The 121,799-nt window shown below is 40.7% G+C and overlaps 4 protein-coding genes and 1 long non-coding RNA gene across 24 annotated transcripts in view; 3 read left to right on the top strand and 2 right to left on the bottom strand.

The window, feature by feature from the left end:
- The first annotated feature begins 1,595 nt into the window (after nt 1-1,595).
- gtf2a1 (general transcription factor IIA, 1) lies at nt 1,596-12,957 on the top strand. The gene is made up of 10 exons (XM_054760984.1): nt 1,596-3,880; nt 6,818-6,919; nt 7,520-7,721; nt 8,215-8,279; nt 8,416-8,491; nt 8,571-8,695; nt 8,777-8,881; nt 9,328-9,612; nt 9,674-9,763; nt 10,996-12,957. The coding sequence occupies exons 1-10, from the start codon at nt 3,851-3,853 to the stop codon at nt 11,101-11,103; spliced, it is 1,188 nt and encodes a 395-aa protein (XP_054616959.1). The 5' UTR covers nt 1,596-3,850; the 3' UTR covers nt 11,104-12,957.
- Nucleotides 12,958-13,471: 514 nt separating this feature from the next.
- On the top strand, nt 13,472-18,374 carry LOC129172469 (uncharacterized). Its single transcript, XR_008567023.1, has 3 exons — nt 13,472-13,531; nt 15,373-15,436; nt 18,240-18,374. It is a non-coding gene; the product is annotated as an uncharacterized LOC129172469 (long non-coding RNA).
- Nucleotides 18,375-18,933: 559 nt separating this feature from the next.
- tshr (thyroid stimulating hormone receptor) lies at nt 18,934-40,843 on the bottom strand. Its single transcript, XM_054762221.1, has 10 exons — nt 40,506-40,843; nt 35,776-35,847; nt 34,787-34,861; nt 30,799-30,873; nt 29,044-29,118; nt 26,453-26,530; nt 24,568-24,636; nt 23,580-23,657; nt 22,534-22,722; nt 18,934-21,287 (listed from the first exon to the last, which is right to left on the bottom strand). The coding sequence occupies exons 1-10, from the start codon at nt 40,664-40,666 to the stop codon at nt 19,877-19,879; spliced, it is 2,283 nt and encodes a 760-aa protein (XP_054618196.1). The 5' UTR covers nt 40,667-40,843; the 3' UTR covers nt 18,934-19,876.
- Nucleotides 40,844-42,936: 2,093 nt separating this feature from the next.
- On the top strand, nt 42,937-82,968 carry LOC129172467 (centrosomal protein of 128 kDa-like). Of its 2 annotated transcripts, XM_054762219.1 has the most exons (24): nt 42,937-43,624; nt 45,499-45,585; nt 45,886-46,012; nt 46,199-46,317; nt 46,553-46,644; nt 48,366-48,438; nt 49,281-49,367; nt 50,252-50,326; nt 50,422-50,548; nt 51,493-51,632; nt 52,403-52,474; nt 53,605-53,790; nt 56,847-57,035; nt 58,049-58,507; nt 61,630-61,791; nt 65,759-65,923; nt 68,216-68,272; nt 70,025-70,217; nt 75,288-75,337; nt 76,273-76,296; nt 78,709-78,786; nt 78,884-78,997; nt 81,780-81,888; nt 82,285-82,968. In XM_054762219.1, the coding sequence occupies exons 1-24, from the start codon at nt 43,454-43,456 to the stop codon at nt 82,377-82,379; spliced, it is 3,051 nt and encodes a 1,016-aa protein (XP_054618194.1). In that variant the 5' UTR covers nt 42,937-43,453; the 3' UTR covers nt 82,380-82,968. The 2 variants fall into 2 exon arrangements, with proteins under 2 accessions (XP_054618194.1, XP_054618195.1); XM_054762220.1 differs by lacking the exon at nt 68,216-68,272.
- A 13,410-nt stretch (nt 82,969-96,378) lies between these two features.
- Nucleotides 96,379-121,799, bottom strand: part of LOC129172466 (neurexin-3b) — a 296,454-nt gene continuing 271,033 nt past the window's right edge. For 10 of the 19 annotated variants that reach the window (XM_054762202.1, XM_054762213.1, XM_054762208.1 and 7 more), the window contains 3 exons: nt 110,814-110,892; nt 100,930-100,944; nt 96,379-97,480 (listed from right to left, as the gene is read on the bottom strand). In XM_054762202.1, the coding sequence (XP_054618177.1) occupies nt 96,504-97,480; nt 100,930-100,944; nt 110,814-110,892 (1,071 nt within the window). In that variant the 3' untranslated portion in view covers nt 96,379-96,503. The other 9 variants (XM_054762204.1, XM_054762210.1, XM_054762212.1 and 6 more) reach the window with 4 other exon arrangements.

The raw sequence follows: 121,799 nt of genomic DNA, 5'->3' as shown, positions 1-121,799 counted from the left end.
TGTTTATGTGATGTATTGTCTTCCAGTTGGTTGCAATAATAAAAAAAAAATCCAAGTTGCAGAAGAGGAGTTCTTTTTTGGGGGGGGGGGTGGTCGCACGGTGGATCCCTGCACGCTCGCCATTCGGCGTTCACGTACATGCAATTTCGGGGATTTTCGGAGAAAGCAGGCCGTCTCATTACAGTGTTCCCTGGTTTGTCGCGGGGGATGGGTTCCCAAAATAGCCCGCAATGAGTGAAATCCGCGAAGTAGCCAACTTTATGAATATTAAATATGTTTTAAGGCTGTAAAACCCCTCACCATACACTTTATATGCTTTTCTCAGACAGGCAATAACGTTTTCTCACATTTCTCGCTCAAAGTTCAAATTTCATTTGATTTTTAATGATCAAGCTACTGTCAACCTAGTGCCTCACCCTGACCGTGCCTCGTCCTGGCGCCATTCGGCTGTAGCGTTTTTGTACCCTTGTTAAAACATACCGCTCCTGCCGTCCACCTACTCCTTCAACCTAAGACTCATTTAGCCCGTTAGCTTCTTCTTCTATTGTTTATTGGCGGTTGGCAAGCAGCTCACACAGTTAGCTCGTTTGCTAGCAACTATTGACCCCCAACAGGAAACTGCATGAAGGAGATTGGCTGATTGATTGACAATGGTCTACAGCAAAAACAATCACATTGTTTTTGGTGCCTAACTGTTTCCCAAGTGTGTTAGTGCGTCAAGAAGAAGCGGATTCAGATTCTGCGAGGCCCGGACTCGTCTTTCTCAGCGTGTTCGTTTATGTCTCATAAAGACTCGCCAAGCGGCTGTTCACCGTCCTCGATTTATCCGACAGTGTCATTGATTGGACCAAAAACGTCCAATCTGGAGGGGCCTTCTCGAGGAGGGAGAACATCTTGGTGCATCTCGAGCTACAAAAAAAATATCCGCCCCTCTTCTGGTTTCCACCAACAGATGCAGTCAGGAAGGGGTCTCCTTTGATCCTCTCACACGGCTTGAGTTCCTTCGGCAACGCGTCCTGTAAGTTTGTAGACCACGAGATCAGGTGTTTTTTCCGCTTGTAAAACGTCCTCGTGTTATGTTTGACTGTATTGTGTGAGACTTGTATAGGTTTGACATAATGAAAAATGTCGGGAAAGCAGCTATATATTCATTTTATCAAGGGTATTATGAGAAGTTTTGAATGTAAAATAAGTGCACTGACTGCTTGACCGCTTCAGAGGCGTCTTTTTTTCCCCCCTAAGCAGGGTTCAAGTGCATATAGGATTTTCGGAAAGGCAACACCAGCTTGCCTCGCTCCCCTTTAGTTCACCCTGCAACGGACACCATCAGCCTCCATAAGCTATGTGAAAGTGGAGCCTCCTTGATGTTCTCTCAAGGCTGACCCCCATAATTAACCTCACACACTCCCATCAACGGCGGTCTTATCAGAACGCTGCTTCTTCTGACAGTTAATTATTCATTTACTTCCTCTAATCATGCAAGTTCAATACTTACGATTAGAAGTCAAAACTTAGCTCGAAGTGTAGGGGGGACCAAAGAGTCCTTCGATGTGAGGCGGGGGTGAGGGGCAGGGAGGGACACGCCATTCTGGAGTCGCCGTGTCAGTGGAAGTCCATTCATAATTGAAGCTGAGACTGGCTTAATCTCGATCCAGTGGCTCTTGTGTGTGTTGCTGCACGCTCCCACCATCAACGCAACTGGAGCTTGCAGTTTCTTTGTTGCTATGCAACTAAAGCAAGAACGAAGGGGCTGGACGGGGGGGGGTGCATTCACAAGATCTTTAGAGGGCATCATCAGTTACTAAGAGTGGGACTCCGTTGTATCAACAAGCGCTCTTTTGAGATCTTCAAACGCGCCTTAAATGTCATCTTTTGACGGTCCCACGGTGGCCGAGTGGATGGCCTCACAGACAGGAGATTGAGGGTGTGAATCCGAAACGTTCCTGTGTGGAGTTTGCCTCGGTTTACGCAGTCCAAAAGCATGCGTGTTAGGTTGAACGGAGACTAGGATTCATGTGTTTCTTGCCAAGAACCAACCAACCGTGTTGGTCAAAAGTTTTTTTTGGAAAAATCATTGATATTTCGAAATTAGATCACATGTTAGCATGGCTTGAGATTACAATTTTTGGGGGGATTTTCTTTTTTCTAAATCGTCCATCGTCCAATTTTTTGCCGTAGTTGTGAATATGACTGTGAAAGGTTTAACTGCTGACTAGTTCGGAGTGTACACCACCTCTCGCCCAAATTCAGCTGGGATAGGCTCCGGCATTCCCTTGACATTATACCTAAGCAGTATAGAGAATGGATTAATGGATACCATCTCCTTTCTGGAATCAAATATGGAAGAACTCACATAGGAATAACACAAGAAGTTACACATATTCTAACCTAAAAATCTACACTAACCGTATATGTGTGCTCAAGTGCACTGGTGGCCTACGTTGCGAATATATAAACACACAATTATGCAAAACTTTTTCCTTGTCGATGAAGGAAACGCTGCTAAAAGAACAGCAGAAGCAGAGTGTGTTGTACGTTCCTGTACACACCATCCACAGCCACACAGTGACCACGAGAGGCAAGTTTCCATGGAGACAGAAGTGGAGCTAACATTCTCTTCTTGTCAGCCCTCGTTTATTGCAAAAAGCTCGATCGTTAAAGGAAAGCTCCCGTCGGTGATCAGGACAAGTGAATGTGAATGATTAGATGAACGGAATAGGGCTCACACCTCCCCGTTGCGTGCGTGCGTGAGTGCGTGTGTGTGCGTGAGTGAGAAATAGCTCAAATCTAAAGTGACTGGATTGTGCGTTGTGTGTGTTTTGTTGTTTGGCGTGCTCATGAAGACTACAGTGCTGAAGCGCAAGCACGAGGTGGCAGTACCCTCTTGTGGCAGCCATATGTCACTACATCAAAAAGCTCGAGTGCCGCATATAATATAAAAATAGTAAATAATAAAATAATATAACATACAAATATTAATAATAGTTGTCAAATTGCATGCATTTATCACATCATTCACATAATGTCATAATATTAATAATAATATATATAGCTACTACTATAAAACTACTACTTTAATGTCATAGTTTACATAGTTACATAGCTTTGGGAAAAAAATAATTTCCAACATTCGGAACTTGGTTTAATTTATTTTGCCATAGCAAAATAAAGCAACTGTATGCTCACAGGTAATGATTTGGTTACCTTGTTTTGTCTTACACAACGCTGCCAGTGCAGCTTTAATTGAATTGGCCCTGTTTTGTATTAACTTCAAATAAAGTTAAATAAAATTAAATAAAGCATTAATTGATTGTGTCTTGGGATTCATGAGAAGTCGTGGCACATTATTTGAGTACATTATAAACAATGTAGAGCAGGGGTGTACAAAGTGTGGCCCTTTTTTTAATGGGCATGCGGCAAATAGGAAAAACAAAAATACATTAAAAACAGTAAAATAAAACAATACGAATAACTAACACAAATCTATGTCTTTAAATATGTACAACGGTTTTTAGCCTAGTTTGAATGTTACAATTAAACTTCATTTCCCAACATGCCGTATACAGCCGTTTCTCTTTGAAATCTCGCGACACTTCCGGCTTGACCCTGCCCTATGTCTCGCGCACTCGCAGCTCCTTCGCTCAGTATATAAAGCAGAACAACGGCGGACGGAGGACGGCTGGGGATTCGCAGCCCGGGATTGTAAATAAGACCGCCAAAAACTGTTTTATTTACAAAAGTGATGCCGGCTGTTTTAAAGTACCGTTCCCAGTTGTTTTAACAGTTTTTTGTCCTTTTTGGCTCTTTATTTCTCGCCCATTTCCGTGTGGTTTTTTACACTACGCGTATAATGGCGAGCTCGGCTAACTCGAACCCAGTGGTAAGGATCAATCTCAAGGATTGTCAACGTGGGGGGAAATGGGGGCTGAAGTTGTCGAAAACATGTTTTGATGTTAATTAAATCACAAGCATTGACTTTGCAATGCAGGAACACAAAATTAAACTAGCATCAGTCGACAGGACATTTGATTCAGGTTTCTAGTCTTGTCACTCCTATTGAACAGCAGGTAGACATAACGTTAATATAGGTGAGAAAAGGTGCATTGCCACATATTTTAATACACATTCCAAAGTGGTGTCGAGTTTGAGTAGTTGTCAAAATGTGGTTCGTTGGCATTTGTGACGTTCCTGATATGTGATAGAATGAATTCACCCGTGTTGTGCTTGATGTTATGGCGTTTCGATTGCGTTTATGTCGACAGTTGGACACGAGGTGAGCGGTGATAAGAGGAAAATGGCCGACATTACGTGCGTTATTTTTTTATGTACGCAAAGCACAATTTAAGATTCTTTGTGATGGAATAAAGTAGGTAAAAGTCGCGAGGGGGCAACGTTCACGTATGCTGCATCATCATTGTCCACCATTCCACGACGTGAAGGCAACAAACCCGCCAAAAAACCCCACTTCCAACCCCATCTTGGAAAAAACAGCATTCCTTCTTCCCAAAGATAATTCCAGTCAACCTAGTTCAAAATGACTAGAAATACGATAACTGATCGACAACACACTTATTAAACGTGGAATTCGCGAGTCGCTCTGTAAAATGGCTTCCACGTCTCCCTTCCTCTCGCGCTCCACTTCTGGTCCTCCTCCCGCTCGGCTGCCTGGTTTTATACCGCCATCTTGGCTCTCTAATATAGACTGGCCGGGGATGGGAAGGTGCTACACGACGCTACGTCACTGGCTCCGCTTATAAACACCAGGGTGCTTTAAATAGTGGAAGAGCAGCCCGGGCTGAGGGGGAGGGAAGGAGAGAGCCGAGGTCTGTGTCGCGGGCATCGGGACAATCCCACGCGGCGGCCCCTTGTGTTGTACTCGTCTTGTTTTAACGCTTTTGTTCAGTGATGGTCACCGTCCGTAGAGTCTTAAAGTGTCGATAACTGTTTAACGAGGACGTGGTAATTTATGGTGTGTTTTTGGCTGACACGTATTCATTATTCTGTGGGTGGAGTTGGCCACACAATGCATGTGCATCCACTTACTATTGTCATACTGACGTGTGGTACAATGGTTTATTTATCCTCGTGGTTGGAGTTTACAGTAGTGTGCAGCTGTGCTCATTACCTTCTAGGCCCTCGTGCAACAAAATAACATGACCAAAAGCCTGATGTACAGTGCCACATCACCAAATTACACCCACAAAATTTTGTAATTAACTCAGTAATAAGCATTGATGTGTTTTTATTGTATTTTTTTCCAGTGTAACTAGTACCACCAGTACTCTTATGCATGGAAATAACATTCAACATAAGTTGGTAAATTCATGTGATATGTGACTGGTTAAAGCTTTACTTAAGTTCATTAAGCTGTATTAAAGGGTCCTTGACATGGTTCATCAACTTGACGTAAATATTCGCATAATGTTATATTTTGTTTGTAATTATGTTCTACATTGTTCAGGTTTGAATTCACAAAAATTATATTTATAGTTCATGGCGCCAGCCATGACAAACTACCTCGCAGCTCAGCCTCATGTCCGGCAGTGACATCCTCTGCGTAACACATTTCAACTAAAGCGGTGTATGTCATGCTAAATGTTGTGTTGCTGCTGGATGTTAACAGTATGTGAGTGATATTGAATGAAGCAAGTGTACAATACAGAACAAAACTATATCTAACACATTTAAACAAAGTTGATGAATCATGTCAGGGACTCTTTGATGACATTTTCTAAACTTGTCTGGCAACACTGATAAGTTAGTTTGCAATTGACACACATGGAAAAGTTTGTGTAGGTTTTATTTTCAATCTGTACAAGTTGAGTATTTTGTACGTCTGGGGTGTCCAAAGTTATTCCACAGAGGGCCGCGTATTGAAAAATGAAAGAATGCAAGGGCCCATTTTTATTATTTGGTAAACCAACACATGTAGATATGCTACGAAGTTATGTATATTTAAAGAAAAACTGCATCTCAGCTTTGTGATATAGGTGAAAATACCTGTTAGTCTGAACTTAGGCTTCATTGTTTTTCCTCGCATTTTTGCTGTTTTTTTTAAAAAAAATTTAAATATTTCCAAATATTTCAACTTTCTTCTTAAATAATCTTTGTATATTTTCTTTTTGTAATATTATGACTTTATTCCTATAATATTCAAACTTTATTCCCCAACCTAATTTTCTGAAAATTGCAACATTATTTTGTTTTGGTTTGTTTCTCAAAATGTTATGACTTGTAAAAAAAAGTTTTTCTATAATATTTAAACGCTACAAAAATTACGTTATTTTTCCTCATGATATGACAAGTTTATTCTTGTAAAATTGCAGCTTTTTTCTCGTTATGACTTTTTTCTGTTAATATTGTGACTTTATTCTAGTAAAATTGCACGTGTTTTATCATTTCTGCTGTTTTTTTAATTTTCAGACCATTTCAACTTTTTCTTGTAAATTCTGTTATTTTTACTTTATTGCAATGATATTTTGTCTTTATTCTTGGAACATAACAACCTTTTTCGCAACCTAATTTCCCCAAAATTACAGCTTTAGTTGGTGTGTTTGTTATATTGCAAGTTTTAAAATTTCCCTTAATATTTCAACTTTATGCTACTAAAATTACAGTAATCTTGTAAAATTACGACTTAGTTTCCTTGTTAAATTATATTTTTAGAATGTGCCAAGGCCCAAAAAAGAAAAAAAACAGCTGCTGGCTGCAAATGGCCCCTGGGTCGCACTTTGGACACCCTTGCTGTAGGGATGCCGAATGTTGTGCTCAGTGAGTATATCAATGGTCCATTTTATATTTTTTTGCTTCCTTGTAGCCTAAACTGTACAAGACTGTGATTGAGGATGTGATTAACGAGGTACGAGAATTGTTCCTGGATGAGGGAGTGGATGAACAAGTCCTTCTGGAGCTGAAAACGGTAACAAAAGTACTGTATTGTCACTGCATGCTGTAACACGAATGAGATCTTACTAACAAACGACACAGGACCTGCTGCTCGTTATGAAGAGCGATACATGCGTTCATATTCAGTCTCCAAAAGTATCCAATAAGATGGGTCGCTAGTGTTTTTTTTGTTTGTTTTAAGACAGCCTTGTGGGGTCTGAATATTTGCTAAATACAGTGGTGCTTTGCAAACCAAAGCAAATTTTGCCATAAAAATCCAATTAATCTGTTCCAGACACCCAAAAATGTTACACAAAACACGTTTTCTAGACAGTAATTATAGTTTTACATGCAGAAAATTATGCAAAAATAATTGCAAATAACGAATGAACAACTGAACCTTTAACATCACTTTTACCTAGTCTTGTTGGGGAGGGGGGGCATAAGTTAAACTAACACAAAATAAGCACATTATTCTGCCGCAACCACAGTTTCAAATCTATTTGTGGCAGTCCATATGTATTTGTGGTGGGCCATCATAAATGAATGTATGCGAAACACTGGAATTGTATCAAATATTACCAAATAACACAGCCATAACTCTTTATCGAGCACACTGGATTGTGTGTTGCAGCTATGGGAAAGCAAACTGTTGCAGTCCAAGGCGGTAGATGGCTTCCACACGGAGGAACAGGCTGCCCTGCAGGCTGCTCAGCAACAGCAGCAGCAGCAACAACAGCAACACCAACAGCAGCAACAGCAAGTCCAACAAGTCCAGCAGGTTTCCCAGCCAGCGCAGACCCAGCAAGTCATCCTGTCTCCCCAGCAGCAGCAAGGTTGGTTCACTGGAATTAGGAGTGGTTTGAATCCTTAAATGACTCCATAGCCAGCAGATGGCACTGTTTTTCTTTCTTTCCAATATGTCATGTCATACTGTACTATGTGTGTCACTTAACACCTAATGTTGTGACTGATTTTATTCTTCAATTGGCCAGTATACTTTGTTTATTTAGCAAAGTCTGCCTGGCAACAACTACATTGGCAAACATGCAACATGGCCAAGAAAATGAATGTTGAGCTCTGTACAGTAACTGTCTGCAATAATTTGTTTTTGTCAATCGTGAAAGTTTTAGAAAGAATAGCTTTTTCATTTTTTAAACAAAAGAAATAAACTGTTCCTGTCTTAGCTAAATGGTTGGTGTCTTGGTGTATGACTTGGACTATCTTTTGGGTTAATATGATTTAATGCCAACAAAATTAAATGTTATTCATGAATTGTTCTGTGTTGTATTGGCTAATGGTATAGTTTAGACATGTTTCTCTCTGCAGCCCCCCAGCAGCAAGTTCTTGTTCCAGATTCCAAGATCCTCCAGCACATGACTGCCACAGGCATGGTAAGTGAGCAGGTGTTGAAAAGTTGTAGGATAGTTAACCCCCACACCCACCCACCCCCTGCTCAAACAGGATGTTCTGCCAGGTCCATTGTATGATTTTGGTGCATGTGATATTCATGATTGTTTGCTCCTCTAGAGTGCTGCAGCTACACAAGCAGCGCTTGCTCTGCCCACAGGGGTCACGCCGTATCCCCAGCTCATCACAAGCTCAGGTACGTCCCACACTTTGTCAAGTGTGCTGATGCTAATGGAATCCATCACAAATCATTTTTTGGCTCTGTGATTCTTCAGGTCAGTTCCTGCAAGTTGTTCGTGCACCTAATGGGGCTCAGTACATCATTCAGCAGCCTCAGCAGCCCATCCTCTTGCAGCAGCAGATGCAACCAGGATCTGTGCAGGCCCCAGTCATTCAGCAGGTATGTTTACAGCTCAACAGCAACCACTTTGCCCTCATTGACTCCAACTGCTGCTGACTCTTTGCAATGTACCATGTCCAGGTCCTGGCTCCTCTACAAGGAGGCTTGTCTCAGCAAACAGGAGTCATCATCCAACAGCCACAGATTGTCTTAGCTCCTGGAAACAAAGTCCCAGGCAACGCACAGGTTAGCACACTCTTCCACCACATTTCATGGTCTGTTTGTCTTTTTGCAGTTCAGACATTTGGTTTAAACAATATTTTTACCCATTTATGTGAAAATTCAACAGACTAAATATGATTGAAGTATTTAAAGAACAGAAAACCTATTGGTAAACGAGGGGGGAAATATTTTTTTAAGTATTTAATTTTTTTAAAATTTTGTTTTGTCACTTTTGCAGGAAGAAAAAAACAGAAATAATGTAATTTTAAAACGGCTAACCAATCATGTGGACTGCGTCGCCACTGACGCAAGGTTAGAATTTTTGGGAGGTACACGTCAAGCTTCACCAGAGTTTGAAAGAGGAGCAGCGAGCCGCTGTTGCACAATGAAGCCTTTAATTGCACAGGACTTCCACACACTTTTGTACCAGAAGCTCACTGGGCCTCATTCTCGTACTCCTTCCCTCATAGGTGATGCAGGCCACTGCAATGGCGCCTCAGCCTGGTCAGGCAGCGGCTGCAGCTCAGGTCCAGCAGGTCCAACAGGCTCAGGGCACAGCAGCACCACAGGCCCAAGTGCAGCCCCAGCCACAGCAGGCAGGTCAACCCCAGGCTCAGCAGCCACCCATAATGCTGCAGGTGGACGGGGCCGGAGACACGTCCTCAGATGAAGACGAGGACGAGGAAGAGGAGTATGATGAAGATGAGGAGGAGGAGAAAGACAAGGATGGGGGAGAAGATGGGCAGGTGGAAGAGGTGAGAGAAACACCATTATTTCAATCATTGATTGCCATTGACGTTTATGTTTGCTTGTTAGGAGCCACTGAACAGCGGTGATGATGTCAGTGACGCGGAGGACCAGGAGCTGTTTGACACAGAGAATGTAGTAGTGTGCCAGTATGACAAGGTGAGATATCCCCGCATTGCCAACTCTCTTCACAGAGGATGCATACCAAAGCTTGGTACCATAGCAGACAAAAAACGATTGTAACCGAACCGAAAAGCTAAGAAGATATCAGTGCCTTGTTTTGGTGCTAAGAGTGACACTAAAATAAGACAAAAATGAGGTATCGGTACCACTGAGTCAACTTTCGTGGCGGTGTTACTGTCGACGTTAGTTTTTCAACCTGCACAGACTAAGCTTTAAGTAAAATGTCTGTTTGGTTTGGTTGTACTAACCTCAAAAGATGCATACTCGGCCACCTGCAACAAGTACTTGAAGGTGATATTGTGCAATTAACATCTTGTAAGTACGCCCAGGTTAGTGTTTCGATCAACATCAAATTTCTGTCAAATGTTTTCTTGTGTGTACTTTTTCCGGTGAGTGTACAATATGGCACGTATCTTGTTGCTGTATTAATCTAGTGTGTGAGGCCAGCTGTGTTCTTCATGCAGTTTTAGATAGCAGCAACATTAGCTTGCTAATAGGTGGAAACAGGAACCGAAAGTCAGCTCTATCGCCCGTTTATGATGCCATCAGCTGTCTTTACTTAAAAGTCTGCAAGTCTCAAAAATGTTAACACAAAACATGTTTTTATAGTTTTACATGCATAAAAGAATTCTAAATGCATATCAATGATCAATGAAAGGGATAAATGAACATTTGAGGTTACTTTTACCTTTTTTGAAGACGTCATCGACAAAGACAAAATGTGGCAACTTGGACACCACGTTTCATTATCAAAACTCATGCATACTGTATTTCACTCTGTACTATAGCGTTTTTGTATCCTTGTTAAAACATTGCTGCAGATGAACCGAAGATTGATTTACAAGTTAGCAAGCAAGCTAGCGATGGCACTGATTAATTGGATTTACATTATTTCTTGATTTTGTTCGAGTACGTTTTGGTTAGAATCGGACGTTCATGACGCTAACCAAGGTTCCATTGTGTTATGTTATTATACACTATATCCTGTTGTTAAAGAATTTAAATTACTATTCTGTCCCTTTTCTGTCAAAAAAAACAACCGTAAAAAGCAAAAGGCATTTTACAAATTTTTGTATGTGTTCCTTTTTATAAGTCTCTGTTGGGTCACTGTTTAGGCACCAGCACCTTTTTTAAAAGTACCATTTTGGCGCCGATAATCACATTAATATGCAAATGATACCCAACCCTACTCTTCACTTGCCCCTCAGATTCACAGAAGTAAGAACAAATGGAAATTCCACCTAAAAGACGGCATCATGAACCTGAACGGGAGAGACTACGTCTTCTCCAAAGCCATCGGGGACGCCGAATGGTGAGGAAGACAAAAAAGCCAAGCAACAGGAGCAGGATTTCTGTTACTCCTCCAGTCCAGTTAACAGACAATATCAATATCCTTCCATATCCTGTGACTGGATTTGATTTTGGGACATGTCGGGAGTCGTAAGAGAACTCTGACAACCCCCAAAAGGACTGTGAGGTACCGTAAACCTGGGTCTCGCCGGTAGCACTCGGCGAGCCAGCCTTGCAGGATGAGAAACCGACAGCGAAAGGGAAAGCCTGCCCTTCTTTTTGTTTCTCAGCCTCAATCCCGAGCTGTTTCCCCACATTTCACACCATGCAGGCGTTAAGAGGACCAGAGTGACCCGACCGGCTTCCAGGCTAGAGGTCGTTAATTCGAACCCTGTCATGCACTGTAGATGGTAGACCGGTTCAACTCGTCTACGCTCAAGTCCAAACTTAATATTGCTGCCTTCACTTCTGCCAGAATCAACTTTTTGGCCTCACCCGCTTTTTTTTGTTTTTTTTGTTCTGGTGTCTCAAGTTTTGGAAAATGGTGCTCCGGAGCGTTTTATGTACTTTTAAACGTTTTCTTTTAAATTGAAGGGTTCTAACAAAGAAGTTTAAAAAAATGACTTAAATCTCAACACTATTTTATAGCTGTATAAAGGCATTATTTTAAAATGATTCTGCACCTATTCTTTCTTTCCCCTGCCAGCCTGTCTGTAGCCCCGTTCCAGTCAGCAATTCGGAATGAAGAATGAACAAATCGGTTTAGTGTGAAATTTACTTTTTGGCATCTGTCATTTTATCAACGTGTGTGCGCTTAAAGCAGTTAAGTTAATTAATAGCCGCTGTGTGTGTATGAGAGTTCACGCATTTGTTGATTGCACCACTGAGCACCCCCCCCCCTCCCCCCAGGAAAAAAAAAAAACAGATTGAAGCTTTTTTGTATTTATTCATGAAAGCTATTTGTCATCTACTTTTTTTTCGAGCCGCACCAAACTGTGCTCTTACAATCAAATAAGTGTTCCTTTTTTCTGTTGGCTCAACAAAGCTCTTCATTGTTCCAAATCATCTTGTGTGTTTTAGTCTGGGCTTTTAGACAAGGGTGTTTTCTAGGTGAGAAGGAAAGGAGTGTGTGTTTATCCTGATGTTTTTAGTGCCCCTGTTGCAGAAATTTGAAATAAATTACCTTTTGGGGGGGGGGGGCTGCTGTGTCCACCTGTTAGTTGGTGTGCGCCACATATTTTTATACAATGAATACAACCTTAAAGTAAAATGTCATTTAACATGTTCTTATTTCATTTGATGTCTTTCTGCTTTTCAAACCGAAGCTGTTCACGCTCGCAAAGCGCCCCTCAGCCAAAACCAATGTCAAGTCATTGAAGTAGTCCTTCATAGATGATTGATCCCAGGATGACTTCAGTAGCTGTGTGTGGATAATGGCTCATAAGAGATCATAGTTGTTCCACATACTTCAATGTTTGTGCCTTTTTTGCTTTTCTTGTATTCCCACAAAACGAGGGTGATCTTTTAAAGAGGATGTCTATGAGAAATGTTTTCTCTTTACTCTGTCGTCACTTCTAATCGCTGTTGAGATCATGTATTGTTCAATAAATCTTTTTTTATAAATTAAATTTGCAACCAAAGTCGGAAGCTTGTACTGTGAATGCCTTTTAAAATGAGTTTTTATTACATTTTATTCATTTTTGACCTTGTATTCCTGGGTAACCACACAATTGAATTTGAAAAACATGGCTTTTTGACCAATTTAAACATGACTGAAAATCCAGACTGAACTTTTGGATAATTTGTATATAGTGCATATATTCAAAGGTTAACATTGTATGCTACATTTAAAATGTTCATCTACAGGGGATTTGGACAATTGGGAATAAGAATGCATATCCTTTAAAAGAAAATCTGGTTGCAAATGTGTGCCCAAATATACCAATGTTAACACGCCATGTCTATAATTGTGACTTATTTGACAAAAAATGTGGGGAAAACCAGCCCATTTTTCCTTTTACTGTCAAAAAATAGGCCCATGTTTTGGCTTTTAATTTTGCAGAACACACATCTCATTCACTAGTCACTTGCAAATCTATAACTTTAAAGCGTGTAATTATGTCCGTCAAGTTCATTTATATGCAATACTGGTTTTATTCTTTGTTCATCCAGTAGATGTCAGTGTTGTTGTTTTTTTTAGTTTTATTTTAAAATTTGTTTTAAATATTTTCGTTTTTTTAATGACTTCTTTCATTTGTTGTTACTGTCTTTGTTACTACCCTATGGTAAGTTATTACGTTTTAGTTTTACTTGGCAGCGCCCGCCCGTACGCACGTCGCCGCCATATTGGATGTGGCAAGCGCGACCAGAGGAAAGGCTTCATTCATGTGCTGAATGGAATCGATCCAACCGGTTTACAGTCCAAGCCAGACTTATTGGAATTACCTTTCACAGGTAAGACTGGGGAAAAACTGTATTTGGCCATTATAACATTTTTCAAACAGAATATACATGTTTATATGCCTATTTATTTCCCAAAATACATTAGTGCGTGTGTGTGAATGGGTGAATCAAAGGTATTAACTTAAATGACGTGTAGAAAGGCACTTCGCGATGTTCACATCCAATATGGCGGATACGCCAACCCGCTCAATGTGGCGTCTAGCATGGTGCTATATCGCAGCAGACAAGTGAAAAACGTCATTTGGACAGTAGCTAACGGGGTAACCCTTGGCAAGACAATCTCTAAGTGCGTGAAGATGTTGTGAACGTACTTTTACTGCTGTAACTTTATGTTTGTGGTCGTTTGTCTCCAGTAATGAGAGCAAACTACATGTACTTTGGAGTAATGCTAGCTGTGTCGTGCCTCTTCATGTTCATTTGGTGGTACACCTCTATTAGCTTCCACTTAAATTATTGTGCCAGAAGTTTAAAATGATTGACATTTGTGCACAATTGTCATACATAACCGATTTGACATTGGTCAGGATCATCTGCTGCTGTAAAACATTAACACATATTGTGTATCATTTTGCTTATAATGCAGTTTTGCCTTTAATAATCTAGACGTATTGTTGGAGAAAAAAACTGACACTGGCACAACAGACACTGGCACAATCCAGTTTTTAAAGATCGGCATTTAAAAAAAAATATATTCACACACAGAGCTGCATCACAGACAACCGCTGACATAAAACTGCGACACTGGCCAGAGCGAGTTAGCTCCACTTCCCTGGTGACGAGCCTCGCATTATAAACCTTTCTTTTGACTTGTCTTCATTACGTGCATGAATGTATTGTGGAGTGAGCAAGGGTGTCGTGCGTTTGACTTGGATTATTTTTAGTCTTTCTATTCATTCCTGTGAAGAAAGTCCCCTTCGACTGCCCTTCCGGGACCTTTCATGAAGAACGGCAGAAAGAACATTCTTTAAAACAGAACAAGACAATGAGGGGAAATTTCGGACAGAAATGATAATAAAACAATAATACAAAAAAATGCATTTAATAAAAACTTAAAAATCATCCCATATAAGATTGATCTCAATTATAAGCAAGAAAATTGGTATTCATGATTTTTTTGCCAAATGGCACAGCCCCTAATCCTGGGCTATAAATACAAGTAATCCTTGCACTGAAAATATGTTTTTGGAGGTAGGATCGACTCCAAGCTGCCTTCAAATCCACTTTTCTGACCAACTAATCCAGCGTCTGGAGGTTTGTGGTCCTCCTTTTCTTCCTAATTCCTCCCCTGCCCCCCGTGCGTAATTCCTTGCGGGTAATCATTCCCTGTAGGTGTGCTGCTGTCTGGGATTACATCTGAATCAGGAACTTTGCTGCAGTTTTGCTGTATTGTGTTGTGTTTTATCACAAAGCCTCATTATTCAGGCTGCTAAATGAGACTCCTTCTCCTGAGCTGGTCCTCTTCACACTCACCTGGCTAGTCTGGGTGAGCCTCTCTCAGATGTGCAGAATTCCATGTAGCGGTATACATTTTTTTTTTGTTCATGCATCTCCCAGTGCCAGGTTAAAGAGTCGAAGAACTTGATGTTTCTCCTTGCCTTGTAGCTTAGTGGTTTGTTTTAGCAGCTCCTCCACTTTCTAGAGCTTTCTAGTGAGAGGCAGCAACTTGACCCTCACAAGAGTGCCGTCCGTGCCTGCCGGCCCATGGAATAGCACAGGGAATGACGTCATCAATGCAGGAATTTGATGTTTCCAGGAACAAGAACTGAGAAAAATGCTAGTACTGTGTAGTAAATCTTCTGATGCTGATTGTTTCTCTCTATGGTTGACTGCAGCAACCTAATCCGGTGTTGAAGACCTCCATAGTGCAGTTCTCACCCCATCATCGCGGGATTCACGGTATGGTTTATTTTTTATTCGGACATACCTAACAAGTTACATGTTTACATTTGCTCAGTTCAACCGGGAATGAGTATTGGAAGAAGTGGAGCTTCTTGTCGTATTCAAATGTCACACAATCTCATGAAATTGTGATTTATTTTTCTTTGATGACTTTATGACTTTGTCTTGTAAAAATATATTTGCATACAGTCGATCCCCGCTAATTATGGGGTCGCACCCGTAAAAAGCCAGCAAAATGCTATTTTACAAACTCTAAACCGGCGTTTCTCAACTGGTCATCTATTAATCTGTCATCTATTAATACTTCTTAAGGTGGCGGCTATGCTTTGTCTTGCTATTTGCTATCCTCTGTCATAGAGGACGACCAACACTGTGTTAGTTTATTGTGGCTTTAAAGAAGTGCTCTTTTATTTTTTTTTTGCGGCGATTAGCCAGCAAAGACTCTGCTAACACAGCACACACAGGAGGTCATCCACGCAAAGTCATATCTAATTTGCGGTGTGAGCAAAACCGGGGCATCAAGTCGACGCAAATGGAACACACAACACAACTGCGCCACATGAGCTTTGCAGGTATTAAAAAGTAAGGCTTTCACGTGAACATACAGTCGCCCCTCGCTACATTATGGTGTTATATTACATTACATGGAGTCAGACATGGCATGTCCGACATGATACGGTGAAAAAACTTCTCCAGTTTTGTGTGGAAGTGGTAAGATTTTGGCTTCTTCCTTTTGTATTTCTTCTCCACTTCATTTGAAACACTTTCATAAGATTAGGATAAGTAAATTGGAGTGTGTTAGCTCTGTAGCTTGCTATGCTAGTGGCGGCTGTCTCTTATGGCCCTGTAGTGATTCCGTAGCCTGCGTAGTGTGGTGTAAACAAAGAATAATTGGAGTGTAAAAGTGACGATAGGGGTGTTATTTTTTTTGTCTTCGGGGGTGGTAAAACCCGTATTTTGAAAGTCAAAAATATTCAGTTTATTCATATTGAATCCTACTTCGTGGAAATTCACTTATTGTGGTCAGGTCTGGAACCAATTTACCGTGGCAAACGAGGGACGGCTGTAAATGCAAAATTATACACGCATTGACAACCCGCAAGGTATGCTGGGTAATGTTGCGGTAGCCACAGCCCAGCTTGCTAATCTACTTTATATGAAGAGTTGAAGCAGAGCAAAAAGCAACAGGAAGTCAGCCATTTTGTTTTGGACATTTTAGGGTGGTACGAACTCCCAGTTCTGATTGTAATCATAATCAACAAACTAAAGGCAAATCTACAAAATAATTTCATGATCTTTGAAAAAAATATTTTGAAAAGTAAAAAGTATCAGTATCAGTGATACAGGCCGTGTTCTTACTTGGTGTTGGACTGATATCAAAATCTGGAGTATCACATCCCCTCGTTAATGCAAAGCATCAATTTGGCCTCATTGCCTCATGGCCTCATTCGGGTCATAGGTGAGCTGGAGTCCACATGCATTGGGGGTTATTTGGGGCAGTGACTCACCAGGTCCAACAGATGGCGCTGCAGTGGAAAAAAAAGAGCACACAATTTTCAGTGAACGACACTGCCCCCTACAGGACTTCAGTGCAACAGTGACAAATTTCCATTTTACAGTATTTTTTTCCCCCAAGTCCACTTTAAACCAAAGTGTCGGAGAATCCTCTGAGAATCCTCATGAATTATCCAAATTCCAGAAGATCTAAAAGCATCCACCTTTCCAGGAAATTGGAGCATTTTTCCTTTAAAAAAAAAAAAAAAAAGTCACCTTGCAGATGAAATGCTAACCAGATGTTAGTCTGCCATTGTCGGGAGACGGTCTCCTTTGACTTGTAATAGCTTACTATCACACAAGCAGCTCACGCGTGTGTGTGTGTGTGTGTGTGTGTGTGTCCATTATTTGCTTAAATCGCTCCCGGTGAAGGCAAAACTCTGCTGATTGTTTAAGTCACTTGTTTCCGTAAGAGGATGGAAAAAAAACACAAGAAAAACAACCATGACATTCCAAAGGAGAGACTCAGACAGAAGATATTTGTGGTTGTCATACCTGTGTGTAATTTGTAGTAAATTGCTAATACTCAATAATACAGCCCCGAGTTTAGTTGTGTAATTGGATCACATGCTCTTCTAGGGAGACCAAACTATGCAAACTGTTTTCAGCATCAGTGTACAAATTTCTAAAGGTAGTGGGATGTCATGGAACACAAGCAAAGAACAATCGCTTACTTGTTTTTCAAGAATAGGCTACAATAAATTGAGTATAAACATCCATCCATCCATTTTCTATACCAATAAGCCTATGGGCATAAACAAACAGTAAACAAACATACGTTATCATAATAAACATCGACATTAACATTTTCAGCCTCAGACTTAAAAAATATATATATTTTTTTAATTTCTACAACACATTTCCAGTAATATATTATATATACAATATACTGAGTATTGCTACACAAGAAGAAATATTTTAGTACAGTAATCCCTCCTTTATTGTGGTTAATTGGTTCCAGACCCGACCGTGATGAGTGAATTTCCACAAAGTAGGATTCCTTATTTATAAATCGAATCGTTTTTTGTTTTTTTTAGTTAGAGCATAGAAAACCTGTTTACGGCCCTCTAAATATGTCTTTTAACATTATTAGAGCCCTCTAATACATGAAATGACAACCCTATAGTCACCTTTACACTCGTATTAACCAATATAGCAGACATAATAACAGAAAATAAGTCATCCAAGACATAAATAAGACTTGTGCTCATTCATGTGTTTTGCTATAAATGTGTTGTGGTGTTAGGGGAGCTGAGTGGCGAGCGGACAGGAAGTGACGTCAGGGGCTCAGAGATGAATTTCATCTTGGCATGGGTTATGGCCGCAACAGTAGCCCGTGTTAGGGATTATTGTGCCTGTTGTGAGATGATAATTAAAAACCAAAATAAAAGCTTTTTGCTCTGGTGATCATGTCTGGTGCTTGTGTGTCTCACCGAACATTACTGACACCTACTGTAGAATACTACATATCATGCCTCTGAGCATTTTTATGCTTGAAAATGCTTAATTCAGGCAGGAAATCTGCAGAAATTTGCTTCAATATGCATATTTTTTTTTACTAATAATAGGCCGTATTCAACCACAATCAACATAATTTATCAATTAATATATTTTTGACAAAGTGTGATAGAGTGAAGCCATGAAATTCAAAGCGCAAAGTGGAGGGGCTTTACTTTAGAATTTTTAACATTATATTTTAAATATAAGTTCAAATTTTACAAAGTCCTACCACTAGGAAAAGTTGTAATATTAAGAGAAACGAGTACTTAGTTTACCTCCAATTAAATTGTGCAATTAATTCATAGGTGTACATTTTCAGAGACTTAAGTGGCATTATTAGAAGAAAAACAGTCATTTCACAAGGACGTTGTAGTAGAAAAAGTCAAAATTCTATTACAAAGAAAAATCTAAATTTTATGAGAATTACATTTTAATATTGAAATAATTAGTTCTAATTTGACAAAGTCCTATTACAAGGAAAAAGTTGAACTATTAACCTGGGCATTGTTTTGACTGTTTTGACTGTTTTAGTAGTGTCATTGGTGTTTTTTTGTGTGTATTGTTTTTACTGTATTTTTAATAGTACTTTTTACTATTGGGTATGTTTTGTGTAGTTTGTGTTTTATTGGCTGCTGTACAGCACTTTGTGCTATATAAATAAATTTGACCTTATTTCACGATACAAGAATATCGTTGCATAAGTAATACGCAAACATTTTCAGAGAATAAAGTGGTAATCCTAGAAGTTGTAATTTAATCAAGTCATAACATGAATGAAACTTACTACGAGCACGTTAAAACATTAAAAATCAACCTTTATTCTTTTGGTGGTGCAATTGATTATTTTCTCAGAAAATGAGAGAATAAAATCATGTTATTTTGGTAATTTTGGCTTTTTCTCTTCATTTTTATTTAATTCTTAATTTTTGTTGATGTATTTTGTTTTTGCTATAACCCTAGTACTCCCTTTTAGCAGGCTGACCACCACTAATCACCATTAAGTGCAACTGTGACAGAAACTGTACTGTACTTGTGAGATCGTTGTAATAAAAATCAGATTTTATATACTCCAATCATTCGAGAAAATAGTTGCATGCATTACTTTTCACTCCTTTTAGAAGAGCTTTTGCTCATTGCCAGCCCCGCTGTGCTTGCGTAACAAGGCCTCAGGGTTGTCGAGATGAGGTCAAAGTCATATTTCAGTGACACTTGATATTCTCCACCAACTGGAAGCGTAAAATCATCACAACTGAAATCGTGAAAACAGCTGAACTTGGCCGGTGAATGGAAGACCACTGGAGCTTTCTGTTAAATATTCCAACAGATCCGCCGGAAAACACTTCAAGGACTTTTTCCTTTAAAGAGTTCGGGCTGGTGTTCAGCTCACGTCTCCAGGTTCTGGTTCTCCTCAGGGTTTGCCTGCCTGCTGACCACCTGATGATATGTACACCCGGAGCACTTCTTCAGGTGAATTGTCTTGTTATTCTGACTTTTTCTGAATTTGTCCTTGTCTTTACGGACTTGGGATGTCCCGCTGCTCCCTTTAGATGAGACTGTCTGACCTCTGAATACTTGAGCTTGCCGTTGGCAGAGACCTACTTTACTGAGCAGGATGAAGACATCTCCACGGAAGGCCTTGGTGAAGATAGCGTAAAGGAACGGGTTGGCACAGGAGTTGAGTGGGTAGAAGAGCACCAGGAGTATCTTGGAGTTGGAGACTGTGATGAGCGGCTGCTTCAACACTGCTGACATGGCGTAGAAGGAAATCGGCGCCATGCATAGGAAGTCGGTAAAGATGAGGACAGCCATGCGTTTTGCGATGTTAGTATCCTTGGATCTGGATCGGTATTGAGGATTATGGACGGCGCAGTAGATCTTGACATAGCAAGCACAGATCACCAGAAAGGCTATGATGTTGAGGACCAGCACCGAGATGACGTAGACCAGAGCTTCGGTGGACTGGATGTCCATTGGTAGACAGATGCTGACTTTCTGGTAGCTGCTAACCCCAACTAGAGGAAGCAGCGCCAGAAGGAGGCAGAAGATCCATCCCCCGAGCATCACTGCGGCCGCGTGGTGGAGATGAAGCTTCCGGTCGAGCCGCATTGCAAACGTGATCGCGTACCACCTCTCAAGAGTGATCACAGTCAGAGTGTAGACTGACAACTCGCTGGCAAACACGGTGAAAAACCCTGCGAGTGCACAGCCGGGGCCCGTTTGCCAGTCGATGGCGTGGTTAAAGTACTCGGCCCGCGTGTGGAGGTCCACCGAGGCGATGAGCAGCAGGTAAATCCCCATGCAGAGGTCAGCAAAAGCCAGGTGGCACATGAGGAAGCGGGACACCGAGAGCTTGTAGTGGCTTGTGAGCAGCACCAGGAGCACCACCACATTTCCGAGAACAGCCAGCAGACTCACAAACCACACCGACACTCTTAGGAAGGCAAAGCCCATGATGTCTTCGCAAGGGTTGAACTCATCAGGCACCGGCACGCACGACACTTCCTCACCCTCCTCGCACACCACGTAATCGTAACGATTATCAAAGTCCTGACTGGTGTCCTCCTGGGGGTTCTTCAGGGTCTCGCCAAAGCCGACGTTCTCATCTGGATGGCCCCCGAAATAGGCGTGGTAGTGCAGGCTGCCATGGAAGTCGCCTCCGTGACCGCCATCGCTCGGCTCCTCTGGGACCTCTTCGATGACACCGTGGAGGGAGGGGCTGTGCAGGGGTGCCACAGAACGCTTGTGATGCTGATCATAGAACGCCGTCAGGTTGCAGATGATATACTCCAAAAACCTAAAATCATAATTGGTCAACACAGTATCAGTATTGGGATCATTTTCCCCTATGATTTAGTACTTGTATATACAAAAAAATCCCAGTTTTCGTATGATTCGTTTTTTCTAAAAGGGTCTGTGAGAAAGTCAGTGAATAATATCAATTACATACGCAAATGAATTGTACCAATTAGATGTTAACACTTATTGAGTGAGTAGTGCACCAAACATATTATTCAAGTAATACGTACAAAATGCCACTAAGTGGTAGTGTGACTCAGCAACTTTTTTTCCTTTGCCGTTCTCCATCCCCATTCTGGCAGGTGGGTTCAAAGGGTGAGTAGTTTTACTTTATCTGACTTTTATTATACAGGGGTTACCTTGTCTTTTTGCTTGTATGGCTGTTGAGAATATTAATATTAACATTGTCTGTGCAGTTCAGGTGCTACGAATAATAATAATAGTACGTTTACTTTGCATCTATTGAGAAAATTTGATGTGAAATCAGAACTCGAAAATCCAAATCATGGAACGAATGGTATTCGAGTTTGGGGGTTACACTGTAATTTATCTTCCTACATTTGCTGTGGTCACTGCTTATCTAAATGACCGAAAACATAGTGTATTATAGCTTTAATGCACACTGTTCAAGTCACTTGAATATTAGAAAATATATTTTTTATTTAAGACAAAATAAAAATATTGAACACAAGTGGCAAAAACCCAAACATTTTTGTCTTTATAAAATGTTATTTTCTCCACTTTCTCTAAAGTGTATTCAGTGGTACTGTAGAAACTATATCTTTTTTGTCCTTGAGCTATAGCTGAAGTCATCATTTTCAAAACGTTTTTTTAATTATTTTTCTCAAGCTGCTGCACACAGATGTCCTCTAGTTCATTCCAGGAGAGGCACGCTTTAGTCCAATAATATCATTTACATATATAGACAGTACTTTAGGGAAAGTGATTCCTATTATAAGTCATTATAAATCTGGCTTATGCTTGGTCCTACAATAACAACATGGAGTGACACTAATTATGGCAGCCAAGTAAGACGTTTCTATGTAAACACATCAGGGAGTTGATTCAGTCCCCGCCAAAATCCACATTATGCAAGTTACACTGTGGTACATCATCCAAACACAGTAAAATACTGCAAATTGGAGGGTTTTCTCATTTGCTTTAATACAACGAACGCGTCACAAACGGTGTCTCTGAAGTTAGTTTGAGCGATTAAAAAAAAATCCAATTAGAACGAAGCTCACCCTCGTTTCTTTTTGAGATTTTTGAAGCCGCAGCAGTGGCTGGGATAGGTGAGGTTAGCAGTGGTAAGGTGCTTGAAGGTTTTGATGGGTGGCAGTTTCTTTAGCGCCCAGACATTGCGTGCTTTCAGCTCTCTTAGGGACTCCATACCGCTGGTGGGCAGGGAGGTGATACCTGTCTGGGATACGTCTCTGAGGGACAGACAAGGGAAGAAATGAGGGAAAAGCACAGATGGCTTGTCAGAATTCTCGTAAAACGCCACACCTACACTCACTTGTACCACATATTGATGCCAAATAACAGACATGAATTGACAAGTAACTGTCATGATAGCTTCGGAACTTCTCGTTGATGTTTAATTTCCACTGATTGGTGTTACTTCCATTGCAAATATGCACATGAATATGCTATTGCTTTGAGGCACAGCATAAGACAAAAAATATCAGGAGAATGTCGACTGGGGTGAGTCATGCCGATCAAAGTATTCAGATATTTTCTTGGCATGTCACTTCTGGTCATGTGACGGGGCGGTGACGTCATCTTTTTCAGAAAGGAGCGGTTTGCTTGTCTACACGGCGACGACAAGCCGGCGTTTTTAAGATTTTCCCACTCAAAAAATATTGTTTCAGGCCACCAAGAACACTCTATCTGTGTGGATGAAAGGCTGAAACGATATAATACTTTGCTGTTTTGGCCTGAAAACGTTTCACCCTTCCTGCTCGGAGGGGGACAGGGACTATATCTGTCAGTCGGAGGAAGAAGGGGGCAGCCACAATGCACCAAGATGTTCCCTTTTTTCGAGAACGCTGCTCGAGATTGTACATTTTAGCTTCAGTCAATCATACGGTTAAATCTAAGCCGATGAACCTAAAATTGACAGCCGCTTGGTGAGTCTTTATTACAAATAAACAAACTGCGACACGCTGCGAAAGGTGATTCCGGGCCTTCCAGGATCAGAGTGGTGTTTTTCCCTTCACGACTCTTTCTCCCCATTTTAGAGATAATAAAAACAGTAATTATATAATTGCGTGACCTGTGAGGGACTTACAGAAGCATGGGCCCGCTGACAGTGCCGACAAATGCACTTTCGTCCAACGTGGTTAAATACTTATTCCTGTGGAGGTCCCTGGACAGGAGAGTGAAACAATCAATCAAGCAGACCTTCTTGTTTCAGTCAGACCGACATCGGCGATAGGTGCAGCATAAGATTTCCATGAGCCTCAGAACTGCACATACTTGAAATCAAACAGTCTCACCCACAGACCAAAGAAGACTACTTACAGACAATGCATCATAACCACACATCTCTTCAATGTAATAAGCATAATACCGCTACAAGGAGCTGTGTTTGTCTTGGTTAAGCTGTGCTGGCATCACCTAACACTGGACTGCAGGTCCACACTCCAACAAAAACACCACACACATGTTCAGACTCACACATGGCTTAATTAGGCTCTTGTAAAGTGTCTGTCGGAGTTAGAAATAAGCAAACAGGGCTAAAGCCAGATCACCCTGATATATTCAATAACTCATATCCTGAATATGGAGGGTTCTGGATCAGTGGAATGCATGTTGCAGCAAAGAAGTTAAAAAAAGCAATGATTATGGTCATAATTGACCTCTTGGAGTCCGTCACAAAGAGTCCAGTGTCAACTGAGTGGACGCTAGAAAGGAACTCTTAATGCAGACTTCCTCTTGCCCAATTTGGAAGCATATTTTCCCATGAGAACTTGAGCAGGCTAATCAAAAGCTTGGCGAAGGGCCTGTTAGGGTACATGTGAGAGGGCCCACCGAGACTCACCGAATGGTTTCAGTGAGTCTCCTCTCGCAGCATAAAGCTACGCATGACACATGTCAGCTGTAGTTTAATCCTGCGAGTTGTGAGGTCCGAAAGTGCTGAGCAAAGCTGTCAAAGTAAATGGTAGAAATGCACTTAATCGCTTGTAGGTGAGAAGTTGAACGCGCGTTTCATTTTCCAACGTTTAAACATTTCCCCTCTAACTGTCGTCAAATCAGCAAGACAAGGTTTGACATACACTTGGTCCAGCTTGGTCCCGTTGAACGCGTGATGTTGGATTTCTCTGAAGCCGTTGCCGTACAACATCCTGGAAGACAGCAAGGGTTACCTCCTAATCAATAACACATCAATGCATTGATTTGTACCGCGTGTTCTAACTGTCCGTATCTCGGATTTATTTCACATTTCACAGTGACGTCTTGTCTGTGTGTGTAATTTTGTGGTTTAAAGGCTTACATTTTTTTGGGAAATGCTGCTCGGTGTAATTAATGTACAATCCCCTCTTCCTTCAGTCTGAAACCTGACCACATGTCCATGAGTGCCTGTTGTGTGTGTTTGTGTTAATATAGTGTTCACAGTCAGGACATGTTTGCAAAGTGAGCTCATTCGGACCTGTCTGCACCTCCTCTAGGGTTATGAAAAGGCAATACGCTTTGGCTTTTACTGTAGACTTAATTAAATTCTTACTATTTATGGAGCAATGTTTGCCTTTATTATTTTTTCTGGAATAGTGTAGTGGCTTGTTAGGTAGTACTTTTAAACAGATGGCCCCTCTGTCCAACTACAGTGAAACCTTCTGAAGTTGACCACAATTTGCACAACCGGTTGACCTCTAATTTGTCCAGATTTTGAATGATTTTTTTTCCCCCTAAAAAATAATGGAAATGGTAATAATCTGTTCCAGGGTCTGCATCATAAACCCTTTACTGTACAGGCAATGTTTTAAGTAATACTTTAACTGTCTTACAAGGGTAAACATAAGCTAACCAGTACATAACAGAAGTTAATAAAACTACAATTAAATATACATACCGTCAATTCTGGTGTATAAGCCGCACCCATTTAATTTAGAGGAAAAAACATATTTGTACATAAATAAGCCACACCGGTGTATAAGCCGCACGTCTCCACGTCATAAAATGGCATGTTGTCGCGCGCACAAGTCCGTGAAGACCAGGCAGCTCTGACAGGAGCCAATCATGGGCTTTGAAAAAACTCACAACAAGCTTGTCAACCTATTGGAAATTGCAGGAGGTCATTTCTCAATATAACAGTCTGACTCTCAGTGTCATCTTACAAAGAACACTAAACACATCACACAGCAACTTAACAATCAAAAGATATACCTAATAAATATATAAATTTACCAATACGAGTTTAAAATAAAAAAATAAAATAAAATGAAGTTTTCCCATAATGCATTTCTTCTGAGCAAACCATTTTATTGGCGAACAAGCAGCACAGAAAATGGATGGATGGCGCTGCAATGCTTCCTCTGTCCACCAGAGGAGCCCAGAGGCGGACGTCATTGCAATGAATGCGTTGCTCAGACGCAATGCATTATGGGAAAGAAAAGTTGTCTTTTTCATTTTAAACTTGTATTGGTACATGTTTGTATATTTCTCAAGTATAGCTTTCGAGTGTTAAGTTGGTGACAAATTGACATAACTTGTGCTTGAAAAGTGAATCTCTTCACGTAAAGGTGAGCAAACAATTTATTCATTATTGTTGAATTAGCGTGGCTAACGGTTATCAGCACGTCGTAAAAAAGAAGACTATTGAGCACACCTGAATATAAAATGCACCCACCAAATTTAAAGAGGTTGCATGAAGTGTGTTCACTCTGTGCATTGGTTCAGCACCTTGGCGCATTTGTTCAATAGAGCAGCGGCATGAGCGGAGTGAGCCCTTTTGTCAGTCATAGTATCTTTGTTTCGGTGGGTGGAGGCGGGTGCAGAAGAGTGTAATGGCAATAGATTGGCTGTGGAACCGCTATTTCTATTTTTATTATTTATTCAGAAAGGAAAAGGGTTTGTGCTCAATCCTGGAGGTTATACTGCTTCTAAAAATAAATAGTTACATTCAAAACATTTATGTATTAGTGTGCCATGACAATATCTCACACTGTCAGCACATCGCTGGTGATGCCACTGAATGAGTTGGGCGGGATCACGGTCATGTAGGGATGATCTACAATTTCCCTGCAGAAAAAGACAGCAAACAAAGAGAGCATTAAGTGGTGCTGTAAACATACAGAACACTTCTCACTGGAAAGTGACACAGGCGGGGTTCTTATGGACGATTGATGTGTTCTAACTTATTACGGTATAGCTGGAAAATGAAAGTGTTAGAGAAGATGATTGATGGAATGACTCAGCGGCGTAAAACCACACACACTTGATGACTCAGAGCATCTCAGGAGCATACACTTGTATTAAGTGCAAACATAATAAGTGCTTGTGTCGTGTTCAGCTCATGACAAGTCAAATTTCGGTTGGAAAGCAACCAAAGCAGGAACTCACAAATTTGCTTGGCAGTCTGTTCTAAATCGCCTTGTCGCGTTAAGAACATGTCAAAAAAAAAGTGAGCCACCCTGATGGACTTCAGAGTCAGGCTTTGCCTCCAGTAAAGAAACATGCATACAGTATATACACAGTGTATACAGTGGAACCTTCAAATCTGAACCCCCCCAAGGTAAACCAGGCGTGTCAAACATTTTCCACTGAGAGCTGCATACTGAAAAAGTCACTTTGATATTGTTGTTTTTTTATTTTATATGAAAATATTGCTCAGTTTTACTTCAAAATAAGTCAGACATCAGTTGAATATTGCATGTTTTAATGTAATTTTTTTGTATAGTGCATATTTTAATGTAATTTCTGCGACCCACCCAGAGGGGATTTGCCACCCACTTTTGGGTCGCGACCCACCAGTTGGCTTAAGTCACATTGTTCGCTACGACTGCAAAGGAAGCTAAATAGCTAGTCGTCAAGAGTTTTGGTTCAGGAAAACACTGCCCCCTAGCGTTTTGGTAGAGAATTGCAAGCCACGAGTTCGGCCTAACTCTAATGAAAGATGTTTTAACGGCATACGCCACTTCAACACTAAATCCCAATTATTTTACATCTACAAAAAAGTAAGTCAGAGTTACTTTCCCTGGTAACTAATTACATTTATCACTGAGTAATTCTGTTACTAATTCAATTACTTTTTGGGGAAAGTAACTTTAACAAATACATTTTTCTAAATTGCCCACCACTGCTTATTTGTATAAACATTAGAGCTTTTTCTCTTTACATTTTTACTCTCCCATTTTTTGACACTTATCATTTTTCTTCTAAGAGTGTTAAAAATGTTAATCATGAATGGAAATGTGATTTTGCAATGCAAATGAATCGGAGGTCAGTCAGTCATGGCAAAATTTTTTAGAATGACACAAATATTAATTTTCACAAAGTCTGCTGCCTCAGTTTTTATGATGGCAATTTCCATATACTCCAGATAACAGGTTATGTAGAGGGATAAGATGAATGTCAATTAATTGCAAAGTCCCCCCAAAACATTTCCACTGCATTTCAGCCCTGCCACAAAAGGACCAGCTGACATCATGATAGCATAGGTGAGTGTTGACAAGGGCAAAGGCTGGAGATGACTCTGTCATCCTGATTGAGTGGCAGTAACAGACTGGAAGCTTTAAAAGGAGGGTTGTGCTTGGAATGTTTGTTCTTCTGTTAACCATGAGTTACCTGCAAGGAAACACGTGCAGTCTTCCTTGCTTAACAACTCAACAACCATTTATCAGATTGTTAAGAACTTCAAGGAGAGCGGTTCAATTGTTGAGAAGAAGGCGTAAGGTGCCTAAGAAAGTCCACCAAATGTAAGGACAGTCTCCGAAAGTTGATTTAGCTGCGGGATCGGGGCACCACCAGTGCTGTACTTCCTCAGGAATGGCAGCAGGCTGAGTGCATCTGCATGTACAGTAAAGCCAAGACTTTTGGAAAATGGCCTCATGTCAAAAAGAGTGCTAAGAAGTCACTTCTCTCCAGGAAAAACATCAGGCACAGACTGGTATTATGCAAAAGATACAGGTATTGGACTCCTGAAGACTGGGGTAAAGTCATTTATTTCTGATGAATTGCCTCTCTGATTGTTTGAGGCGTCCAGAAAAAAGCTTGTCCGGAGAAGAAAAGGTGAGCGCTACCATCAGTCCTGTGTCATGCCAACAGTAAAGAATCCTCAAATCGTTGATGTGTGGGGTTGATTCTCAGCCAAGGGAGTGTGCTCACTCACAAGTTTGCTTAAGAACACAGCCATGGATAAAGAATGGTACCAAATATCCTCTTAGAGCAACTTCTCCCAACTATCCAAGGACAGTTTGGTGACAACCAATGCTTTTTCCAGCATGATCAAGCAATTTGCTATGAGGCAAAAGTGATAACTAACTAGCTCGGGGAACAGAACATCGACATTTTGGGTCCATGGCCAGGAAGCTCCCCAGTCCATTTGAGAACTTGTGGTCAATCCTTAAGAGGCAGGTGGACAAACAAAAACCTTCAAGTTCTGACAAACTCCAAGCATTGATTATGCAAGAATGGGCTGCCAAAAGTCAGGATGTCGCCATGACTGTAGATATATTTTATACATGTGAAAGTAGCTTTAAATTCATTCATAATCCATAGAATAACTGTCCTTAAAAGTGGTTAAGACTACTTACAGGATGAAGTTGTTGTCATTAGAGTGGATGTTGCTCAGGTCAGGAAAGACGGTAAGGCCTGTATTGAAAATACCGCTGAGAAACATAAAGAATGTGTTAGACAAGTTCAATGTGTTTGTCTTTCAATATAATAACCTGTCCAAAATATTATAATTTACCCCAGTTTAGACTGGACTCCAGCAGGACAAGTTTCCAAGTCAAGTACTTCAACTCTATTAAAAATGTTACCGTAAACCTAAAAAGTTACTATTTGGAAAAACTGTCGAAGATATGACATTTGTGAATGAACTGAGCCTAAAGCAACAATAAACAGGTTTTCTATGCTCTAACTACAAAAACATTCAATTTATTAATATTGAATCGTACTTTGCGGAAATTCACTTATCGTGGTCGGGTCTGGAACCAATTAACCGCATCTGTACAACTTACATTCCTTTTTTAGTTTCTGACCAAACGTTTTTATTTATTCACTACAAATAATGTTTGTGTTCAACTAATCAGGCCCAGATTCCACACTGAGTATATTTAGTGAGTAAAGTGACACAAGCCCATCATTACAGTACATCCTCACTATTCACGGAAAGTCTGAGCTGTGCTTCTACTTCCAGGCACGACTGTACATTACACTAATTTCCGTAAGGAAGTATCAGGGATGAGCAAGTACACCACTATCTATATCTGTTCAACCATCTTAATGATCTGTATCTGGATCTGTACTCGTAGTGAGCGGGTCATAAACCGGATGTGGGTGTGGTTTGACCGGAAATGGGTGGGGCTTAAATCGGTACACTAATTGAAATGAAGTTGACATGAATAGATCAGAAGTTGTTGTATTTATTTATTTTTCAGCTATATTTGTACTATGTATGTGTGTAAGTGATCTGTAAGACTATTATTTATTTTTAATGATCTGTGTGAAGTTGGTGAGTCATGCAAACATCCAGTGATGGCAAACAGGGAAATAATCTGTCAGCCTTGTTCACTGTATTTTTCTCAAAAGCACTGCGTTCAGTACTACGAGCAGTTTTCCAACTGACTTTATGTCATCAGCCAAATTAGAAGCAAGCAGATGGGGGGAAAAAAAAGCACAGGCAGTGACCGACGCAACACGAGCCGTTTACGGCTCTGTCTTGTCAAATGCACCGCATACTCCTCTCTCTGGCTGTAGAGAGTCTATCTTGGGAGGGGCGTCGCTGTGTGTGACTGGCCAATCACATAGCGTGACGAGTGAATACATAATTAGTGACCCCAATGAGGATTTTCCTTCATCACAATTACGAATAATGACGAGCTGGACTCATTTTATACTCGTGCTCGGCAAAAGTGCATTATCCGTAATGGATGCTCGAGTATCCGGCTCATCCTTAGGAAGTATGCTCTATTAGCAAGGAATTAGCTTAACATTTGTACCTCTCTCACATAATAAATCATTGGGGGTTTTAAACTAGTATAAAATAGTATTGTTTTGCATTTATATTAGTATGGTGCAATTACATTGTGTGTACCACTTATTTGTTTTTTTTTCGTTGGTTTGATGAAGTGCTATTGGTTTGTGTTTAATTTTTGAGATGAAAAGCACAAAAGGGCGGGTTTTACACAATGTATCAAATGGTAAGACAACATAAAGTGATGCTTAAATATATTATAGATGATATCATATCCTGCACTATTTGGCTTGAACATTGTCCAAGTTAAGGTTCTATGACACTGATCTTAATAACTGTTGCATTAGTTTAAAAAAAAGGAAGGACTCACAGGTATTTCAGGTTTGGGAGATTCTTAAAAGCTTCAGGGTCAACGTAGGTTAAACTCTTTGCATTCCGTATTTCTCTGAAATAAAAATGAACATACGTGTTTAAAATACACAAACCACTGTGTGTGAAAGAAGACTTAGTTGTGAATACAGTGGAATACACACACATCCAGAGACACTTAATTGAACATGTCCTTAAACGCGAGCAGGTCAGTGGGCAAGATGAGAGAAATGCGATGCCCACAGCCAAAGCCAGAAGTAGAATGGAAAAAAAGTGTTTCATTAGCATGTGTTTACTCTGGTTCACCCCGACTGCACTGAGCACTGCTGTCATGTCTAAGCCCAAATGTGCCTTGGCCCTGATTCACATCCTGGCTAACAGTCTGGCAGAGAGATTTACTGTACTGTATTTGAGTAGACTCCTTTATAAGTTCATAGAACCATTGCCAATCAGTGTACATATTTGGTCAAGTCGAATGCTTTTGGGTTAAGATTTGTACGTTGAATATATTTTCAGTTGACATGTCTGAGCTTTTTATGATCATTTTCACTTCCATTTGATGGCTTTTCTTTTCTTTGGAACACTACTGCTTGGTAGACATAATGAGGGGTAAAACGTTAACTCATAAGCGATGTTATCCTTCCTCAGTGCAGACTGCATTCTTTTGCTGCATGTGCCGCGTGTTATTTCACCGCACGTGCTGCACATAGTTCTCAAGCGAGTCTTGTGTTTATAGATTAAAATTACGTTTTTAATGAATCTGTCATAACACGGAACATCACAAAGGACAACCTGTAAAAAACTAATATATACATATATATATATATAATATTATCATACTCTTAACTGTCTGCAAGCTATTAAAAATTGATTCAGGATAGGTTTTTACTGATGGTTGGTTTATCACATTGGTTACACTTCCACAATTTGTATGCTTTGTGTGTTACCAGCACAACCCCGATGACCCCAGCGGATATTCTATAGATAAAATTCACCAGGAAACATCATGATTAGGTCCACACTGAAAACAGAAGAAGTTTAAATATTGAACGTTTGAACAACATGTATTGCAACACTAACAACAATGATTACGGCCATCCTTCACCACGTTGCGCTTTGAATTTCGTGGCTTCACTTTAGCGCGGTTTTTCAAAAATATATTAATGAATAAATCATCGCTGCTTTTGGCTTGGACACAGTGTATAAAAAAATATGCATATTTAAGTCAATTTTATGTTTTTTTGGCCGAAATTAAGCATTTCATCAGAAAAAAAAAGTTTGTTTCTACCTTTTTTCGTTCTTTAGTAATCAGCAGTAGAACATAGGTACGTTTCAAGAAACAAATACTTTTTGCTTTTGTGGCGGCTCAAATATCTAAACAACTATACCAACAAACAACACAAAAAGGGGGTTGGTTTATATCAAAATATAAATGTATTTACAAATATAACACCGTGAACTATTTACAATTTTCACATTTGGAACGCAACTACGTGTGTATATGTGCATTTGTGCGTGTGCATGCATTAAAATTTCTCTACAATGCATAACCTTCTGCACGCTACACTCCTCCACACTCTCTCGCTTCCTCCTTTCTGTCATGTGTGATTTTTCCTTTCACATGACCTCTGCCAAGCTCTTATCAAATGCATTCCTGCCACCTTGTGGCCGTTTTTATGGCTTAAAATAGCTGTGAAGTGAAACCATTAGTGGAGAATTGCATCATCACCTCCTTTTTGCAAAAGAATTTTGCGTAAAAAATGTAAAAGACGTATAAATACATTGTTGGGATCGGGCGTGAGGGTGTATAAAAACGTATAACTATGTCGTTGGTGTTGAATGAGTTAAGGATAAAGATGCTAATAAATGCTAGAGGGGTCATGGAGTCTGTGCACTGTTACAAGAAGAGCAGACTAGCCTGGGACAATATTTTTAAAAGGTGGAAAGGCCTGCAAGACAACTGCAGGGATAAAAGTAAGGAGTTGTTCTCTTTTTATTATGGTTTCATTTCATTCTGCTATTTAATTTTTTATTACTGAATTTACATGTCATGTGTTCTGTGTACAGTGATTGAGCGAGGAGTAACTCATTTGTAACTCGAGGACCACCTGTCATTGCAATGCATAAAGAGCGAAAAATGACGACATACGGATTTAGTAGTAATAAATAAGGCAAACTCTCTCTAGTTTAAGTAAAATAAATAAAAGTAAGAGTACACTTATCTTTCTGTGTGTAACGTAACTCTGTATTGATCAATCTATCCTCCTTTCATCACTGGTGCCTCTCTAATTCCCAGCAAAAAATGCAAACAGTCTTGAAGTATGTGGTTTCTATCGAGACAAGACCCCCGTTCCACCCGCGCAATCATCAGTTTGCAAGTGTTGTCTAACATCTACAGCTGCTGTTGGCCTAAAGCAGCCAACGGGAAGCTGGGCATTCATTTGCGTCTGACCCTGAAGGAAACCTGAGTGAGACGCTATTATCTAGTGTACCGCACCAATCAGAGGAAAATAGGCCCAAGAGAGGTAAAATAACAGAAAACAGATCCCAACCTCAGCTGGTGGTTGGAATGATTGCTTCTGTCTGTATTTTTGTTATCTGGAATTAGTCCGCTACTTAGAAAAGACACTAACTGAGGAGGTAATTTAGCTGCACTTGTGTTCATCAATTCATGTCGTTGTTAATCATAGTCGCTGCAAACTGTGACACAGCCACATTTAACACCATAATTGGAGAGTGGAAATACATCCTGCAAAATGCTGCGGTGGATTGTGTTGGAAGAAATCCGTCACTCAGGCAGGCGGGTTTGGAGCAGGACACGGAGAGCTAGGTGTACTGCAGGAAAGTGTGTGGTCCAGCCTGGAGAATGCGTACATAAATCTCCTAATTGAGACAAGAATGCACAAGAGTGCACCTTGCTTGACTTTCCACCTGAGACACTCCTGCAGGAGCTGGAGCGTGAAGGAGGAGACGCCAAATAGTGGCGGCTGTTCATCTTTTCCGCTCTGACGAACTTATTCTGCCTGTCTGCTTACACCAGGTCCGAAATAATACATGATATCCAGTTGTTTGCGTTTATCTGCGTGTGACGTGTATGACAACAATAGATTTCAGCATTCACTTCACATTTTGCATATTTTTTAGTAAAAAAAAAAAAAGTTTTTATTTTTTTTCCCTCTGAAAATAGACCAAAAACACATTTAATTCACCATAAGTCAGTAATCATTTATAAATGTGTGATAATACAGGTAAAATATAGAGCATAAGGCCTCAATTTTTAAATGTCTGTGTTCTTACGCTTTGGTGCTAATGGATTTTGCACTTTGCTTGCGGGGTCTTGAACGCACCACGGTTGTGTGCTGTGACTCGCTTCACTAAAGAAGCCAATATTGTATTTTGATGAAAAGGCAAGGGGATTTTGGACCTTTTTTTCAACCTTTTTATTGGTTAAGCAACTAAATTTAGGTAGGTGTTCAAAATGATATAATTGAGCTATTTAGTTTGACCAATTAGACAAATTTGTAATCATATATATATATATGAACACACATACAATATGTTTTAATTGATATATTTTATGTTGTTGGCAGGATATTTTGTGCATGGCGTCACACCACATTGCCATCTACCGCCTCCTTCTCATCACAGCACACACTGCAGATTGCAGGAAATGCCACCCACCACAGTCACACAACAAAGCTTATGTTAACGGTTAGCCGAGGTCTGCTCTCTACCGAGTACTCTTCAGCAGTTTTTGGCATCTCGGCCACACTATTTCCAATTCCAATATCCAGTTTGCCAAAGCCAACCATTAAAGGGTAAACACACACACACACACACACACACACACACATACACACACAAAGGTAAAGCAAATGGTGAGCCTCTTTCAAGGCTGTAACTGAAACGTTTATATCACCTGGGAGCTAATGGAGCAGTTTACTCAACAAGGATCAATAAAGCGTGTGCCCTTCGCTTTAGATACTCACATGTGGGTGATTTTCCTCAGGCCGTGAAAGCAGTTCCTCTCTAGTCTCTGCAGGGTCACATCCACCGATATATATCTACAAGAAATAATCACAGTACATGCACTGTTCTGTTCCCAGATTTCATGTTGGTGTGTGGTTTTAAAAAGCCTTTCCTCAATTATTTAGCCTACCTTGTCTAAGCCCGCGAAATAAGTGGCAATTTTACGGGCATGTGCCGTATGTATACAGTACTCGGTCATCAGTCTCGCCACTCTAATTTGTAATTGGAAACAAGTACCCTCTTTAAATAAATCACCAAACCAGGCATTCAGTTTGTCACATCAAGAAGAGAAACGCAACACTGTAAAACAAAGGACAAACAATGGCGGACATCCGATGTCTCCACCCATTTGGTATCCTCTGAAAGGACTTGACACTGTTCCCATATTTACCTACTGGTGACACAGCATCAGGACCAACTGGCGGTTTATTATCTTGCCCAAGGGTCACGGGAGGATGGAGGATCGAGCCAGCAACCACTCAACCACCTGAGCCATACCACACTCATCTTGGTGGAATTGGGCCTCCTCTCACTACAATAAAAACAACTTATTTTTAAAGCGCTATCATCTAATCTAGGGGCCCTATGGAATGTTTTGGATAATGGGATAACAGAAAACTCCCTTCTCACATGACTTGGTGCAGTTTAAGTGTACAGTATGTCTGACTACCTCATACTTCTCTACAGGGAGTCCCCCCCCTTAAAGCTTGGCTCAAATACCAGCGCTCAAAACCTTCTTGCGGTCAAAGGAGGGCAGTTGGTGTTTGAGGAATGTATTAACGCTTCCAGCTGTGCCAGAGGTGGTGGTACTCGGCAGAGAGAATATCACTCGTTGGGGCGCGAGAGAGACAAAGGGTGAGTAAGTGTCATGAGCGGGGAAACGTGGCTGAAAAGGAGCAGATGGAGGGGAGCAGACTGAGAGTTTTAGTCTCCAAAAGTTGGTACTCACATCCGCGAGATGTTGACCAGGTTGGCAAAAGCATCTGACGGCACAGAGGACAGGCGCGTCTCGAAAAGCCATCTGCTTGAGAAGAAAGAAGAAAAAAAAAATAACATTTTAGTTGTCTCAAACCTGGAAGAAGGCAAGAAAGTTGCATTTTGTTGACTAGCAATGTGTTCTTGGACATTTTCAACCTTTTTATTGCTTGAGTCACATGTGAGTGTGGAAAAAAAGGACCTTATGCGGTGGATCCCCCCCACAGCCTTGCAAATTTGAGGATTTTTTCTTTCATTCACCATAAGTCAGTGATAATTTAAGATAATTAATGATAATTTGTGTAAGACACACATGTCTATGTCTTTATGCTTCACTGATAATGTTTTTTGCTCCGGTATTGAATGTCCACACTTTGTTGAGCAGTCCTTGAAAGCACCATAGTTGTATGCTTGACACCGTGACTCCGGTTCCATCAAACTTTAAATGTGTTTAACACTGTAAGTGTGCGAGGCACATTTAGGGCTAAAACCTGGCCACGATTAAACAATGGCAATTGAAGAGAAAAGGGGAAGGTTCTGGAGCTGAAATTTATCTGATAATTACAACACTTTTATTGCAAATGTTGATCCAAAATCAGAGGAGAATGTCAACGTCAAGCAACCAGGAGGGATTGGAGGGTGGGGAAAGCCAGCTGTGCATCAAACATTTAATGGACATGTTAATTACTCACGTTTTTCGGCATTTGTAAAAAGTGGGGATCTCCTATTAATCTCACGATGAGACAACACAGTTTAGTTTGCCCTTGCTAATCAGTGAAAAGATATTTTAATTAATGGTATTAAATACAATTTAATAGTAAGCTCTGTAACTTTACTCGTGATGTATTTTTATTTCCCAAACAAATGTTGCCCCGTGAAAACCGCGTATCTACATACATAAGAAGGCTATTTGCACTGACTTCATTTGCGAGTTATGAATTAGCATTAGCTAACATAGTGTTGCTTTGCATGTACATTAGTGAATAAGTGTCTATTGTGATGCCCGCATAGTTCGTGTGGCACAGCTACATTGTGTGTTCCACGTGTGTTACGTGTTATTTTTGGCTGCACCGTGATAAGCGCCTGTCGGTTTGTGTCGCGTGAGTGAGGATGGAAATAAGCTGATTCAGTGAATATAAAAAACATCTCCTCAAGCAAGTTGAAGTTGGACTACTTTCTGTACAACTCAAGCTTTGCCGAGATGAGGTAGGTTTTCTACCAATAAACGGGCTAATTATGGAGATTATAAACACAAAATGGCAGGTTCCCCCCCCCAAAAAAAATGTTTTGACCGCAAATCAGTCATGAATGCTTAATGGTGAGTGTGAGGATCCACTGTATGCACTTGAGGCCCACGTTGCAGAAGCATGCATGGTTTTCTGGAGACTTAACTGTCACGTGTCGCAGCTGGCATGGTGAATGTTCGTTTTGATTTGACTTTGATGTCAAACCCCGTCAAAAAATGACTCATATGACGTCATTGCTTGTATACAGTCAGGAAACAATGGGCGAAGTCAGAGGGTTCTGATCTGGCTCAATCACTCTCACATAGGGGGATCATTAGTGGACGTACCATACCACAACAATGCTTTGACAAACTCAAACAAACTTTGCGACACAGAGCAGACCTTGGCACCTAACACCTTCCAACCCACCCAACCCATCAGAACCTGCACAGCACCGCTGGGCACCAACCCAAATAACCAGCATGAAAAACCAATGGCCTCATCTTACTGGCTTAAGGAGAAAATTGCACCCTCAATTTGTCTTTCTGGATGGAAACCCGAGAAAACAAACAGGTTGGGAATTGGTTTTGAAGTGGAGCAGAAGCCACATAATTCATGGTTGTGTCAGCAGAATTGACAACATGGCCGTGTTTACCATGGACTCTCATTTTGACGTGTAATGAGCTGAAGCAAGAGTTCGGAACTTGCGTATTCTCCACTGACATTTACTAAAAACACCTCTTTCGACATTTTTATTTAACAAATAGCTGTACCTTTTAAACAGCTGTGAAATAGGTGTCTTGTCATAACCATAACAACACAGCTTTAGTGATCCATAAGTTTGGTGGACCAGCCAGGACACCTGTCACGCGATCTTAGTAATAACATCTGTTGAATGTTCCTGCACATATTTTGTCCATCACCGTTGTTTACTTTGTGATTAGTTATATAACTGTTCAGGGGTTTTGAAAGTGATAAGTGCATCCCCTGAGAGGCGCCCAGAAGACTTCAGGGGCTTCAGCTTCAGCAGCTCAAGAAAAATAAAGACAAACATTCAGTAGTAGGAGGGTGTATTGTATATGATTTGCCGCACTTTGAAAACCTCCTGTATTAGATATTGGATTTGTTTATAAACAAAATTGATGAAGCACTAATAGCAATATAAAGGAATTTGCAAAAGCTTGTAAAAATGCTTTTTTTAAGATTCATTACACTTCAAAACAGTAGGAGAAAGTAAAGTAAGATGTATACACATGCACATTTTAGAGCATAATACCTTTGTGAAAATGCCATTCATTTTCAGTCTACACATGAATCATGTGTAATACTCATTACACATTATTCACACTATTATGCAAGTTCTTTCCGATGGCATTAGGTTCAGGCACCAAAAATAGAATGATTTCTTGATATGTTAATTATATATTTACAATTTAAACTGAAACCACAGGGGTCTTCATACCAAGTACTTCAATGTGGTCGTGAAATTTGTGGTTGATTAGACAATTTTGGGTATTTGTTTACTCCATTTTGTACTACAGTTGTCTTTAACTCACTGACTGCCAGCCATGTTCGCAGCTTTATCGCTGTGGAGTTTGCATGTTCTCCCCGTGCATGTGTGAGTTTTCTCCGGGTACTCCGGTTTCCTCCCACATTCCAAAAACATGCATGTTAGGTTAATTGGAGACTCTAAATTGTCCATAGGTATGAATGTGAGTGTGAATGGCTGTCTATATGTGCCCTGTGATTGGCTGGCAACCAGTCCAGGGTGCACCTCGCCTTTCGCCTGAAGTCAGCTGGGATAGGCTCCAGCATACCCGCGACCCTAGTGAGGATAAGCGGCATAGAAGATGTATGGATGGAGGGGGTCCCTGCTCCATCTCTTGGCATGAAAATCATTGAAGACCCCTTACTGTGAAGACTTCTTGTGTGTTACGGTAAATCTTGTCAAGACAAGTCAAGAGTGAAGGCTTTTTAGCAACTTAATTTCTTTCCCACCCGAGTCATCATATTGAAAATATTCAACCATATTTCATCTCCTTGAAGGCTTTTTTGGCCTCGTAATTATTCTAAAATGATACTGTGTGTTTAAGAAAGTGCTGCAAACGTTGTCTTTGAAGGCATCGTCATGCTCTGCTGGCTTTTGAGGGGGGCTGTGCTTTCTTTCCACCTTTCTGACTACTGACACATGCTGTGACCTTTACAAGTGGTGACGGGATCTACCGCCCACTATCATTCTATGTGGCCTATATGCAGTCATTGCATTGCTTTGTAGTTAAGATTTTCTACCTTTTCTGCCTAAAAGCTTATTTTTTTCCCACAATTACTTTACAATATGGAACTCACATACTGGAAATCCCTCCAATTATATCTGTTTTATGATATCTTTATCAATTTTCAACTTTGATGTTTTACATTTTGTAAACCATCTTTTTTTCCCCACAAAATATTTCAACATTTACATTTTCTTCTTGTCATGTTATGACTTTTTCAATTTTATGCTTCGAAAAGTGACATGTTTTTCTTCAGAATATTCTTGTAAAATGGCAACCTTTTTTTCCCCGTTCGATGACAACTTTTTTCTCGTGAGGTTATGACTTTATTCCGCTGATATCAATTTTTCCCAACCTAATTTTCCAAAATTTGCAACTTCATTCTTTGTTTTGGTTCTCATAATGTTATGACTTTAGAAAATAACGTCCTTTTTCTTTAATATTTCTACTTTATACTTCTAAAAATTGCATGATTTTCCTAATAATACTGTAATAATATGACTTTATTATTGCAGAATTATGACTGTTTTCCCTCATACGAGGAGATGACAATTTTTTTCTCTGAATGTTATGACTTTATTCTCCTAATATCATAACTTTCCCAAACTAATTTTCCAAAATTTGCAACTTCATTCTTTGTTTTGTTTCTCTTACTACAACTTTAAAAATAGCATCGTTTTTCTTTAAAGTTTCCACTTTTTGCTTGTAAGAATTACATGTAATAATATTATGACTTTATGTTATACAAAATTAAGACTTTTTTCCCATAAGTTGACCATTTTTTTCCTAATAATATTGACTTTATTACTTTATTTTCCTAATATTTTGACTTAATTTTTGGAAAATGTATTTATTCGTTTTTTTTTTTTAATTTTGTTGTTGTTTTCTTGTGTAATTGTATTTTAAGAGGGGAAATAAAAAACAAACTTTCACTTTGGACACCCCTGGTGTATGCGGTTGTACTGGGGATTTCTATCCGATTAAAAATCCAGAATAAAGTGTAGAAAGTAAAGTAAAGCAGAAAGTAAAAATTACATGACTAACTTTGAGAGATTCGAGCCAAACGGGCAGATAACATGGCTACTTGACAGACTGTTAAAGTGTGATGTGGGAGCACTTTTGGTGGGGAATAACTGCGTTATGATGAATATTCCAGCAAGGTTTAACATCCAACAGCTATAAAAAGCAGATGAAAATGTACTTACAGAGTCTCTGTGCCTGCAGGGAAATCGGGAAGTCTATCAATGTCAGCACAGGAGATGGTGTGACTCTTCCATTCTGAGCACTCACAGGCATCAGGACAGGAGTCAGCCTGGGACCAAGTGCTCATATGGAGGAAAAACAAAGTGCATAATATCACTTGCATGTTGGAGTGCCACGCTATGGTAGTCTCTGGTGGTCCTCTTGGTGATCTGTGTGCAGAATAGCATGTGAATTGTTGCCCAAATCCTTGCAAAGATGGCTTGTTTTCTTCCCAGGTTCCCGAGAGATTCTGTCTGTGAGGCTGAGAAGGTCGGGATGCTGGAGGACGGGCAGCCAAAGCTCTTCAGTGGACTTTTTTGGAGGTGGTCTTCAACTTGAGGGTGGACTTATGAGGCACTCTTGTGTTAGATTAGTGAATAACTCCCAGCCCAATTCTTCTGGGTATTATGACAGAAGATGGTATGTTTTATTTGTTACAAGTTACATTGAGGAGCATCACGTGGTTACATTTGCACTATTCAACATGTCGGAAAAGGAGTAGGAAGAAGCGAAGCTTATTTAATCCTACCCCTTCTTCATATATATTACTAATAATTCATTCACGTCATTTTGTACATGTTGACATGTTTGGCATTTATGGTTGTTCACTTCCTGTTTAAGTGTCACCATTTTCTAATTAAAAAAATAGAACATGTGTAGTAAAGCAGAGTCGTTATGAAGTGATGAAGGAAAGAAAAGAACAAAAAAGAAAGAAAAGACAGTATATAGCAATGCAATGTTAAAGAAAAATAAGAAATAAAGATGTAAAAATAAATGTAATAATAAAAGTAAGTAAAATGAGAATACACAAAATTAATAATACATATAAAATAAATCACAATAAGTAAAAAAAATTAAAAAAAAAAGATACATGAGTAAATAATAGATACCGGAGTAGAAAAGTCGTTTTGCACAACACAAACAACTTTAGGTCGCACTGAGACAGCTCTGATTGAGGTGACAAATGATATCCGTCAGGACACAGATGCAGGCAAAGTATCAGTTTTAGTTCCGCTGGACCTGAGCGCTGCCTTTGACACAGCTGACCATGTGATCTTATAGTTAGAAAGCTGTGTGGGGATCTCTGGTACTGTTCTGAACTGGTCCAAGTCCTAACGTGAGGACAGGAAGTACTTAGTTGGAATTGGAAACTGTGTCCCCGACCAAATGGCTATGACCTGTGGGGTTTCAGGGGTCAATCCTGGGACCCCTGTTGTTCAATCTGTACATGCTTCCTTGAGGCCAGCTGATACACAGCTACAATGTGTCCTACCACAACTAGGCAGATGACTCTCAGATTTACGTGTGGCTGATGGCAGTGAACATGGTCCTGTAGATTTACTTTGGCACTACATGAACGAGATCAGTGTGTGGATGCGAAACAGTTTTCTCCAGCTAAACTCAGACAAATCATTGTTTGTGGCCCACAGAAACGAGGAGAAAGTGTTATCAGTCACCTCGAAACCTAATCATCAGGTTAGAAATCTAGCGTTAATAATGGACTCAGACTTGATCTTGAGCAGCCACGTTAAATTAATAACATCAGCATCTTTTTTTTTTACCACCATTGAACATTGCCAAAATAAACAAAATAGTGTCTAAACCAGATTTAGAGAGACTAATCCCTGCGTTTGTCTCAATCACGTTAGACTCCTGTAATGGCCTTCTCACCAGGCTCTCTAAACGAGCTGTAAAACAGCTGCAGTACTTCCAGAATGCTGCTGCTCGAGTCCGGACTAGAACTCGGAAATATGATCATATTAGCCCACTCCTCAGGTCTCTGAACTGGCTTCCTGTCAGACTTTAAAACAACCCTTCTTGCGTTCAAGTCGTTTCATGGTCTTGCCCCAAAGTACATCTCTGATATGTTAGAGCTCGGTCTCTGAGAACCTCAGGGAAGGGTCACCTGCGGGTGCCCAGAGTCAGGACTTAACACGGTGAGGCTGCATTTCAGTCGTATGCTGTTAAAATCTGCAACAGTCTTCCAGAAGGTGTGAGACAGGCCTCAACTTTGACCATGTTCAAATCCAGGCTGAAACAGTTCCATTCAGCTGTGAACATGACAAGTGAAAACATTTAATTCATTATTACTTGTTTGTTTTATGAAATGATTTGATATTTTATGAAATGTTTCTAGAATGAATTTAATTACTGGTGCCTTCTTTTCTGTAGTACTTTGAAATTACCTTGTGTATAAATTTACCTTGCCTAAAAAGGACAACAAAAATAAACTGGCAGTGACAGATTATTTGATCTACTGATACACTGGAACGCAATCTTTCCTCATTGGTTCTTACGACGCGGCAGCACTGGCGCAATAGCCTACTTGTGGACATTGTAGTTCACAACGCTTACATTCCTTCAAGTGTGTAATGGTAGAAGGACTACAATTCCCAGCGTCGCTTTCTGCTAAATGCTGCAGTCCGTTGTTTTGCTGCTCAGAGGCGGCTAGTTTAAGTTGCCATAGCACGGCGATGCATTGTCCTATTTTTCCTTTATTGCAGCCAAAGCCTAAAGACTCGCGTGTAACGTAAACGACACATCGGTGGAATTTAGACATAAATCTACCCGCTGGGCATTTGTAGAGGTTTGCGGTCGTTTTGGCATTATGCGTGCATTAAGCTTTAAGTTAGCTTGCTAGCATTCAGTTGTTACCACATGTTGCTAATCAAGCAAATCATTAGTGGATGATAGTGCATGGGGATAAGATAATTTCGACTTTTTGGATTTGACTGGCAAAACTCAAAATGTCTCCGTGGGATACGAGTGCAGTGTGTGTTTGGCAAAACCTTTTACAATCAAAGCGTTTGGTTGCTATTTGCACTTCTGTCGCTAGTAAGGGTTTTCGACACTCCCGTCAATAATCTTCAGATTTGCCTCCTCGGTCGTTGCCAAACTATTATCCCAAAGTATGGACACATCCAGTGGCTCAGATTCGTACGACCGGCGAGGCCACAGGCCGCAGGGGCGTGAATCCCACCGCAGACCAGGACGAGAAAGGGGCAGAGCAAGTGGTCGAGCAGCTGATGGCCGAGCATCTGACATCTCTGAGAAGATAAGCACACTGTGCGACACTTTGCAGGTACTTTCATTTACATCTTCTAGCTTATTGTTTGTAAAATAGCACATGAATACAGTCCCAGTCGATACTCTTTAATGAAAATAAAGCAACAAATTGCAACGCCATCTGTGGATGCTGCACGTGAATGCCAAAAATACGGTAACTGACAGGGGTGAAAACACAAACAGCATAATACAAATGCTGCAATCACACAAACCAAAACCACCACAAACTCCCAAAATAACTACATGAGAGTAATGCTGCAGGTTGATAGAACAAAACAGAAGTTTGCCAGAAGTCAGCCAACTAGAAGAAAGTTGGCTGATTTGAAGAGGTGGAATAAAAAGGCATTTTTTAAAATGTCTTTGTTAAACACTTTGTCTCATCGCTTTCATTCTAATGCACACAATAGCGACGTAAATCTGTGGCTTTCTAGCATTGTAAAATATTGCATCCAAGTGTTTAACAAAGTCATAAAGAAAACGGATAAAAAGAGGCAGGTAATTAATGCACGTAATGGGACACAACTAATCCGCCTAGAAAGCCCGCTATTAAAACATCTCCAAAAACCTCCAACAAGGTTTTATATGGATGCTGTGAGCATGTAGTAACAGGTACATTCATGATAACATGTAATACAGTATCTTGGTCATTTTAAGCATCTTAGCAACATAGAAATGAACGTTACGCCTAGTGTTAACTTTTCCAAACTCTAAAACACAGCAGTAGCGGCAGCTCCAATATGTAGCGTTACCTTTCAGTCGTGGCCTAAGGCACTGCAGGCAAGTGTTTCTCAGTCGCTAGCCGGCCAGTAGCTAGCCGGTTTGGTGTGGCAAGGTGTCACCACGCCATTAACTTAGTTCTTCGGGGTGACTATGTTAATAACAATAATAATAACAATGTTGCCATTTTTTGGAGGCTTTATGGGCAGAATAGGTGCGTCCCATTACATGCATTCTTAGCTGCGTCTTTTTATCTGTTTTCATACCTTTTTAAAATGCACAGAAAAGAGAAAGACGTGTGTTCATGTCTCACATAAGGATTGTGGATGATGGTCAAAAACAGTGCAGTTAACAGGCTGTCCATCAGCTGAGGCTGTGATTGGTCAGCTTGTAATACATGATTTCCTGTGTGTACTGTAAACGCCATAAAAATGAACGCATTGAGTAGTTCTACATGCAATACGCTCCCCTTCTCTCTTTAATTACCATTGTTCTCTTGTGACGAAGAAGGCTAAGAAGCTAGTCGGCGGGAGTTGTGGTTGCTCACAGAGCACACTCAACCTTGGTCAAGAGCTGTAAAAGCAGGCACAGTGCCCATTTGAGGCCAACGGATCATTTTTTATTGGCCTGTGGCACATTGTAGAAATAAAATTAAGTTCTAAAAAAAGGGAAACATGGAGCAAAAGGAATTATTTAACAAGAAGTTGAAATATTGATACGAAAAGCTATTAACAGAAAGCTTTCTTTCTAAATCTATACAATGTTTGTATAATATTTTTACAAAATTAAAAATGTATCAAAAGCAGCCCCCTCGCACTCTTTGATTTTTCCGTATGCATCTGTCAGCGGAAACGTTTGGACACCCTGTAGAAAAGAATCAGGATAGTGTAGGAGGGAATAGCAAGGTGACCACGTAGAAGCTTAATCCACGCTTGAGCCACACCAATCTGCGAGGGCAATGGGTTGGGTTGGGTGGGTGTGTGGTGGGGGTGGGTGGCAGGTCTGTATCACGCCCTTTAAACATGTCATAGAATGATAGTAGAAAGATAATAAAAGCTGAAATGCAATTGAAACAGACGCTCAGTAGTCATGCGTTTTTTCGCTGCACATTAGCATCATTGTGAACGATGGACTGTCAGCGCTCACACAGTAATTGTTATGTCTCCCTGGCAGGACACCAATCGGAACTTGAGCAAGGTGGACCAGATGCTGGGCCAGTACAGGGAATATACAGACGACCAGGCTCAGGCCATGGCTTTGGTGAGACACCTGTTCAGTTAATTCCCAGTGTAATGAAATATTACCCATTACACAGATGGCTTTTAAATTGCACAAGGGCAGGGTTGTCTTATTTTTATGTTAGTGCACTCAGTTGCACCCTGCCCTTGAAACCGAATATTGATCTGTCTGAAATTAAATGAACACAGTTCAGGATTAAATTAACAGCAAAATGAGGATGGACTCATCACCCTTAAGTGTTCATTTCCGAATCTTGGCTCTGTCCTTTCTCAGAGCAGCTTGTTTGTTTCCTCGTCCATCTGTTTTCTCTTTTCCATCTAGCTTCGAGATAACCTGGAAGAGTCCATCAGCCAGCTGCAGGCACAGAGGTTGAGCAGGACCAACAGGACTCACAGTGCTTCCGCCTCCAGCCTACATTCTAGTGACCTGGACGCCTGCCCTGGATCAGGTAGACAGATTCAGCAGCTGAAATCTTGCTTAAATTTTGGCTCTGGATAATGTTAAATAAAAGCAGAAAGTGACGGTTTGGCCGCCCCTTCCATTGACGCTGCCGTCTTGCAAATGCTGTCTTTTTATGATTTAAATGTGACCGCTGTTTGAGTCTTTTACAACGTGCATTCATGTGGGATTACAGACGGTCATCACTTCCAGCCAACATCTCCATTGAGGGACTACACGGGAACGTCGGGAAGAAGGAGGAGGTCTCACTCTGCCAGTGTTCGCTTCAAAAATAGCAGTTTGTCAGGAGAGGATGTAAGGAGCACAAGGAGCATGCATCTTATGATTGTCACATCCATGTACTATCAGAAAGTGTCCTGACGAAGGCACGTCAAACAGCATTTTAAATTTCAGGAGTGGTGATTAAATTTGGTCTCATTTGAATACCGTGGAAATGAAACAGCTGATTACTATAATCCTCACCCTTTGCAAAAACATGTTTTTAACATTTTTTGTTGGTGTGTAATGTTATATATTACGCCGATTACAGATCCACGTTTTGCACCAGTCCTTGAGGGATCTGCGCTGCGACCAACAGAGACTGTCTGTGGATCTGGATCGAGAAATCCTCAGGAGAAAAAGGTATTTCAACGAGGCTCTATGATCCTTGCACACATATAATATAAGAGCCATTTTAGTTAAATAATCCAATTAATTGCCTTAGTGTCCGGGACCACCATGCGGATAATTGAGACACCCATAAAATGTCTATTTTTGACACACGTCTCTCTCCACCCTTCAACCCTGAGGCCTAGCTTAATGTTGACATTTTGCTATCTCGGATCAACATTTGCAATAAGAGTGACTGACTGTTGTAATTATTAGATTAGATTCAGTTCCAGAACCCTCCCCTTCTCTCTCTCCAATATGCCTCACACACTTATTACTAACACTTTTAAAAGTATAAAATGTACAGGCACTCACCACTGATGAATGATGATGCAAGATGATTCATTAACAGATGGAATCGGAGTGACGGTGTAGAAGTTGTATACTTTTGGGTCTCACAGCAACTATGCTGCGCTCAAGGACAGCTGAACAAAGAGCAAAATCTCAATGCTTGACGTAAAAACATCAGTGAAGCATAACGACAAATGGAAAAATTGCTGGCTTTTTTAACAGTGGTACGTGTATGTCCTACATTTTACATGTATTATTACGTATTTATAAATTATTACCGACTTGTTGGGTGAATGGGATGGGGTTTTTTTTGCAGGAAAATGACCTATTTTTGGAGAAAAAAAAAGTTTTGCTGAAAACTCAAATGTACGGGGGGCCCTGAATGCTGAATCGCAAATTAGTTGAGTTTTAGCTGGATTACGGCCACAACAGTAGCCAGTGTTACTATGATTGTTTATTAATATGTTATTAGTATGTTGTTGTTGTGGATGTTTTGATGTAATTCAAACCTGCCACAAAGCCTGTAGTTTCGAGATCAAGTCTGGTGTGTGTATTACTAGTGACACCTAGCAGCCCGTGTAGAATACTACATTTCATCAGCATCTTTCAGTGCTTTTAATGTACTGTATTTGTATTTTCTTTTATTTAGACATTTTTGTGCTTGAAAATGCTTAATTTAGGCCAACAATATGTAAAATCTGCATAAGTATGCATTTTTTTGTACTAATGTATTTTTACTAGTAATAGCAGTATACCATAAACAGCATCCATCCATCCATTTTCTGTGTCGCTAATTGGGGTCGCAGGGTTATGCAGGAGCCTATCCCAGCTGACTTTGGGCGAGAGGCGGGGTACACCCTGGACTGGTCGCCAGCCAATCGCAGGGCACATATAGACAAACAACCATTCACACTCACATTCATACCAAGGGACAATTTAGAGTCACCAATGTGGGAAGAAAAGCGGAGTACCCGGAGAAAACCCACGCACGCACGGGGAGAACATGCAACCTCAGAGATGCTCAACGGAGATTCGAACCCAGGTCTTCCCGATCTCCTGACTGTGTGGCCAACATGCTCACCACAAAAAGCATGCTCCTAATAGTTAACATTTAACACATATAGAAAATAAAATGGGCCACACAGTGGCTTAGTAGTTGGCATGGTGGTCACACACTCAGGAGATCTGGAAGATGGTTGTTTGTCTATATGTGCCCTGAGATTGGCTGGCTTTTGACGACAAGTGACAAAGAAAATTTATGAAAAAAGAAAGAAATATAATGATGTCCTGGTAAACTGTAGAGGCTACTTTGCAAAATCAGAAAGCCCTATTTCTCCAGTCAATATTATAAATATGCCTTCCTTTTTTGACTTTGTGGAGAAACATTTGTCTTGTCTTGACAGGTCTGATGTTGACACCAGGCGAACAATAGAAAGCCTGTCAGAACACATGACCACCACACAGCGACTGGACTCTGTGAGTTATTACTGTGTACCGCCTTACTCTGTTTCAGTGTTTAAACTTGATGGATTTCAGAGGAATATGAAGGCATCCTGTCTTAAAGGACATCATGTCATGATGTTGCGATCCTGCAAGACTAAACACAATACTACAATCTAAATAATCACAAATGAAGCTATTAAAATCTGCTTTTGTATAAGAGGTGTCTATATAGGTGTCTAAGTTTTTCTTTGACGCTGTCAATAGCTGATAGCTGTCCTCTGTAAACAAGTCTTACACTTTGTATTAAACAAAATCACTGAGAATTGTTTTTTTTATACAGTAGTACAATTTTGTAGTCGACCACAAGGGGGCACTCACATTACTAACATACAAGGCAGATACAAATGAATTTACATCCCTCTCCACCATAGTGTCCTGATGGGACACCACCAGGCCCTGGGGTGAAAAGAAATGCTTTTTTCCCACCAAAAAAACTACCTGTAAATAAACACACATGAGGAAACGGGGAGGAAACTAATCTTTTTTTACTACTAAAGAGCAGGAGGAGAGGGAAAGCAGAGGACACATTTATTCCCCACCGATGGGCCCGCTGTGATGTGAATCAAATAGATGATGAGTCACTTGGGTAGATGTTATTGCTCGCAGCCAACAATTCATCACCATACTCTGCTTAGAATGGATGGGATTGAGTAGGATCTGAAGCCTCGTACAAATCCACCATTACGCGCGTGTCTCATTCTGAAGAGACGAGGAGGGCCGGTGATGTCATGGCAAAGCACCTGTCGTGTTGCATTGTTATTCCTGCCGTGCTCATTGTAGCAACATATGTTTCTGACCTGTGTGTTTGTTTATAGACTTTGGAGAGAGACAATGTCCAAGCCCATGAGAGAGAGGAACCCATGACATACAGACAACACAGTGCAGAAAAGGAGAAGTTGAAGGTGAGTGTGTATTTTTGTAGTCGTTTTTATGTTACAGTATGTCATCACGGTTTCCCTTAGGATTTTTTTGAAGCTGTGGTGGTGGGCCGCATGGGAGGGCGGACTGCTGCTGCTGTGTCTGCAATTTATTTATTTTTTTTAATGACAACTAGCAATTTCTTTATGACTTATTTATTTATTAACTTATTTATTTTGCTTTTTTTCAACAACTAGCAGAAAATGAACCCTGAACATTGCAACATAGTTTACAAGCTACCTGTTGGAGACCCTGTGATAGCATCACTGTCTAAAGCTGTCCACAATACGTGTTTATGTTGCACAACGTTGACACACAGCTAGTTTTTTTGAAGACACGCCATAAGTGTTAATGATAACAAGAGAGCAAGATTGTGAAGTGACACTTTGAAAATGTAAGCTGTGATGATGATAGATGATTGATGTATCCAGTGAACGTAATAGCCACTTATAGCTCTGAGCTAGCTAGATGCCGCCAGCAAGGCATGTAAATAAAGATGCCAGAAAGTGGAATGAGATCGAAAGGGGCTATTGTTCATTCGCCCGATAATAAGAAACAAAGTGAAAGTCAACACAAGACGGTGAATGCTTATCAAAATAAAGTGCAATGAAACATTTTTATAATATTTTAAAATGTTTTCAAGCTAATTGTGGTCAATATGTGCATAAATAATAATTTCTATATGTATCCATATAGCATATATATCCATTCATACAATATATGGCTTAAAATAAAAAAAAAAAACGGCTATTAATTTATAAGGTGTGGTGGCTTTTATGTTTTAGTGGCGCACCGGCACGCTCAATTACATGTAGCGGAAGCCCTGATCGTGCATCACCTTTCCTGTCATGGTCACCTTTCTCCTCAGATGGAGCAGGAGCTGGAGAGAGCGAGAAGACTATTAGAGCAGTCAGAGGACAGCAGAGAATCACTCGTTCAACAGGTTTGTTTTCGTGTTACTGTGCATACATGTAGGAAACACTGCAAAGTCCACTTAAGGACACCCCAACGCTGTCTCGTGTGGGTGATGATCCACAGGTGGAGGACATGCGGGTTGAGCTGCAAAGGACCAGGAAGGAGAAGACGGAGCTTCAGAGGATCTGGCTGCAGCCTCCTCAGCCCACGCACGGCAACTATACTGGAAAAGATGAGGGGACGTTACGCGGTACAGAATACAGTTGATCAATCCACAGTTTTTTTTTTTTCATTTTATTTTTTTTCCCGAGAGTTGCGAGAGTGAGGGATAGATGATGTCATTGTCTGATTTGCATAACTGTCAATGACGCATGTGCATGGGTCAAGGGAAAATCTGCTGTTAGCTGCAAAATAGACAAGAGACGAGACAAGTTCTTTGAGATTAAAGAGAGATACAATTTAATAAATCTTGAATGGATTCTAGAGAAATGTATATCTCCTCCTCCTGTGGGGGACAGATTCGACTAAGGGAAGACTCGCATGCCTAGACGCTCAAGCCCATTTGAATCGGGTGGTGAGCATGTTGAGGACTTGTTTTGGAGACGGGGCCTCTGGCTTCTAGCAGATAATTGTAGCTGATCAGTGTGACGTTAATGTGTATCTTAGCAGACGTAAATAGTGCATTATAAAAATAATATATGTTAAGAACATATATGTTTAGAAATGCAAATGAACTTTTCTTTTTTTTGTGCTTGTTAGATGGACCCGCAGTAAAAGCTGCTCGTTGAGAAGAGCAATATGTGCTTTCATGTGAGAGCTGCCAAAAGTCTCTTCACTAGATTTGTTATTAGTCGCTTTTTTTGAAAAAGAGCATCCAGAGTGGTCTCATTTCTTGCTAAATACACTCCTGATCGGAATGGATGGCAATAATTTACATTTTGCACTGTTGGATCTTACATTGAAGAAATTTATTGCAAACAGCCATTAAATTGAAATAGGCTGACGAATCAAAAGCTTAAGCTTATACCTCAGTTAGTAAAATAAAGTACAATTCTCCTTGCTGCTGTTTTGTCATAATTTTCCACATTAACTTTATCGCTCGAACAAGACTTGGAGTTTAATTCATTCCCTGTGTGTGTGTGTGTGTGTGTGTGTGTGTGTGTGTGTCTTTCTCTGTGTTGAATGTGCGTCTAGATGCCTTAGCTCTGGAAAAAGAGGTAGCAGAATTGCGAGCTCAGCTGCACAAGACCTCGACCAATAGTGAGATCCAAGAACTGAAGAAGGCTGTTGACCGCAAGGAGAGGGAACGAGTCCAGCTGAGTTTACAGTTGGAGGTGTGTCCATCAGATGGAGTGTTAAAAAGTTATTGACTGATGTATCGTGCAATGCTCTTTTTGATTTCCCCCAAACATCTGAAGTTTCATCTTTAAATAATTCATTTCCACCTGAAAGACAGACTTTTTGTCCAACTTCTGTAAAAACATAAATCTGTATTAAATAGCGGCGTTCTTTCATGAATAAAATGTTCGAGGTATGCTGCATCATTTAATATTTTATCATTTTTCTTCTCTCTGATGTTCCTTGCAATGAACCTTTATTTCAAATCCCACGCTTCCTGAATCCTGCACGTAGGTGTTCAAACATGAGGTGGGTGTTTGCATGTATCACTGAGGGCCCGACTTAAGGTAGATCAAAATAAATGCTTTGTATTTGCAGGAAAAGAAGCCAAATTGAGATAGAAAGAGGAGCGCAGTTCCCTGTGAAATAATTCCATGACTAATCAACCTGTGACTAATTTCTCCTAACTGACAGCCCTAAAAAAAAAAAAAAAAAAAAGACATCAAACTGAAGACATCAAAGTGGCTCTACTTGGTTGTTGTTGTGAGGGATATAAAATAATCCACGGCGACTTTTATTTTGGACTATTTTCCAGACTTGTTTAAAGGATAATCCAATTTGAAGATGCTCATTCTCTGCTTTCTTTGATCTATGTGTGTTTAGTTGCTCTTTTTCTACATTTCTATTGTTTGTTTCTACTCCAGCCTCTGCAGCCCTTTACAGCCTCCTTTTAGACCCACAGAGTGCTTTTGTTTCTGTGCTCCAGGGCTTGTCTGCAGACATGGCACGGCGGGAGCAGAGGCAAGTGCGGATGCTTGAACAACTGAGGGACATACAGGTATTCCTAATCAGTAATTATTTTGTGTGTATAAAGGATGTTTAATGTGTGGAATTCAAAGTACTACAATGTAACAAATTGGAAATAATGAGATATTTGAAATGAGAATTGGTTGCATTGTGTTTTGAAATGCTAAATCCACTCATTGGCTCCAGCACGAGGCACACCTACACATGCTAATGAGAGCCAACAACACATGAGCTGCAACAAGTGTGAGTGTGCAGAACGCAGGTCAAAATTTTATTTTCAACATGTTCATGCTGTTTGTTTCTAGTACTTACAAAATGAGACAAAATTTTTATTTACCAATTCAGATTTGACCAATTCATGATATTTTTGAAGGGTTAATTAAACAAATCTACCATTTTCCCTACTAAGCAGCATTCTCTAATTGTAGCGTGTGTAGAATGATAGTAATATTCAAATCATATCTGATGGGATACTCTGTGGTAGTCTACTACCATGCGTAGTTTACGGGTGGTAGTAATAATGTCTCTTATGCTGTATTACCCAGTTCAATCCAGTATTGTCTAGTCGAGTACAGAGTACAGGTGATTAAAAAAAACTGACCTCGTTAGTTGTGGTAAAAGTTGTGGCTTTTTTTCGCCAAAATGCAAAGACAGCTTGTGAATGTGTTTTTATGTCCATATAAACTAGTTCACATTGTTGCGGCCAAATGAGGAAAAAATAGCAAATATGTCATTCTAAAAGATGTCATCCAATGTAAAATGCTGGACATTACCACAGGATTATTAATTGTATGTATTATATCATTATATATTACATTTTATTTGATTATAAATTATTATTGTAATTGTATTGTAATATTTTTTATACCAGTACTACTATTAGGAATAATATTATAAACAATTTATTATAAATATATTATTTAATAGAATTAACATTATTTAATATTGTTCTACATTATTATCATTAGGCCTAGTAGTATTTGTACTTTGTATTACGGTACATAATACTTAAGGTAACACTCCAATCTGGACTGAAGTGGCAGAAAATGGCCTCTCTAGAGCAACGTGGTTTGCATGGGAAGAACTCTGTTTTGGATTAAATACAAACGATATTAAAATAGTGTATAATTACTCATACATTAATCGACTTTTCCCTTCCAGAGTCGAGAGCAGGCAGAGAGGACTGAGACTGAGGCGTTACTCCAGGAGAGCACAAGGAGCAGAGACGAACTGAAGGCCAGGGCCCAAAAAGCTGTGCGCCAATGGAGGGCAAAGTGCAATCGACTGCAGAAGGAGCTGGAGGAGGCTCGAGCCCACATTGAGCTGCACAGTGACAAGGCAGTACAGGTCAGCAGGCTGACCTGGTAGATGCATTTGCTAAATGACTACTGTCACCACAGACCTTGGGTGAAGTAGTTACTCTTTACACACTCTGTCACTCAGTGTGGCATTGGATCTAACATCTCCCTGAGGTAGAAATAACGCACATGAATTAATACATACTGTACACTGGTGAAGCATCATATCATCACATTCATCTATGTAATGGTAGTGGACCACATAAAACATTGCTAGAATGAATGAAATGAATGAAACATTGCAGAGTTATTTTACTAAGTATGCTGAAGAGTTAAATGCATGTTTGACCTCAAAGAGTACAAAGTGATTTGAAGTCATGTCGCCTGTCGAATGTGCAATTGGATTGTAATAGCCTTATCACACTTAAGCACAATAGACTGTCGGAACTTGAAAATGAAAATCATTTTAATTGAGAAATCAATAAGCAATTCCGCAGCAAATAGGTACGGACGCTCACTGTCCTAAAAGATAAGCAAAAATTTTGGTTTTAGCCATTGTTTGCAACAATGAGACAAACATTGACGGTCACAAGAGAACCAAACGTTCCCAGCTTATGTGATTCTGTGGTTCAGCAATCTTTTTTTCCACAGCACATAAACCAACACACTTGCATTTGCATAAAACTACAGTAGCTGAATTATTTATGTGCTTTTTTTCTCTGCTTGTATTTCTTCATAATGCCCTTTCACATTAGAAATTGCCAGTGAAATAAGCACAAATGTCCTCTTGAAGTCTGGTGAAAAGGTAGGTTGTGTAGAATACCTTATAACTATTCAAATATACCCTTATAAACAATAGAAGATGGTGTTCTGTCTCTTTCTACTGAAATTGATCGTCAGCCTAAACAAAGCAAACAAGTTGGAACTTTGTGCATAATCGTATAGCTCCAATGGGTTCCAAAAGTATCTCCAAAGGCCCTTATGAAAAGTTATTAGACTGACAATGCACTGAGCTGTTGGCTTGTGAAATATATAACAATGCTCAACATAGAACAGATTGGTACAAAACACAAAAACATTTAAAAACACAAAAACAATTAGACAAAAAGTGCAATGTAATTGTCTATTATTTGGAGATGTCCAACTATTTACAGTGAAATGACACAACATCAACAAAGCCTTACGCAAGATAATGTAAATTAAAATGTACAAAAGTTAAAGAGAAGCTAAGAGCTTCCAGGTAACAGCAAGACTGGTATTCTGAAACACAAAGTCTCTCAGCTTCTTGTTGTCAGTTTCCTGCTGCTCCTTTCCTCACCTTTCCAGCTTGCTTGTGTGTGTAACCACTCCCTCCCCCTTCTGTTTAGTGTCGACACATGCGGCACCACACACATTTTAGACAATCACATGCAGCTCTAACAGGAAAAAAAATACGAGAAAAAAACACGGCTTGTTCACTTCAAAACAGGGATGCCCCGATTCACATTTTTTGGCTTCCGATCCAATTCCATTGTTTTTCATAGTCTTGCCGATCCGATCCGGGACTGATCCTTTTTTTTCTTTTTCTTTTTTTTTTAATAACAAGCTTTTGTTACAAAAATGAATTTGTGGAATTGAATATGGAATATGGATATGGATAATATGGAATAGCTCTTCAAAGCATTAAACATAATGCAACCAAAGTGTTGCTGAATTTACTTTTTTATTACACAGCATGACCAACAATGTTGTTTGGCTTTTGTAACAAACCTCTAAGTCAGGTCCCGAATCCAATAAAAGTCCATCCAATAAAAGATAAAATTGGAAAAAATGGGCGTGCAAAATACTTTTAAGGTAGGATTGATCATTTGACATGGTTATAAATCAATTTGAAGTGTGATTTTAGAATATATGGCTTCTTTTTTTTTTTTTTTTAACAAACTCTCTTCAACGCAATGGTAATTTATTGACGGCCCCTAGTATAAACAACCAGCGAGCTCCCCGCACCACGACACAGCAGTCCAGGCACAGTGAGGGTGAACTACCACTGTTACTACAGAGCCGCATATCCAACGTGAAACTAAGGTCACCACAGTACACCGCGAACATGTTTGCATGGTGGTGTTGCGTTGTCTTCTTCTTGCGGGAGACGGGGGTGTCTCATTAGCTCACCTACCATGTTGGAGTGTGGCACAGAGTTATGAATGTTATACGGCACCCAGATTGGTCCCATCCCGTGGTGGAAGCCGATTTTGACCGATCTTCAAAATACAGCGGCTTGAATCGGGACATCCCTACTTCAACGAGCCGGCCCTAAGAGCCGTTTTGTTTGTGACCGACATATCACTACTGTCAAGATGCTTTGGATTTGTTTATTCATTCATTTTCTACTGCTTATTGCTTATTGAGCCGGTGCCTATCCCAGCTGCCTTAGGGTGGGAGTGAGAGAGTACATCCTGGACTGGATGACAGTTACTCGGAGGATACACATAGACACAGTTTGTAACTCTTGCATTGGATCCATTAGTGCAGGTGAGCCGGGGGAGAATATATTACCATGCAGTCAGGGTGTAATAGCAGGAGTGGTTGTTTTGTAAAATATCTCGCAGTTTTTGTTAACTTAGTAGCACACTTGTAATGATTTGCCTTTGGGTTGAACTGAGTGAGCCACTTTCAAACTGCAGTCACCACACACACTGTTACAGAGACTTCCACCTGGAACACTTGAGGTGGTGTGAATTCATTACAAAATAATGTCTACCTCCCTTAATGAATTAGAATAGATAATCAAGTGCTCAATTAAATGATTAGTGTCTGAGCTTCAGCAAAGTCCATACAAATACCAGTCAAAGCCAGAGTATTAGAAGCAATCTGCCTCGCACAGACCTGACCGTTGTTGCTTATCGCCGAGCCGGGTGCAAGCGCGTTTCTATCAGCCCCGCTGCTTCTGCTGCTGCGTGTGCTTCCCTCCACTTTTCGCTGTCACTTTTCCGTCTGGCCTTGTCAAATATTGTCAAAGCTCTCCTTTTGTTCACCATTTCCCCTCCCCATCTTCTGTAATTCTATTTTTCCTTTCAACTCCCCCTTCACCCATCTGTCTCCCACTCTTTCTGTTCCTCCCTCCAGGTAGCCAAAGAGAAGGAGAGCTCCCAGACTCAGCTGAAGGCGCTGAGCCAGCAGGCTGAGGCAGCTCGCAGGGAGCTGGCTGAAAACCTGCGACGTTTGGCCCAGCGTGAAGAGGAGCTGCACCGCAAGGATGTGGAGATGTCTGAGACCTGCCAGCGCCAGCTGGCTTTGGAGCAAGAAATCCGGGAGGTTAGGGGCGAGGCTGAACATCCTTTCATTCTGTTTCAGTAAACATAGGAAAGACTAAATATGTTTACCTCTTAACAATATGTATTTATAACTCCAAAATAATTTCTTGTAGTCCCTGCAAAGCAACAGGAAAAGACGCTCTATGCCAATTCTCTGAGTAGTTCATAACTCATACAGTATCTTTCAAAGATTAGTACAGAAGGTTCTGAGTTCAAATCTCAGAACTCTGTGTGGTGTTTGCATGTTCTCCATGTGTTTGTGTGGGCTCTCTCCAGCTATTCCACTTCCTCCCACATCCCAAATACTGACATTTATTTCAGTGAACGTGCGTGCATGCACCTTAAAACCCACAGACGATTAAAAAAAAATAACATTCATTATGTTTTCTGGATGTTATAATGCACGACCAAGTCAGTCGTGATAGCTTTTTCAGGCTTCTGATTGGCCAAAATGCGCATAGCTGAATGTGGACGGAGATTTTTTTAAAATTCCACTCTTGTGGATGCATATTTTTTGACAGTGGGGACATGGAATTATTGATATCAGTGACAGATTTCACTTATTTTTTAAATGATATCAGAGGTCATATAGGTGCAGGATTATTGGTGACAGTTCTGGCAGTTTTAACTGGTAATCAGTGATCGCTTTGCAGGGACTACACTGCCTTATACAAGAATATTCCAGTTATTATTCATGAAATGTGAGGCCTTAAAAGATGTCACTCATGTTTATTACATTCACTTTTACAGACAGGACAGCAGTCAGCACAGAAGTTGTGTCAAGTTATTCCTCATCCATCATGAAGCTTTCTTTATTATCTGTCATGTACTTGTTTTTTTAAAGCAGCCAGCCAGCACAGAAGTTATTCTAAGGTAGACATGTCTTTTCTCAAAAGCTTGTTTGATCATTAAGATCGCATTAATATTCATGCATAACTTGTAAATTCTTGAGAACCGGTGATTTGAAGTTAAAGTACTGTACATTCTGATTGTGATATTTTTTTTTAACTACAGGTAAAAGAGGCCTCAGCCGCCCTTCAGACAGAGGCTCGGCGTCAGTCTGACATCCACTCAAGACTGAGAGAAGAGAACCTGAGGCTCGTAGAAAAAGCTGACGCACAAGCCCGTCTCTGTCAGAGAGACCAGAATAAGCAGGCTGAACTCCAAGGCAAGCTGACACAGATGACCTCAGCCCATGCCCAGCTAGCGCAGCGCTTGACTGAGGAGGAAGCTTCCAAGAAGGAGCTTCATAAGGTCACAGTGGAATTGCAAGCCAAGCTGGCCGGGGCTCAGGAAGAACGGGACACATTAAGGCAACAGCTGCAGCTCGAGAGAGAGGTGCATGAAAAAGAGCTGGGCAACCTGAAGGCCATGATTGAGGATGGCAGGACAAAGAACAAGGAAATGCAGGAAATGATATGGGTTTGCCGTCAGGAACGGGAAGAAATCCAGGCACATCTAACTGACTTTAAGGTAGGTCCTACCCATGAGCCAACCACAGAGAGAGTTTTCTTTTGAGCATGGAGCGTCATTAGCTTGTACTTTACAATAATGTGCCCCAGCCACTAAACATCTGTCAGATTTCCAACATGGGGAAATGCAGAACTCATGAATGTCATTTTCCTCATCGTCTGTGACACTCTGAGAGTGAGGGAATGGAATGTAGCTGAGATCTAAATGGTGTGCGTGCATCATTATGGTCATTCTGAGGCTCCAGGCGTGAAAATATAAAAACAGGAGTCTCATCAAGGCAGCGCTGTAGATGGGGAATTCCCATTGATTTGACGCCTTCAGCACTCACTCCTTTAGCCCGACGACCCACCCCCACTCGCAACCCCGCAATGATGTGCCCTCATGGGTTCATTGTTTTTAAGGTGCCTACTGTTCCCTGATATAGGTGAGGATAGCACATTAAGTGTCCTCGTTGGCATTAATATCTGGCGTAGCTCATTGTAATGGTGTCATTTCAGTTCAGTGAGGACAAGGGCGTGTTCTAGAATGCATTAAGTTCTACCCCATGGGTGCTGCACATGTCCCTAAGAAGCCCACCTAATATTCATAGCTAGAAGCATATATTCTAGTTTAGCTCCAGTCAACTTTGAGACAAAGCTTAAAATAGCTGCTTTTCCTTGTACTTGTCCACTGTATCATCCTTCTCCCTCATAATCCTTTCCATTGTCACCTCCCTCCAGCTTTAATTTTGCATTTTTTCCATCTGTTTCCTTCTTCCTCTCTTGTTATGTTTTTCTCTGTTTTTCAAGTTCATGCCAAGTTCTCCATCATTGTTAATGACACTCTAATTAGTTGATGCAATTTTTTATATACAAACAAGTCTAGGACGAGCATGGTCTGTGCAAGGACAGGATATACAGTGGTATGAAAAAGTGTTTGCCCCCTTCCCGATTTCTTTTTTTTTTTTTGCGTGTTTTCCACACTTAATTTGCCACCATTAAATGTTTCAGAGTATCAAACAAATTTCAATATTAGTCAGTGACAACACAACTGAACACAAAATGCAGTTTTTAAATGAAACATTTTATTATTACACTGTAAAATATGTTGGCGTTACTTGAAAAAATATGCAAACTTGCTGCCTCACATAAAGTAATTTATGTTACGTTAGATGAATTACGTAGGATTTATTTAAATGTACAATTGTTTTAATCACAAATTAAAATTTGTGATGAATTATTTTAACATTGACAAACTAAAATGTGCACCAAATTATTTTTTAATGAAATGAAAGATTTTTTTTAAATAGTGAAATTGAAATATACAATTAATTTTTTTTTGTCACAAACCAAAAATGTGCTTTGAATTATTATTTTTTTTTTATCAGTCTTAAATAAAGGTGTACAATTATTATTTTTTTTTTATAACGCAAGACAACGAGAGAATCTGGTAAATTTTCAAAATTAAAACAAGTTTCAAAATAAAACACGAGATTGACAAATAACGTAGCCCTCTGTGTGCACATTTGTTGCCTGTTTGTATTTATTTATTTAAAAAGAGCCTGGCAGAGTTGAAAACACACACATATATATACACAAAGGGTGCCTATACACACACCGACACACACATATACCTTCAGGATACACATAGCCTACACCGACACACACACCCACAGGCTACACATACACCGGCCGTGTCAACCGGCGCGGAGAAATGAGCCTGGTGTGAGCTGGAGGGCTGCAGCTAGCGTGCGATTTTCAAGGGCGAACCGCTTCGCAGCGCTTCGGTGTCCGGTGTGAACCCGGCATGACCTGGGTCGCGTCGGCTGAAACTAAATTCCCTGTGCGGGTCGGAACACTGTGTTCCCTGTACCGAAGCTCTGCCACACACACAACAACGCCAAACGGCCGACAATCTCTCCCACACTTGCCCCTGTCCCCGACACCTCCCACACAAATTGCCCAAAACAGAGTAGTCTATGATAAACTGTTGTCTACTGTTGTTTAAAAAAAATGGCGACGTTACTGTGATATTTGAATTTGAAAAATCCTGAGTTGCTTCTACAGATGCACTATCGAAAGTGTCCTTACCGCCTCCATCACTGTTTGGTACGGTAACTGTACAACACGTGATAGGAAGGCACTCCAGCGGGTGATCAAGACCTCACAGAACATTGTTGGGGCAGCCCTCCCCTCACTGCAAGACATTTATAAATCTAGAGTCCTACGCAGAACACACAAGCTCATCAAGGACAGCACACATCCACAACACTCATTATTCACACTCCTACCATCAGGCAGACGCTACAGGAGTTTGAAGTCCAGGACCACAAGGCTGGCAAACAGCTTTTACCCACAGGCCATCAGGCTTCTCAACGAAGCACTCACACACGCCGTACGCAACACACACACACACACACACACTCATAGCACTTTTATTTATTTATTTATTTGTATTATTTATTTGTATTAATGTCTCTTCTGTTGTTGTTGCTTAATTTATTGGTATATATGTTTATGTTTCTTATGTTCTTATTCTTTCTTGTGTTTTATTTCTTTTCTTGGGAGAATGAACAGAATAAGATTTTCATTGCATGGTATAACTGCCTGTTTTACCATGCACATGACAATGAAACTCTCTTGAATCTTGAATCTCAGTTTTGTAAAGAGGAATGGTCCTAAATTCATCCTGATGGTTGTCTGATCTGCAACTACAGGAAACATTTGGTTGAGGTTATTGCTGCCAAAGGAGGATCAACCAGTTATTAAATCCAAGGTTTCGCTTACTTCTTCCCTGTGCTGTGAATGTTTACATGTTACATGTTTCATTGAAAATATGAAAACATAATTGTGTGTGTGTGTGTGATATTACTTGAAGCACATTCTGTTTGTTTATTTTTGTGATTACTACATTTTATGACCAATTTATACAGAAATTTAAGAAATTCAAAAGGGTTCACATATGTTTTCCTTCCCCTGTAGTTCTTGGGAAAAGCTGTAGCAACCTCGAGTCACTTTAAATCTGCCAGACAACACCGACAATGTTTTAAAATGTTTAGAGTTCATTTGTAAGTCTGGATGATGTTCATTCTTATTTGAATCCCTAAGCATATCATGGTCATGAATACACCTGCTCTCCATTAGGCAGGTGCAACGTCTGACAAGAAGTTGTGCGAGGCACTGCGTGTCAAGTTGGACAGGATGAAAGATGAATGTGACAAGCTTGCTGCACAGCTGAGCGCCAAGGAGGATGCACATGCACTCCTCCACAAAAAGTACCAACTACTCGAACTGGAACTGGATGAAGTAAGTGATGTCTCCTGTTTCACATTGAGGAATGCAAAATGAAAATAATATAGACAAATGGAAAAAAAAGAAAAGCAACACTAGTGATTTTAACATAAAATGCAGCCTTCGGCTTGTAAAAAGGAGAATCACATCTCTGTCATTGCTGTTGCTATTTTTATGGCTATAATCTTGGTGGAGCAGCCAGCGCACCTCTGGGCAGTCTGTGCTATTGTTCACAGTTGTGTGCAGTGCTTGCACAAACATTGCAACACACTAAAATTATGAGAGATAATTAAAATACAGACACATTTCTTATTGTTGAACATGTACAGATGGAGAGAAAATTGTTGGTTAAAAATAAAAACAGTCACAGAAGTAACTAGAAACAAATGAAACCATAAAAGTGCATTCTAACTGTGGTGGGGGAATGTGGGGATTAGATGATGTCATCATCTAATTTGCATAATTGACCATAACACATGTTGAGTGAAATGCTGAAACTGGTGTAGGTATCAACTCAAGTGTGGGCTTTGAAGTGTACACGATGCGTTACTTTAGTTAAATAAACCCACTGTATGCATCCTATATGGGTCAGTCGCCTGAAAGGGCTACCAAAAATGTGACAAGCAAAATTTTGTTTCCTAAACAATTTGCATATTAAAATAAAGCATGACTTTAATATATTCGCTACATCATCTCTAAGTGCTTTAAATTGTCACAAACATGCTCCAAAATGGCACTGTATCCTACACGTAACATGGAGCTAGAAGATGGACTTCAAACTCTGTGCAAGACTCAACACTGTTTTCTTCAAAGCATTATTAACACACTTCACCTTCTGCGGAAATATGATGTAACAAAAATAGATCGGTAGAAACCCTGAAAGTAACGCGTATCGTGGACACTACACCATATTTCTGATTTAGACTCAGTGTCACTTTTGTTATTGTCTGAATTTTGACAAAAAACAGGGAAATAACACAAATACTGAACAATGAAGTTCACATTGTGTGTCAAGGCAGAGGTCAGCTCATTTGCATATAGTCTTCCGTGATTCAACATTAGAAAAAAATGTACAGAAATGAGCCGCAAAAATTATGAGACAAAAGTTTTAGGTACTGATGAATATTTCAAGCCCTTGAGGCTCATCTCTGTTCTTTTTGGCAAATTCGAGCCAGGTCTTCATATTCTTCTTGCTCATGAGTGATTTGCATCCTCTGATGTAATAAGCTGCTTGCTTGATAGTGAATTACCTGCATTTTTTTCCCTCATTGCCGAATATTTGTAGACTATTTGCAGAGCATTTGCTGAAATGTCTTAGTCTAAAACAGTGAGAAGTCCCACACTATTGACGCCATGTTTGTTTACAAGTGAACTCAGGTGGATTTAGGACAGGCTGTTTGCAGCATGTCACAGAAAAGCAGTGCTTCATTTGCTCGCGCTAACCCACCTCCAGTACAGTACGGGTAATCTCACCTCATTGGAGTTTTTTTTTTTTTTTTTTTAAATCGGTTTTCTGAGCTATTTTTTTATGTTATCTGATTTATCGGGATGACGATTTAATTCTTCATATCGGCACTCCTAATTTTATTCAATGAGTTCCACTGCACCCAATTACTCTGACAGTTACTTGCTCAATTAGCATAATAAATGCAAACCATGTTTTCTAGTGCCGGAACAGATGGGCTAACATACCAGTGGTGGATTCAAAGCAAGGTCATGTCATCATGTGTCACGTTTAAAAGGTTACGTTTGTGCCAAATCGGCACTATTTCTAAAGGGCTGCGGCATAAAATCTTAGGTGTTTTACAACAGCAGATGGAGTCTTCACTTTCCTCTCAGACAGGCCCCATAAGTAGGAGGGTCTCTTTAGGGCATCCATGTATTGACTCTAAATCGGCTGAATGGGGGGAAAAAAGGGTGTTATTCATGTAATGTGGGTAGTTTATCATGTAGAGACAGAATAATGACCCACAGTCCCCGGGCAACACTGATCGGTTAGTTTCTGGGTCTCTGACATATTGATTGACAGTGTCCTGGAAGAGACCCTGAAACTATTGACAGAGCAGAGCACAGCAGAGGAGGATAGTTAACTAGGTCTGTTTGTGTAGGAGGAAAGCAAATGACAATGATGCCTAAGGTTGTTTGTGTATTTATCTGTAGTGTATTTTTTGTTTCTTTGCTAGGAAAACAAATACACATTTTTACTGTGGCATCTAGAAATTTGACCACAGTCTGCTCTGGTGCTGATAGTTTCAAAACCAAATTTCCCATTGAAATCAGTTATATGACATTTTCTCCAAACCTGCATAGATCTTTACAAGGATCTTCTGTTTTATGTATATTTTCAAATTGTTTTTTTCTTTTTTTTTTAAACTTTGAACCCTGCGGCTTATACAGCAGTTCTGCTAATTTATGGCTAAATTCTAATCTTGTGACACCTCCTTTTCTTCAGAATTACTACTGATTGTTTAAATACTGTGCCGCTCGCGAGTCAGTGAGGAAACGATAGCTCTTTCTTTGGCAGGAGCCAGTCACGAGCTATCAGTGCACTCACAACAAGCTTGTCAGCTAGCTGGAAGCCCGTGGAAGTCAATATATATTCCTGTATAACAGTCTGACTCACGGTGTCGTATTTCAAAGAACACTTTACTAACGGCACTAAATTCATCACACAGCAACTTAATACTCAAAAGATGTACAGTATAATATAATATACACAATATAATATACACAAATATACAAACATGTCCCAATATGACTTAATTTTTTTTTTTAGTTTTCCCATAAGTCATTGCGTCTGAGCAAGGCATTCATTGGGGCGCTACAATGACGTCAGCTTCCCCCTTTTTGCTTTGGGCTCCTGGTCCTCTGGCTCCCTTTGGTGGACAGAAGCAGCATAGCAGCGCCATTTCCTATGCTTTCTATGCTCTCCTCCAATTAAATGGTTTTCTCAAATGAAATGCATTATGGGAACACTTTGAAATGTTGTTTTTTTTTTTCATATAAAACTCATATGGATGCATGTTTCTATATTTCTGAGGAGTGTTAGTTGCTGTGTGATGAGTTTAATGTTGTTTGTAAGATGAAATGGTGAGTCAGACTGTTTCATTGAATTATTTCCAATGGGTTGACAAGCTCCTTGTGAGTTTATTCATAGCTCATGATTGGCTCCTGTCAAATAAAGAGCTGACTGGTCCTCAAGGACGTGTGTGTGCCACATTATGCCACTTCATGATGTGGACACGTGCGTCTTACACAAGAACAAATCTGTTTTTTCCTAAAAATTTAGTGAGTGGCCTTATACACCGGAATTTACCGTGTATGTATTGATATCTAAAAATCATGGGGTGCCTAATCATCATCATTATCACTGACATGAATGTTTTGTGAGTACAAGGTTTCATTTGCCACTATTTTTATTGTATAGTAGTTATCTTTTTATATTTTTTTTATGATGTGGCAAAGCACTGCAAAAAATAAGCAAGTTTCAAGTGCAACTCCACTTTAAATATTGACTATCTTGTCAGGGTTTTTGGCAGCAGCTTCAGAGAACATGTCGTGTTTGTAGTATAGTAATTAGTTACAGTGTCAAACTGTTGCCTTCATAGACCCTTTATTAACTATACAGCGGCGATACAAGTGTAAAAAGTGTCAGCCGGTCATAATATTGAAGGCTTAAAGTTATATAGAGATCTGGGGGACTCCCATACTGCTGATAGCTGATATCACGATGTTGTTCTTCAGACTGCATACTATTCACACAACAGCACCTTTGCTGGCTTCAGCCAAACAGTTCACTTCACTTTACCTCAACTGCTTCGAGACTTGATCTAGAGTCAATTTCACACAATTGACAGAATCTTTTATGATCAATTCACTGACTAATGGATGATTATGCTCATCCGTAGTTGTCATTCTAAAAAAAAACCTGCAGGAAGGGACAATATCCTTAACTGTGTCATTGCTCTCCCATCCTTCACAGGTGAGATCAAATGAAGGGAGACGTGCCTCAGTTTCAGAGCTTGTTAAGCTGGAAGAGAAGGTGGCACAGATGGAGGCGGAACATGCAGCGGCTCTGTCCTCCATTGGTGATGAACTAGATGTAGCACTCCATGGCCTTGACAGGAATGGTGAAGACAACTTCCAGGTATATTATATAGTGCTCTCAAGAGATTAAAAAAAGAGAAACTAATTGTGATCTGTAATGAATTTATCTAATTAATCTCTTTTTTTAATCATTAAAAATTACTGAGAAAAGGCCTCACTCTCAGGTATTTTCATTTAAATTCATTACGTTATTGTGGCAAATCAAAAGCTAAAAAAGATATATACCAAGAAGTGGCCTTAGAAAGTAATTTATTGTTTTGAACAGACTTGAACAGATGCTGTCCTCGCCATTTACATTCGGCTGTATTTGAGACTAGTCCTAAGTGCTGCCTGCAACCTGTAGTTTTGAACACCAGGAGAGCACCACTTGCTTCTTTTGGGGATCTCCAGCTTCTACTTTAGCTTTTTTAGTGGGGAGTGCAGAAGCAAACAGACAAAAGACACCCATCTACACACATGCTAAACAGGATATATAACCAAAAGCAGACATTTGTGTAGGAACCTTGGATTCAACAGTGCTGCTGTGCACATCACTCACACCGACAGCACTTTCAGCTCCCGGTCGACTTCTCTTAGATTTTTTTTAACAGTTTTTTTTCCCGCCACAGTGCAGCAGTCCCTTTGATCGCATTTGTATCCTGGTTCACAGTCACTCTCGCTGCCAAGTGCTCGTGGACCCCCTCAGAAGGGGACCTGTGTGCACCGCTGTGCTCTGCAGCTGCGCTTTGAGCCTGTGTGGCAGCCACTCACTCGAAATATTTCTTTGACTTGGACCTGGTTGGAAGTGACAGCTTGAAAAAAACTTGCCTGATGCCCATGCAGAGATAATGCTGTGTGTCAAGACCTCCTATAGAATGGTTCTAAAAAAATCAGGCTGTTTGTTGGTTCATTATTCCGAACTGATTTACCTAATGTGTAAGTACAAAAGTGTGTACTTCAGGAACCATATGTTCCAATTTACTTGAGATTTTTTCCCCCCGGATTTTGAACGTACATTCTGTGCTATCCACTTTTACGTTGATGGCATTTTTTGGACCTGTTTTACTTTCATTGCAAAAACTGTGATCAGTGAGCTAGGTCTGTGGTCTAGAAGCAACTATTACATCCAGGGTTTGCTATACGTTCATTCATTTGTGGCAGCCCACCACGATTAAATTTGGACCTCCACTGAAGGGTTTGGCACTTTTTTTTTTTCAGAATTTAGAATCTGCTCGCCCTCCGTCACACGTCACATTATAACATGATTGTCTGAGTTGCTTGTCATCACAACTCTGTTCAATAGATTTCATCGTATCTCTGCATAGTCAAGCAGACTTCAGCTTCCTTAAGGAACTCACTCTTCAGTTTGCAAGCGATAGCCAAGAACTAGCTTGACAACATAGTGCAAAAGGCCAGACGGTCATCAAACTCTTGGTGCAAACCAAAAAATTAAACAGCACAACACATAAACAGGTAAGTTAACACACAGCAACAATGAACTACCATTCTATATGGGTAAGAACATAGAAGCGCTAACAACAAACACGTAATTTAAAAAGTTATTTACAAGGTGTCCGCAGGGCATGATGGGCACTCCAGCGCCAACTCCTCTCAATGCTACTGTATAATGAGATATTAGATGTCCAAAACAAAACACTCCGTTTTACCCATCCACACACAGACACTAAGTTTTGCGTTAAGGCCAATTATGCAAATTAGACAATGACACGATCGAGCAAACGTTTTCTCTTAACGATTATAGGTACACATTATGACAACCACAAATAAATGCATTTGAATCAAATGCAAACTGAGTTACTTAAAATACTTGAAGATTCTTGCATTAACTGCATATTTGAAGTTCCATTTCAGCTGCTGGCGTGCATGCGTGTTTAATCTCCTTATATGAGTCATGTAACAAATGAATCATGGATGGGGTTAGCAGGCTTTGCTGTTATTTCCCAATACATACATCTAAGCTGGTACATTTCAGCATTTGTATAGCATTGGTGGCGATGTGCTCTTAACTGAGTGACATTTAGGTTCACGATGGCACACAATATGGACGTGATTGTTTTGTAAATGCATGTCTGCATCTCTTAGCTATGGAGGATCATTTGTATTGCTAATGGTGGCAGCTTTGTTTGGGAATGGGTACATTTAAGCTTGTGTAACATCTTACTGTGCCTCACATAAATCATACTTGACAAAAGGTTACACATTTTCTGCAGTATATTTATTGATGCATTCTTTACATTGTAAGGTGTTTCTTCATGCATGCACAAAATACCAATGACAAAATCATTTGGATCCATTTTTTGCACCTCACAATCACGTTCATTCTTTTCACCAGGCGACCAAGAAAGCTGGATTAGTAAAAGACCCCTCCCTTTGGCTAGCAGAGACAAAGGTATGATGATTGCATGCAGTGTTGGGCTGTCAACCTGGCAAGGGATTTTTCCAGCAAATTCAATTATATAACACAAGATTAAGAGTGTGACACTGTTAGTAGGAACATGGTGTGCCTCCACAGCACTGGAAAATTAATGATCCATTTTTTGTTTATCCCACACCAACATTTACTTAGATGAAACCTCTCAGAAAAATGATTTATAGTGGAGAAAACGCATTCCACCGTTTTGGGCCTTGTGGACCGTAGAGTAATATGACCTTTCAGTTAGGCTGGTGATGGTTTTGTATTTTCCACACACATGTCGTTATGACCCACATCTACAAAGTTTCTGTTTCTAAATCGCACGAGATTTCTTGCTCAGACTTGTGTGACCAGGAGCGGGCAAGCCTTGCTGGCTTGAACAGGGTTCTTACGCATGTATGGAAAAGTATGGAATTTGGTTTTATACGTTTCATACAAGTATGGAAAAATATTCATATTTCCAAGACTGTTACCACTGCCCTGTTTTCTAAAAGATAACATTTTGAATAACTAAAAAAAACAAAAACAAATGGATCAATGTGTTTTTCTAAGGCGCTTGCAGGCAGCTAAGATGTTTGTGTGAGAGCACACAGTGGGAGATGCATCCCGGAAATCATTTGGGAAAATTGACAAGTTGATTGGCCAACCCTCTGCTCTTATCCTCTTCCAACCCTTAATTTGTATGAGCTGCATTACCTAGCTATAATCTCCTGGAAATTATATATTTTATATATATTATATATTAAATTATATGGTGACATTATGGCATACATATTCAGAATAATGAAAACAAACCATTCATTCCAACATCTATTTACATGATACTAGGCCTGCAACTAATGATTATTTTCCTAGTCGTTTAATATGAAGCTTGTTGTTTTAATTAATTGAGTAATCGGTTGGGCCCTAAACGGACAAATATGAACGGTCAATATGAACCAAACACAAACACAAAAAAATCCCATTGGAAAGGCTGAAATCAGAGGATATGCCAACATTTTTGTAGATTAATTGGATAATCAATTAATCACTGATGTAGGGATTTAATTGTTGCATCTCTAGTGACACTCATCTATTTACTGAGTGTGGAAAAAGTAAGGAATTTTGAAATGTCAAATTTGTCGGAACCCTGCATAAAAATATGCTCCAATTTATTAACTTTGTTTTGGATAAATGTTTGATTTACACTTTCAATTTTGATAGTTGTATAGTACTGTATGTACTGTATTATTGAAGGTAAATATTATTTAATAGTCTGACATCTCATCCGGCTTACTCTCAGACAACAAAAAAGCACATTCTTGTAACAATATTATGTAAATTAGCTGTTTTTTCCCAATTTATATGTTGTCTTTTGTTGTGTATCGGTACTTTCCACCTCACCGCTTTCTAAACCAAACGAGTAAATTTAATAGCATCAATAGCTTACTAAATGATATGCACTTATCTCTCACTGGGTGATGCATGATACTTGTTAAAATGTGTTTACGCAGTTCAGCATTTATTACCATAACCTATAGCTTCTGAAATACTTTCAGTGACATACATGTAATTAAAGATGATTAAATCACTAGGTACCTGTTTTATTGTTGTTGTTTATTGTAGCTATCAAATTTGTGTTCTCCTTGGGCGTACCGCCATGGCTGTTGCATGCAATTTCACCTTGGGCCTGACGTTTGCTGCATGTAAGACTCACATACATGTGCATTTGTCTATTTAACTAACCAGTCCAAGCTACGCCGGCTGCGTGAGGAGGTGCAAGAGCGCGACACAAGAGAGCAGCGCCTTCGGAGGCAGAGCCAGCACACCAGGGATGAGCTGAAAGCACTCAGGCACACCCGGGATGCAGACAGGGACACGCTCCTGCAGCGTCTGGAGCAACAGGAGAAGCTTCTGCACTCAATCAGCACTGAAAAAAAAGGTAAACAATTAAGTTGTGTAGAGGGTTATTGTTGCCGGCTTTATTCCTATGAGAGATACAGTACAGTGTTTGCCGAAAGATTGCAATCCATCTGTGGCATTGGGTAGGGAAGTGATGTCTAACCGGCTAATTTGCATAATTGACAATGACAATGTTATCTTTTGTTTTTTAACCTCATTTAACAGAACTGATCCGATATCAGCAAGAATCCAAAATTTTTTACTTTGTAGTGTGGAATGTTAGAAAAGGCCTGATATCAAACAGAGAACAGTAGTCAGCAACAGTTAGTATGAGAAAAGCGGACCCATTTACTTCTCTCGGACATGAGGACATGCTAATGCATGTCTGAGAAATGTGTATAAAGTGTATGGTGAGGGGTTTTACAGTCTTAAAACATATATAATGATGGTAAACAAATACAGTTGGCTACTTCGCAGATTTCATTTATTACGGGCTATTTTGGGAACCTATCCCCCACAATAAACGAGGGAACAGTGTATTGGGGATTTTAGATACCGGCTGATATAATCTGATAATTGTTTTTTGGCTGATATCAATATCGTGACACCCCAATGACAAGCTCCACTGACAGTCCCTTTATAATGTGTTTATAAACGAGGGCAAACAGGTAGCTTGAAAAAAAAAAAAAAAAAAAAAAAGGTTGCCATAAAAATTTCTGTCTAGATCCTGATATCTACAATGTTTAATATGAGCGCTACCAAAGGGTTTAGGTCTGGTGTGTCATCTGGCTTTGTGAATTCAGAATAAAGAAGAAGTGCAACCTTAATTAATGTAATCCATTTCTTATGAGCAGCAGCTGGCGGGCAAATAGTTCTTAATGTTGCAAGCAACCGGAAATTTTGCTCTTTTTTTTTATAGCTTCTGTTTTGATTTTGTGATAATTTCAAACCCTGTCAGCGACTGCGTTCACTTCGTGTCTGATCTTATGTGAACGCTTTTCTCCTATCACCTCTGCAGCAGCTCTAATCGGTGTATCCCAATCTTCAATTCCCTCTGCTGTCCCTTCACCGCTCCTGTTAAAAAGATCCAGTAATGATGTGATGTCTCGATAATTAAGATTGAAGATTCATTTTATAAGAAGGTCGGCTCATTTTTATAGGTTTAACAACACCAGTATCTCTGGCACCCATCAGTGATTAATACAAAAGCAGTCAATGTCTTTGATAGAAAGTTGAATTACGGATGCGGTATTGCTATCACAGTAGTATCTCAGTGACTCTAACCATCCTCTAAATACTGCCAGTCAGCAAGGTGACGCTCCAGTTACCAAAGTTGAACGCTAATAACCTCTGTTCCAGTACAGTATATGCCATTAATGCTGCGTGACCACGTTGAGCATCAATCACATTCAAAAATGAGCAATGTTTATATTAAATCCCCTTAATTGCTCACCTCAGGCAACTGGCTGTTAATGTCAACAGTCAGCGGAACTCCAACCTATCATTTATTTTATGACTCATCTCAGTATTTTGTCTTAGCCTTTACATGTCTTAAACAATGCCATATTTTGACCTCATAAATGATTGTACAGTAGGATCAGCATGCAGCCTTCTTTTGGAATGTCATAACAAGTTTGTTTCAATGTATGTGTGCTTGGACAGGTGGAGGTGCAGAGACATACTTTATTCGACTTCAGTACACCATTTAAGATAAGCAAATACACATCAGTGCTTACCACAGTACAACAATTATGCAAATTGGCGAGTGCTTTGCCATGCGAAAACAGATATTTTAAAAATGCATATTTTTCTATGCGGTTTAACCTCTCATCCACAATTAAACAGTTTTTTTTTCTCTTTTTTTTTAGTCACAGGGAATGTGTGACATTGTCTTGTTTTTAAACCTTATTTAAGTATTGGTTGCTTTTCGTGCAGCAGTAAATGTGGGTGTGTGCGCCTTATAACATAACATGCACTGGTGATTAAAAACAAACATTCCTAGCGTTTCCTGGGCTCCATGTGCGCTGATTTTAAGATAATGTGCATGTGGATGTCTAATATCTCACTAGGTGCGATTAAGGTGTGTTCAGAAGCAGAGTTACGATGCCATCATCCTCGTTAGCTTGCCATCATTCCATTCTCATATCAATAACATTACCCGGTCTGCATATTTCCATGTACGCAACATCAATGGCCTTACACCACTCCCTCCATACGACTTCTATTCCTGTTCATAGCCTGGTCGCCTCCCGTATTGATTATTGTAACTCTCTTCTTGTCGGTCTCCCTCACAAATCCCTCCGAGCTTCAAATGGTTCAGAATTCAGCTGCATTGTTGCCAGAATTTCATCACATCACCCAAATTCTGTAGCACCTCCACTGGCTCCCCATTAAATCTAGAATAGAATTCAAAATCCTTCTGTATACATTCAGGGCCATCCATAATCTCCCTCCCTCTCTCCCTTCTCTCTCTGATCTCTTCAACACTGCCACCTCCCCCTGCTCCCTCAGATCCTCCTCCTCTATTCACGTTACCATCCAACCTGCTCGCCTCTTTGGAACTCACTTATTTTCAAATCTAAACTCAAAACCCACATATTCAGGTCATCTTACTCTATTTTATCTTATTTTATTGTATTTTATGTGTGCGTTGCTTTTATCTGTGTCTATGTACAGTGTCCTTGGGTTCCTTGAAAGGCACTTACAAATAAAATGCATCAATATTATTATTATTATTATTATTATTATTATATCTACGGAGTTGTAAGGACAAACTAAACAGGCAATCCCACTATAACGTGTTCATGAATGAGGGTGAAATGTATTTGTGGCGGCGGGCTGCCACAAATAAATGTATGTATTGGAAACTTTGCACATTTTTACACGTTACAAGTCATGTTTGTTTTCGGTCAGAGGTGTCCAAAGCGTGGCTCGGGCGTCATATACGGCCCGGCCCGTGGCTGTTTCTCATTGGCCCTCGGCACGTTCTTAAAAAAAAACATCAGCAAAAATAGTAATTTTTTGAGACTGGTTTATTCGACGAATAAAGTCATAATATTGAGAAAAAAATAGCAGTTGAAATATTAATGATTAAAATATTCATTTAAAAAAATCATAATATTATGAGAAACACACAAAACAAAGACTAAAATTGCAATTTGAGGGAAATTAGGTTGGGTAAAAGTATAAAGTCAAAATATTATGAAATATTGAATGAAAAACTAGCAAAAAAGTGAGTCACTGATCACAGAGAGAGGTGCAGGCTGTTTTTTTCTTTAAATATAAAAACATCTTAGCATATCCACATGGTTTGGTTTAGAAAATGTAAAAGTATCCCCTCGCATCCTTTTGATTTTTCACTATGCGGCCCCCGGTGGAAAGAGTTTGGACACTGCTGGTTGATGTATTTCCAATGGCAAATAGCTGCACATGAGCATCTAATGGCATGAAGTATTTTGTATTTATTTTCCAGATGAAAGGTTTTGTACATTAGGAGGTACTTATGGCTCAGTGAAGATGTGTTTGAAGCCAGTTCCTGTTCCACAAGCGCTTATTCAATCAGTGTTGTAACACCAAACAACTTGGTACAGCAAATATAATCGCTGGAACAAATTTTTTCTCAGATTGTTTTTGATGATATTGATTGAAAATACGTTTGAACATTTCCTCTGTTTTTATTAATGCTGTAATCTCTTGCCGGCAGCTAATTGAAACAGCATAACAAGGTTAATTCAGCACAGCATCATGCAATTCAAACCCATGTGAAAATATTGTGGCGTTGTGAAATACAATCAGTTACTGAATAAACAACTAATTAGGCAAACAATCAGTCACTGTAATTGAAAACAATTTGGTGCTACAGTCAACAGCAAACAGAAACAAAGCTTTGCCTGCGTGTGTATAAAGAAGCTACTTGTCACAAATTGTTTTATCCAAATAATAGAAAACCAGGGGTTAGGAAATAGTCTCAGCCCACGACCCGCATTTTCCAATGGCCAGTAAGGCACTACCCACTTTTATTGAAGTTTTTATTTATGTTGTTTTTAAATGTCATCTTTTGAAGCAATGCACAAAATTATATGGCCAAAGTGCTTTTTAGATACATTTATTAAGGCATTTCATTAGAGAAATTATAACTGCATTCGTACAAGTAATGCATAAATTAAAATAAAAAATAAAAATGTGTGTAAATAAGACCACAAAATCAAATATTTGACTTTTAACTGAGTATATATGAGGGGGAAGATGAAAAAAAGGCCTATATTGACTAAAACTTTTTCAGGCATCTGTACTATATTACACTTTAAATTACTGTAAATTCCCGTGTATAAGCCGCTACTTTTTTCTTCAACTTTGAACCCTGCGGCTTATACAGCGGTGCTGCTAATTTATGGCTAAATTCTAATCCCGTGACATCTCCTTTACTTCAGAACTACTGCTAATTGTTTAAATATTGTGCCGCTCGCGAGCCAGTGAGGAAATGGTAGCTCTTTCTTTGGCAGGAGCCAATCATGAGATACCTGTGCACTCACAACGAGCTTGTCAACAAAATCGCAGGAGGTCAGTATATATAACAGTTTAACGATATAAAAGTCTGACTCACGGTGTGATCTTACAAATAACAATAAACTCAGCACACAGCAACTTAACACTCAAAATGCATACCTGAGAAATATACAAACATGTACCAATGTGAGTTTAAATTTAAAAGTTTAAACAATTTCCCATAATGCATTGCTTCTGAGCAACACATTCATTGGGGTGCTGCAATGACATCAACCTCCCTATGAGATGTGGGCTCCGGGCTCTTCTGGCTACCTCTGGTGGACAGAGACAGCTTTGCTGCACCATTCACCATTTTCTATGCTACTTGTCCAGTGGACACGTGCGGCATATACACCGGTTTGCCTTATATATGTACAAATCTGTTTTTTCCTCTAATTTTAGTGGGTGTGGCTTATACACCGGAATTTACAGTAAATTTTGGACATGCTTTCTGCCACCCACCCAGATTGAATGCACGACTCACCTTTGGGTCCCGACCCACCAGTTGAGAATCACTGTTGTAAACTATGACACATTCATGCTAATTGTTTTGTTTTCTCTTCAGAACTGTTGGAGGGGAGCCGCAAGAAGGATGAAGCAATGAGGAGCTTACAGGTGTGGCATCCATTTTTCTTTACTTACAGTTTGTGTTTTCTGTTTTAGTTAGGAGTAGCAGCAGGGACTTGAAGTCATCTGTGATGCAGTGCTGCACACATGAGTGCACAGCCCTGAGCCTGACACACATCTTGCAGCCATGCCTGGACAAGTAGTTAATTACAGCAGACATAAGGCCTTGGTGTTTGAGAGCCACCAGTGGCCCTGTCTCTTTCCTACAGTGCCACGGCATCCACCAACTCACCTTCATTGGAGCCGAGTCACCCCTAGCACCTTACTTGGCCTTTTTCTCATCATAACACAGACATACACATTCACTTGCCGAGTGTGTGTGTGCATTGGATACATCTGTTACTCCTCGATGGCACCTGGCAAAACGTGTGCAATTATTCAGCTGTCCCGTACCCAGTCGAGCTTTTAATTATGAAGGATGAGAATAGAGAGATGTGGAAAGGAAAGGCTAGCTGAGGGATTCAGAAGCTGCAATAAAGGAAGCCTTGTTACAAACTGCCAATGTGTATGGAGCAGTGGGGAGAGGAGGCCCAGTTGAGGGAGAAGCAGGTGTATGTCTGAGTGGCGGATAAGAGGCGTAGCATCACTTATGCATCATTACAGAGAGGACATCAGTCAGGAGCTCGATGAGCAGTGACAGAAATTTGTCTTTGTGTGTATGTGATAAGAAGCCAGTTGTCTGCTACACTCTCCAAAGCCCCATCACTTCTTTCCTCCTTTGTTACCCATTTATTTTCTGTTCCTCATCACATCCACACACACACACACACACTCCACTTTTGCTATTAGAATAAATTACCTGGACTTAGTGTCTCTCATACACAGCTGTGTTTTCTGCCTCCTCTTGTTAGTTTGCCTAATGCACTTTTGTTTTTACACTTTCCATGTAAATTAATCATTTGCCACCTTTTGTGTCTTTACAGGATCGTGTTTTGGATCTTGAGCTGGTAAGTAGAGATGTTCGATATCGGCTTTTTACCCAAGTCCGATATACATTAATACCTTGTTTATTGGAGTTACCGTAATTTGCAGTGTATAAGCTGCTACTTTTTTCCCGTGCTTTAAACCCCGCGGCTCATACAGTGATGCGGCTAATTTATGGTCACGTTCTAATCTCGCACCATCTCGTATACTTCAAAACAGCTATTTTGCGTTTCATGCACACACCCTCGTTATGGAAAACACAAAGAAATGCATATATGCAGCTTTTGAGTTAAAGTCGATCTATCCAGCAACTTTTGCTCAAGTCTCAAGAAGAAAGTGACAACTGAGAGCGACAATAAAAGGGAGATAATGACAAAGTGTGTGACGAAGGAATTATGAGGCTGTTCAATTCCGACAATGAAGAAGAGTAGGAAGATGAAGACAGCGATGAAAGACTTTTCTAGTAGGCTGTTTAACTAGCCAGGTTACACGCACTGTTCAGCACTTGGGGGGGAAAAAACATTTAATTAAAAGTAAAAAAAAATCTTTCTTTGTGACATTGTGCTATGTACTAAATATCCCATATTACAAAATTACTTTTAGATTTAAATTTAATCGGTGCAGCTTATTTTCGGGTGTGCTCAATAGGCCGGAATTTATGGTAATTGGCTCCAGACCCGACCGTGATAAGTGAATTTTGGTGAAGTGGGATTCTCAAATATTTTCATAGTTAGAGCATAGAAAACCTCTGTTCAACCTTCCAAATACGGTTTTTAACATTATTAGAGCCCTCTAGACATGAAATAACACCCCTATATTCACCTTTACACTCGTATTGCCCAATATAGTAGACATAAGAGAAAATGAGCCATTTAAGATATGAATAACACATAATATAGATTGACTCACTTGTTTTTGTTTTTTTGCGGTGGCTATTGTCTCATCAATGTAATGTAATGACCCTTCAGGGCATTATTATTGTGTTCATGTTATTGTGCTCGTTTGTGTTAAAATCATGAATAGCTAAAAATCATAAATAAATATGTTGTGGTTCAAGCGGAGCGAGGGACGGACAGGAAGTTCAGTTTTAGCTTGGCGTGGGTTACGCCTCAACAGGAGTCCGTGTTAGGGACAGCACGTGTAACATGTAGCAGTCTGCCAGTGACTTGTTTGTGATGTTTTTCAGTTGATTGTTTAAACTAGGGATGTTTTCTTTTTAGTTGTTTCAGCGATTAATTGAAAAAATAATCGTCCCATTAATCGATTATTAAAATAATCGTTAGTTGCAGTCCTAGAATGAACATTATTGGACGTATCACTCTTAACGAGCAGCGGGTCTTGTCCCTGTTTTCTTTTACTCTCCCGTGCATGTTACAAGGCACACATTCGCACGTCTACCTCTGCATGAAATGGAACCAACACCTGTAAGTCAATAACGTCACGATATGTTGTTAATTAAGGTTTAAAAACAGGAGATATTGTCATCATGGCCAATTATGCAAATGAGATGATGACTTCTCTCGCTAAATGTAAGGTTGAAAACAATTTAGGTTAAAGTATAATACATGTTTTTGTTAATTTTCTGTGTTATGGGAATGATGGTGGTAAAAAGCATCAGCCTAATTTAAGATGTCTATCTCTGACAGTTATGCAGCTGGCTTTCCCCCGCAGTCTTCACTTAGTGAGCCACTGACAGATAGAAAATACTGCGGACCACCGTCAAGTTAAATCATTTCTGCAACAGTAGGATGCATCGACCCACTTTTACTCTGCCCGGGCGGGTGTCGTCCAGTTGTATGCCAGTGTGTTGTTCAGTGTAGCAATCAGCGTGACACCATGTAACAACCACATTTTGTCATGCCAAGTCCTTCTATCTGACTGCCGTCATGGGGGCCTTTAAACATACAACGGGGAGAAAAATAGAATTGCCACTTCTTAAGAGGTTTCCTAATCAAATAACCCTGAATTAGTATGAGATTATTATGCCACTGACCAGTGCAGTAGATATTCTGTATGGAAAAGGTCCCTTTCTGATTTCATGCAGAAATACTGGTTCAGACTGTGCAGGAATGTTATTGGGAAGTTTTGTCCATCATCTGCCCAAACACAGAAACAGCGTCAGATCATCCAGAGCTGTTATGATCCACAGAGATCTGATGCAGCCGTGCAGCCGTCGTGTGTAATCAGCGCTTCAGATGACCGTTGGACTGGAAATGATGCCTCATTTCACTTCCACTTTTCTTCTTTGCTGCGTTCTCTCTTCTTCTTTTTTCTGTATAGTGGAAGTGCTGAGCAACTAAACAATATTTGCGAATTTGAAGCACTCTTTAAAGATTTGCGCTCATACTGTATTTTTTCTTCATGGTTTTATTTATAAAATATAAATATATACACACTTGCCCTGATATAATTGACTGTTGTTTTGTTTTTACTAGAGCACAAAAGCAGCAATGGAATATTGGAAATCCATGACACAGAAACAATATCTGATGGACAATTTCAAGGACTTAGAGGTGGGTGATATTTTTTAAGCCTTTTTATTTACTTTTGTAATTTTTTTTTTTTCACTTCAATTTGGAATATAACATGGATTTCATCTTCTGCTATCAGGAGTCCCAACGGCAGAAGGAGGTGGTTGAGCAGTGCTATACCAAACACAAAGAAATTGTCTGGGACCTGCAGCACCAGCTTGATGAGTCGAAACGCAAAATCCAAGAGTACAGGGTACGACACACACACACATACATACAGAACTCATCAAGTCGTGGTCCATCACGTTGTTAAGTGGGCACTTTTTAGTGACGTTTTTTAGTTGACTTGGTCAAAAAATGTGAGACACCTTTTGTGTTGCACATGTTTCGATCAAGTTTGTCGAATTTCTATGAAAGTTGTTCGGTATGCACAAATTAAGGAAAATAATGTCAACAAACTGCTGTAGGTTGAAGAGTCCTTTATTATTGCCTATTCTCCTTATACTTCTGGCCAATGTCACAAATAAATGTTCAGGCACTGGTTAGTTTCCAGTTCGGCTATGATCAGTCAACCAGTCTGAGAGGCGTCGAGATAAAATTAAAAATGTTTTAATCATGCTAAAAAAAACGAACACACGTCTGAAAATCTATTTGCCTAACATCAGTGTCCAATAGTAGCAAAACATTTGAATCACACTTTGACCGCATTATCAGTCAAAAGGGGGGTGCATTCAAAGACACCACGTAATTTTTAAAAGTTGAATTAACTGTTTTGAGTGTAGATGTATTTTGTGAGATTTCCAAGCATATTATAATGCAACAAATTGTACTTTCGTGTTAAGAGTTACGCTCGTTGTGCAGGGGTTTTCTACGGGTACTCTGATTTCCTCCCACATTCCAAAAATATGCATGTTAGGTTAATTGGTGACTCTGAATCAGGGGTGTCAAACTTGTGCCATGGAGGGCCGAGACACTGCAGGTTTTCTTTCCAGCCAGTCACTAATGCAGGTGATTTTAATGATCAACACCTTCAGTTTGAGGGAAGGAGCTCATCAATTAAATCACGTGCTGAAGAAACTGGTTGGAGAGAAAACCTGCAGCGTCTCGGCCCTCCAGGGCACGAGTTTGATACATGTGATCTAAATTGTCCATAGGTATGAATGTGTGAGTGAATGGTTGTTTGTCTATATGCGCCCTGCGACTGGCTGCCGACCAGTCCAGGGTGTAGCCCGCTTCTCGCCCGTAGTCAGCTGGGATAGGCTCCAGCATACCCGTGACCCTAGTGAGGGTAAGCGGCATAAAAGATGGAGTTACACTCGTGAGTGATAACAATATCCGCTTACAATTTTTCTTTGTATTTCTGTTTATTTAGACCACACACACATAACAAAGACATTGTTGTAATGTTCTGAGTGCCCCTGAACGCACCTCGCTGTAGTTTAACAACAACAGTGAGGAAGTGTTTTTCCGACTAGAAATGTGTGCGAGTCGGAGGTACATATGTTGTTGGAATTGCACTGCTGGTTCGCCTGCCCTTCCTGTGGGGGGCCCATTGATGCCGGGGCAGGGTTAGTTTGCAGTGGTACCCTTGGACTGACTTGGGCCGTGGGTCAGGGCCTGTGTTACTAGTGGCCTGCATGCCGTCGCCGTGGTCACACGCTGTGTGATGTGGTGCGGCTTGGGCTTGCTCGTGGGGCCTTGGGACCAGGTTTGCTGGGCTGTTGTTGGCGTCTTTGCCTCCCCCCGGTCTGTCTCCTGGTAGCTAGTGGGGTCTGGCGACTGGTCTGCTGCTGTTCTCACCTTCTGGGTTCTGGGGCTTGGCCCTGGCAGAGCAAATCTGTTGAGCACGTATGGGCATTTACATCAACAATACTATCTGCCATAATGGCTGGACAGGACAAAAAAAAAAAAAAGGAATTGCGCCACTGTTGATGTGTTCAGGTCAGAGAGCGGCAGCCTCTGTGGGGACGCTATTGTGCCTTTGTCTGCTGGCATAACAGAGAGGGGCTTGGCTTTGCATGTTGTAGATGCATTAATTACGCAAAACATTTTCACAATTAATTAGTTACCGCCGTTAACGTGCAAGTTTTCACAGCCCTAGTTTCTATTTTATTTCAACAAGCACAGTCTAACTGGCCCACAGCAGAACCATTGTCTATGCTGCACCACATTTGGAACTTGGGCAATTCTACTTGCATTATAGAGAGTGTGACAAGCTAAAGCAATGGGACAAATGTACACTTAACCTAATGGGAATGATAAGAGTCGTTTTCTATGTTGTCAAGCTGCCACGAGAGCCGTGAATACATGTTTGTTGGCTTTTGAGTGCTGATGACTTTTTAAAATCTACTTTGTCGGAGTACTTTGCCTAATGGGACTCTGAAACTGCATATTCAAGGTCTGTTGTATTGAAATTGATATCAAAAGATATCCATCTTGAGTATTAACAATGGAAATCACAGATGCAGCCACCCTGTGGTCGTTTAGAGTGGTTAAGTAGACCTCAAGGCCATGCTCATATTTTCAACTTAATTCATTATTCCCCTCTCTAGTGGAAAAAAAAAAAATCAGATTTTTAAAATGGTTCCTAATACTCGTCAAGTGCATACATACCAGCAAAACAGGCGGTGGTGCAGATCCAAACTTTTTCAAACAATCAGAAGCCTTACGAAAGTAATTTCCGAGAAATGAAACTCTGAGTGAATGAATGGTAACCAATCCAGGTTCAGCCCACTTCTTGCTGGGATAGGCTACAGCTCACCCATGACCCTGAGGAGGATAAGCGGTAGAAAATGAATGAATAAGACAAATAATGTAACTGTATGTTATATCATTCTTCTTCCTGTTTAAACACACATGCATCATATTATGAACTGTGCATGTAAGATTGTCATTTTAAATGTACTTAGTACTTTTGTGGACATAGTTATCCTGCCTATCTTGCGGGGAAACTAGGGCTTGACTGTACATAGTTTCTGTAAATCTGTTTGTCTCCTCACTTATTGACTGACTTACTGTGTTGTCCTGGCTTTCAGGAAGAGAAACTGGATGCCTCTTCCAGGAGCATGAGAGTAGCTGCTATGTCTTCCTCCATGAAGAGCCCCATCACATTCCTCAGTAGCTCTGTGAGAGCAGACACAATGTGTGAGTATCCAGTGGAACCCGCATAAGTCAGTCCCATTTATGTCAACCCGTCTACGTAATAATAGTCATCCAAATATAATTTCAAAACGAGCAATGTGGACCGTGCAAGCGCTTCGACTGTTGTGATGAGGTGATGGGTGGAGTAATAATAATACAGGGATTTGTTATCATAATCTGAGTCACTATGGCAACAAAGGAACTGTTCAGCCCTACCGGAATCATAACAGCAACCCCCTGTCTGTTTGTCATCCTCCATGAACCAGCAAATAGCCTGTGCTACTAGCAATAGTTTTTTTTTCATATACTCATTACAGTATTGCTAAAACATCTAACGATGGCCAATGTAGTACTCCAGAACCCGTTACTCGAGACTAAGAGACATGTCTGTTTTTCCAGCTCCACACAAACGCCTAACCGCTTTCGACCTCGACGACTCTGCAGTCAACATGGCCCAATTCCATGCAGATCCTTTACAGCTCGACCACAAGTGAACTTTTTTTTTTTTTTGGTTTGTCTACACACACTGAAACAAACACGAACAAAGAAGCAACTTGACTGCACTTGTAGGTCTCAACCGTAAATCCTCCTCGACTACCTCCAACACACAACTAGCGATGGTGACAACACAAGAGAGACTGTAACAGTGTTATTTAGTTACTTATTTATGCCAATACATACAGTGTATGCATACAGGACATACTGTAAACCAGTGCCCTTTTCATGTTTTACACAGTATGCCATGATGAAGCCCCATCAAAATATTGTAGTTTTTATGTATTATGTGTGTTTGTAAAAGAAACACTGAACACCAGAAGTCTATTTTCATGAACTGTGAAAAGGTATACGCACTGCAAATAAATCATTTTCTTAAAATCCATCATTGGAGAGAAAACAAACAAGAGAAAAATGCCTTCTTGAGTAAGCTGCTGTGTAAATATTTCTCATCATAATCTTGCTTGAGACGCTTTTTTTTTTTTTTTTTAGGCTTTTATCACCCAAGTAAATGTCAGAAGATCGAATATCACATTGGCACTAGTATGAAGTTGGATGTCAAAATTAAAAGCGGTGTTTACACTTGCACGCATTTTACTATTGTCATTTAGACGGCACGCTTTTCGTGAGCAAAAATGACACCTTAGTCAAGTACTTTTTCCATCTTGTGTATGACATAGTACACAGGATGCGCATTGTTCTTACATGTCACCACCACTTCCCGCATACGTGACGCAGTCTTGGCATTATTTGGTGCCACTTTGTCCCATGTGACACCACGCAACAGCAGGTATCACCGCTAGCAATTAATTCCTCTGTTTGCAAGGGACCTACAAGATGTGACGCTCTTATTGCAGAAAAGTAAGGTAAGTCAATATTTTCTTGCAGCTCCAGAAAGAGAATGCGTAAAGTGCAGGAAGAAAACTAAAAAAAGAGATGCTGGGAGAGAAAATTGCTGACTAGAAGACATCGCTTATGGTTAGTAATTAACAGAAATTCACAAGGAAGATCCAAGAGGCTCCAGAAATTACTTGAGAATTCCCCCCCTGAAAAGTTAACCCATTGAGACGTGTTGTTTTGCACATAGGTTGCGGTGCGTTCATGGCTTGTTCACGGAAATTATGCGTGTCACAAATTTTGCATATTTTCTTTGCGCACTGGCACGCAGCCCCGCACAGGTTACACATACTTCACATCAGGTTACCACCAACGTACTCATTCCATTTGCACGCAAAATTGCGTACCACTGTGTGGACAAAATACGTGCTAGAAATACTAAAGTTAGCGACATAATCAAACGATAAACGAAACCTCGTATATACACTGTCGGACAACAAATACAATAATGACATTTTGTCATGGGCAGGTATTTTCAAAGTTCATCTATAGCATCAAAATGACTCATTAACATGATTAGTTTCTCGTGTTAAATCACACATTTAATTGTGCCTTTATGTCCTGACCAAAAATGTGCACTTGGCAGCTATTTGAATGTACGTACAGGATATATTGACTTCATTTGGAGCGTTCCTTTTGGCATTCGTTGTAAACACACTCAATGGGCCTCTTCAAGCAGCTATCCTTGAATAACAGCCACTTGCTCATTGCACACTATGCAAATCACGCTTTATGTGACACCGCCTGCTGCTGTTAAACATTAACTATAAGAACAGTAGCTCAAGCCTTTTTGCATCTCATTCCAAGCAAGGATTCTACATGGACGTATTCATTCTTAATATAATGCGGAAGCAAAGTACAGTAACGGCAAACAGAAAGACCACATGTTTAAACCTAAAGCGCAAACCAGTTTCCAAGCGAAGACCGACTTTTATCATGTTTCATCATGTAAAATATTGATTTATCAAGCTGAACTCCCACACATCAACAAAAAATAGCTTTATAGGCTCATTGGCCATAGTATTATTGGGTACACATGCACAATCTGATGATATCCAATAAAAGTACTGTATCAGAAATTCTACCATTACAAATACAGTATTAAAATGTTGAGTTTTAATTATTTGGGAACACTCCGTCTATAGCACACCTTAATGTGCTCCTTCATGCTGTCACGGCACACGGGGCGAGGCGCCTGCTTAAGTGTATTAGATTGCAAAACACATTTAAACATACATCGATCCTGCTGCTCCCTGCGGTCTACTTTCCCCACCTTTCATTCGAGCCCATCATTACTCCAGCTTTAGTCCCACTTGTCATATGAGAGATGGTAATGAATACATTCACAGCTTTGTAGCAAGTCTGTTGGTGTTCCCATATACTCACATGCAAGAATACTCACAGGCTTGTCAATCGATTAAAATAGTTAATCGTGATTAATCACATTTTGCCCACAGTTAACTCATACTTAATCAGAAGTTTTTATCCATAATAAGTAGGTTTATAAATCTCTGTGGTAAACGATCCAATACGCATCTAGATACACGGGTTAAGATACGATTCAAAAACGATATTTTTAAAACAGAACGAGTCGATACGAACGGTACGATTTGATACGATTCAACGGTTACATTTGCATTATGAAATAAAGAAGAATTCTATGAAAGTGGCATTGCATATTATAGTATGTTGTACATTTTACTTTCATTATTACGTATTATTACCGACTTTGGGCAAATAAGAAAAAAACTGCCTATTTTTGGAGAATAAATACATTTTATTGACGAAAAAGTGGAAATTTGTGGGGCAGTGAATGTGGAATTGTAAACGGGCGGGGATTCACTGTTTATTCGTATTTCATTTTTACATTTTGATTAAAATTAGACTACTTGATGGGGCATGAAGTGTATTTTGAAATACAGTATATTAGGGAAGTAATAGCCCTAATTTTACACTTTTTTTTATATCTCAATGATTTCACACTTGTATTTTGGAAATTATCTACTTTTTTGAAGAAGAAAGAATTAATGAAAGTGTAATTTACCATCTTCCTCTTTAATCTCTGTCAATGGCCAAGCTGTTATAGAAGATCTGTTTAAAATGATCTCTTTTTAGATCAGGCAGATTTTCCAGTTTTGGCTTTTGGGAAGCAGTACAATTTGGACGCAGGCTTTTGGACAAATATGTTCTGTTATTGAGGCTTCGTGTTTGGCCAATTGAAATTAGACGCATGTAATTTGGACAGACTGAGCCATCAGTTCTATTGAAGTGTGATGGCCTAAATTAAAATATAATTGATGTTTGGACCCTTGAAATTCATACTATTATTTTAGCTCCAACTGCACTCCAGATGCTCTGTGCCAAACGGGGGGTGTCACAGCAGGCTGTTGCGTTTTAAAATGCTTCAGTGTCGTGCAGGTTTTTAAAGGAGAAACAGCAAAACATAGCAAATAAAGCCCGTCTCATGAATACAGTCAGTGCTCGTTGAATATTTCCTCACTAAAACAGCCATTAAACGCAGCGTCTGCTTCCATCCAATCACACAGTGTGTTCTCCACAGCTACTTACCTCTGCGGAGGTGCGAGCGTAAGCCTCGGCAGCCGTCACCAAGCTCATTCCCATTAGAGCAAACCTATTTGGCTTGCGTTACAAGCCCATTCAATCAGGCAGACGTGCTCTGATTTTCCGTTTAAGCCCGGAGGCTGTGAGTGCATCCAGCCAGAGCCGAGTGGTTTCCCTCTGCTTGGAAAACATAATACATTTTAGTACAATTGCTGTGCAACTATTTGTATTTATGAGCCATTGTAAAACAAGATGAGGTGCTACATTCTCTGTTTGCTCACTGAATATGCAACGGTCACGGATGAGCAGCGTCTTTTGTGCGTTTGATGGCCGACAGGTGTGGAGGAGCACTCGTGATGACCTCCTGGCACTGAGTGGGAGCTTCATCACTCCTCTTTATGGCCCTCACAGTGGGCCTGCTACAGGACGGTAACAATGCAGCGCCATAGCAACAAGCCAGTTAAAGTGAATGGACTCAGTGGCGTGCATGACGTTCAGTGTCATTTAACACCTTGCAAAGGGACCATTAGGGAGCCCCAGTGGAGTCTGCTCTAACTTTGTGATCCTCCAGTGAACAGTGCTAATTAGCTTATTATATTTATGTCACACTGCTCTGGTTGGGAACCAGGCTCAGGTAGAAACGACAAAACAAATGCTGTAATAATACAGCCAGTAATAACAAGTAAGTTGAATGTAAAGCACTGAATTGAAGCGATGCAGACATGATTGAATCCTAAATTTAACAACCTTTTTCCACAAAGCAGTACAATTACTTTTCATTTGCTAAGCTACGCATTTTTTCGCATCTTCAGGCACCTAACCAAAAAATACGTGGCCGCAAACGACAGCAGTATCTCTCACCGGGCAGCCTCCAGTTATGTTTATACTCATTTAGGGTGGCGGGGGTATGCTGGAGCCTATCCCAGCTGACTCGCTTGAGAATTGTAAGTGAAAAAGCGTATGAACTTTTTCTCTAATTACTGTTTTTGCTTGTTTTTCCAAATATTTCAACATTTACGTGTTCTTTCTGGTAATATTTTGACTTTATTGTGGTAATAATATGACTTGTACGCAGCCTCATTTTCCAATAATTGCAGCTATATTTTTGGTTTTGTTTGCTTTCTCATAATATGACAAATTGAATTTGATAAACTTTAATATTAACTTCAATTTTAATTTCATTTTCAATTTAATAGATTTGTTAAGATTGTTTTTCTGCTTAATATTACGTAATGAGACTTTATACTTGTAAAATTAAAATACCGCGGGCCACAAATCCCCCCCATCTCCGTTCCACACTTTGGACACACCCGCACTAAAGGTTCGCATGTATAAAAACGTGCAAACTTGATTGTGTGTGCAAAGCTGACCCACTAACGCTGCACTTAGGATTGCGTGTGTCATATGAGCAAAATAGCACTCATAGTCCATTTTGCATGTTTGCCTTCATGAATATGCAGATTATCAGACCCCTCAAAAATATTGGAAGGAAATGGAAATAAAATCATTTGCACACACGTGATTTATCAAATGTGAAACCTGTTCGCGGTTGGTATTTTGGCATCTTTGATCACGATTGAAATAGACGAAGGCGACGTAGAGAGAATCTTTGGTGCACTTGTCAACATATTTGGACTGTCAGAAATTTAATGGAAAACTGCATTTTTGGGGGGAATTTTGCCCATCACCCACAATCCTTATGTGAAACATGACCACACGTCTTTCTGCGTGTTCTAAAGAGAGAAATACAGATTGAAGTGTTAATTTAGGCATGATTTCCGACTTACACTAAAATTGGACTTACAGTGTGTCATAAGAATGGGACCCTTTTGCACCAAAGAAATTGACAGCCGCCATCATGGAAGTGAAAATGAACATCATAAAAAGAGAAGTAAGCTTACTTTCAAAAATGATCAGTTGCTTTTGCTGGAGTCACCTTCACAGCAGCTCAATGGTTAGCTTCACTCCCCCCTCACAGAGCCCATCTATCCGTGCGTCCCGTCTGTCGTGCACAGGCGGGGCCGGGACCAACTTGTGGGCTGTGTTGGTACTCTGGAGGGGGGAGCAAAGCTGCTGCTAAGATGCTTGCTGCTTCATTGGGATTCCCTCTGGATCCACACTGTCGAGCGTGGATAGCAGGGGTGACTCCCCTTGGTAGCAGATGTAGCACACATGCAGTGTGCTGACGGGTGGGGGGGCGGAGGGAATACATATGGTACAAAAGTGCACTCACAACAACTCCAGATGGGGCACTGAATTTACCGAATACTTATCTACTCAAAATGAAAATCCCAGGAATGAAGCAGTAAGTAATCGAAACGTCCTGCCCGTGCATATGGTCTCTAGGTGGCACTGTGTCCACGAGGAGGCCGGCATTTATTTATTTTTTTTATCATCTCTCGAGCCAAAAGTCTGCAAACGCCTGCAAAAGATTTAGTGGCCAGGTTAGAGCCTTCATATCTTGGCCGTTAATTAGGGGCTGGGAGCTCACTGAAAGCATTAGCAGGGAAGTAATGGAGCAGAGGAAGAACGGGAGGAGCGCACCAAAGCTGAGTGACACAAAGGTGAATGAAGTGCACAGATGCACACCTGATTCACCGTGTGCACCCACTGAGACATAAGCATATCTCCTCCTAACCTCCACGCATTGAAGTGCTTCTTCCTCTTTGATGTGGTGCAAGCGTGCGTTAAAAAAACCCTTTTGGATGGTTTGCAGGCCTTTGTGTGTGTGCGTGTGTCCATTTTGCTGCCGGTTAAGGTCAACGCGCTGATATTTTACCTGTCATCACCACAGCTGCTTGAAAGAAAATCAGCCTGTAGAAAGATGAAATGTTATGGATGCACACACTTCGGGTTTTATGATCATTCATATAAAAAGACGACTTACGTAGTCCAGATGTTAAAGAAGGAAGTATTGCAGTTAATAATCTTTAACGTATGGCCTCCACGTGGCTGTATGCACTCCCTACACTGGCGAAAACATGCTCCTGATGAGATTATCTCTTGGGGAATCTCCTCCCAGATGGGATCAGTGCATTCACAAGACGTGATGTCCCAGACGTGCTGCATAAGATTCAGATCTTGCTTTTTTTTTTTTTTTTTTTAATCCAAAAAACCTTGTGAATCTCATTGTTTTATAATTTAATTTGGTGATTTATTAGTCTAAAGAAGAGTGTCCAAACCTTTTCCACAGAGGGCCGCATAATGAAAATTGTCCACTTTGACACAGTATTTGTATGTATTTTTAAGTTTTGTATACAGGCTAAAAAATACTATAAATATTTAAAGACAAATCTTTGTTTTGTTGTTAGAGAAAAGACCCCGAGGTACTTAAACTCCTCCACTTGGAAGCAGGATCTCATCCCCGATCCGGAGATGGCACGCCGCCCTCCGCTGTCTGGCGTGGTGAAGAGAGAGCTGAGCTGAAAGGCAAAGCTCTCAATTTTCCTGTCGGTCTACATTCCTACCCTCACCTACGGTCATGAGCTTTGGGTAGTGACCGAAAGGACAAGATGGCGGGTACAAGCGGCTGAAATGAGTTTTCTCCGTAGGGTGGCTGGGCTCTCCCTTAGAGATAAGGTGGGAAGCACTGTCATCCGGGAGAGACTCGGAGGAGAACTGCTGGCTTTGGTGTGTCGCGTGGTTCTGCCCGCATTTGCTTGTAGCGCCACATGTAGGTGTGCCTCGTGTATTACATCGTTTTCACTCAGGGATTTGTTCTATTTACGTCTATTTACTAATCCGGCGCAGTATGGAGACTACTTTTTTTCAACCCGCCCAAAAAAAATGTAAAAAATCTCAGGAACGTTCCCGTGTGGACAGGGCCTATGTCTCTCACCTGGCCGGGAACCGCCTTTGGATCCGCCGGTAGTAGTTGCTGCCCCCGCGACCCAACCTCGGATTAGCGGTAGAAGATGGATGGATGGGTTATTATTAGTGTCAACATTTCATTCAGCTTTTTTGCCTTTACATTGTCTTTTTTTCTCAATTTTCTTCCCATTTTTGCAGTTATTTTTTTGGTTTAATTATTTCTACAATGCGCCATGGACCAATTTAAAAAAAACAAGCAAATGTCCCCCGGGCCACCCTCTGGCCACGTCTGGATTCAAGAATATCAAGTCTGGTTCTGGGGGAACGGATCCTCGCTACATAGTTAGCCAAACTGTCGATTTAACGTGGTAAATCATTAACCTGGAGAAACGACTTTGAACATTTAAAAAGTGGACCGCAACCAAGTTATCTGCTGGTCCCAGACGAGCCGCAGCAACAACAACAAAACAGCATGTTGCACGGCGCTACGTTCACCAAAGATGGTTTGGCGCTAAACCTCTTCTACTCGTGTCCTGTAGAGTAGGGGTCCCCAACCATCAGGCAAAACAGGTGCAGTGATTTAAAAAATACCCCCCACGAGTGTTAGTAAATAACTTCATCAAATGTTATGTTAATACGTATAAATGATGAAAATATGGGCCAATATTTTATTCTAAAAATACTTTTTTTGTGTCCTGTCCAGCCATTAGGGCAGATAGTATTGATGATCTAAATGCCCTCACGTGCTCAACAGATTTGCTCTGCCAGGGAAGAGTGTGAGATACACTTCCCCTGTTATACAGAATTTGACTTTGATGTTTTGTTATTATGCAAATTTGGAGCGGAGCAGGAGGGGATAGATAAGGAGAGAAAAGAAAGGGGGACAAATAAAAATACAGTTAGACATCCCAGTTGTGTGTGTGCTAACTTTCTCCCACGCTGCACAGATAGCCTACTATAAAGTATTTTCCCACGTTTTTTTTTCACGTCATATTTGCTCCCAAATGCTGATACTGTGTGCATGGGAATGCATAAAGGTAAGATTTGATGGCATTACTTAGTACTAACATGCATATTTGTTCGGTCCATAACCTCAAGTGAATTCATGCTAGCACATGACCTGTTAGCACACACATCAAACAGCGACGTTATCATCTTCTCTCTGAAAAAGAAACTCCAGGCTCATACTGGTGGATGGTGGGTCTGTGTTCATTTTCACTTCTAATTTAATGTTGTTCCGGTCTTAATTTGACACAATATATAGGATAAAATAAATCACTATACTGTAAGACGCCGTTACAATCTTAATGTCTTCACCGACTACGCACAAATCTACTTTAATCATAATTTCATGTCACTTCATTGATGGAGTTTGGGTTTGTGGCGATGACTGATGTTTACAACTGGCGATGACCAGAGCCCAACCATTCACACACGAGCACGGACGTCACTGAATGTTAACGGACATTTGTTCGTAGTTACGAAGGCTCCAGGTCGGATCCGCGGTCTGCTGATCGGACCACAAGCTTGTACGTGAATTTCTCTGCTACAGTTCCCCAATCCTCGTGTCCCGTGTCCATTTTGCCATACTGTCAACTGACCCACTGCCAGTCTCCAAACTGTCTGTCACACAAGCTCAGTGTGAACCTGCTATCATCTTTGCAGAGAAGGAAGAATCTGCTTCTGGTGTTCTCTGGAAAAAGCCAGTGGACGTAGGACCCTCCCAGTGTTTCTGACAGTTTGGACAGAAACATGCACATCCCTGGTAATCCTTGCAACACAGGAGCAGATAGGGATATCGCAGCCTCCATCACTTCCTGGTGAGCTGGCCTGTCGCCTGGCATCTCCTCCAGGCTCTTGACGCAGCAAACCGTCTAACGGTTGTGATGCACAAGCTGATGAACATCTAAGGGCTGCCTAGCGAGGAAATGTAGCCAGGAGCCAGGCAGAAATAATGAGGAGAAACTGTGGCGAAAACATTTCTTAATAGTTGTTAAAGGTGTCTTGCTAATTGCCTCTCCATTCCAGCGGTTTCCTCTGTGATGATTACCTTTATTTTTACAGTAATGCACATGCTACAGAGTGAAAACATTATAAGGTGATGGAGTGGAATGAAGCAATTCATCAGCTGGAGTTAAATGACATGGCTGGTCAAGTGGCAGCCATTAAAGGCACAAAGGGACCTCCCAAAAAACTCATTAAGGTTGCATGCAGCACTAATGCAGTCGCATGCACACATCTGTTCAGGAAAGTCATTAGCGGACGAAAACTGTTTGTCTGACAATTATTTTAATGATGCATTATCCAGCTGACATGGACAGAATTGATGTGATCTTCCAATTAGCTTAAAAGGAAAACAAAAAATAGCAATGGTTTGGATAAGCTCATTCATTGTACCGTAATGCTGTACGCCATAACCATCTGTGTTCAATAGAATTTAGTCCTTCACAACCATGCACCACCAACATCACGGTCAGCAATGTACATGAATAAACGATGTGATATACAATAGGAACTATGAACGCTAAAACATTGACTATTAACTCTTTCACTGCCAAGTAACGTTGACTGCCAAAGACGTCTGTTCGCGTCTTTTGCTTTTTTTTCGCGGGTGTTACAGACTTGTACAATTTCTGACTTGTAGGCGATGTATTTCTGTCCCAGTCGGGGGCAACGGTTCTCTTTTCCTGCGACCAGCAGCGACAGATTGTCAGTTGAGAGAGGAAAATGGCGAAACACATGCAGAAATCGAGCGTAGACAAAAAAAATACAGGCAGCTAAAACTGTCACAGAGCTTGTCTGGCGGTGGATCTGCATTCAGTAGCGACGCGACCGCGAAAGACAGGAGACATGGGTGATGCAGGTGACCTAGACACAAAGGCAGTTGACAATGGCAGCCGAAGCAACAAGCTAGTGGTTAGCCTTTCTGAGCCATGTGGCGCGACACCGGAGCCTGACATCGGAAGCAGTTCAGAGTCAGGTGACTCTGAACCCGACCATGATTCTTCTGACGAGTGGCTGCCATCTGAATCGGTCAGCAGCAGACCAGCAGACCCGACCGTCACTGCTTGAATTTGCTTCTCTGCAGAAAAAGCTAGTTTTCTCTGTTTTTTGGGCAAAGTCAGGTGAAACCACCCTATGTTCTACCGCCAATATCTAAAGACCCAAAAAGGCTAGAAACAAACTTTCTTGATTGATCAAACTTGATTATTATTGGATAATGCGGTAGCCTACCCGGGTCATTCAGAGGTCAAGAAGTCAGCTTCAGTCCTTTAATGAAACAGTCAGCTAGCTAATTCTGCAGAGCCAAGATGGCCGAAAGAAAGAAAGAAAGACACGGAGTACGGCGCAAAACCATTCCGCACCAGATGTCATATTACTGGTGAGTAATTTATTTTTTATTGGTTAGCTTCTTGTTAGCTTGACATGAGCTGGTGTAACAACGTCATTGAAAAGAATACATTGGGAATGTTATTGTATTCTATAATTGTTGGTCTTGCATGCTGAACTAAATGCACACGTTTAGTTGTATTCAATGTTAAAAATATTATGTGACTTTCATGGCTCTCTTAGCCAAAAAGATTTGGACTACTCCGTGACCCCAATTCCATCTGTTCATGGACCATCTCACGTTGTCATTCATGAGTGGTGAGTATACATTTTATACTTTCAATGTGTTTAATAAGTGCGTGAGGCATATTTGGGGCTTAAAGCTGGACTGTGTCACGAGAGAACAATGGCGATTGAAGAGAGAAGGGGAGGGTTCTGGAGCTGAATATTATCTAATAATTCCAACAGTCACTTTTATTTGAAAATGCTGAGCCGGAATCAGAGGAGAACGTCAACGTCAAGCTAGCAGGAGGACTTCTTTTGGGCGTATATAAATTACTCACATATTTTTGTCATTCACTGTTGGTCTTGGAATGTATGCCCCACAGAAAGCGGGGAGTTCCAAGATTTCCATTATATCCTAGGGGGACATTTCCAAAAAAAAAAAAAAAAAATCAGGTTGACCCACCTTGGCCCCACATATTTGGTATTAAAGTTTAAATTTCCGTAGTCTTCTAATAAAATGATGAAAAATTCATAGAGGATAATGAGCAAGAAATCCTTGCTGACCTCCGTGCTCCGATTGCCTGCAGCAGGATGAATGAGCTAATATGAAGTCATAGTGTGAGCTGAATAGACTCACACGTGCTGCTGTGATATCCCGCATCAATGGGCTATTTGCAAGTTAATGACCAGGTCTGTGAAGACCCATTTGTACGAAAATACAGACCATGTAAAAATAAAAAGAAAACGAAAGAAAGAGTATATAACCTGGTCGTACGCACTGACTATGGCCTCTACTGGTGTGGCCTCCACCATCCAGTAAACGTCTTTTTCCCATTCTGCATGGATGAACAGTGTATACATTTACATAGTCATCCTAGGTAAATGACAGCTACTCAGCTACGCATTTCATTTGTATGGAAATGCAGCTGCTGTTCGGTCAAAAAGGAAATCATTGAAGTGTTGGAGACGGGATGAGAAATTGTGTTTTGGTGAATTGTCGCGAGCAGAGACGGTATCGCATCTCCACCCCCTCACACAAATGACCGCCGTCACAACCACACACACACACAGAAAAAGTTTGGGAACAACATTTTTTTTTGTTTAATTTCTGGATTCGGAGTCAAAAAGGAGCATAAGACGAGTCAAGTACCAACACAAAAAATCAAAGTGAACACTGACTGAACAGTAACTGCAGCGATAAATCATGGAATGGTAAGAAATAAATAGATAAAAAAAAAACATCCTAAAAATCATACATGTAATTGAGGCTACAACAGTAAAAGAAAAAAATCGATCAAATACAAAATGCTGAGCCAACGAAACATTGTCACAATTAAAAACCAAGGAAGGAACGAAAGCCAAAGTCAAGTAAGGTGCTGGCAATACATCATAATAAAATCATCATAATCCATCTTTAGTTTACTTTTTTTTTTTTTTTTACTCTTTTTAATTTCTGAAAAAAATCCCAAAAAGAAGAACTGAACTAGTTTTCTGGTCCAAGTGACAGCTTGAGGTGTCGAATGCAACGTGTGTGGTTTATCTCCAGAAAGTCCTGACCAAAGAAAACAAACATACTTGGAGAAACGGGGGGGGGGGGGAACAGAAACCTTAAATTCCTATTAAAAATATATTCAAATAAAGCTTGTAACAAAATATAAAAAAACCCTCTCACAAATCCATCAGCGATATACTTCGTTAAGATCATTTCTGCTAATAAAGAGGAAATGCTTTTTCATATTTAAATTCTGATACATTATAATCAATCCTTCCGATCACGATCATCCAATTTAAGGTCATACGGGAAGGAGTGAAACATGTTACCTCCTGCCGGGTGGTCACAGTGTTGTGTGCTGCCATCTTTGTTAAAAAACAAACAAAAAATCTGTCTATTTAATAAATGAATAGGGATGGGTATCGTTTCCATTTTATCCGGTACCGGTGCCAAAGCGGTGTTTCTCAAAAGATACAAATTATGTCCAAAATCAATTAAAATACTTTGATATTATAAATAAAACGATTATACATTTCACTAATATGAACAAAATACACAACAAATTGTCAGAATTATCACAGCAAAACCAGCAGCAACACAGAAAACGACGTCTTTCTTGTGATGACCAGAAGTCCGCTGTTCGCGAATGCACCTCGCTCTCCGTGGCTGTGATTGGTTGATAATGAGGAAGTGTTGTGTCGCTCTTTTGAAGACCGCTACGTCGAAACGTGTGCGCGATGTTGGAACTGAGCACTGCTGTTGGCGTGTTAAGGTTGGCAATAGGGCTGCAACAATTAATCGAAGAAGTGATGATTAATTGACTGTCCAATTAATGGACAACTAGTTTGGTATTCGATTAAACATTTTTTTGTTTTAAAAATGGAAAAATCCTCTGATTCAAATGGGATTTTTAAAATTTCCTTAGTCATCTATGAAAGTGGACCTGTTACCTCTTTTTTGATATGTTGCAACCCAAACCACTAACTGTTTGTGATTGGTTCATAGTGATTTGGTCCGACTATGGCCAATTACTCGATTAATCAAAACGCTTCAGATTAATCCACTAAGAAAGTAATGGTTAGTTGCAACCCTAGTTGGCAATAAAGTTTAAAAGTGGTCCTCTGTCGAGACCTGCGAGACGTTACTTGCACAATATCACCTTCAAGCACCTGTTGCAGGTGGCCGAGTCTGCCATAATTTAGCACCGGAATGAGGCACCCATAGCTACTTAGTTTTTCGGTCTGGTTACTAGCCTCAATGTCGGCACCGGTGCCAGTATGGAACCGAGTTTTGGTACCCATCCCTATAAATGAATAGACAAATTGAAAGCCAAAGAAAATGTGTGACTTCCAACCACATCCGAGAAAGCTACATGTCCTGAAAGCAACGAGCGTTGTTCCTTGAGGTTCCTCCCCTACACAGATGCCAGCACCACGTCACGTACACCTCACATGCAAGCTCTGAATGGCCCAAATGACAGTGATTGTATTTTACAGGGTTACAACGGACAAGGTCGAGGGTCGTCAGTACTCCGATGAATCACACACACACGTGCGCACACACACACACACACACACACACCTCGGATAATCACTTGGGGTCGTGTGGATGTGATTCAGTCATCTCCTTCAAAAGGTCCATGTGGAGTCCGAGTCTCTCCAGAATGCTTACAATAGTAAGTGTTTTGTTTTATTTTTTTTTTTGTGGAAATGTTCCACGGACTCAAAGTCTTGAGTTCGCTTTTTTAAGTCACAGTTGCCAATATGGTACTGTCAAAATGTTTATTCTTTGTGTTGGGAAATGATTTCTATACATAATATTCCTTGTCCTTGTCTTTCGGTCTCTTGTTGGCGGCGCTGCCTTTGGTGCCCGCGCCGGGTGTTTTATCCTTCACCACGGCGCCGTTGGTTTGTGCCGAGTTGCTGATGTAGTTGCGCGTCTCGTCCACTTGGTAGGACCCCTCGTCCCTGTTCCTGTACTTGTACATGGCGTAGAGGAGGATGAGGATGCAAAGGGCGGCGGCCGAGACGATGCCCACCACCATGCCCGTGGTGCTGCTCGACTCCCGGATCACCTCCGAGGCCCCCGGCGGTACTCGCCGCACCACGCCGGGCACCGTGGGTAAGGCGGCGGGCACCGTGCGCAGCATGGGCGAGGTGATGTAAGGACCCCGCGGCTTGGTGCCGTCCAGATCGAAGGATGTGGGAAGGGGCAGCAGGACTATGTCCGGCTGCGGGGGTTTTAGCTCGCGGTTGTTCATTTTCCCAGCGGGCAGCTTGGGAGGAGTGTCCGAGGGGGCCGCCGCTGCTGGCGTGCCCCGGGGGTCGGGCAGAGGCAAGGTGGGTGTAGTCCTACCTGCCTCAGAGGCTTTGCTAGGCCTCAAGTCCTTGGCCTCCCACTTGGGTGCGAGGGCTTTGTAGCCGCCTTCATAGGTTGAGGTGGTCAAGATCTTATCTGTTACCAGGGAGAAGGTGGTGTAAAAATCTTCATCGTCAGTCGGGGGCAGGCTAGAGTCGAAATCTTCCCCAGAGCCAAACCCCGAAATCACCAAGCCATCATCATCATCACCATCATCATCACCACCATCATCACAATCATCGCCGCCTCGGTCCGACAAGCAAGGTACCCCCGCCTCAGTGGCCATGGCCAAGGATTCTTTGGTGGTCTCGATAATGGTGAGGAGGGGGTGGAGGGTTGGGGGGAGGGGGATGAAAGAAGAACGGGTGGAGACAGAAGGGATGTCTATGGGGTCCTCCACTAAAATGGGGATGACTAGCTCCCCTCCTGGAAAGTGAAAGACAGAAAGAGGCACCAGTGAGAAGGCGGCCAGACCCCCCGAGCGGCAAAGAAGCAAACGGCAAAGGATGGAGGAGCAAAGAACGTAAAAAGCAACCAAGGGAGGAAATGAACTGAAGAGAAATCCAGAAACAGAAAAGACGGTACCAGTGCAAAAGGAAGAGAAGTTAGAACCAAACAAGACCCATCGTAAAATGACAGCCATTAGTAACGTATACTTTGCATCAAAAGGCTTTGAGGAATGCAATGAGGGAGCCACAGCAAACTCCATCCACTCACTAACCTGCAAACTACGCCTGTCCTTGCCACTCACTTGCCAGTTTATTCAGGAAACATGGATACAAATGAAAACAGTCAAACCTTGGGTTTCATACGCCACACTTTTCAAAAGATTTGGTTTTTGACGAACATGTTTGCCAAAATGTTGCCTCAATTCTCTTACACTGTCTCGGTTATCGTCCAACATTGCGCATAAACTCTTTGGTACCCTTTGGTACGTTGAATTGCTTATTCAGCCATCTTGGATCACACAGCAGACACCAAATGTCGCAATACTGACTTTACAAAATACTACGATATGCTGCCATTCATTTGGCAAACCAAATTTCGTGGATTCAAAATGCCAGGAATGGATGAAAAAGGTGAGAAACACCACTGGATTAAAAAATAACTCATCGCAAAGTATGAAAATGGCGTCCGCGTGGCAGATCTTGCCATTTATAGTTATTTTGCATAGTTTTCTGCATGTATAACTAGAATTATTCTCTACAAGTTGTTATTTTTTGTTAATATTTGTGGGTGTTTAGAATGATTAATTGCGTTCACATTATTTCTTATGGGAAAAATTGCTTCGGTTTCTGTACGTTTCGGTTTTCATCTGACCTTTTGGAATGAATTCATCACAAAAACTGTACATTGTATTGAACTGCTCAGCCCAGCAAAAGTTTGTTGCGCTCTTGCTGACCAAAACAGCAGCACCCACTGAATAGTCTCCCAGATGAACTGAATGAAAGTCAAACCGCCTGGCCTGCAGATATCCTCAAGCAGTATCAGCGGTGATCCAGGCTGATATTCAATTGTTAGCATCTGCGGCATGTTTCCAAGAAATTGACAAGTGAGAGTAAAGGGCATAAATAAACCAGTGGCGTCCGTCTAAAGAGGCTGCTAACTTTTCCACTTGCATGACTTGATGACTTGTTCAGGCTTTTAAGAGGCTTGTTTCATTTATTTAAACTATTTAAATAACTGTGTAAAAACGACATAGCATGGTCGTATACTATCAGAATATATCCCATGCTTCAGCTGTTTTATTATACCCTGTATGTATATTTACTATATAATAGAAGCATTGGTACACATCAATCAGGTGAACAGTTGAATTAATGCTCATGTTGACTGACTTTTAAATGCCTTTTTTGGCCACACACACCCCGACGGGAAAAAAAAATCTAGCGGATGAGGGGAGATGGTGTATTTGCCCACTGTGGTTGTACTGCCATGCTTCACCATCAACAGCATGAAGCTGTGCTCCGGCAACACCAGGGAGGATTTATTTTTTCCCCACTGAAATTTAAACTATGCGAAACTATTAAAACAGGATGGTGCCGGGAAAGGGGCAAAATGTGGGAGTGCCTGGGAGGGTTGACAAGTATGATTTCAAACAGATAAAAGATCTACACACACACACACACACACACACACACACACACACAAATATCTCCCCTACGCTCTGCTAGCATCAAAAAGTACCAACTAGTTGCTGTGGTTTGTATCTAGTCCGCATACAGTAAATGATACAAGCCTCTTCAAAAGCACAATCTGAATACTGCGTCATGCATAAGCAAACATACCTTGTACTTATGGTACTACTTTCGTTATGCTGAAACACTGAGCTAATAAGTCTTTCCTCTTCCGTGTATTTGTGGACTCCCCTGGCCTCGTGCCTTTTGACCCCTACAGTTACCACAGTGGCACAAAGTCAAATGGCAGTTCAGCAGCACCTGAATGTTTTCTTGTAGGGTTTAACAATCGCCCGCAGCGGCTTATGTTTGCTATGTTTACATATTGCTTTCCTTATAATAAAACTATTTCAAACTACAGTGGAACCTCAAATGCCCCGACAGTGAAGTGAGGGTGTCCAAACTTTTTCCACCGCCGAATACTGGGGGCCATTTTGATATGTTGCATTTTGTCAAAAAGGCTAGAAGCAATCCGATATGCTAAGAAGTTATATACACCCGTCACAAAAAGTTACAACAAATACAGCAGCAAAAATGGATACAGGTGATACATGAGCTATGAAAGAAGTCACGACGAGCTTGTCAACCCATTGGAAAATGCAGGAGGTCATTCCTCAATATAACAGTCTGACTCGCTGATGAACACTAAATTCATCACATAGCAACTTAACATTGAAAAAAGTGTATATACAAATACAAACATGTCCCAATATGAGATTAAAAAAACACCATTTTAATGTTTTCCCATAAGGCATTGCATCTGAGCAACGCATTAATTGGGACGCTGCAATGCTTCCCTCTGGGCTTTGGGCTTTGGGTCCTCTGGCTCCCTCTGGTGGACAGAAGCAGCATTGCATCACAATTTTCTATGCGTTTGGTTTTCTCAAACAAAATGCATTATGCGAAAACTAAAATGTTGACTTTCATATTAAAGTCATGATGATACATGTTTATTTCCGAGGTACAATGTTTGAGTGTTAAGCTGCTGTGTGACGACTTTAACGTTTTAATGTTTTCTTTCATAGCTTATGATTAGCTCCTGTCAAATAAAGAGCTGACTGGTCCTCACGGACTCATGCGCACCACAATATACCATTTTATGATGAGGGCACATGCGGCTTGTACACTACAGAGTGGGCACCCCTTTGGCCACCCCTGCCCTAAACAAAGAACACGCCTTGACAGCAGCATCACACCTTTCTCTGTCCTGGCTGGTTGGTGCGTGCAGTATGGCTAAGTTGCAACCAAGTCATGATATCTTCTAAAGTCACATCTGAGGTTGATCAGCCTCGACCTCTGAGGTTCCACTGTATTCGTTCACTGGTAAAACTGGATTAGTCCTAAAACATTCAGATGTGTATTGAAGCTGCTCATCCTCTTGTCAAAGTGGTTTGTTCGTACATTGCAAAGCCTCACAAACAGGGCACTAGATAGAGATGCAAACCTTATGGAACAGCAAAGTAAAACAAATAAGATTAACGAAAGGGGGGGGGAAATGAAAAACAAAACAGAAGAATGAAGGCATTGCAAGAAGTCGAGAGTTTGAGCAGACATCATTGAAACATTCACAAAGTAAAGCCACAGATAGAGCTACCCAGAAAGGGATCAGTCAGAGTTAGAAGATCGGAGAGAGAAAACAGACAAAAAAAGAAACCATAAAAGCCTACAAAAGGACAGCTCTTAAAGAAGAAAGCATACCGTCAGTTTTGTCAACTTACATCAACAAATTGCCCGCATGATTTTGGCAGGAAGAAAAAAAAAGTTTACAAAAGAAAGTTGTGTAAGAATGCCTTTGGACAGGTTAGTTACTTGAAACAGTTAATTTTTGTATATATGTCTCTTTTTGGACAGGATGGTACAGGGAGGAAACAACACATACATCCACACATCATGACATGAAAAATAATCTTCACCATTCTGTTCAGGCTATATATATATTTATATCCATTTTTTAATGCTCATTAAGTATAAAAACTGTTGAACTTGTTACGTTTCTCCATAAATATGTACAGACTCTTTCTTTTAATCTACCTTGTTCATTAGCGATGAACAAAAGGATGACTGTACATATCTTTGAATGTCTACATAAGGGGTTGGGGAGCGGTGGGGGTGTGAGACGAGGGCGGGACCTATGAACATACGAGGAAGGGGATGACATAGATGGGGGTGAACGTGTACATCAGTTGCCATGTCCATGTAAAGGCGGCACGAAGCGGTCGGGCGGCATTAGAGCTTTTGGCTGTAAGGAAGGGATGGGGATATACAAACAATGAGCATATACATGCCCATCGACAGAAGAGAACAGCACTGACAGTTTTACAAACCCTAAGTTGCAACTTCTTTGCCATGCACCAAAGCGATTTAATCCCAATTTCAGTCCCAGATAGGCATCAAGTGACAGGAAAGATAAGCATTGAAACACTTTGCACACATAGTGGCTCAGAACTTTGGGGTCGCTCTTTTCTCGGCGCGTCCATTTCTCTTTTCTTTTTTTTTTGTCTCGATAATGGATTCGCAGAGAAATGAGGAACGCTTCAGTCTAATTCGGGACAAACAATCATCAAAACATTGGAAATCTTAGCAAATTAGCAGATAATTGTCACATTTTCAAGAAAGAAACAGAGAGGTGCGCATGTATGTTGAGGAGCATACATGCGATTCAAGGACAAAACTTCAACAGATTAGCAAGCAAGAAAGGCATTAAATTTGTCACACTATACCAAAGATGAACAACCAGAAAGCACACACTAGGGGACACGGTCCAAAGGTACGTCCTTTAACTAATAATAAAGACTTTATTATTAGTTAGTGGGATACATTTCTCTTGTTAGTATTGTCAAACACAGGGCAGGGCGTGCAATCTGGATGTACGTCAGACAGGAGAGGGTCCATCTACTTCTTATATGTCGTTTTTCTATAGTTGTCTGTATTTGATTGGGTTAATGCATGCTTAAGTAAGTTGCATTTAGGGAGAGTAAGATAACATAATAACACTACAACAAGCTGGGGTTATGTAGGGGTGGAGGGGTCACTACAAGGTCACTGTCACCAAGGGCTGCAGGGTGTTCTCTCAGGCAAAGGAAGCATTGAATTGCGTCATCCAGCAAAGTAGTAGAAGTATTAATTAAGGAGCAACCAACAGCCTTGGTCAGACAGATGAACGTGTGTTGGTGTTAGTTCCACAAGGGGGCACTTAGTGGAGAGATTTGTATCGATTTGTATCGAGTTTTGGCTTCATCCTCTGCAAGCTTTATACGGAAACTACCGTATTTTAACTTTGAAGACATTTCTGGTGGAGATACCAGAATTTCCCTCATTTTCCGGAAAAATGTCCCATTTATTTAAATGCAACTGTTGACGTGTACGCAAAACTGGCTCTAAGAGTATCTTCACAAGAAAATATGTAGTTTGCTTGTGTACGACGCCTCGCTCCAAAGTGTGCATATTTGTTTTCGCTTTTTCTCCAACGCTGACATTTGCTTTTTGCTGCATATGTGTGTGGACAATGCGACAAATAAATAAATGTGACGTAGTCAGACAGCTGTTTCTGGCTGCCTATTTTAATCAGTTGCAAGTAGATACAGGATCTACACTGCTGAGCCAAAGAAAAAAAGCTAAGCACGTAGATAAGAGCTCTCAGGGCATTGAATCGATTGCAGCCGGACTGTTCAGGATATGACAGCGCTACCAAGAATGGTGTCACTCTTTTGGGATGCAAAACAACAGTCGTGCGCATACAGTGGAGTGAGACATCTGCCATCCAACGCCAGTCATTATGTGATGGGGGTGATTCTACCCTAACGCCTGTTGTTGGCTCTCCTGTATCTTAATGACTGCCGTTTTGTATCCCAAAAGAGTGCCTCTACCTTCGAGGATATCTTGTCATGAGCATGAACTGCCTGCAAAACATCTTCTAAGATAACCTGAGGAGAATATGATGACCTGGATTCATATTGACAGGCATCTCCCATTGGATGATTATGTTTTTAGCTGGCAACATGTTATTTAACCCTTACTAATGCAGTGAGGAGCAACCATGTCGAAAGAGACAAATTATCGCCATGCGTCAAGCATGAGAAAACATCTAAGGAGATCGCTGAAACTACTAAAACCGAGCAAAGAACTGTCCGACGCATCATTAAAAAGTGGGAGGACAGTGTGGAAACGTTGCAGTGGTCCGAATCTCCCGTCTTCTATACAAAAGCCTGGTCCAAAGTCAATGCAACTCAGAAAATAAATGTGACTTTGTGAAGCTTGTAGCTTGTAGTGAATGTGTAAATATTAGTGCGTCACATTCTTTTGGTCAGGCAGTGTGTACGTGATGTTTGCTTGTTTAAAACGCTGAGTGAAGCTAAATGGCAGCCAACAGAAGCAATACGAGAGCGGTCAAAACCTTTTGCTGCAGTTGAACTGTATATGAGTCACCACTGGCTGGATTTGACACACAATTCCAAATAAAAGTACCACTCTTTAAACGTCCGTCTAAACAAAAACAAATGTTTTATTTATGGTAGTCCTGACACGGTGTATTTTGCCAGTGGATAGTACGGTCTAAAACGCTACTGTTTCCATTTTCTCCCTCTTGAATAAGATTTGTCTTCTTACTGTGACCTCCAGCCACAAGCTGAAAAGTTATCCTTTAATATTATCTCGTTTCAAATGGGCCAAAAATGTGTCCCCTCTACATTTTTTGTTTTTTTTTTAAAGTGGAAAACCGACAACCAAACCCAGACGAGTAGAACCGAGCTACTGTGCAGCATCACAGGTGACTGAGTTTGTCACTCATCTAACTCTGTCCTTGTTGTCTTGGCTGTGTTAGCGCTCGGTTGTGTGCTTTGTGTTATATCAACAAAACATTTGCTGCTGCAGTCAAAAGGGCTTCAAATAAGTGTTGGTTTTGGTAAACACTTTAATCCCGGGTAAGCTCTTGCACAAGCATTTCACATCTTGCTGGCAAACACTGACGTTTGCTTGCCTACCCAAATTTTGTTTGTGTTCTGCACTTGTCAAGCCGGTGAAACCTTTGCCTCGGCGCAAATCATTCTGCATTTCACTTTAAAAGAGAGAAAAAGGCAAGTCTGGGTACCATCTAAGCAACAGCTCTTTTATCAGTCGGGAAAAAGTAATCCTAAAGAGGAGAGGAAATGAAGTGAGAGCATTGCAGCCTGAATTTTACATGCATTTGCTCATCACCCTTGAAAGGAAATAATCACTTCATATACCTACAGGCTTCTGAAGAGGTATTAAGTAAGTCTTCTTCTGCATGCTTGATTGAGTGACAAGCTCAGCAGTTTAGAAATGTGTAGAGTAGCACTTCTCTCCTGGTCTATCCTGCATTTGCTGAGGCTTCCAAATGGAGATGAATCCCGACTGTGCGGAAGGGATTTTACCACACATACACACCGTGCAAGCTAGAGCGCGAGTACCGACCCAAGGCTGGGCTGAGTCAATGTGATTTCAACACTGGAAATTGTGAAAGAGTAAGTCATTTGTGGGGGAGGGGGTTGAAATCCTATTGTGGTTGTCTGCATTGTGTCCAAAGACCCGCTGCAGCAGATCCATTCACCTAGCGCATGGAGCGAGATGATCACCACACATCTCCATTTGCACTGGTGCAATGTATCAAAAGGATGGCAGACAGGAAGGTCTCATTGGTCACTTATTCCAATCGTTTAAGTTCACTTTGCGGTGCCAAAGAGGAATTAAGGATTACAAAATTATCTGGGATTTCATCACTTGAATGCAACTCTTTCTGGTCCGTGACTGGCATCTCACTCACTCTTTATGAAGTCTTTGACGAAGTCTACAGTATGTCCATCATTATGATTGGGTAGTTGTGTCATTGGTCAACCACAGCTTAGAACACAGTGATTGGTAGGTGGATTACTTCTTAAGGATCGAGCCAACAGATGAATTAGGTCTGTCGTGTCAATCACTGCAAGTGTTTGCAGTAGCACATAGCACCTCATAAATGAACGGTTTTCTATCAATATTTTGGGACTCTAATTATAGAGAGACTTAATAATCATTGAGGAAAAGGTATATTCTGGAAGTAATCTCTGGAAAAACACATCTGAAGGACGTATTTTAATGTCATCCCGTTACAGTCAAACCTTGGCTTTCGTGTGCCCAAGTTTTTGTATGATTTTCATACAATACACGTAACAAACTAGTCTGTTTGCCCTGTACCGTATCGTTCTGCGAAATCAAGTGCCCAAACAAACTCACGTCGCTCCTTGCATTTATTTGAGTGTGACTGCTAAATAACCCGCCATGAGGCCAAATAAAGTTGTGAGTGCCACCAATTTAATAAAGAAGGTGAGAAACACTATTGAATTCAGTCTCGCCAAGATTTAGGAGAAGTCTGCATCGTGGATAAGTCATTATTTTTTATTTCACATTGTTAGATAGACAACATTTTTGTGAATATTAATTGGATTGACACGATTTCCGATGGAAAAAAGGGCCTTGGTTTTTGGCTGACCCATTGGAACAAATTCATAACAAAAACGAGTGCCCTAGTCCTGACCTGAGGCCTATTAAGATGCTGTGACATGACCTTAAAAGGCGCTTCATGCTGGGAAACCCTCCAATGTGGCTGAATTACGACAATTCTGCAAAGATGAGTGGGCAAGCAGTTGCTACAATCATGGGTGGCCGAACCAGTTATTAGGTTTGGGGGACAATCACTTTTCCCACTCAGAACCATGTAGGTTTGGATTTTTTTCTCCCTTAATAAAAAAAAAAAGTTTCATTTAAAAAGTGAAAGGTGTGACATTATTTTTAAGATTTGTCCCGCTCCGCATGACAGGTTAGCTTAGTTTGTTTTTTCTCCGTTTTGTCATTATTTTGTTTTTGCCACCGTTACTCTTGTTTGAGGGAGCTTGGATCGCACCCTTTTGCTACTGGTAATCACGGTTCTGTTGAGGTTGAACTTCAGCCAGTTTCTGGACTCTAGCTACTTGTGTAACCCATGCTCCCCGTTGGTTTTCTTGTTCCTTTTTGGGCGCCTTCCTGTTTCCACCTCCCTCCTTGCACCTCCCATGGTGACTTTTACATTAAAGCTAATTGTGGCTTCTAGCTTTTGTATGTCGTACTGCTCCAGGTGAGCTTATCTATTGTTTCATAAAGGACTTTATTGATCGTCCTCGCATACTGGGTTAACGCTCAATCAAATAGCAAAACATGACAAGATTGCTCTCAGTATTGATTGTGATCAGAGGATGTCATGACTCCTTATTTGCTCTCCTGTGGAACCCACACGGGATAAAAGGGCAAAGAGGGTTGAACATTTTTATATAACACACAGACAACACAACCACGATATACCCGCACACAGGAGACAGAACACACAGACGGAACTGTGACGACAAGTTCAAGCATCGACACGAGACATCTCAAGGGGAGGAGCTTTGGTGGCGCTGCAGGCCCCCCCGCTGTGTCCCCCTGAAAACACATGCCGACATGTTGCACAAGCCAGCTGGGGGGTTGGGAGTCAGCAGACGCTTATGGGTGAGGGAGAAGAAGCAGCACAGAAAATGGAGGCCAATCATATTCATGCAAAAGCAGGTAGCATGTAGAGGAGGGGAGGGGTACGGGGAGGGGTGGGGGTCGTTAGTTCTACAGCTGCAGTACAGTCCAGTACGGGGTACATGCCACAAATGCCTTCTACTTGGAGCAACAGATAGAATAGAAAAACAGATATACTTTGTGGCAATAAAAGTCTTTTTATGCCATCTGCATTCAAACAGAGGCGGAACCAAAGAAGATGGGTGAGTCGGGATGGATGTGGGAGGGGGTTAACACTTGGGAGGGGAAGGGGGGGGGTCATTCTTTCACACACAACTTTCTTGAGACAGAATGGAGTCGCCTGCACAAGGCCAAAAAAACATAAATGATGATGGCAATAAAAGATTTTGTTGCCTTTCCCTACGTTTTAAAAAAATGGAGGGGGGTGGCTTGGTGGGGGCATGTTTGTTTAGAAGCCATATGGCACAAAATAATAAATCAACACAAACTTGATGAGGAGGAGAACTTTGAATTTTCCAACCACCAAAAGTTCATGCGGCACAAGATGAGGCAAAAACGGGAGGAATAGCAGCTCTATCCTTGCTTGGAGGATGGACGACGGATGATGAGGACGACACCAAAGAAAACTAAAGAAAAAAACACAACAAAACAAAACAGCCCCAGTCGCGTCCCTTACTCAAACCACCCAGACCACGAACCAAAAAAAAAACAAAAAACAAAACAAAAATCTGAGGTGACCCAGCAGCTGGGCCTCAATCGACACAGAAGATGTTCACATGTGCATCACAGGAAAAAGACCAAAACAACAGAAAAGAAACCAAACATCATGTCATCATGCAACTGCTCAAACGACTGGACGTGAGTCAAGGAATGAGGATATGAATTTCTGTGTCAACATGGTGAGATGTACAGTACGTATGAGTGTGTTGGAGTACGTCCTGTATGTTGGCGCTATATGAGGGGAGGGGACCAGTACAAACCTCTTACATTGTTTGGACACTTTTGACAAAACTTGGCTTTGAGGTTTAAAGTCAACCACTGCAAGAAAATAAACTCTCAAATGTGGTCCCAAGTACATGGGAAGAAAACACTACTAACGCCTCTTTAGCAGGACTCGTTATCATAAACAAACTATGATTAGTTGGTATGATCCCAAAAACAAGTGGAGGAGTGACACCTGGCTGTCAAAATGGAAACTAGGGAGAAATGGGAGCGAAACGCAGCAGTGGTGTTCAAATAGCATCTGGAAATGTCAAGGACTTTGCTCCAAACCCTTTAACCTGTTATTGTCATAGCAACCTGGCTCACATACATTACGTGTCCATCACAGACACGGGCAAACCACAGCCTGCAGGCGACGTACATTTAAGCTTTTAAATGCGGCCCACCGGGCGTTTCCAATTTATTTTTAAACCTTTAACATCGAAGCTGTAGCCGCCAATGTGATTTGCAATGCTACTTTTAAATTACCATAAGTCTTGAACTATCAACATTATTCCAGTGGTTTCTGAAGCGAGAGACTCTGTGCTTTTATCGCCAGAATCAACTGTAATACCTTTCTGTGAAGTAGGATTCTTATTTATTCTTTATATATTTTCATAGCGCATACAAAACCTGTTGATGACCTCTGTTTTTAACATGATTAGCGCCCTCTAGACATGCAATAACACAACTATAACGACCTTTACCACTCTTACTAGCCATGATAGTAGACATACTAGGATCAAATAAGACATTTAAGGCATAACTGAGACATAACATAGACTCACACATGTTAGCATTGGAAAATTCCTTGTTCCTTTTTTACTTTACGGTTTCTGTACAGTACTTCCTGAAGTGGCTATTACAGTATATCATCACACATCATCACAATGTCTTTGAATGCATCTTCTGAATGCCTTATATTTGTATGTTAGCTCATCTAGGCATTTGTATGCTCAAAATGCTTAATTTAGGCCAAAAATATGCATATTTTTAATTAATATTCAACCATGAAATGTTATTTATTAGTACATTTTGAAAAACCGTGACAGAGCGTCACCGCCGAATTCGAAGTGCAAAGTGGTGAAGGACGACTGTCTTTTCGGTAACCACAGGGATCGTCGTAGTCGTAGAATCTGTGACGGAGAGGGACAGATAACCTGTCCCAATTTGGCCCTGGGAGGGTTTGAATGAATCAAATCTTGCTCGTGATGCCTTCAATACATTGTGTACTTCCATTGCTCGTCTTGTTTATGCTTCTATATTTGCCAGGACACCCTTGGGATAGCAATTATATCCAAAGACATTATTTCACTTTTAATACTGTATATGACGCAGGACACATTTTCTTAGTCAGCAAACAACATAAATGTGGTATTAAATCACCCAAACCCAAATTTCGTCAAAAATGTCCAGCTCTGGCTTATCACTGTGATTGAATCACAAAGACTCGTTTACTCTTTTTTGCATGTTTGTGTGCATAAATGTGTGTGTGTGTGTGTGTGTGTGTAGGGAGGAGGGAAGAGAGACAATGTGCACAGAAATTCGAGGATATCTGTTCTCTATTAGAATGTTTCAGGTAAGGCAAGCCTCCAACGAAAGGAAACAGAGTTACAAACAAGAGAAGGAGGAAGAGGAGGAGGTAAGGGAGGCTGTGTTGCAGTTAGTCTGCTACATATCACGGTGTCTATGCTGAAAGCATCTTTGTTCTCCAAACAATCTCAAAATGTATCCTCGGTCAAAGGAGACACACCCACAGCAAGAGGAACTAAAGTAGAGGACAGATACATTTTGAAGCATCAGTGCGGGCGACATGGGGGCTTGATACTAATTTTGTACTTTGTGTAAAGCTGCCTCTCCACCCGATGCTGAGAGAGCAAAATTAGTATCAACACATCATCATGTCAGCAAGCAGCGGCCCCATAGCTAAGTGTAACTTCTTTTCACCGTGTCCTGATTTTTATTTTTATTTTTCCTTTTGAAAAGTTGTGTGCATATGTTTATTTGCAGTTGAAAAAGTGCGACTTCTTCGCGGGAGCGTGCCAAGCATGTCAACCGAAACTAAGAACTCAGATTCGAGCCTCACACACAAAACAGCTAAATCATCTCACAAGAATTTAGTAGGACATTGTTAGTAGGAACTTTTTAGGCTTAAATATTTCACAGCGATAATGTAATAATAATAAAAACAATTTTTATTGCTACTACTACTGATGCTAGCTCAGCAATTCAAAACTACAGCATTGTTTTTTTGCGATACCACCCAGGAAGGATAATGGTGGAGAGAAAAGAGTGATGACGACCATAGAACCGGAAAAACAACTTTGTTGCATAATTTCTCGATATGTATAAAAGTTGTACTGGTGTGGCAAAGCACACATAAATAATAGTAATCAGAATAATCGAACCAAAGGTAATACTATTAGTAATAGTAATAATAGTAGCAGTAATAACAATAATAATAGTAACAATGACAATGATAATAAAGATAATACAAATATCAGTAATAGTAACAATAATAATGACAAAGATAATCATGTAATGATAACAAAGCTAATAATACTACTGTTATAGCAATAATAATAGTAACAATGACAATAATAATCATAATAGTAATAACACTAAGTGTAGTTATTTTTTTTTTTAGGAGTTTAACATGAGCAGTTTACACTCGGCCTGGCAGCTAAGCGTCTTATGATGGCGACAGCTTGACTGTGGAACTGATTCCGTCCCGTCTAATCTAAATAGGAAGAAATCAGAGAATGGCCCACATGTTCAACCTGCGTTCTTGTTCCACTTCATAATGTTCATTCACAAAGACAAGGTAGCTGCCACTGTGTTCATTTCCTAGGAATTACAGTCTTTCACTTTTCCTGCCAAATCCTACTAAATTCTCGTGGGGAAAGGCTCGAGAGGGTGGTTTCATTTCTATTCCATCTCGTCTAAGTTACACTTGAAGCTCCAATGGGACATGATGCTAAGAGGAGAGGCTCCTCGGAAGCAAATAAAAGAACATTCGGGGAGAGGGGGAACTAGACTCGAGCAAGCACAACTTGACACACTCATCCCACCTGTATGTCCGGAATCGCACTCTTCCAGGTCCTCGTCGTCACTGGAGCACTCCGCTGATGAAACAAGGTCATCCGTGGTCTGTAGACAAACACACACACACACACACACGGTTAGGTTGGAACATTCACATTGAGTCCATATCTCTGCACACACAGACCCCCCCACCTGTCCTTTGGCTTTACATATCACTTCAACTCCATCATATTTCACAGTGTTTATCATTCTGCACTTTATAGGCTTTCCACCACGCCGGATAATTGTTTTCCTTCACCCTCCACCAGTCATTATTTACCCCCTCACCACTTCTTCGCCTCGTGCAATCAATAGCCTGGGCAAGCTTTCACAGATCAAGACGTTTCTGTTAAGCCCCCCTCCCTTTCTTCTTCTTTTGGGGCAAACCAAGGAAGACAAGAAGGGGGAGGACTGTATTTTCAAGCTGTGCCGAGCAGCCGCTGTTTATTAGAAGGAATCAGCAGGGCAATAAAACAGGTGCTGTCACCTTGCAGGGTTATGAAATCAAAGCATTGATTGAGTTTTCTGGTGGCTGCATGCGGGGGGCTCTAAATATCATTGGCTTTGACAGACTAATGAAAGGCGCCCCCATCATACCTCGGCTACCGCATTCAATAGGGCCCAGGCCGCCTCTGCTGTGAGCATATCGCCAACAAATAACGTTCCGAACGTGCCTTAACTTTGTGTTTGTGTACACATTGCAGCCAATTACGTCGGCACAAGGCTAGGAAGGAAGCGCAAAGTGGCAGCTTTAAATGAAATGGATGTAAAATACAGCCCCCTGGTAAACATAACATTATTTATTGAAGGCACATTATGGGTGTAAATGTCTTGGTTATTGCTTGTTATGATGATGATGACAGCAGATACGGAAGGCAGGGACACAGAGGGACAGGAAATAGCCACTTCACTCCTTTTCAGCAAATTCCCGTGATGTATTTCTACAACCTTTGACGCAAGCATTACCGCATCATAGTCTCACTATGGTTTTCTATCTTATTTATACCCGTTTACTCTGTGTGCCACGACTGTATACTACATATAATACATACATGCATACTAGTTGCTGCTATTGGAACCTTCATTTCCCTGAGGGCACAATAAAGTTCCATCTAATCTAATCTAATCATAAACCATCCATATAGTATGTGGATGTCTGAAGAAGCATTTCAATGAAATTAAAATAACAGCACAGTCATACCTTAAAGTCATTCCTCCATTCGTCTCAAGGCTGTACTGTTGAAACCCTGAAATACTACCACTTTACCGTAGTACTCATATATATTATGAGTATCATATCAATAGAATACAACTAATAGCAGTTTTTTTTTCATCCAAATCATTTCATTTGCAATAGTTCCATTTGCAGTAAGCTAAAGAAGGTCAGGGTTAAGGATTAGGATGGTAACTGTACAATAAACACTGGAAATCAAAAATGGAAATCGTGAGTCTCCAAACAATTTGATTAGACTAAAGACTACATAAATGACTTTTCTTCATGTTTTGGATTGAAAAAAGGAAGGAAAAGAAAAGCATACAATTATTTGGACAGTTATGTATTTAATTTAAATCATTCCCATTTTGTAAATGTAGAAATGACCAGAATGCAACAAACTGGTACATTCTTGTTTTGGCTACGTTCACGCTGCAAAGTATGATGCCCGATTACATTAGTTTTTTGTTCAAATCCAATCTTTGATGTAGTTCACTTTTCCAAAAAAAATGTGACTTTTTTGCCCAAAACACAACTTCACACGTCGCACGGCACATGCCCCCGAACGCACATTCATCTGCAGTAAGTCTTTCAAGAAGCAGTGTGTTCACGGAAGTCAACATGGCCCCAATTTGTGCTTTCAGTCCTGGCGCATTTGTGGCAATTTCAAGGATTTTGTGCAATTTCTTTAACCAAATAATTTTGTGTAGGAGATTGAGAAGAAAGACGGCAATCGCTTTGGCAGTCTGTGGGCCACCTGCTGAGACGTCTGCTCCGAGGAGCCTTCACCAATAAAAACAAAAGTCAGAAGAGCACCTACTCTCCCAATATTCCAAAAACAATAGGCCTGCCTACTGAAGTGGAGTGTTAGGTTTAGCATGAAAGATATAGAATTAGACCAAAACTGAAAAAGGGAAAGACCTCTGATTTTTGTTGCCCGTCAGACCTTCTCAGTGTTTATTTCATTTTCTTTGGGACTCTTATGCGTAAAGATACTAAACATGCTTTCAGTATAAGTGACGACAAGTCAGCAGGTCTGTGTAGATACTTTTGCAATCTGCAAAGGATGAACTGGACTCGTTTGTTGAAAATGTTTCACCTTCCAAAAGGCCTTCCCGATGTCTGTACTACTCTCCCCCGAAGATTGGGAAGAGTGGCCACTAGCGAGTTGCTTTGCCACCAGGCAGGCAAACAACCTCTTATGTGAGACAGTCGTTCACCAGCCAGGTACAATGCTATTGTGACCGGGACACACCCACCAGGGACCCTCCACAGTGTTAGAATTGAAGAAGAGTTTGGACGAAAAGGGCCGTTTGGACGTCTTCAAACAAGAAGAGTCTAAGTTGCATTGATTCAACCTTTTCTCTACACTTGCATATATTTGATAAACTATGGTCAAATGTTACGTAAAACATCGCCTGTGGAAAACTTAAACTTGCGGTTTAGGAGGAGAACAGTCGGTCTGGGCTCCTTTATTGTAAAAGTTGCACTGAAGAAGGCAGAAGGACTTCACTCTCCAGTTGACGGTTCATCATCTACGCACTCGGAGTGAGAGGCTCTCTCGTCCAAGTGGCTGATTGCTTTCTCGGAACTAAGAAGGGGGCGTTGGAAGTGGGATGTTTGACATTTGCAGACCCACAAGATGTGTAGCCCACTCAATCTTTGCAAACAACGAATGCATCCCTACTTCGGCGTTTCTGATTGAAGTGCTTTCTCGTGATGGCTGCATTTTTACTTGATGCAAAGCCAGTGAAGTGACACCCGAAGCTCAATGTTTTCTCCGTCAGCCATTGGACAGACATGAGGCAGCCGACAAAAAAATAGGGAGCTGGTAGGGCGCAAAATGCCATGGCAACGCGTGTGAGCAGAGAAGAGAGGCTACAGTGGTGTAGCATAATGATCATCTGGTTGGCCAGCAGGACTGCAGAAACCGATTTCACAGCTGGAGAAATCCAATTCTCAAAATCTCCATAACATAAAGTTGGATATACTCTGGTAGCAAAACATTTATTTTTTGGTGTAATTATCATTCTCCTCAAAAGCTTTGGTTGTCATTTTTATTCTGGTTGGTAGGATTTACATAAACCGTTTGGGGAAGGCTTTGACCCAGTGCACAAAGCATGCTTGGATGGCTTCGCTATGGAAGAAATTGTGAAAAACCTTGACTTCAAGCTCATCAAACATCTTTTGAGCTAAAAAAAAGATGGTGACCCTGTCTCAGGTTTCACAAATGTTGCATGAATGAACAGAAATTGCCCCAAAAAGTTTAGAACGCTCTTTATTTAGGGTAATATGTCTCAATACTTAGAATTCAATACTTTAATTGTACTGGTGTGTCAGTCGCGCGAGCAGCAGTGTGATGATTGGTTGACTGAGATTGAATGCAAGAGTGTGCAAGGCGAGGCGGGTGTCTATAAACACCACACCTGATTATTGAGATGACGTCACTTAAGAGTCTTAACGCACAAACAAACGCCACAACAAAATCAATAACCAGGCCTCATTAAAACAGCTTTTACTTCTGACTGCGTCTGCACATCAACCAGATCACACGAGGGATCGATAAAGACAGACAGCGTCTGAAGAAGATGAGTCGTAACTCAAAGCTCTTACGCTCACTAGAACATGCACCCAAAAGCGGGTCGCAGAGCTGTTTTCAGTGAGTCATGGGCAAAAAAAAATAATGCAACGACCAGATGTCCATGAATGCACCTTGTGTCCTTGTCAATGCTATTCACGTCCTACTTCGTCGAGCTTGTGCCGTTCGTCCAACACACAGCTGTAGATATCTGCTAGAGAATAGCGTGCAATAGCGAGGATAGCATCGCGCCGCTGCAGAGCATGTTTTTTTCCAAACGGTCTCTTTGGAAAATTCTGCAATTTGGGTGGCAGCTTGTCATTGAGGGGTGATTGTGGGTCCCGCAGCCAAACCAGTTGAGAAGCACTGCTCTAACTGCTTCAAAAACATTCGTGGTTGACTACGGCCTATTATTAGTCAAAACATATGATATGTAAGCACATTTTATGCATTTGTTTTTTTTTTCCCTAAATAAGCATTTTCAAGCATAAAAATGGCTAAATTCACTAAATTATAAATATAAGGCATTCATAAGACGCATTCAAAGACGTAATGATATGTAGTATTATGTACTGGTCAGCGATGTTACATTGATGAGGCAATAGCCACCACAGGAAGTACTGTACAGAACAGGATAAAAAAACAGGGATAGGGATAATAAATAAACTCTCCCAATGCTAACATGTGTGAGTGTATATTAAGTCTTATTTTCTCTTATTATTGCTCCTATATTGGGTAATACGAGTGGAAAAGTGACTAGAGGGGTTTTATTTCTTGTCAAATAATGTTAAAAACTGTATTTGGAAGCTCGTAAACAGGTTTTCCATGCTCTATCTATGAAAATATTTGATTTATAAATAAAGACTACTACTTCGTAGAAATTCACTTGTCACGATCGGGTCTGGAACCAATTAACGGTGATGAACAAGAGATCACTGTTTACATGCAAGACAATAATATGCCGCAAGGTATGCTGGGCAACTTTCTGTTGGGAAAGTGTGTGCATGGGCCATAGATCTGATCAGCCACATCAGTGCAATCGTTCATGCTCATCATTTGGAGTGAACAACAATGTACTCAAACACGGTCTGTGGCCTCCCCCAGGGTCAATAAAAGCCATGTAAAGGCTAAAAGGCAGCAATGACTGGAGGCTTACTAACATGAGATGAAGTGTGAGCATGACAGTGCTGTCTGGGGAGGTGAAGAAGGAACACAAGCACACAGTATATATTCCACTGAGTCATTCATTACATGAGGGAAGCTGCTCCCGAACACACCACAATCACAATAAATGACCTTCAAACACATTTCTGCCCTCAAGGGTGATGCAAACACAGAGAAACAATGCCTTTTGAGAAAAAAAAAACACATTATGGAACCCCATTACTCCGTCTATCATACCCAATTTGGTTTATTTACAAAGGCAGAATGCCTGATGGCTAACAGTGTTTTTCGCGCTGATAAAGGAAAAAAAAAAGACGAACCAAACAAATACATTTTCCTCCAGCGCTTCATCCTGGCAATCAGTTGTCATGGAAATGCAATATGGTTACACATTGAGAGATCAAAGTGACGACGCCGAGGCAAGGGCAAATCAAAGACAGAATTCAAAGCAACTTCTTATTCCCTGAGGTGCTCCTTGGTCACCTTGGACCTTTATAGTTTTTATATGCGGCGTAGAAATACATGAAGCAGAATATTTCTCAGGATGAACTCAGAAGTAAGACTTTAATCTCCACTTTCTAACTATTTTGCTAGTTCCCGGTCCTGTACTCTGTGGATATGCTACTTGTAGGCAAGATAGTCATCTTCATGGGTGATGTTTCGCCTTTTTGTCCACGACTGTCTCTCGTGCTCGTTATCGTGTCCAATCTGAGCTTTGGCAGACCGACGAGGCACACGCTTGTATTACAAGGGGAATCAATGGCACTGTGCCCTATCCTTATCTGTCACACTGCCATAACTTCTGTCCATGCTCCTCACTGTGCCAGATAAGAAAAGGGGTAAAGGCTGCCTGTGGTACAAACGGCACCACAGACCGGAAGATAAAACAAAATCACTTAAAAGTTGTCCTCTCTAAATGCAACACAATTATTTCTATGAAACCTTGTGAAGTGGGGGACATGCGCTGTGCAAGATCCAATTACATTTTGATGAGGTTCTGAATAAATATGTGGAAACTCATTTATTTTCATTTTACACTATTTGAGTTACAATGAACCATCTGCCTAATCCCAACATCTTCGTCATTCTCCGTGAACCAGAAGTATCCTGCTAACAAGCAAACCCAAACACCATGCAAGATTATTTCCACTTTATTTTATTTTTAAAATCAGAGATGCTAAATATTGGCTCTCTTACTCAGGGGGGGGGGGGTGCCCATTTTGGTGGCCTAAAAAAAAGCCAATTGTTCCGTCCTGAACTCCACTATGGAAATGCGGGTTTTGTACTTTTCCGCCTGTTAAACTGTTATTTCATGAATAACTGGAAAACCTTTTTAATATTTTTAATGAATGCTACGTAGCTAAATTAAGTGACGTACTACTCGGGTTATGTACACAACTATGGAGGAATTATGGAGTTATCTTTATTGCCATATTGAATTGAATTGTTGAATGATATCAGCTGCTTTGATGTGAACTATGAGAAGCTATTAGACTGAAAATGCTAACAGACTCAATCCAAAGGCGTAATAACACTTATTTAAAATGTGAGTCTCGATGCACGTGTCGGTCACGCTTATGTCGACAACCTGTCTGTGTCTTCGTATTAACTGAAGAATATTTGCTCCAGCTTTTTGTCGTTTTTTTTTTTTTATTCTAACTTTTTAATCCAGACTTTATATGATGACAAACGAGCACAAAATAGCATAAAGACGATGGCCACACTGTTTGAGTGGAGATCTGCTTGCTAAGTAAAGTAGTGTACAATTTAAATGTTGCCAGTCACAAATAAAACACAAATAGTTGACAGCGCTAATCGTGATGAAAGCTGGAGACCCCAGCAACCTGGACACTCAACTGATTCTCTAGTTAAGCAGGGCAGATATCTATTTAATAAAGATATTTATTTGTATTATTTTATTGCTAATTTTCTTATCTTGGACTATAAAATACACGATTGAACAATTTATTTCCCATGTGTTTGTCTTACTAAAAAAAAAAATGCATCAAATTCAATTCAGGTTTGTTTCAAATAGTACAAAAATTGTTTCACAAAAATAAAGGCAAAAAAAAATATCCACCGAAAAGTGTATTTTTTTTTTTTAATAATGACCTATTTGCCAGGGGCCCTTGGAGTTGTATAATGGCGGCCCTGGCCAGTAGTCCTAATAATAAATACATATCCAGTTAATCCATGTGATCGGTATCGGTTTTGGACGATCTCACTCATGGATGATCGCTATCGGAATCGGCAGCATAAAACCCTCAGTATCAACCAAATGATATTAGTTGTTTACTTTCCTGATAATAACTGGTTTCCATCATTTGTAAAATGGAAGCCATCGGCAAGAAAGATCAGCTGTCAAGCCAATACTCCACACTTCCATCTTGTTGGCAAATGACAACACAATTAGAAGAGAGCCGAGGCCGTGTGTTTAATGATCTTCCCCATCAAATATTGATACGCCTTAATTGCCTTTATGGCTTTAAGAAGAAATGGAAAGAAAGGAGGTAAGTGCTGGATGACGAACTGGTTTCAGCAGAATTGGTTCTGTGCAGAAAATTTCGCTTTTTCTCAAGGACCAGCCATCGTACACGCAGCACAGCGAAGGTTGCTGGCACACAGAAAACTCTAATTGCCCCGGGGCCAAAGGCAGCCACTTTCAAACAGGGTCATTCGTCTTCCCCTGCAAAAGGAAATGGTCTTCAGCCCTGATCCTTAATCACCCCCCTGCCGCAGTGTACAAGGTCATCAGGGAAGCCTTGTGACAAACAGACTTATTCTCTCTCTCCCACACACACACACACACACACACACACACACACACACACACACAGAAGTGTATCCAAATACAAATAAACAGGCACTTAAATAGACAGATAAAAATGCCTAAACACTTCAACTCTGTCGAAGATATTTTGCATTAGAATGAAAGCATTTGAGAAAACATGGAAAGATCTTCATTCCAAAAGTACATTTCTCAGACATTTCCTGGAATAAATTACATTTTCACCCCCCAAAAATAAGGGAAAATTAGGAAAAAAATAAGTGAAATTCTGATCTTCCACAAGCACAGTCCTCCCACCCCCCAACAGAGGAATGGGATGGATGCTGGTGTAGTATTTGCAGTATAAAATAAGGGATATTTCCTGGAGAAATGAGGGAATATATACGCTTGCCGAGAAGTGCAAAACCCGTTACACCACCCAGAAGAGGAATGTACCAAATCCCAGAGTTTTCGGAAATGATAGCGTTTGGACCAATCGGCTCCGAGGAGTTGGTACATTCCTTTTCCGGTTAATGTTGTTGGCCGAGAAGTGCAAAACATACCAAAAAATAAAACAAATTACAACGGCACAATCTACCACACGAGTCAGACAGGAACATTTGGATCTTGGCGTCATGTTTTGCCCATTTTGTGGCACACAATTGAGCTGCTTGACGCATTTTTGTTGCACATGTGGCTGGTCGTTGGAGTTGTTCAATGGTACTTACCAGACGGAAGGAACAGATGTACCACAGGAATCCATCAAAGATTTTAATGAGGGTACAATCCCCTTCTGGGTGGTGTAAGTGTAATTTGTTTTGATTTTTGTTAACATGTTTTTCATTCTGTCCTTGCTGGTGCAGACTGGAAGCTGTGCTGCTCCAGAGAGGATTTTTTTTTTTACTCCATGAACGTTAAAATCTGGGAAACTCTTAAAAAGTGAGTGCGTTGGGAAAAAGTGCAAAACAGGGCAGCTTCCCGGGGAAAATGGAAGGGTATGGTTAAGGATGCAGCACATGACCACGTGTACTGACTGCATACTTGTAAATCCCACTGGCACAGGGTAGCCAACAAGGCTGTGATGGGATTGTGTTCTTATGTACATTCTCTCGTGTTTGTGATTGTGTCCTTTCAATAAAGTCAGCGTGTGAAGTCTGAAACAAATAGCTTCATTCCGACCTTGCATTTTCTCCTTGTGGGATCCTTTCTAAGCTCCCTATGCATTCCACTGCAGTATTTCTCACATTCGACGGCTATTATGACTTCAAGGCTGTAATACCAAATCAATGTGGGCGTTACGTAATGGCGGATGCTGGCAGCTTCACATCTCTCTAACGCAGCCAGGGGTCCCACTTGGGTTCAGCTCCTAATGAGCACAAACCAAATTAAGCATTCCATTTAGTGTCTTTTTAGCAGATGAAAGTTGAAATGTGATCACTAACCAAGTGAGGAATTATTTTAATTATTCTATCAATCTGAGCCTTCGTCTCAGGACCTCCGCTATGAGTGCCTCCCCATGCTTGCACGCCGCCCCAACCTTTTCATCACTCATATTATGCTATAAACGAGCTTCCTTGGACAGATTTTCTACCTTTGTGACGTAAATACTGTATGTATGAATCTTTCGGCTTACATGCCGAGCTCAGAAAAGCACGGAAGAGTTCCTTCCATGTGCGTATTAAACACGATTATATGAATTTTAATATTCGCACGCAACCGCAATAGATTAGTCTGAAACATTGCCATATGTTTGAGGTTGGAATAAGAGGGAAATGCTGAAACAGGATTAAAAAACCGAAGATGCGGCAAAACAATGGAGGAGCATATAATAGCGTTAAAAAGCTAATTATATCCTCGGTATGCCACCAGAATACACGGCAGAAGCAAGCAGGGAAAACAAAGTAGAATTGTATCATACGCAGCACACTGACCACCCACAGCTGTGTGGCCGCCCGTAATTCACATGCAGCAGGATGCCATTTAAGAGAAGAAAGGTCATGACCTAATCAGCATTGAAGGACGAGGATGTCACAATGATCTGATATTGCTTTCACAGTGAGTCCATCACATGAATGGTTTTGGATTTGTTTTTTTCACCAATGTTTCTTTTTCCAATGGTAATGAAAAAAAAACAACAAAAAAAAAGAAAGTCAGCTAAAGACCAAAGAGAATATCGGATCTTCCAGCAAACTGTGAACTTTTTCAAATGGCTTACATGGGATTTAATAAGTGCTCCGCTTCTATAATCCATGTGAGTGTGAGGGTTAGATGTCATCTGTTCTTAAAGAAGAACCTGGATTTGAGATGTAAATGCCAAGAATAATGTGTGGGGTGTTTCTTAATCCCCAATTATTTCCAAAAACATGCAGCATAATTAGGGGACATCCGCGACTGAAGTGATCTGTTACACTCAGCTGCTCTCATCCCCTCACGCAGTGTAAAGTCAACACTGCGTGTGTGTTCATGGCGTATAAGCCATGAACACTTTGTTGCTTCGACACAGGGTTTGCATTTTAATTGGGCACGTGTAGAAGGCTTTAAACAGTCAGAAAACTCTCAGCATGAGGTGAGCCTGCCACCACCCGGAGCAGGAGCAGCTTTCAGGAACACACTGCTTGTGTGTGTGTGTGTGTGTGTTTTTGCTTGTCCCTCGTTGGGCCAGAGCCCTGCTGTGCGAGTGTCGGCTGACTAGTCAGCAGGTTCACACACACACACACACACACACACACACACACACAAACAAGCATTTCCTATGGTTCATTCCAGCTGTGCGGGACTTAGGGGACATCCATTCGAAACGCCCCCGTGGTTTAAAACCCCAGCAGCGAGCTGCTGGTGCTCAAACACTGAGCAACAAATTACTGTCATCACACAACCTCTGAGAACACAATTCCATATCTGTCACCTGATGAAGACGCCCGCATCTTCTTCCGCGACGGAGCACGGCGGCCATCTTGTTTACGTGGGTGTTCCACAGCGGAAGATGCGAGCGTCTTTGTCACATACACAAGAATGCACAGGCGACTGCGCAGGGATACGGCGGGGAGACGAATATCACCATTTGTGCTCAGATTTTTTTTGAGGAAGCATTTTTGTGATGCAAATGTATCTTTTGAACGCATCTTGTTTTGAGAAACTCTTTACTTAAATGGCCCGAGCAACTGAGTGGAACCATGTTCCTCGTCACGGACCTCCGACCAGAACCGGACTCACGGGACCAACTTGATGTAGAATCCGAACTATCCCTTTCA

This window comes from Dunckerocampus dactyliophorus, chromosome 19 (genome assembly GCF_027744805.1).
Source record: "Dunckerocampus dactyliophorus isolate RoL2022-P2 chromosome 19, RoL_Ddac_1.1, whole genome shotgun sequence".
Lineage (NCBI taxonomy): Eukaryota > Metazoa > Chordata > Actinopteri > Syngnathiformes > Syngnathidae > Dunckerocampus > Dunckerocampus dactyliophorus.
This window is presented reverse-complemented; position numbering and strand designations above follow the sequence as displayed.

What these genes read in the sequence shown, in the direction of transcription:
- gtf2a1 (XM_054760984.1), top strand. Translation starts at nt 3,851, where the DNA reads ATGGCGAGCTCGGCTAACTCGAACCCAGTG. An exon ending in CGGCTAACTCGAACCCAGTG is followed by an intron (nt 3,881 to 6,817) that starts GTAAGGATCAAT and finishes GCTTCCTTGTAG; the next exon opens with CCTAAACTGTACAAGACTGT. An exon ending in GTCTCCCCAGCAGCAGCAAG is followed by an intron (nt 7,722 to 8,214) that starts GTTGGTTCACTG and finishes TTCTCTCTGCAG; the next exon opens with CCCCCCAGCAGCAAGTTCTT.
- LOC129172467 (XM_054762219.1), top strand. Translation starts at nt 43,454, where the DNA reads ATGGACACATCCAGTGGCTCAGATTCGTACGACCGGCGAGGCCACAGG. An exon ending in CCACACAGCGACTGGACTCT is followed by an intron (nt 48,439 to 49,280) that starts GTGAGTTATTAC and finishes GTTTGTTTATAG; the next exon opens with ACTTTGGAGAGAGACAATGT. An exon ending in ACAGTGACAAGGCAGTACAG is followed by an intron (nt 53,791 to 56,846) that starts GTCAGCAGGCTG and finishes TCCTCCCTCCAG; the next exon opens with GTAGCCAAAGAGAAGGAGAG.
- tshr (XM_054762221.1), bottom strand. Translation starts at nt 40,666, where the DNA reads ATGCAAGTGATATTATGCACTTTGTTTTTCCTCCATATGAGCACTTGG. An exon ending in CCTGCAGGCACAGAGACTCT is followed by an intron (nt 35,848 to 40,505) that starts GTAAGTACATTT and finishes CTTCTCAAGCAG; the next exon opens with ATGGCTTTTCGAGACGCGCC. An exon ending in AATGACAACAACTTCATCCT is followed by an intron (nt 26,531 to 29,043) that starts GTAAGTAGTCTT and finishes CTTTTTCTGCAG; the next exon opens with GGAAATTGTAGATCATCCCT.